Here is a 121,138-nt window from a genome sequence, read left to right as displayed (position 1 = left end):
TAATGACGTCATTAACCCCTCCGGGTCCTTAACTGCAGCTATTGTCCACTCCCCAGCATTGGCAATCACACAGCAGTCCAGTATATTTCCCATGCCCTTTCCTTGTCAATTGTTGTGGCCAGGACTTTCAGACCTGTGTTTTCTTGGCATTTCTTTTATCAAGTGTCACTTACACCACTGGATAAAATGGTGCCAATGGGAATGTCTCTAATAGTACACACACCTTACTCAGTGTGCTTAATGTTGCAGCCACAGGATTGGTAAAAATGTCATTATCTCACAAGCAATGGATGTCTGTAAAACCCTCCCATAGCAAAAATAAGTTATACAAACGAGTGCTTTTTTAAACAAAAGGTGATGGGGGGGGGGGGGGGGGGTAGATACGGTACATCAAATGAAGATAATGCTATTCTCCAGATCTGAACAGTTTTACAGACCAACAGCAAGACCTAATAAGTGTCATAAACATAGTTACATAGTTATTTGGGTTGAAAAAAGACATACGTCCATCAAGTTCAACCAGAAAACAAAGGACAACACCAGCCTGCTCCCTCACATATCCCTGTTGATCCAGAGGAAGGCAAACATGTCGAACATAAACATGTCATGCCAGAGCTGAATACAGGTATTTTGTAAGACTCTTCACTGCATGCAATTCATCCTCTTCACCAAATGACAATGCTGTGACTTAGCTTTTGAAAGCATGCACTGTAAAGAGCCAGTTAGTGGAGGGTTATACCATAATTTGGCTGTGTCAAATGAATGGAGATGAAAACTGGTGTAGGCATCTCAGCACTAGACTCTCCCAGACAAAAGATGCCAGCATGTGTCTCAACTGCTCAGACATTAGCGTGAAATGAGTCATTAATATAAGCTTGGTCTACAGGTGAAGACAGCATAGCTATGGGAAACAAGTACTGAGATAATTTATGCAAAAATGATATTCCAGACCTGCTCACACAGCGAGCGATAGCCACAGTCTTCCATCCGGTCGAGTTCAAAGGTCTCTCCTAGAAGCGGGTTGAAGGGTTTGCTGGTGCGGAAGACTGTGGTGGAGTATGAAGAGACAGTGAAAGCAGCCACTAGACACAACTGCTCAAGTGCACTCTCACACTGAGCCCCCCGATCCAGCAGGTGGTAGTATTCCAGGTCTTCAGTCAGACGCTGAAGCATTGAGAGTGGCTCATTGAAGTTTACCTAGCAAAAATAGAAATATAGAACTGTTAAACCCTCAGTGCAGTATGGGCACATGCACACTCTCACATGCATGTCAGAAAATGTTGTGTGTACAAAGAGTGCTCTTCTGCACAAGCTACAGCTTCCCATGTTCGGGGGCGTAGCAATAGGGGTTGCAGAGGTTGCGACCGCATCGGGGCCCTTGGGGCAGAGGGGCCCTCTCTCAACTACAGTATTAGCTCTCTATTGGTCCTGTGCTCATAATAATCACTTCTACAGATACTTTGAATAGTGGTAATCATTAACAAGCTGCTCCCCATCCCCTTCTTGCACCTCTGACACTGTAGTTGCCATTGGCAGGTTTTGGTGCAACGTATTAATTGTTATGTGTAGAGTGCTTGGGGGGCCCCATTGTAAATCTTGCATCGGGGGCCACTGCCCATGTTCCTTGTCATCCAGTCATGTGTAACTTATCTCCATAAAGAAATTCACCTTCCTAATTTTTTATTTACCCCTTTTAATGTTAACCCTTTCCAGACAAAATATCCCTCCTAAACCAATAAAACAAACCTTTTCCTACTCTATTCCCTAACCACAGAATACGCAAATAGCTCATAGTAACCCAGAACCACTGGGAAGGAATAAAAGGGCCCATACACTTACCAATTTTCCCGCCAATATACAGCCAATTCGATCACTGATTGAATCGGCTGTGAAATCGTTGCGCAAACGCTGACCAAAAGATCGATAATCTGAAATTGATCGTTCCCGCCGTTCCTGTCCGTGCAGAAGATTTTGCTCGATTGCCGGCGGGTCGGAAGTGCGTCGAATGCCCGACAACCGACGCTATCGGCAATACATTACCTCATCCGGCGCCCTCTGTTTAAACTTCCCCAGACAGGAAGTAAAGTGAAGCTGGAGCCCGGAGAAGAAAACAGCGGAGACCGGGGGACTCGCGCCCGCCGGATCAGGTAATGTATGCGGGGCCCGGGAGGCAGCGGCAGCTTCACAGATGGTGAATCGATTTCATGCTGAAATAGATTCACAATCTGTTTGCAGTAAAGGCAGCCATACGATCCCTCTCTGATCAGATTCCATCAGAGAGGGTTCTATCTGTTGGTCGATCTGATGGCAAATCGACCAGTGTATGGCCACCTTTAGGGGCTAAAAGAGACCAAAAAGCCCTCCTATTATAAAGCAATACAGAGTATAATTTTCCAACTTAAAACATAGGAGATAATTCAGATATAAGTGAGCAACTGTGGTTTCCCACAATGCACCGCTACTGAATATGCAAATCATCTCTTTATGCCCCTAAAGACAGGCTCATTTCCAGAAGAAATAGTGTGCTTTTCTGTCTTTTTGGTCTCTTTTAGCCCCTATACCTTCTTAGTGGTTTTGAGTCACCATGAGCTACTTGGGTACTCTGTGGTACCAGTCCAAGCCCTATCCAATAAAGCCACATCAATCCCTGCCATGCACTGATCAGGATCAGAAAGTCTGTAATAGCCAAATTACTGCATCCAAATGAAATGAACCCTAGTGCCTCAAAGCTTATAAACCACTTGGCACCAATACTGTGTACACAATGGCCATCTGACAGTGCCCAAATGAATGGCACCAATTTAAACATGTTCTCAGCAGGGTATTCATTTTTAACATTCTAGCACACAAAGAGAAGTTTTGTGCCTGGCACTCGGTGGTTAAGGGGTGATTAGGTCAGCTGCACCTTTAAGTGATCACTCCGTCCTGTTCCACTTTGCTTTGCTCAGAGTATGCAAAAGGAGCGTGCATTCAGACTAATGTAGGGAACACACTATTTCAAATAGCACAAGCAAGGCAGTCCGTGCACCGCTTCTAATATTGCATTTATTTCCTTGGCAGACATATGGTAACACCATACGAATCCATTACATTGCAATGACAAGGTGAATAGATCTGACCTTATTCAGGATCTTGAATGGGACGGATGAGGGAGGGTGACCAGGGGGTGAGAGGATGCAGCAACAGCCGTTCCGCGCAGGTGTGGCGCTTGTTCACATGCATATGTCCAGGGCAAAGGCGGCGTGTCTTGCTTGTGCCATTTCATTTTTAACATACTAAGTGTAGCGAGGAGTTCTCCTTGAGTAGCATTTTTTTTCACCAAAGCTACAGATACAGTTTTGCCACTTTATGAATCAATAATACAAACTTGTATACATGCCATATTTTATTTACCACAAATTACAACTTACAGGCATTGGTATTTTGCTTAATTCCTTCCCAATGCAATTCTTCATGACACTCCATAAGTTAAGGCTGTAGTTGGGTTTATGTGGAATTCTTGAGCGTCTCTCCTTTCTTGCATCCTCTGAAGGAGGCCGTGTCTGCAGGCAAGGAACAAATGCTATTAAAATAATTTACTTTTTTTTTTTAATTTACAAATCACCCAAATATTACAGAATTATTTGAATTCTCTATTTATTGCATAGTTCTATCCGCCACACATCAGCACACACCCCACCCGTCCAATCAAACCAAATATTTGCTGTGAGCATTTGATATCACTAGGAAGATATGACTTGCTGCAGAGTGTGTATTTGTTGTGGAAATGTAACCAGCTTCTAGTTATGTGATAGCCCAAAGTGGATAAAAATGGCAAAAGTTAGTATAAATAAAAAGGTCAGTTCTTCCCAACACAACAAAAATGCTGTCCTCCGGTTTCAGTTTTGACTTCAGTTCAAACCTCTCCTTCACTCCTGCTATCCAAAAAAACCTCTAGATAATGCCACGTTTCACCTATGTAACATTTCCAAAATATGTCCCTTCTTATTTGAAAAGACCACCATACTATTAGAAAATGTTCTCAAAACCTCTTAAATTAGAGGAAACCTATAGGAGGGAAAAAGTGCCCAAATGTGGGCACTTACCTCAATAGAGGAAAGCCTCTGAATGATGGAGGCTTCCCTGGTTCCGCTCCTCCAGTGTCCCCTCCAAACAACCACTTGTCGACGGCTTGCGCATGCACAGTAGCACAGACTGGATCAGGCGCAGTCTTTTCCGCCAAAGCCTGAGCATGTTCTTGCTACTGTGCAGGCCCAGTGCGGCCACACTTCAGGGGTCCTTGTGGCTGAATGGCTTGGTGGAGCAAGACAGGGGAAGCCTCTGGAGAATCCACAGGATTCCCCCTCCCGAGCAAAGTATCTGACTCCTCCCCTTCCTAACCCTTATTTAGTTATGTAAGGTATGGGACTTAGCTTGGGATACTTAAAGAAAACAAGGAGTCAATCTAAATTAATAATGGGAAAACAAATTTAATTCACCTAGCAACAAGGGTGGAGAGGCAGATTTATCTGCATTTTCAAGTCCATAAACTTAGAATGGATTTATCAAAGAATGAAAAGGCAAAAAACTTTTCAGTCTGTAATGCTACACTTTGCAATGCAATAAAAGGTAAAAAATCCTGTTACAATTGTATATTGGTCTCATCTCATCTGGACATTTAAAAAAAAAAATATGGAGGCTTCTAAGTTTCTCTCTATTTCAAAGATGCCATAACTGCTAGCGCGATTGCGCTGATCTTTTAGTTTCAGTAGTCTAAGCCAATTCTGGCAATCTTGCTGTCCTAAAAAACGACAGTGGCAGAGCTATGCTGTGTGGAAAACTAGGGGAGAGAATATGAAGTTAAATCAATCACGTAAGGGTTCTAAGCCTTCCTCCAGATCAAGTGAGATATGTAAAAATGCAGGCTAGTGCTGTACCATATTTGCTGGTTAAATTCGATGGATGTCTTTTTCAACCCAACTAACTATATAACTATGCAACATTCACCTGATCCTCCATGATGTCACAACTTGCCGCACTGATGTTGCTACCAGATCTCCTGCAGGGCAAATAAAATCATCAACTTAATTTATTTTCCAAATTCACAGACATGAAATACTACTTTAAAAATGGTAACAATACGAATTTTGACTCTCACATTTGAATGGATACTTGATGGCACAATTAGTCACCAGCCGGTTGTTCATCTTGTGGTACCCATACACAGTACAATTAAAAAAAGCTTGATTTTTCCGGTATTTTTTGTAATAAAACTTTTTTATTGTGTATAAAGAGAACAATACAAAACACATAAATACAGAACATTGTCGGGGAAGACCAACAGAAATGATGAGTGCATCAAAATTCTGCGATTTTCCCGTTTTTTTTTTTTTACCAAAACGATCAAATCGAAAAGAATCTTTTTTTGATCAAGAAAAACAAGCGATTTAGTTTTTTCAATAAAAATCCAATTGGACATGTTGGAAAAAAAACGTTATATATTCGATCTAATGGAATAATCAAACTAAATTATCTAATCGAAAAAGATGAAAAATTGTACCATGTATGGGCACCTTTAGAGACCAGTCACTGCAAGATCGTCTATCTTGTTTATGTTCAGAACGTAACAGGAGATAAAAGCCAGAATCCAGGCTTATACCTCCTGCTACCTTCTTCTGAACATGAACAAAAAATGGAAGATCTTTAATGACTGGCCTCTAAGATGAACTCTGTGCCCATGACAGTAAACTAGTACAAAAAAAAAAAAAAAAAAAAAGCTTCTAAAATGTATCCTGCTTAAAAACTGTGCTTATAAAATGTTCCCTCTACTTTCCAAATTTGTCCATTGTCCTTTTCTACTTATCCTACTTGTTCAGTCACTTCAGCACATGCAGAGTAAAGGGGCCTATACACCTAACGATTTCCCCGCCGATATACAGCAGATTCGATCACTGTGATCGAATCTGCTGTGAAATCGTTGCGCAAACGTTGACCGAACGATCGATTTCCGACAGAAATTGATCGTTCCCGTCGATTCTCGTCGTTCCTGTCCGTGTGGAAGATTTCGCTCGAACGCCGGCGGGTCGGGAGTGCGTCGATAGCGGCGTTCGAATGCCCGACGACCGACGCAATACATTCCCTGTTCCGCCAGCGCGTGTCCCCGCTGTCACCACTGCTCCTTCTCCGCTGGGCTCCGAGTCCGGCAGGCTTCACTTCTTCCCGTCCCGGCAGGAAGTTTAAACAGTAGAGCGCCCTCTACGGTTTAAAATTCCCCGGACAGGAAGTAAAATGAAGCTGCAGCCCTGGAGCCGAGTGCGGAGAAGAAGACAACAGAACCGGGGGACTCGCGCCGGCCGGGTCAGGTAATGTATGCGGGTGGGGGGCGGCAGCTCCAAAGATTGTGATCAGTTTCATGCTGAAATTGAATCACAATCTGTTTGCAGTAAAGGCAGCCACACGATCCCTCTCTGATCAGATTCGATCAGAGAGGGATCTATCTGTTGGTCGATCTGATGGCAAATCGACCAGTGTATGGCCACCTTAAATCTTTGTTAACATTATCAACATTACGGAGGGCCGTGCATTCACAATGCAACAGACGCACTGCATTGCTGTCTGTTGTGCTGCTGATCTCATTCACTACAGTTAATTGGGCAGCGCTGGTTTTTGGGCAAAGGTCCTGGCAGCAGTGGGTTATCGCAACGTACTGCTGAGCAGTGCAATAGTGAGAACGTCAGATTGTGCAGTCTATGCACTTAAGATGTTCTTGTGTATTGCAAACTATATACATTGTCGAAATGCACAAGGCAATGCGTATTGTGTAAATGAGTCCATAGAGAGTATGGGCTAGTCCAGAGCTGGGCAAACTATAGCCCGAGGTTTTGAATACAGCCCACAAATAGAGGGCCGGCATCTTATCCTCCCTGCAGAATTATGAGTGGTGCGTAGCAACTGGTTTAAGTCACCCAATTGCAGCTTCCAGCGGCGATCTCCATAACCACAGCAGCATCATGTGACCTGCCATCAGGATGTGCCAGCATGGCCGCTGTGGCTGGAAACTGCACTTGGGTGAGTAACCGGTCATTATGCACTGCACGCAACTCTGCAGGGAGGAATGTGGCCCGCAAATGAAAAGTTTGCACACCCCTGGGTTAGTTAGTTAGTAGGAAGCACTTTCTGCAAACCGTAGTTACATGCTTATTTATTAATACCAGGTTACCCATTAATTATCTGAATTATTGATCAGAACCCTATCTAAATACATTTTAATTACACAAACAATTTAAAAATATGTTTAATTCACACTACAGCTACGTTAACTTTCTAATGCTGCAAAAAAAAAAAAAACATCAAGTTTGCTTCAAACCATGGCAACAGGACTTTCCAAGGCACATTTTACTATCAGGGTTACGTTTTCGACAGTACCCAGTGTAAAAATAGAATTGTGCCAGTGTTCTCCCCAGGCTCTTTAAAGGGAACCTAAAAACTGAGAAGGATATGGATTTTTCCTTTTAAAATAACACCAGTTGCCTGACTCTCCTGCTGATCCTGTGTCTCTAATACTTTTAGCCACAGCCCCTCAACAAGCATGCAGATCAGGTGCTCTGACTGAAGTCAGACTGGATTAGCTGCACGCTTGTTGCAGGTGTGGGATTCGGCCACTACTGCAGCAAATGAGATCAGCAGGACTGCCAGGCAACTGGTATTGTTTAAACGGAAACATCCATATCTCTCTCAGTTTAGGTTCCCTTTAAGCCGGGTGCTACACCCGGCTAAATTTGATGAGCTCCTGGCTGTTATCGGCTTGCCTCCTCATCCTCCTCCTATGCTGTAAGCAGAGAACTGCCAGCCGTGCATTCCCCGGTCATGCCCCACCCGGCTACTTTTTCATGCCACCCAGCTGGAAAAAAATTCTGGGTAGAACGCTGTTGTGCTTTCCAAAAAATGCATGTAAAGTAGTTAAATAGCGACAATCCTACACCATATGCCGCTTTGGGACTGTACCATGCCCAAACAGCAATCTCCTAACCTCTGAACTCACTTTTGAAGCTCTGCCCCTCTCCCCATCTGCTCTCAGAGGACTCGGCTGTTCTCTTTGCAATAAGCTACAAGCTTCCCATGCTGTATATCGAAGCGTTCCCCTCATGCCTATGCTGGCTTTCCTATATGTCTGCCACATGTTGTATATGCTTACTTAATAATTCTGGGTACGCCAATTGGCGTACTTGGCAAAAATAAATTAATTCTGATTCAGAAATGTTCATTCATAATTTTTCAATAATCCATTTAAAAAAAAAACAGTAAAGGAGAATGCCTGTCTGTGGGAATGTCTTGGTCACCTTTTCTGTATATACTCACTACTCCCAACTTTTCGTGCAAGGAAGAGATTCCATTCTATGACATGGTGACAGAAAGCACAATAGCTATATACAATATCTATGTAACACAGCTTGCTAACCCCCTGCAATACTTGGACCTGATCTGGTGAGAACTGTCAAGTCAGCAAACTATTCAAAGGATGGGATTACTGTATATACTCACGTATAAGCCTAAGTTTTCAGCACCAAAATGTGCTGAAAACTTAACCCCCTCAGCTTATATGCGAGTCAGTGGAGCAGGTTTTGTTACTGGCAGAGGAGTGTAAGGATCATGCACTAGTAATCCTGCTCTTACCAGCTGCCTCCCTGCCGTTTCCGTGCCCCCATCCCCGCAACATGTTGTGCAGAGTGCGCTGTTCAAGAATACCTCTGTTCCCTGGCATGTGGAGCTGACTTGTACTGAGGGCACATCTGGCTTCTGTGGAGGGGGCTATACTGGGGAGGGGCTTATATGAGACTCAATCGCTTTTTCCTGTTTTCTTAGGGATCAGTGTGTACGTTGGCTTATACACGGGTCAGTTTATATGCAAGTATAAAACGACAAACAAAAACTAAAAAGATGTCATTTTTGGATTGCCCATCTCCCCAACTTACTTGTGTCCAAGACCATCAAGGGAAGGACTGCTAATTATTTCTGGGGCATCAAAGAACTCATTCTCATCATCTTCATCACTGAGGTCTCCCTTCCCTGGCCCGCAGGGGTCTACAAGTATAAAAACAATCATCAACCCCACTTACTCACACAACACAATATGAGGAATTAAATTCAGGGTTTTCAAACAACTGTCCAGTAAGAAATACTTCATCTCCCCACACAGCAGCTCAGCAGTACCTACTGTACATTCTCTCATGTCTGACAAAGCAAACTACAGGCGGAGCAATACTGACTCCATGCACTTACACATCTGACAGTTCAATGTACAGGGGCTCTAAGCAGCATTAAAAATCATACTCTCACATCTGGACAAAACAAAATAATGCTCCCAGACACCCATGAAAACAAATCACAGGCTAAGCAACTGTAAGGCCATTTTTAAGTATAGGCAAACCAGGCAGATGCCTGGGATGACACCAAAAGCAGTTGGCACCACAGAGCTATTCTTAGTGCAGAGTTTTACAGAACTCATACACAACTGCTGGTTCCATTGAGAAAGTGATGAATAGAAATCTTAAAGAGGAGATGTCAGCCATGCTATCTCAGAAAAAACACATAAGTAAATAAATACTTGCTCTACTTACATAACCTATGTATTGCACTGTCCACATTTTGATTTTAGTGATTGTTCTATATTTAAAAAAAAATCCTTCAGAGGATTTTCCATTCTGACTTTGGCTATCTTGAAGCCAATCCTGACATCATTTCCTCCCTTACTCCATCTGTGGATCATTGCCCACCCTCCTCCCAGTCTTCAGACACTCCCAACCAGCTCTGCAGTAGAAAGTGCATTTTGTCAGCATGAGAAATATTGGATAATCAGAGAGAAATAGAAGTGTGGGAGGGGAAAAAGGGTGGGAAAGAGGCTTCAGCCAACCAGGCTGTATTATTTACGTCTGAGGGGAAAGTAAAGAAAAAAAAAAAAAAAAAAAGAAAACCCAGCATGCCCTGCAACTTCCTTTGTGCAGCAGATGTACCAAATAAGAGCCAGGGAAACTGGGGAATAATGTTTTATGGAGAAGAAAAGTAAGAGTGATAAGTTTTCACTTTTGGATTGCCTGGTTAGCATCCTTATTACTTGCTTACCAGATTAAAATAAAATAATTTATTTTATTTTATGCCCGACAGTTACACTTTAAAGGGATACTGTAGGGGGGTCGCGGGAAAATGAGCTGAACTTACCCGGGGCTTCTAATGGTCCCCCGCAGACATCCTGTGCCCGCGCAGCCACTCCCCAATGCTCTGGCCCCGCCTCTGGTTGACTTCTGGAATTTCAGACTTTAAAGTCTGAAAACTACTGCGCCTGCGTTGACATGTCCTCAATCCCGCTGATGTCACCAGGAGCGCACTGCGCAGTCGCAGACCATACCGTGCCTGCGCAGTACGCTCCTGGTGACATCAGCGGCATCGAGGACACAGCAACCCAGGCGCGGTGGTTTTCAGACTTTAAAGTCTGAAATTCCAGAAGTGAACCGGAGGCGGGGCCGGAGCATTGGGGAGTGGCTGCGCGGGCACAGGATGTCTGCGGGGGACCATTAGAAGCCCCGGGTAAGTTCAGCTCATTTTCCCCCGACCCCCTACAGTATTCCTTTAACACCAACATGGTAATTGTTGATTAGCATAACAATGATATAGCAAGTGGTGTTAAAGTGCTAATTAAAACAATTAGGCCCAGTTCACATTAGCGTGTTTTACGGACCCGGACATACAGATCCGGCCATCTTGATCCGGTGAAAACGGTCCGTTTTACAGCCAGTGTGTTGTAAAACGTCCGTTTTCAATGCAGCAAAACCTTCTGTTTCTGTTCCGCAAAGCAAAATAGTCTGGAAAATTGGGTCCTACAGCATTTTTTGGTCCGCTCAGTGGAACGGACCACGGAACCGAACGGCCAGTTCCGTTGGCAAATGCTAATGTGAACCGGACCTAATTATTTTAGATCGCCTATATTGATTGATACAATTCCTCTGCATTTCTAGGACAATATATTTTTTATCTTATTAAGTAGATACAAACCCCTCACAACAGTTAAATACAGGGTTGTCATGTGGGTATTTTTGAAATGTAAACTCTTCATTTATATAAGATTGTTTGCGTGGGTGCGTGTGTGTGTGTGTGTGTGTGTGTGTGTGTTATTGGGGGGGGGGGGGGGAGGGTTGCAAAAGGTGCTTCGCCTAGGGCACCAAAATGTGCAGAAACAGTACCGTTTCCCTGTTTTCACACATCTGGCGAGGCACAGTACAGGATAAGCATAAGCAATGCTGGCTACTTACTCTCACACCTGAAAGGACAAGCTACCGGCTCAGCTGTATTGATTCCATGTTCAGACAAACTGCAGGAGTACTGACAGCATGTTCTAACATATCACGACAAACTCTGACCCTATGCTCTCAGACATCGAGCCTAAGGGGCTTCTTCACACTATGTATGGTGCTGCCAGTTCTGTAGTGCCGCATGGTGCGTGTGCTCTAAATAGTGGTAACATTAAAGTCCACAGACTGGCATGTTATGGATTACAGTACAGTGTGCCTTCCCTGGGAACATTTTTGCGGTTGCCTGCACTTTCTTGTTGAGTTGTATTATAATGTGGCTGCCGACATCTATGTTTTAACTCAGTATTTATGGTGTGCGTTGGAAAGCGCGTGCACAAATACGCGTTCATGCACACATTACAAGTGTGAATGACTCCTTGTAAACCTAAGGCTAAGCAGTATTGACTCCATGTGATCACACACCTGAGCAGACAAGCAACAGACTGAGCTGTATTGATTCCACGTTCTCACACGCCCATGCTGAGCAGAACCGACTGACCTTTAGGGACCCCGGCCCGAGTCTCGGCTGGCAGCACAGTGGCTCCGCGGAATACCCGTTCCAGGTGGTTGTGTTGTTTTGCCAATTGCTCAAGCGTTTCCTCCAAGCGCAGACGCTGATCCCGTTCATACTGAAGAGCTCTCTGCCACCGCTTACTATGGCTCTCAGCAAGGGACATGAAGTCTCGGCAGGCCTACGAAGGGAAAGACAAGGGGGTAGAAACAAGATTCAAACAATCAGGAAACCAAATGCCTAAACGTCAGTCTAGGACGCAGAATATTGTGCAACATGCTAAATATCACTACCTGCCCGTAACTAGAAAGCTCTTATTAGAATCTGCTTGCCTGATGGAACCACAGTGATGTTTGTGAACCTTCAAAAAAAGTTACATATTTATATGAATCTGATTTTCAAACTAGTTCTAAACGAATATGAACAAAACCTAGTTAAACAAATAAAAACAAAAAATTATATTTAATCAATTTTTTTTTGGGAAAAAAAAAAAAGCATCTAATAACATTACTGCATGTGGCAAAAGCAAATGCATAGAGCTCTTATACGACCCCCTTCTGCAGTAATAACCGCAAGTAAACATTTGTGTTCATGGCTGCCCATTTTTCAATACAAAACAACTTAAGCCCTGGGATGTTTACGGATTTCCTCACATTAATCATTGCTTTAGGCCTTTTCAAAACATTTCTGTTGGATTAAGGTCAGGACTTTGACTTGGCCATTCCAGAACTTTCACTTTATTCTTCTTTAACAATTGTTTGAATGAAGGCATTGTGAGTTTCTGATTGCTGTCTTGCTGCAGGACTCAAGGACAAATCACAATAGCTCACAGTAATCACAGGGTCAGGAGCAAATGAAATTGGCTTCTGACCGGCTCACAGAGCTCTGCTGTCATAGTAACGGCAGTGCAAGTTGGCGTCAGCGCCAGGTCAGTGGCGCGAACGGCAAGAGTGACTGGTCAGTGCAGCGTTGGGGAGCCCCGTTTTTTGTACCAGCGGTCTCTGATCAGATCAAGGGACCAGAGACTGCTGGTACTGAAGTGGTTAACTAGGTTTTCTTTTTTTTACTTTTAGTACTGATAAAAATCAGATGAGGTCTTGGGTGACATTCATAAAAAAAATTTGTAATTTTTAAAGGCTACACAAGCACCACTGTACCTGTCGCTGGAAACCATTGATCACGATTAGCCTGTCACTAGAAATTGGCTATTGCTATCTAGCCCATCACTACAAAACAGCCCATCACCATCTGCCTGTCACCAGAAACTGCTTGTCACTAGAAATGACCAGTCACTAGAATTTGTTATTAGAAACTACCCATCAATATTACTTCTCTTCACCAATTTCCAGGTAACCAACCGAACCTACAGTTTGCAAACTAACTTCTGCCATCATACACTAGAATTGCCTCCGCACAGTGAGGTCTACAGGTTTTCTCAAGAGCCTCTTTCCACAACTACCACTCTGCAACTCTTGAATGCTTATATAAATAACCTGTAGCTGACTTTTTAGTATATTTCTGTTCCCATGCTAGCGAATATCAGTATTTTACACAAACTTACATTTACCAGTAATTCTTAAATAAACAAGCAGACTGGAGCTCTCTGGCCACTGAGGTCACAGATTTGTTGGTGTAAGTAAAAAAACAGCAGGCCGTTAACTTGTTGCACAACAGACTTCCATATTCCCTCAGACGCCAGTATTTCTCTAGGACTCACATTAATCATAGCATTGGAGGTGATCCGGAAGAGTGTGGCTCTCTCATTGACTTGTTTGATCTTGTCTGAGCTGTCTTGAGGGAGCCGCAGACTCTCCAGCTCACTTAGAGAGCGCTGCAGAGCGGTGCCATGCTTTGCAATCAGATCATTGCAAGTACCCAGATCTTCCACCTTGCCTGACAGTGCCCGCAGAGTGCTGTGAATCTCTGCCTTGTCCGCCTGGGAGCTGGGATCCTCATCACCCGAATCATCTGTTACAAAGAGATTAGGTACGAAGTTTAGGAAAAATGGATAAGAGGAAACAGATCCATGAGACTTCACCAATAATCAAGCATAAAATTCAAAGAAAGAACAGGACAACTAGCTATAAACTTCATCTAACAACTCTAGAAATTACATTATAATGCACTTCAGACTGACCTAAGGAGGAAAGGAGGAGGAGCCTAACCCTTCTCATTCACCACTAGCAAGGCAAAAAAAAAGAAAAAAGAAGGTTACTCCCTGTGGTTTTCTTGGGTGTAATTTCCACCAAATGTGTTTTTATCCGTAGCGCTAATTGTAGGGGAGCCAGGCCTAAGATCAAAAGGCAACTGGCTAAGTTTTCTGCATCCATGCTTGTGTGTACTGCCGCAGTGCGCAGGCCCATGTGAACTGCGCGGGGGAGGGATTATTGGGGAAAGGTAGTCGGGATCATGTTGCTGCTGGTTGTGCACGTGTGATTTGTGTACGCAGGTTGTGGGAGCATTGTATACAACACTGTCCCCGGTTCAAATCCAAGCCAGGGAAGGGCAAACCAGAGCACTATCTGCACGAAGTTTATATTTTCTCCGTGTCTACGTAGGTTTCCTCTGGGCACTCCAGTTTTATCCCAAGTACAGATAAGTTAATTGGCTTTCCCCTTAATAGGCCCTAGACTACGATACTTGCATACATACATACACATATGACTATGGTAGGAATTAGATTGCGAGCCCCTCTCAGGGACAGTTAAGTGACAAGACAATATATAATCTGTTCAGCGCTGCGGAAGATGTCAGCGCTATATAAATACTAAATAATAATAATAATAATAATAATAATACTACTACTACAGTAGAATCTCGTTTTAGTAAACCTCTGGATATAGTAAAATCAGTTCTCAGGTCCCAGCAAATGCCTCTGTATAAATATACAATGGATGACCAATTCTGATATAGTAAACTTCTGGTATGGTAAAGTACTTAACCTGGTCCCTTGGAGCTTACTATACAGGGATTCTACTGTAATAATAAACAAATAGTGATCTTGCAGTTCAGCTGGGTTTCTGTAGAATTGCAGATAGTGTAAACTCTCTAGGTGACAGCATTCAGTGCGAGTACTAAGAAGTTGATGGACACTGCATGTAATGATTGGCGGCAATTGCAACTTACTAAAATTAAATGTACTGGGAATGTTCTAAAGGCTCCCAGCTGCCCACACCCCCTTGGCACTGTTTCTTGGGAGTAGTTGATATGACCTCACATTTATAACTCGAAATTCAGGTTAAGATCCCATTTTTTAAGAAAATCTGGTTCGTGGACAAATTAAACAATTCATTTTTCAGAGACTTTACTTATGACAGGTTACAGAGTAAGTGCTTTAATATGCCATGCCGCCTCCACTTCATGTCCTAACACTTCCAGATAAATGCCCTGCATCTCGAATGTAAAGCATAAGAAAAGTAAAAACTTTGAAACCGATCAAAAAAAGTGGGTGGCGAGGAGAACTCAGGTGCGGAAACTGCACTAACAGAGACCCTAAAAATATTCACAGGTCAGTGCGTCATTCAGCTAGCCTTCATCAACCTGAATTGGCAATATCAGCCAGAAGTGGACTGACCCTAAAAGAACTGTTAGAAATGGCCAAATACTGCCAGTTAAACAGGATTCACATTTGCCAAAATTCATTTGCATTTTTAGGAACTGGCAACCACCAATGGTCAGTTTGCATTACATGCTATTATCTGTTCACCAGATCTGAAGTTTAGATAGATACATTTAAGTAAACACAATGTAACAAGTGTGGAATGTGACACACTCTCTCTGACTGTGCAGGAGCTGGAGGACAGCCAGAGACTGTGTGTCACATTCCACACTTGTTACATTGTGTTTACTTAAATGTATCTATCTAAACTTCGGATGCGTCTGCATTTCTCTCCATGGAACTTTAAAGCTCTGTGTGTAACCTTTCTAATGCTGGTCTAGTAAAAAAAAAATGCTGGTTGCATCGAATATGCTGTAAATAATGTTTTAGAGCAAAGTTGAAATGCTGGGTTATATTCCGCTTTAAGCAGTAGTATAGCTGACATGGAACTGCCTACCTTCTCTTTTCTACACACAGTTGTTTCAGTAGTTTTGCTCATTGTAACGGTGTCACTCTGACACAAATGCAATTTCAATTCCTCTTAGTTTGCAAGTTCTTTTGGGCAGGGTACTTCATTGCTGTGTCAGCTCACTTCAACCTTGTAATTTACTTCCTTATTTAATGTGCAGTGCTGTGAAATATACTGGCACTTAAGACTTCAACCCCATTTCCAAAGAAGTTGGGTAGATGCATAAAATGAACATACAAATTAAATGTGATGATTTTCAAATCATGTAATTGCTATAATTACTTGAAAATAGTACAATACCAACTTCTAAAAATGTTGAAACTGACATTTTGTTTCATGTAAAATGGCCCACCCATTAAAAACACGTGCTAGCATGACTTCACAGGGGGACATACCCTGTGATATGGAGGGTGGGACGTCACAACAGACATACCCTGTTGCTACAGAGGGTGGAGGGAAGACGACAGCGCGGGAAGCAATACAGCAGCAGAGGTAAAGTAGAGAACAATGAGCTTAGCTGAGACAATCAAACATTCTGGATCCCTCTCTGATCAGATAATGACTTGACAGGGATCTATCTGATGGTCACATCGACCAGTGTATGGCCGTCTTAACACAATCTAGTCAGGGTGGAGCTAAGAGGGGACATCAGCTAGTCTTTTCCTGGGAACCCAGTGTTGGCTCTGCTCACCATCTCTACAGTCGAGAGCAGAGAGACGAGGTGGACAAGGTCAGGCGATGGCTCTGTCCATAGGAACTCTCATTTTGCTGGCAGCACTATACTTTGTGCACAGATCTCTGGGTCATGTAAATTACTTTTCCACAGGAATTTTTTCTGGGACAACTGTATCAAATATGAACATCGTGTGACCAATAGCACAGTCCTCTGTTCACCTTTACTAACAATGAGAAAATCAAAGGGGGTAAAGCTAATGATTTTAAGAGGGTTTTGAAACATGGAATTGGGAGTGCCAAGTTGACCAAAGTGAAACAGAGATCCCAATCTGAATTGTTTACCATTTTTAAAACCTCAGACCTGACGGCTCTGGCCCCTTGAAGACCAGAGCTGTCCTTGCCCTATTTTGTTTTTGTGATTGCTGTGATTGGCTCACAGCAATCACAGGGTCAGAAACCAATGAAATGACAGATACAGTAGTTCTGCTGCCAGCGTGAAAGCAGAGCAAGTGGGTGCAGCGATGCGAACAGCGAGAGCGCGGCAGAGGAGACTGAGATCTACGTCCTGACAGGAATAAGCTACCCCAAATAGGGCGCAGATTTCAATCATTCAGGTCTGGAACCATTTAAACCTCTTTCCAAAATCTTTGCACAGCAGCCCATGTTGGTCTGTGCTACAGCTGACCAACCTGCACAATTGCTTGGCTGAGCTGCCTTTATAACTGTAGTCTCACCGAAGCACATTCCAGAAAAAGAAACGCTCCCCCCCAAAAATTCTCTGAAGCGCTTTTTTTTCCTTAGGTTGCCCTTGAGCATCAGGACCGATCAGCTTTAACATGGTTTCACTTATACAGAGAGGTCTGAAGATTTCACACCAAGAGCACTTTTTAGCAATTTTCTAATCTATAGAATTTTGAAAAGCTCTTGGATAATGTATCCTCATGGGCCATTTCACACTGGAGTCATTAGATTTTGTAAAATTCACTGCATGTAGCATTTCTGAAACAACTGCAATTCTGTAGAAAGTACAGGAAAGCAAAAGCGCCGTAAAAGCTCTTTGAAATCACTTGGTAAAAATTTCTATGAAAATAGAAAAAAATTTGTGCGTGTGTAAAAAAAAAAAAATCTGACCTGGGTCGTTTCCTGAAGTGGATAGGAATAACAACCTCTCTTTAGTGACTAACGGTTATTTTAACAGAAGCCTCCGTATTACAATCTATGAGATCACAAACCAGGAATACATGTTTTCCTGCACAGTTGGACAGCAGCCAAATAGGTCAGGAGACACCTTATATCTTATGACATTCAAAACCCAAGAATATTCAATTATCACAGGGGATACTGAGCAGGATACGGATAACAGATCTGAAAGGTAAATCGACTTATTGTGCTACAAATTCTTCCACCTTCCCAAAAGTGCAGAGGATTTAATCCATTTATTACTAGGTTGACCTTTAAAAAGGATAAAAGTATTTTCAAGTAGGTACTATTTCAGCTGATGCTATTCTATAAAGTCCTTTCATTTTGTATGCACACTCCATGCTTCTGCGAGTGCTCCCTGTGCTCTATAATTGATTTAACCTGAACACTGTGACCCTATTTTCTGTGCATGCAACTATTTCTCTGTATTGCTACACCGTAACGCTTCCTCATGCTTGCCTGAATTTTGTTTACAACTTAAATAAGGGATGGTAGCATACGGCGTTTAATGACACCTCTAACTGCTATAATTTCATCACAGTTACTAACAGATTAGATGTTTAGAAGTACATTAAATATAGTAGGGATGCTGGTTTAAATCGTCTGTATGTAATGTAAAAGCTGCAAAAGGAATAACAATTTTGTTCGACCAGGAAAGACATGCTGCGGCTTCTGCTGCACCTACTCTGCTAAAGGTACAGGGCTGGAGGAGAGCAGGAAGCATGGGGGCATAAGAGGCACACACAAAGGGACACGAGATACAGGGGGACATAGGAGGCACAAGGGGAGCATAAGAGGCACAGCAGGACACAACACACAGAGGGGGCAGAAAAGGCATGGGAGGGGGAATAGCCATGTGTGAGGACATAAGGCACATGAGGCACATACACACAGCATAAAGAGCAAGGGGTGGAAACATAAAGGGCATGGGGGGGGGGGGGGGAAGACAAAAGGCATTAGGGGGGCATAAGGAGGCACAAGTGAGTCACAGGAAGCACAGAGGGTCATAGATGACACAGAAGGTGACACTGGAGTCACAGGGGAACAAAGGTGACATAAAAGGGGAATACTGGGGACAGAGAGGGCACATTGTTCCTGTTTAATGTAAACCAGCGGTTAAAACATCTGAAGAATCGATACTTACTTGGGGCTTCCTCCAGCCCAATAAGCACATGCGAGTCTCTTGCTGTCCTCCCGTGGTCTACTGTTCAGCCGCGATCAGCCCGGTAACTGGCTCAGCCACGTCAGTCTGTGTCTACTGCGCATGTGCAGTAGGTCCACGCATGCTCAGAAGACCCAGACTGGACCCGACTGAGCCTGTTACAGGGGCTGGTCGTGGCTGAACGGCAGACCGAGGGAGGATGGCGAGGGACTTACACGTGGCCCGTTAACACTCTAGGCGCTGTTCAAAACCCACGTGTTTGTGAGTAACTTTTATAATAAAGATAATTTTACCCTAACGGAATTATGCTATGAGAGGTTTGTTTCCTCATGAGGTCCGTTTGACTTGCAACATCATCTGAGGCAGCACCATCGTTTGAAGACTTGGCACCGACTTACAGACCTGCTGATCCGATGATGGAGACATGGAACGATCATTTGACCAATCTTGCAGTGGTCAATCAGGCTGGGTGAGTGCAATCCCTAAGGGGGCATATTGATATCTGTGGTAACAAAGCGGAGCACTATCTATCAACACAACAGAGGGACTCACGCGCTTATGGCACTGGAAGAAGCCCCAGGTAAGTATCGATTAGTTAGACATTTTGATCTCTGCTACACTAAGAACGGATTCAGGTTAAGAATGAACCTACAGACCCTATCTTGTTCGTTAAAGAGACACTGAAGCGGGAAAAAAAAATATGATATAATGAATTGGTTGTGTACTATGAATAATTACTAGAAGATTAGCAGCAAAGAAAATATTCTCATACTTTTATTTTCAGGTATATAGTGTTTTTTCTAACATTGCATTATTCTATAATATGTGCAGATTACACAACACTCAGCATTCAAAATGAGTCTTTCAGAGCAGTCTGTGAAGTAATGAACTCTCCTCTGGCAGAGGAAAAGTAAATAGTCCTGGAACAGTTGAGATAATAAAAGTCAGATAACAGCCCTCTCCATGACTAACTTAGTCGGAGAGCTTAATAGCTTTTTTGCATAGAGATAACAACTGGAGTTTCTCAACTCTTCCTGTACTGGAAACAATTACACTGATGTATCTGATCTTAATGTTTTATTTCTTAGCTGTGCTACACATACAAATCATAATATCATCATTTTTTTTTCGCTTCAGTGTCTCTTTAACCAGAGACTACCTGTAAATACAAATACTTATTTATGTTTGTTGTGACAAGTTCAAGTGCTACTGTCCATATGTAGAGAACCGAAGAAAATAGACTACCGCCAGTTTCGACAGCAATTCTTTACAAGAGTCTTTTTTTAGTTTCCACCAGACTAGCTAACTCTGGAACTCACTAACTCTGGAATGAGAATCATATTTTGCAATGGCCTCTTCTAATGATCACACGGGGTCAAAAGTAACTGTTGAATTCTGGGCTTTATACCCACTCCACTGCCCGGATGTAGGGAGGATGTGTTATATATCTTTTAATGCTGCATGTTGGGAAGAATTTAGGAAGAAAAGATCCCCTAATCATGTCAACTGTATTTTACTGAGAAATAAAAAATTTTTAGGCTCACAATATAAAATGCTACAATAGAATTATCCCATAGTTGTGAATAGAAGAAAGTCTGCCCTCAGTAATCCTAAAGCTATCTGGGGTTGCCAGGATTTTACTACCTGCTCTGTGCAGAAAACTGGAATTTAGGATGTCCTGTGCTCCAGCGTACTGTTACTAAGTATAATCTGAACCATTAAAAAAAAAAAAAAAAAAAAAAATTATATATATATATATATATATATATATATATATATATATATATATATATATATATATATATATATATATATATATATATATATATATATATATATATATATATATATATATATATATATATATTTTTTTTTTTTTTTATTTTTTTTTTCCATGGGAGGTCCCAGCTGAGGGCATACAGGGTCAGTGTCTACTGAGTGGTTAGAATCCTTGCATTTCTATAGCAAGTTTTAGATACATGACTATGTGGCTCTGCATTCCTTGCTTTATCTTTATGCCAGCTTAAACTTTGCAACGGGAGTTCTTTGCACGTCCATCTCCATTGTAGGCCTATGTTGTGGCTTATTATTGCAATCTAAAATTACAAACACTGGTTCGCACGACGGCCGGGGGACCCAAACCACCATGCGATACCCAGTGGGAAGTGCGAGCAAGCCCTGGACCTCTCACAACCAGGGAACTCACCCACACTGCCTCTGAACTGAATGCTAACTGCAACACACACAATTTGCTCACTCCCAGCTAAAGCACTTTCCTACCTTTATTTGGTCAGACAGTACACCCGATTGGCTGACTGGCGCCTGCTGACCAAATAAAGGTAGGAAAGTGCTTTAGCTGGGAGTGAGCAAATTGTGTGTTGCAGTCATTAGTGCAATCTGCAGAATTTATGCTGCTTTTCTAATATATAGTTGTGGCCGGCCATGGATGTGAGTGGTGTTGTGGTTTTTGCCACCCCCTGCTTATACTCGGGTATTTTTTTTTTTTTTAATTTAAGGTAAAAGTTGGGGGGGGGGGGGGGGGTCGGCTTATACGGATGGATAGATCTATTATTTTTATTACCGGTACTATTTTTTTTTACATTAAATTCCAAAATTAACGGAGTAGCAGTATTATGTGTCAGATCAATTTTATGGTTAAACTAGACACACAAACAAAAAGAATAGGAGATGAAAATAAATATATTTATTTGAAATTCCCCTCACCTGATTCGGCCTGCATCTTCACTGCCCGGGCCTTGGCCAGTTCTAAGGCTGTGATCCACCTCTGACGCTCTACCTCAGAGCTCGCCTTCAGGTGGTAGGTCTGGGCTCCCCCATTTGAGATCACAAAGTTACAGGAGTCCTCCACTGAAATGTTGGCTGTGGCAAGGTTGATTGTGCCACGGCATGTATGACGCATCTCAGCTTTTGACCTGTAGGAAGACAGTGAGAGAAGTGTTTTTAACACTTTTTACATGGTTTTACATCCCACCGAAAAAAAACCCCCAAAAAAAAACCACATTTTTTAAATTTATTAAAGGAATGAAGAAAAAAAAATGGCCCTTCTACTGAGAGATTGTTTGATAATAGACTGCTGTCTTCCTTACTTCATGCCACAGGCTGAATGGTATAAACGTGCGCACATATGTAGACTCCCGCGGCACGCATGTACTTCAGCAGAATGGACAGCACTAAATATGCACAAATAGGGCGTTCATAAACATCCATTTTGCAAGAGGTGGTTATATGTAGAGCGAAAGGCCTGCTGAATCTGACTGCTATGCATTTTATGAAACTACTATGAGCCTCAGAGTTCATTCAAAAAAGGAGCCCAGATTACAACCCTGGCCGCCACTAGCGCTAACCATATATTTACGGTCCCTCTCCTGCTCTGGGAGATTGTAAGTTCAATTTGTTTGTAAGTTCAGTCATGTGTTAATCTATTCACATTTCACTATGTATATTTACCTGTGGATAACGTTGGATCTAGAGATATAGCACATATGTTTTTTGGCAGTTTTCAGTGTGCTTTTAAAATGTTTTAAACGATTTACAGCAGTTACACACACTACTGAATGTTTTGTACATGGAGACAACTCTGTATGTCTGAAACGTATCTCGAATAGTTTGTAAGTAGGACACTGCCGATACTGTATAATTACAGGTAATATTCATTAGCAAACTATCATATCAGGTACAGTGCTAGTAAAGAGTTAACTATGCCAGGTGAGATCAGCTGCTGTAGTGTCTTCTGTATTGATGACTGCTGTGTTTCACTGTGTCAGCAGGAGATCTCGCCTAGGTGATAAGGGCTAGTCACGCCATACAGCAACAGGTGCAGCCTGCCAAGGCTTTGCATCAGCAAGGAGCTCAATTGCTTCACGTTCTGCATGGGCTCCAGGAACGGCCGCACACAATCACCCACAAATCCAATACGCTAAATAGACAGGGCTTACATATTACAGCTGTAATCTAGCTTTTGGGTTGTTTTCTTATTGTTGCCCACAAAGCAGGCTACTAACACTTTTCTATTGACTTCTTGATTGGCTTATTAACCCCTGAAACAAATGCAATATAGTCCTGATTATCCGTAACTTAACTGTCAGTCTCAACTAACTACCACAAATTGCCGGCAGGTTTCACAAAAGGCGACTCGTGATGGAACTGTTGAGCTCTGCTGGGGCTAAGGCTGATTTCAAAGGCTCCCCTAAGGCAGAGTTCCCCAACCCTGTCCTGAAGGCCCACCAACAGTACATGTTTAGCAGAAAACCACAAACATGCACAGGTGAGGTAATTAGTGTCTTAGGCCTCAATTCACTAAGCTTATCTCCTGTCTTTAATAACATTTCTAGAGTTATCACCATGGTGATGAGGCATGTCGTATTTAGGAAACATTTTACCTCAGGCAAACCTAAAGTTAACTCTACTGTCTTTAAGTTAACTCTTCAATCATTAAAATAACTCCAGAGTTAAAGACAGGCTGTTTATTAACTGTGTGTGAAAATAACTACAGAGGAGGTAAATTAACTACAGAAGAGGTAACTTAAGGAATAAAGAGATAAAATAACTCTCTCAGTGTGTGGAGGTAAGTTTTCTCTTGCCTTATCTACAGCATGATCTTAGTGAATTGAGGCCTTTGTGTCTTAACCTCCTGGGCGTTACGCACGCCGGAGGGTTTGCAGCCGACAGTCCCCCAGGATGATTTTAAGTGATTGCATTGTTGTAACAGCTTCAGCTAGCACTAGGCAAGCTAGCAGTGGTGGCTGGCATCCTCAGATTACTTTTGATCCCCCCCGATTGCCGCTAAAAACATTACCCAGCCTGAAACCAGCGATTGCCGCAGCCTCCTTGGACAGCTCCGCTTTTTTCTATGGGGAGGATCGAACATGACGTCATGACATCGGCAACGTCATGCGCAGACCCGATCCTCCCCATAGAGAGGACCGGAGATGTGCAGGGAGGCTGCGCGGTCGCTGGATCCAGTGGGATCAAAAGTAATCAGGGGATGCTGGCCACCACTGCTAGCGAGCCTAGTGCTAGCTGAAGCTGTTACAACAATGCGATCACTTAAAATCATCCGTAGGAGTCCTGGGGACAGCCGGCCGTATGCCCAACACAGTGTCGGGCATACAGCTAAGGAAGTTAATTACCTCTGTGGATTTCCACAAAACACGCACTGTTAGTGGGCCCTGAGGACAGGGTTGGGGAACATTGCCCTAAGGCTCTGCCACCTCTTCACTAGCCAGGAAAGTGCTCCATTATGCAGGTTTTCAAAATTTGTGTTCCTAATGCATCACCCACAGCTGCCCACAACTAATTTAGGCCCAGGCTTCTGAGTCGCAGCTAGGCCGCACCTCACAGAAATGCTTCTCAGCTCTTCACACTGCTTCTACTCTCCTGAGGTGCTTTTAAAGAAGAACTGAACGCAGAATTTCCTCTCTGCTCTAAAAAACATATGCAACAGCATAATAACACTTAAAGAAAAACATTTCTGTTACAGCTCATACAACTCCTATAATAAATCTGCAGAGTGTCTACTTCCTGCTTTCATGGAAGCAAGCATATTGTTACTTTATTAGTTAAGCAATTGGCTCTCTGGTAGTCAGCTGACACAGCCGAATATTAGACATAATTAGACATAAATGAGGGGGAATTAGACAGGCTAAACTCTCCAAATACATACAGGGTGCATTTCTCTATGTCTTCCTTCTGTCCTGTGCAAGAGTTCATGTCCACTTTAAGGGGTTAATTGTTAAGGGACTTACAGAATGGCTGTACAGTACTACTCTAATACAGTACAGTGGAAGTGCTGTACAGTATACTCACCTATGGAGAGAGAAGGCTCTTCCCATTCCTCTCTCGGTCCCCTCACCCCTGCACAGTCACCCCCGTTAGCAGTATTCAACCACTAGGTCGAATACTGCTCTGTGCCACCATGGGAAGCTTTGGAAACCAGAGTGCTCCTGAAGACAGGTGGTTCCATACCGCGAATAAGTGACGAGCACGAGTGCACACCCACACCTACACAGTATGGAGTCGCCTGTCTTCGGGAGCACTCGGGCTTCCGAAGCCTCCTGTGGCGGCAGATTGAAGGGGGTGACATGACTGGAACAAGCAGACCGTGAGAGGAACGGTAAGGCTCTATAGGACCCAGAGCCTTCCCTCTCCATAAGTATCTATTTTTTTTCCCCACTAATATACTTTAAACTACTGTATTTTCACATTAATATAGAGTAGTTTTTTTTAACATGGAGTCTCAAGCAACCAAAAAGCACACTAACCAGGCATCAGCCAATCCCTGTCTGTGATGGATAACTAACAATTTACTACACTCACCTAAAGGATTATTAGCAACACCTGTTCAAATTCTCATTAATGCAATTATCTAATCAACCAATTACATGGCAGTTGCTTCAATGCATTTAGGGGTGTGCTTCTGGTCAAGACAATCTCCTGAACTCCAAACAATGTCAGAATGGGAAAGAAAGTTGATTTAAAGTGAACCTCCGGACTAAAAATCGACTCAGCAGCACTGAAAAGGCCTGGTGTTACTTTAACAGTTTCACAGCATCAGAACTTTGTTTCTCTTAAACAAGCCTCATTTTTAGCTGCACAGAAGAAAACTGCCCGGGCTTTTTTCCCCTGATGCTGTGCAAAGCATGATGGGATTTCTGATGTTGTTGTTCTCGTTCTGCTGTTTTGGTGAAATTTTTTTTTTTACATTTTGAATTTGACATTTGAAGCCTAGCGTGTGGAGCTGGGAGGGGTAATCAGGACACAGGACAGTTGGAACTGTGTCTCCTGCTCCTTGTCACCTGCTTTCAACCAAAAAGATGGCTGCCCCCATGACAAAGATGGCAGCCCCCATGAATCACAAACATTTGCCTGTTCTTTTAAAACCGGGTGGGTAAGAGATTATATTACCTATCTATTCTAATTAACATAACTAATGTAACTTGATGACAGTATGTTTGTTTAGGCTGAAGTTCCCCTTTAAGCAATTTTGAGCGTGGCATGGTTGTTGCTGCAAGAGGGGGCCGGTCTGAGTATTTCACAGTCTGCTCAGTTACTGGGATTTTCACACACAACCATTTCTAGGGTTTACAAAGAATGGTGTGAAAAGGGTAAAACAACCAGTATGCGGCAGTCCTGTGGGCGAAAGAAGAAGAGCAACGTTGACTGAAATAACCACTCGTTACAACCGAGGTATGCAGCAAAGCATTTGTTAAGTCACAACACACACAACCTTGAGGCGGATGGGCTACAACAGCAGAAGACCCCACCGGATACCACTCTTCTCCACTACAAATAGGAAAAAGAGGCTACAATTTGCACAAGCTCACCAAAATTGGACAGTTGAAGACTGAAAAAATGTTGCCTGGTCTGATGAGTCTCGATAGAGTCAGAATTTGGCGTAAACAGAATGAGAACATGGATCCATCATGCCTTATTACCACTGTGCAGGCTGGTGGTGGTAGTATAATGGTGTGGGGGATGTTTTCTTGGCACACTTTAGGCCCCTTAGTGCCAATTGGGCATCGTTTAAATGCCACAGGCTACCTGAGCATTGTTTCTGACCATGTCCATCCCTTCATGACCACCATGTACCCATCCTCTGATGGCTACTTCCAGCAGGATAATGCACCATGTCACAAAGCTTGAATAATTTCAAATTGTTTTCATGAACATGACAATGAGTTCACTGTACTAAAATGGCCCCCACAGTCACCAGATCTCAACCCAATAGAGCATCTTTGGGATGTAATGGAACGGGAGCTTCGTGCTCTGGATGTGCAACCCACAAATCTCCATCAACTGCAAGATGCTATCCTATCAATATGGGCCAACATTTTTAAAGAATGCTTTCAGCATCAATGCCACGTAGAATTGCCAGTGCTTATCTCCCTCCTCATTCGAATCCACATAGAATTAAGGCAGTTCTGAAGGTGAAAGGTGGTCAAACACCATATTAGTATGGTGTTCCTAATAATCCTTTAGGTGAGTGTATAATAATATGCAGGGCTGGGGAGTGGGCACAAAAATCATCCGACTCCTCAGTTTACAAAACCACTGACTCGGAGTACCTAAAATTGCTCTGACTCCGACTCCAACTCCTTAGTCTAATTTTTACAAAGGCTATGGATTTGGTTCAAAAATCATTCAACAACGACTCCTCAGTTTATTGAAACCACTGATTCCACAGCCCTGTTAATATGTCCAACCCTGTAATAAACAGTTCCCCAAATAGAGGCTCAACCTTAAACTGAGAAAAAAAAAAACAGCCCACATTCTATCATAAACAGCAGGCTGTTAAAGCACTGATACCTCCAAATTCTGCTGGTAATTCAGCATGAAAAGTGAAATAGCCAGTGCATAGACACGGGAGGGAATTAATCAAAGAATTTTGTCATAGCAAATCACGCTGCTACTTTTATAGCTAAGTGGCTGTGCTGGTTTTTCAGGGACTCTGTAACCCCCCCTCTCTCTCACTCAACAACATGGCTCGGTGAACATCTGCAAAAGACTTCAGACCGAAATATAGACATAAACAGCACATACGCTATTTCAGCACAGCCAGCAGGAGGATTTATGACTCAGTCTTCCCAGCTAAAGTAAATCTGTTTACATTGTTCTGTTTTGCATTAAGTAGCTTATAACTCAATTGATAAATCGCTCATATAGTGTGTGGGCAAGACACAAGAAAGGCAAAAAATAGAGTTTCAAGAATAGAGAACTTACAAACTTAACCTCAAACTGGGCCCTGACCAATAAGGTCATAATTCATTTTCAACGTTTTGTTTCCACCCGCATAATATCTGAGACCTCTGAAAAAAGCTGTGGTCATGCTTTGCATGCTGTGTGGTAACACATTAGCACACATCAATGCACTGGCCATATAATACAACTTTAGGAATGGTCACATCTCACATGCATTATAGTGGACTGACTAATCCTAAAGTACTGTCTACGTTTCCAGAAACTGAAAAAATGTGTTCCAAAGCAATTATACAGGCTATGAAATGAGTGCGTTGTAACATGCCAAATGCGTCACATGATGCATATATTGAACAGCACATCACTCCGGCAACACTCTGACCTCTAGAGTACCCTCTGCTGTTAGATAAGAACGTTGGCTCTATAATTTACATCTTTATTCACAGTATTTCATGTTCAAAGGCGCTTTGATTTAAGAGACACTGAAGCGGAAAAAAAATTATGATTATAATGATTTGTATGTGTAGTACAGCTATGAAATAAAACATTAGGATCAGACATAAGTCTAATTGTTTCCAGTACAGGAAGAGTTAAGAAACTCCAGTTATCTCTATGCAAAAAAGCCATTAAGCTCTACGAGTTTCAAAATCTCAGAGAGGGCTGTCTTCTGAAGTTTATTATCTCAACTGTCAGTGAAGAATTTTCTTTTTCTCTGCCAGAGGACAGGTCAATAGTTCACAAGATGGCTCTGAAAAAATCATTTAGAATGCTGAGTAGTGTGTAAACTGCAAATATTAAAGAATGATTCAATGTTATAAAACACACTATATAACTTAAAATACAAATATGAGAATATTTTCTTTGCTACTAATCTTCTAGTAATTATCCGTACTACACAACCAATTCATTATATCATATTTTTTTCGCTTCAGTGTCTCTTTAAAAGTTATAACAAGAGTTGATGTATGGTGAGTTATGAAAAGTTTATGGTACATAGTTGTTAAACCGTGCAGACTTTGATTATGCAGGAAAGTCTATACATGTCAGTTAACCAAAATAAGATGTTACAATTGATAATCACCTGGTGCTATAAGTTCCTGGCTTTGGCCAGAAAGAAGAGAGCCAGAGTTATGAAATAACATTTATTCAACTTACTCCCCCTGAGACTGATGCACTTGATTCTAAATAAAGACTTTATTACAAACTTGGCAGGGATCATAATCTATAATTGCCATGCTTGTTTCTGTTATATCACACCTATAATCCTGTACACTAAATTGACTCCGTAAGTTATTAAGCTCATGTCGGACCCTGAAGACACCTGTGCACGTGAGCTGCAGGACACCCCATAGCTGTATATTAAAAATACAAACTACAAGTATTTACAAGAAAAACAGGTTTTCATGGAAACATGACACCTGCACCAGGATACTGTTTTCTATCTTCTAGATATTTTTTAATCCTCTTTACAAGCAACATAAACTCATATGCCCTTAACCACTGCTTGTTCAAGGCAATATTGCAGGGAACACAGTACAGACATGCTGTCCAGTCATGGCTGAGCAGTTTGTACTGCTCAATGAAGTGGGGAGGAGGGACAACAGGGTGCAAAGCTTTTTCATTGCTCGTAGGACAGCTGTATACTCGTTACAGCAGCAACGGAGTCCATCTAGCGTATATATGTGGCTTAATAACTACCTAACCAAGCTAATTGAAATCTTATGCCGTTTTGGTGGTCACCTGGCTGGCAAGGTGTAGATTTCAATTAGCCGCCGCTGCGCACATGCGCCGTTTCCGTCGCTCCCGCCGCTTAATCCCCGCCATCTCTTGCCGCAGCTCACTGGCTCCGCCTGTCTCCAGGACGGCAGAGCCCTGTGAGCGGGCCGATTTCTTTGGCTCCTGGCCCTGTCTTTCAATGTAAGCAACTCCCATTGGCTTACACTGAAAGACAGGGACAGAAGCCAATAAAAGCAGCTCCTGACCGGCTCACAGGAACTCTACTGTCAGAGACGGCAGAGTGGGTGGCCCAGGTTCCCTGATGTGCTGCGGTGACGGCGGGTAAGTGTGGCGATTAATCGTTATCTGTCGGGATTCCACCGTTTCTGTACCAGCGGTCTCTGGTCATTAACTACTTAAAGACTACGTCACGCCAAGGGGCGTGACCGCGGCAGCAGCCCCAGGACCGCTTAAAGAGACTCCGTAACAAAAATTGCATCCTGTTTTTTATCATCCTACGAGTTCCAAAAGCTATTCTAATGTGTTCTGGCTAACTGCAGCACTTTCTACTATAACAGTCTCTGTAATAAATCAATGTATCTTTCCCCTGTCAGACTTGTCGGCCTGTGTCTGGAAGGCTGCCAAGTTCTTCAGTGTTGTGGTTCTGCTATGAACTCCCCCTTTCAGGCCCCTCTCTGCACACTGCCTGTGTGATATTTAGATTAGTGCAGCTTCTCTTTGCTCTCTTATCTTTTACAAGCTGGATAAATCGTCCTCAGAGCTGGCTGGGCTTTCACATACTAAGGAAATTCAGACAAGGGCAAAGCTGTTTGCAGGAAGAAAAGAGCAGCCTCAAACTTCAGTGCATGAGAGCTGCAGGGGGAAAAACACACAAATGATCTCTTGAGATTCAAAAGGAAGGGTGTATACAGCCTGCTTGTGTATGGATGTATTTTGTATGTGTGGACATACTGTACATCAACCTACTTCCTGTTTTGGTGGCCATTTTGTTTGTTTATAAACACACTTTTTAAAACTGTTTTTAACCACTTTTAATGCGGCGGGGAGCGGCGAAATTGTGACAGAGGGTAATAGGAGATGTCCCCTAACGCACTGGTATGTTTACTTTTGTGCGATTTTAACAATACAGATTCTCTTTAATGCCAAATGGCATAAAGTCATGGGGCCGGCTTCTGCAGGAGATCACACGCAGGCTGCACGCGCATCTCCTGCTTGAGAGGCGGAGCTCCGCCCAGCCTTCCGCCGCCGTTTGGGAGACTGTTAGGCGGCAAGAATGCCGTCTAATAGGGATGTACAGCACTGCTATCTGCAGCAGCGCTGTACTGGGGACAGCTGTGTGACACGGCTGTCCCGCTGGGACACCAGAGAGTGATCGGCTCTCATAGGCAGAAGCCTATGAGAGCTGAACGCCAGGATTGGCTGGCTGGGGGGAGGGGGGGGGGGGATTATGGAAAAAATAAAGAAATAGCAAAATTTATTACAAAAACATTTAAATATTTGTAATAAAAAATAAAGTGTGTGTGTGTGTGTGTGTGTGTGTGTGTGTGTGTGTGTGTGTGTGTGTGTGTGTGTGTGTGTGTGTGTGTGTGTGTGTGTGTGTGTGTGTGGTCAGACCCCACCAACAGGAAGCTCTGTTGATAGGGAGAAAGGGGGGTAAATCACTAAGTAAATGCTAAGTTGTGCGACCCTGCAGCTATGCCTTATAGCAGCGCTGTCCAACTGGCGGCCCCCGGGCCGCATCCGGCCCGCCAGGCCTCCTGTTGCGGCCCGCTCCTTTCCCCGAGATGCAGGCATGGCGTGCGCTATGGGCGCCATGCCTGCTCCCTCTTGTGTGGCCTCTCCTGTGTCCCCGCTGCCTCACAGCTCAGACCTCACAGATCGCGGCGACTGAGGCAAACAGAGTGCGCATATTACCCGCACAGAGTACGTCACATGCGGAAGTGAAATCAGTCACTCCCGCATGTGACGTTCTGCCACGCGGGTGTTATGCGCGCGCTCTGCCTGTTTCAGTCGCCGCGGTCTGTGAGGTCTGAGCTGTGAGGCAGCGCTAGACCAGCGGGGACAGAGGAGAAGGCAATGGCGGGCAGCGCTGCAATGAGGTAACGCGGGGGGGGGGGGGGCACCTGTCACTCTAACTGGGGGGGCACCTGCACTGGGGGGCACCTGTCACTTACTGGGGGGGCACCCGTCACTCTCTTACTGGGGGGGCACCCGTCACTCTCTTACTGGGGGGGCACCCGTCACTCTCTTACTGGGGGGGGCACCCGTCACTCTCTTACTGGGGGGGCACCCGTCACTCTCTTACTGGGGGGGCACCCGTCACTCTCTTACTGGGGGGGCACCCGTCACTCTCTAACTGGGGGACACCTGTCTATCTAACTGGGGGGGGCACCTGTCTATCTAACTGGGGGGGGGGGGGCACCTGTCACTATCTAACTGGGGGGGGCACCTGTCACTATCTAACTGGGGGGGGGGGCACCTGTTACTACCTCATCCGGCCACACAACAGCATCACCGCCAGCCCGGCCACAGCAGCACCGCAAGGCCTTTCAGCCCACACATCATCACCAATCTGGCCAAAAACACTATTGCCAGGCCAGCCAGGCACAGCAGCCAGTAGAGAGGAGAATACAGAAGCCAGGTGAGAGGTGTCTACCATATTAAAGGGGCATTCTGCCTATTTATGTGAAATGTTCTCTATTTATGTGCCTCATGACTGCTGAATTTGTCGTGTTGGGGGCCTCATGATTGCTGAATTTGTCTTGTTGGGGGCCTCATGATTTGTTGGGGGCATCAAGATTGCTGATTTTGTCTTGTTGGGAGCCTCATGATTTGTTGGGGGCCTCATGATTGCTGAATGTGCCTTGTTGGGGGCCTCATGATTGCTGAATTTGTCTTGTTGGGGGTCACATGATTGTGAACTGCGAGACTATGGAAAAGCTGAATCATCATCATGAGACAATAGCATTAAACCTTTTTTAGCTTTTTAAAATGGAAAATAAAACTGGGAGGTTCTAAAAAAAAATAAATACATTTTTCAGGAGTAGGATCATGGATGAAATGGTTTATCTTCAGAGTTTATTTTCAACTTGGATTTTCCATAATGTTCATGTATGAGTTAAAACGTTTGTATGTAGTTTAAATTGCTGTTGCCACTTTGCGATAGATAAGTTACTTTTGGGTTGCAGTTTGGGCACTCGGCCTCCAAAAGGTTCGCCACCACTGTCCTAATCTAATGTCCCACATTGCTAAGTTTATGTAAATTTGTCTCCACCTGTGGCCACACCCACATTCTGGTCCATGGCCACACCCATTTTTCGGCGCAACGGAACCCCCATGGTTTTAGGCGCGCCGTGTACGCAACTTCACCAAAATCTTAAATTGCATTTTGTGGAAAATGCTGCCAATCTAATTGTCCTTTAATTGCATTTTTCCCCTGGGGGGGGGGGGTGTCTGGTTGCGGCTTTAGCAAGAACCTTCAGCCCTCCACCATGGGGTCTGGGAAAAAAAAAATGGCCCTCCATGCCCGTGAAGTTGGACAGCACTGCCTTAAAGGACTTACGAGCCCAAACCAGTAAAAAAAATACTATGTAATATAAACGAAAAAAACCACAGAGACACCGGGAGCCCCTATAGTGTATTATCCTTGCGATATGGTCAACAAATGTAATTAGTACTACTCACAAGTATAGGTTGCTTGGAGAGGCAACCACTCGTATGCGCAGGTGGAGAAAGCCCGTCTCCACTCGGTCTTTGCGGTTCGTGGTCGCAGCTCCTTCGAAAAAAAGATTTTTTGCCACGAATTGTGGCAAAAAGTAACACTCCCACAATGTGGGATGTTAGACCCAAGTAAAGTAGCAGTAGGAGGCGCCCTTGTTGTAATGTTTGCACTTATGCATACTTATAACAGTTGATGTATAATATATTGTAGATCGCCTACCTTAAGAATGGACACTCCACTCGGTAGGATGAAAGTTAAGAGTTTAATGATGATAAGCACCTAGGACAACGCGTTTCGCGGTAAAAAACCGCTTCATCAGGTCAATATAGTGCTGTAGCAAATCGGTGGGTATTCTGGGCGCCAAAACTAAGTAAAAAAAATGTCTTTACCTGTATGAAGTTGTAAGGCACGGAGGACGCCATCCGCGCCCTCCGTGCAGCTCCGCCGGGTCCCCGCTGCCTTTGCTCCTTCCGGCCGGACCCCGACCCCACAGCTACGTAGAGTGAATCGGGGAGGGAGGCCCTAGAGCTGCGCAGCCGCACTCGAGTCGGTGCGGTCTGCGCAGCCGCGGCCTCCTCCGGCGGCCATATTTAAAGGAGGAAGGAGAGCCCGACCCGGGCTGTGGGGTCGGGGTCCGGCCGGGGGGAGCAAAGGCAGCGGGGACCCGGCGGAGCTGTATGGAGGGCGCGGATGGCGTCCTCCGTGCCTTACAACTTCATACAGGTAAAGACATTTTTTACTGGTTTGGGCTCGTAAGTCCTTTAAAGCTGCAGTGGTCAATTAAGTAAAAAATGGCCTGGTCTTTAGGGGGGTTTACCACTGCGGTCCTCCAGAGGTTAAGGGGGCAGAGACTGCTGGTACTTAAGTGGTTACGTTTTCTTATGCACAGTAGTACATTTAAATTATGAAGAATACCTTTAATTGTAGATGGCTTCTACACTGTGTACTTCTCTGTGTAATATCACCTCAAAAATCACTGTGCTCCTTGTGCAGGTCCAAACAACTCTGATTAAAGCTATTGTACCTTAGCAGATTGTTAGTCAAGCCAATACAGCCAAGCAGTCTGTTTTGTACTATGAAGAGGGGAGCAGGGAGGATGAGGCACAGCAGATGAGGAGCAAACAACAGCAGTGACTTGTGTCCCTAAGTGCCTGTTCACACGGGATGCAGTGCACACAGCTCTGTACTACTGCTGCCTGCAGCAGAGTGCAGAGCAGTGCCAATCAATGCAAGTCAGTAAATAGATCTTGCCTGCTCTACCACTTGAAAAGACGCCTGGCTAACATTTTCTGCATGGTGATACCCCCAACAGTAGGTGTTGTAAATTGTGCTGCTTTACTGAAAGAGATGGTCATGCATAGAAATATTGATTATTTTGAACTGTGGGTATGGAGAAAGCTACCAAAACTTCCCTGGACTGCTAGAAGTTCTAACCAGTCAATACTAGAAGGGTTGATACAGTACTCTCTCAAATACTTTGGTCACATGGGCCCATATGCAATTCCCTTTTTTCACCTGGGTTTTCTCCTAGGTGATATTTTTACACCTTGTCATAAAATGCCTTTTAAACTACCAGCAGGCAATAAAATACTCAAAATAAATTGTTTTGTACTTTTTCATAAAGTTTTGGGTACTTTTTCAGTTGTAAAATATTAAGTTATTTAAAACAGAATATCAAAATTATCTCCTAGGAGATAACTAAGGTGAAAAAAAAGAATTGCACATGGGCCATAATAAGAAGGCTGGATTATTTGGGAGAAATCTTAGATGCTAGGCAAAAGAAGAAGAGGACAACAGAGGCAAAGATGGATAGACAGTATATGTGAGGCTGTGAACATGCCTAAGCAACAGCTGAAAGAAGAAGAGATTGACAGAGACATCTGGCATGTACACATGGCATGGCCACAAAAAGTTAAAGTCAACTGAATGAATGAGCAAGAATAAATAAGAGCCTGGGCAGAGGCTAGAAAGTGGATGTGCACAGTGGTGAGCAGCACTTTCCACTCCATTTCGTGTGAACTGGCCCTTAGGGAAATGTCATAGTGGATGACTAAACATTGGAGAACACCTTAAAGTGAACCTCCGGACTAAAAATCTACTCAGCAGAACTGAAAAGGCTTGGTGTTTCTTTAACAGTTTCACAGCCTCAGAACTTTGTTTTTCTTACCAAAGCATCATTTTTAGCTGCATTTTTATCTAAACTCCACCCATCAAAGAAAAAAGTCCGGGCTTTTTTTCTCCTGATGCTGTGCAGAGCATGATGGGATTTCCTATGTTGTTATTCACGTTGCCTAGCAACTGGAAGAGGCGCTCAGGACAGTTGGAACTGTGTCTCATGTTCCCTGTCACCTCCTTTCAACCAAAAAGATGGCTGCCATCATGAAATCAAACATTTGCCTGTTCTTTTAAAACAGGGTGGGTAAGATTATATTACCCATCTATTTTAATTAACATAACTAATGTACCTTAATGACAGTATGTTTGTTTAGGCTGGAGTTCCTCTTTAACTAGCACTAGATCTTTACTTGACACAATTACATACGATTGTCCAAAGTAACAAAAACTAACATACATGTAGCTTAAGTAAGGGATATATTGTTAAAGGGATACTGTAGGGGGTCGGGGGAAAATGAGTTGAACTTACCCGGGGCTTCTAATGGTCCCCCGCAGACATCCTGTGCCCACGCAGTCACTCACCGATGCTCTGGCCCCGCCTCTGGTTCACTTCTGGAATTTCAGACTTTAAAGTCTGAAACCTACTGCGCCTGCATGGCCATGTTCTCGCTCCCGCTGATGTCACCAGGAGCATACTGCTGGGCCTGTGCAGTACGCTCCTGGTGACATCAGCGGGAGTGAGGACACGGCAACGCAGGTGCAGTGTTTTTCAGACTTTAAGGTCTGAAATTCCAGAAGTAAACCGCAGGCGGGGCCGGAGCATCAGTGAGTGGCTGCGCGGGCACAGGATGTCTGCGGGGGACCATTAGAAGCCCTGGGTAAGTTCAGCTCATTTTCCCCCGACCACCCTACAGTATCCCTTTAAAGCACACCCAAAGTGAATAAAAAATACACAAGGTGGCCCATACCTGGGGCTTCCTCAGTGTCCCTCAAACTGTATGGCCCTTCAATTTCACCCAGCCTCCCTTCCGTATTGGAGCTATACCACCAATGCAAAGCTCTGAGTGGGTCTAGATCAGGCATGGGCAAACTTGACCCTCCAGCTGAGGAACTACAAGTCCCACAATGCATTGCAGGAGTCTGACAGCCACAGTCATGACTCATATAGGCAAACGCATTGTGGGATTTGTAGTTCCTTAACAGCTGGAGGGCCAAGTTTGCCCATGCCTGGTCTAGATGGAGATGGGGTGCATTTTCTGTCCACTGCACGCACTCTCATCCATCGTGCTCCTGAATGTGCATAGCAGCTACAGCCAGACGCGCTCTGCACATGTGCAGTTTCAAAAACATTTGTAACTGCAAATGGCCCGAACACTCCCAGCCAAGGTCCCTACACACAGGCGTGGGAGGATGCTTACGTAGAGGGCATGCAGGATAGACAGAGCATGCACCCATCAGAGGTGCATGGGGAGCATAGCTTCCACACAGCGGGGAGGCTATTAAAGATGAGGAGCCACACAGTATATAAGGCCACTAAAGAAGCCCCAGGTTTGGCTACCTCTTACCTTTTTTTTTTTACTGATTATTTTTAAATTAGATAAAAAAAAAGTCATTGAAATCTAGCACAAAAAAAAAAAAACTTGATTGGCCAAGTTGGAAAATTTCCATTCTAGAGAATACAAGTTTCTGAGACTTTCAACTGATTCTTGTTCAATCAAATTTTGATTGTGTTCATATTCTATTAAATAAAATCAGCCTTATGCTGGGAATACTCGGTTCGTTATTTAGGTGATTAGACGGTTCAATAGAAAATTTCCGACAAGTCCGATCTCCCTTTTGATTCTTTTGCCACTCGATTTCTGATAGAAGTGAATGGAAAAAAAAGAGAAGAAAAACTAGCAGAAAATAAGAGAATTGAATGCAGAATCGAGCGGCAAAAACGATTGAGAGCAGAAATGCACGGCGGAAACGAACCGTGTATTCCTAGCATAACTGAAAGATCAAAATTAAATCGATTTGTGTATGCCTAGTTTTACAGACAACTGGTTTCTCAAAATGTAAGGACAACCAAGCAACATAGCTTATACTTTTTTTTTTTTTTTTTTTTTTTTTTTAAGCTCAGGGTCACTTTTTATGACACTTTATGGAATTCTTACTTTTCAAAATGAGTCCACACAAAGCTATTTCAAGTATTATGCTTAAGATAATACATATGGTGACACCTACAACATGCATAAACTGAAAATGTCATCAGAACTATAATTCTAAACTGAATTTATAGCAATAATTTAGAGTTGCAATCTATACTTAAGTATGTGCCATCGTAAGGGCTGGGGCCCACTTAGAAATGCAAATCACAATCGCTAACAAATACAGATCGATTTTCAGAGCGGTTTGAAGGAATTCAATTTTGCCTTTGCATTCCTTCAAACAGAATAGCTTCGAAAATGCTGAGCGCAAGTGCCGGCGATTTTGGTAGTGCAATTACTGCCATAGCACTGATTGCCAGTGAATGGAAAATGCTACAAAAGCTCTCAGTGGACCCAAGCCTTAAAGCGGATCCGAGATGAAAAACTAACTAGAGCAAGTAACTTGTCTATATATCTTATCGAAAGTTTAGATAGTTTACACAGCAAATCTAGCTGCAAACAGCTTTAATAGAATATGATTATTTCTTCCTGTGATACGACAGCAGCCATGTTGTTTGTAAACATTACACAGAGGCAGGCTTATCTGCATCTTGAGCAAAAAAACCTAATCCCCCCTCCTCCTCCCTCCTCCCCTCTGCCTCTAAAATCTCTGGCTAGTAATACCTCCCCCTCCTCCTGCCCAGACTGAGCTCCCATGAGCCCTTGCTACTGTCTGAAAGTGCCTTGGCTCTTTGAAAACCTGTGGGCATGGCTTGTTTAGTTTATAGGGAATTAGAGTATTAAAACAAAAAAGTATTTGGCTTGAGGAATGCCCTATAAACAATAGGAACGGAACACAATTATGCAATGAGTAAAGCTGGCCATACACTAGGCCGATTACCCGCCGATCGACAGCAGAAATAGATCGGTCCCGTCGATCGCTCCGTGCGGGAAATTACCGTCGATCGCTCGCGGGTAGGGAGCACATCGCTAGCGGCGTACAATCGACGCAGGTATACATTACCTGAGGCTGGCTCCCGGCATCTTCTCCGCATCACCTCGCAGCTCCCGGCTGGCATCTTCTCCGCATCACGGCATCCGTGTGTAACTTCCTGTGTCACTGCAGTGACAGCGGAAATACAAATAGAGGGCGCACTATTTGAACTTCCGCTGTCCATGGAGTGACAGAAAGTTATACGCGGATGCTGTGAAGCGGCTTGTGATCGGTTTCAGCTGAAATCGATTCACAATCTATTTGCAGTAAAGGCAGCCATATGATCCCTCGCTGATCAGATTCGATCAGAGAGGGATCTGTCTGTTGGTCGAATATGATGGCAAATCGACCAGTGTATGGCTACCTTAAAAGTTCATCTCGGATCCACTTTAACAGTAGATACAAATGTGAAAGAACATTAAATGTGTGTAGATGTGAATAAAGGGAACTTCTACAGAGAAAAACACAAAGCTTTTGGAAATAGTATGGTTGAGGTGAGCCAGCATGCATGTCCAGAGGGAACAGTTCTCCAATCACAGCATCATCTGCAACGTGAAGCTTTCTAATTGGCTGAACAGTGTAGGTGTACTATTAGTACAGCCTATCTGAAAGGGTTTTGTCCACCCAATCACGGTAACGTAATTTTCTCGCTGGCTTTAAAAATGCCAAGAATCCCTTAGCTTTATTTTTATATGCTTGTACAACAACTATTCCACAGAGCATTAAACAAAAACTGCCATACGATATTGTCACAGTTTGCTGTCCCCTCAACTGATTAGTCCAGTGGCTGAAATCGAGTAACAGTGGCTCCTGATCTGTGCAGATACTTACTCCTACATGGAAATAATACCCTTTGGACAGTCTTATGCAGGGAATACACGGGTCGATCCGGCGGCCGATTAGATGCCGGATCGACTCCCGCCGCGTCCCCGCTCGTCCATGCGGATCGATTACCGCTCGTCCGGCGCTCCGTACCGTGTATCCCCAGCATTAGAGCCAGTTCACTTGTGCATGAAAAAAAAAAAAATGGTTCATTTCGCAGAACTAAACGAACTGATTCCTAACGGATGCAAAAGGATCCTATGTTAATCAATCAGATCCATTCAACCTGTTCCCCGGAATGGAGAACAAGTTTGGGGAGGATGTGATCAATAAGATGCGTTGCATGGGGGGGGGGGGGGGGGTTGGGGGGGCTAAGAATAAATTTACAGATATTCTACTACAGCTATCCTACAAACAGTTTATGGTGAATTGATAGGAATGTTAACATAACATACACAATTGATAGGTATGTTGACTGTTAACTAACATACACATATGCTAGTTTGTTGGAAAAGCCCTAATGTGGATAGCACTAAAAGCACTGTACTGTAGCTAGGAAGAGCAATCTGAACATTGGCAGTTTTAATATTTATTCAGCTGAAAAAAAAAACTATGCAAGCACCCATCTGTAATTACAGTTATCTACATCAAATGTGGAAGTTCCCTTTAAAGCCGACCTGAACTCTGAACTCTCTACTCTAAAAGATAAGCAACATCATAACAACCGTATAAGAAAAACGTCTGTATGGGCTTGATGACACTATGAGCGTTTGCGGTTTTTTTAAGCGCAGCCGATTTTGTAAAATCACTCTAAAAGCGCTCGTGCAATGATTTCCTATGGGAGTGTTCATATATGAGCGCTCCGCTTTCTATTGAATCGCAAACGCGGCTCCTGTCCCATTTTCTGAGCGTTTGCGTTCAATAAAAGGTATAGGGAAATCGCAAAGCGCTTAAAAAAGCGCTTTGAATTGCAATTTCCTGAGCACTTTAATGAATAAATACATTGTATTTATTCATTTCCGGGTTTCAAAAGTTCACTTCCTGACTGACCTCCGTAAGTGCCAAAGTTAATTGCTCAGCAAAAGCGATTTTCTAAGTGCAGAGCGCAGGGAAAAGTGCATTTAAAATTGCTCAGTGCTTGAGATTTGTAATGTGAACAAGGCCTTACTGCTGATACAAATCCTGCAATAAATCTGCAGTGTTTCTACTTGTTTTTTTCATGGAAACAGACATATTGTTAACATCCTGTGCTTTCAAATTAACTTATTTGCTTGACAGTCAGCTGACACAGGGGAGAGATCAAATTACAACTTGTGTGGGAATTAGACAGGCTAAACTCTCTAAATTATACAGGGTACATTTCTCTGTGTTTCCCTTCCACCCTGAGTTCAGGTCCACTTTAAAAACAAGAAGACTTGACAGCAGCATTCCACGTAGACACAAACATTCAGACTTTGTGGCCCATAAAGAAAGTTAGACTGTCAGAAATAATACAGGAGTGAGTCAAGAATAGACATTGCGTTCAGCAGAATGAATGAGAAGGGGTCCATGTAGAGGATACACAGTGCTGCAGACACTCCCCCCCAGCTAGAGCAACAGATAGAGGTAGGTGAGGGGCACACAGGTGGGTTGCTACATACCGGTAGTAGGAGAGCAGGCCATTGCTCAGCACGAACCAGCGCCTTTGGTAGCCCTTGATGTAGTTGGTCCACTTGAACAGCCAGCCCTCCCTGGCAGAACCAGAACTGGTACTGGACGAGCTGCTGCTGGAGCTGTCCCTCGGGGGGGCGGGGCCGGGTGGCGGAGGGGCGGGGGGCAGAGGCGGGAGGGAACCGGGTGGGGTAGGTGCGGGAGGGGGAGACAGGGACGGGGAGACGGAACCGGAAGCGGGGGGACCCGCTCGCACCTCCGCCATCAGGAGACACCGAGGAGCCGGAACCGGGGGCCGCCGGAACCAGAAGACGCGTCCTGGGAGGCGGGGACCGTAGGATGACCGCTTCCTAGGCGGGCCCGATGCTGGGGGAGCCATAGCAGAAAAGGGCAAAGGCTGGACATGCGTGTGATCGATGCTATAGCCAAGCTTCCAAAGTGTATCTGTTATCTGATTAACTGGAATAACTGAATCTAGCCTGAGGTGATTGCTGTATTATATGGCCGGGATAACGGGCTACACAGATGCACACAAGCCACGGCCCCATCTCACAGGAGACCTCACACATAATCCTCTCTGAATCCATCTTCATGAAGACTTCTCGCCTATTCCTCGCAGCGACTTGGCTCAATGGCTTCAATTCACAAGGGCCCGTTTCCACTAGAGCGAATCTGCCCGCATAACCAATTCAAGTGGATGGCCCTGTTTCCACTTCAGTTTTTTCCTGCGTTTTTCTGTGCAGGATTTTTCTGCACGGTAGAGCCTGCAGAATTTGCCTGCGTGTGGGATGCAGGCGATTTGCAGGCTATTTGATAGGGAAAACGCACATGCATTTTTTGCCGCGATTTCGCGTGCGAATTCAGTTTACATGAAAACTAATGTAAATTGAACCAGGCAGTGACATGGTTAACTTCGCATATACCCTGCCAAAGCGAAATCGCGGCAAAAAATGCACACGGAATCGCATCCGCATGCGATTTAGTCAGCGGTGGAATCCCGGTGATTCGCACCGCACTAGTGGAAACGAGCCCTAAGCAGTTTAGACTAGTCTACGGATGGTTTTTAGTGTACTGATGGTTTGGTCAGTTGCATCAAAGGGGAATTCACTATTACCAAATGTTTTAGACCTGGTCTAAACCATTTGTTAATTAGGTGGGTAAAGCAGGGGAAATGATCAAAAGATGCAATTTACAAACAAGTAGCTATGACTGACATTCTTCTCCTCTGACAAGCTATTCTCTGAATACTAGTGTTGTCCGGATCATGAACGATTCGGATCTTTGATCCGAATCTATTTTGTGAGTCGAATCATCAAAATGAGTGATTCGGATCGCAAAAGGGGCGGGGCCAGGAGCAGCACGCCCCTTCTCAGCGAGCAGAGGGGTCCTGGAAGCAGAGCTGAGATGGATCGCTCTGTTGGATGGGAGCCAGCCTTGCAGGGAGACAGGTAGATGAGAGAGAGGGGGCATGGGTGCCACTGCCAGATATGTGTAGAGCAGTGTTTCTCAACATTTTATTGTTATGTACCCCTTTTAAAACCCTGTACTCACCAAGTAACCCCTAGCATAGTAAATATTATCACAAGTACCCCTTGACAAATATATATTTAATTGTAGTACATGATAATTGGCTCTAAACAAAGTCCAAGCATTGACTATTGCTTTTAATTAGCTAAAAAAACTAATTTGGTGTTGTTTAAATAAGATTTATCATTTTCTAAACTCTAAATTTGTTATTCTTGGTTAAACATATCAAGCCCGAGTACCCCCTGGAACCATCAGGAGTACCCCCTGGGGTACGCGTACCACACGTTGAGAACCTAGGGTGTAGAGCACACATACTGGCTGCAATGTGCTGCTCATTATAGGCTGTCTGTTCCGTAGTTGTGCACAGTGAACACATTGGAAGCTTTTGGCTCAGCACAGCTCAGTAACTTTGCAGGCACTGTGATTGCTGTGCAAAATGATCCTCCTGCACTTGCTCTAAACAGCTGCACTTTACTTCTGGGAATGCTTTATTTCACTGTGCGAGGTTTGCATTCAAAGTACACAGATGAGCATATACGTGAAATACATGTAAAGCATATGATTGCAGCATGTGGGTATTGTGTGCAAGCAAACATTTCTGCTCTCTGCTCATCCCTCCTCCCTTCTCTGTCCACTCCCTGCCCTCTGTCCATCTTCTCCCCTTCTCTGTGTGTCCACCCCCTCCCCTTCTCCTGTCCACTCCCTGCCCTCTGTCCATCTTCTCCCCTTCTCTGTGTGTCCACCCCCTCCCCTTCTCCTGTCCACTCCCTGCCCTCTGTCCATCTTCTCCCCTTCTCTGTGTGTCCACTCCCTCCCCTTCTCCTGTCCACAGCAGGGAAAGACCTGTCCTGCTATTCATTTCACCCCCCAATGTGCCGGTAGTAAAATGATCCGAGATTCGGATCAAAGATCCATATCTTTTCAATGATCCGATTCGAATCATCCGGATCATTGAAAAGATCCGAACTTCCCATCTCTACTGAATACAATTACACTCCTGCATAATTCATTCAAAAGGTTCCATCCTCACCTAAAATACCTCACAGAATTAAGGTGCCCATACACTCGTCAGATTGGCAGCAGATAGATAAGAGATGCATCTGATGGTCTATCTGATGCGTTTTTAGAACATTTTTTACCAGGATAGAATTCCAACAGATTTCAGTTTGAAATCTATTGAAATTCGATCTGATGGCATTTTTTTGCCATCAGATTTCCATTAAGGCCAATGCAAACTGATAAGCAATCTCTTCAGATCGACCTAAATTTTCCACCCTGCAAGTTCGATGGAAATCGATCGAAATCGGCCATCGATCGGTCGATTGGCCAACCGATTTGCAATCGATCGGGATCGATCGGTCGGCCAGAAAATCGGCTGAGTGTATGGGCTGCTTTACTTTACCGACAGAAATCAGCTGGTCTAATCTCTATCAGAAAAAGTGGACGTGGATTTTCCTTGCTTGCCTTTGTGAATTGTTTAAAAACAGGTCTAAAACATTACACCAAACCATCAGTAGACTACAAACCATCTGTAGACTAGTCTAAACTGTTTAGTGAATTGAGGCCATTATAGAACTTGTGGTGGGGAAGAAAGGGTTACAGTAAAACCCGTCACAGTTTATAACTGTAGCTTGTCATCATGACTTCCTGTCCCAAATACAAACTATGAGTGTAGACGTCATCCTTGAAGGATCATTTAATATTGTATCTGTTGTCAGGCGAGTAGGTGGGAATGTCGCTTCCAATTTCTGTTTGCAACTTAAAGGTGGCCACACACCATACATTTTTTTTAAAGTATCTTTTCAATTGAAGAATTGGAAACAATTTTTCTGACTGATTGTAACATTTCAAAAATTTGACCAATGTACCACACACATATGTAAAATGTTTCTCCAATCATGAAAAAATTGATTGGATCTGTACATCAAGTATTTGACAATCTACCATACACCATTCAATTTTCATAAAAATTGATCAGAAAAATCCAACACTCCCAACCTTCTTTTATCAAATAAAAAATGGAAATTCAATCAGATTTCTCGAACAAATAAAAAAAAGTTTTTATTTTTCGGGACAACCGATCATATTTATCAAATTTGTGTACAATTGGATCTTTTAATTGTATGGTGTGTGGCCACCTTAAAGCCGCATCTACACGCGTAGATGCGGCGGCGATGTTGCTTATCAATCGAGCCGCTAATGCGGCTCGATTGATAAGATCCGACAGGACGGATCTCCGCACCGCCGATTCCCTGCTCGCTCCCCGTGAGGGGACAATGGCAGGGAATCGTGCGGAAGATAAGCGGCGCCGGCGGGGACGAGCGGGGAATCGAATGCGGCGAGCGGGGACGCGGGGGGCACGCGCAGGGACGCGGAAGAGGCAATCGGGCGGCTAATCGAGCCACCGGATCACTACAACATCTCCCCGTGTAGACGGGGCTTTAGGGCTGTGAAAACAGCCCACATAGATTTTATCAGCAAGCTAAGGAATGCCTTTGGTGATGTTTGACAACTGGTATTTGCACACTACTTTTCTACTATTGTGATCATAGTCCATTTACATAAGACGCCTACAAGTCCATGGCATTATTATTTATTGTATTTATAAAGCACCAACATATTATGCAGCACTGGACAATTAAAATGTACGTTGATACAAAGGATGGCAGACGTAATGTAACAACTTTATACAATATAGAACAAAGTTATACAGGGCAAACGGTACAAAACACATGATCATGCGATTTTAGTCTGGTTAGGAAGGCCCAGCAAGTACGAGGTGGTCATTGTAAAGGAGCCCATGATCATGTAGAATACACTAGGAAAGGGAGGACCCTGTCAAAGGTTTCCAATCTAAGGGGAGGGGAGAAGAACACACTAGGTAGGGCTTTAGAATAAAGTATTCAATAGAAAGCTAGACGCGCATGGCAGTGGGAAATGTGCAGGGCAGTTAGGTGAAGGTCATTGGAGGACCAGAGGGGGTGGCTTGTTGTATACCTGTAAACAAGCTCTAAGATGCAGGTAGGGCAGGTTTTTTTGTGCACAGATTTATACACCAGGTGTAGAATCTAGAAATGCATCCTGAATCGGATAGGGAGCCAGTGCAGGGATTTACAGAAGGGGGATGTGGATGCTGAGCAGTGAGACTGAAGGGTGATACAATGTGTTTCAAGGAGAGGCCAGACAGGAGGGTGTTACAGAAATCAAGGTGGGAGATGATGAAGGCATGGATGATCAGTTTGGTAGTGTCCAGGGTCAGAAAGGGGCAGTTCTTGGAGATATATATAATTTGCAATGACAAGAAGTCTCTCTGAGATCATTACGTCGGTTATAATTGATTTAGTGAGTTCTAGGGACAGCATGGGCTGTAACCATTGAGGTGCAATGTGCAACCTAGCAGCCTTGGCTATATGCTGAGCCAGACGATATTGCGAAAACTTCCAGCCATACACTCCCAAAAGAAGCATCAATGAGTCTGGTGCTAGAGATTTCCCTAGGGCTTGGTTGATAACAGCTGAAGAACCACCAGGGTGACAAATGCCCTGTCTAGGATTTTCAAGTTAGTCTGTATGTAAACCCGTTCTTTGTTTCTAACTACTTTAGTACTGCAGGCTCTGGTCCCCGCCTTTTGTTCATTTCACTACTTGCCAATCAGGCACCATTGAAAATGGCTCATGACCGATATACGGAACTCAGCTGTCTTTAGACAGGCGCACTATGGCCACACTGGTGCCTGAAAAAAGAGAGCGGCCCTGATGTTCCTACCGGCGAGCCCTGATGTGCAGCCCCAATGTTTCTAGCAACAAGCCCTTGTCTGTAATCTTCGGGTTGTTTGCTCTAGGCAATGGGGGACTGGAGGACATCATTAGAAGCATCAGGCTTGCCTCTTCTTAGGTTAGTATGCACTTGAGTACCTGAGGTTTGCCCCGGGTACACTTTCAGATGGGAGGCCTTAATCTGCGTACACGTTAGATATACAGTGGGTTGCAAAAGTATTCGGCCCCCTTGAAGTTTTCCACATTTGTCACATTACTGCCACAAACATGCATCAATTTTATTGGAATTCCACGTGAAAGACCAATACAAAGTGGTGAAAATGTGAGAAGTGGAACGAAAATCATACATGATTCCAAACATTTGTTACAAATCAATAACTGCAAAGTGGGGTGTGCGTAATTATTCAGCCCCCTGAGTCAATACTTTGTAGAACCACCTTTTGCTGCAATTACGGCTGCCAGTCTTTTAGAGTATCTCTACCAGCTTTGCACATCTAGAGACTGAAATCCTTGCCCATTCTTCTTTGCAAAACAGCTCCAGCTCAGTCAGATTAGATGGACAGCGTTTGTGAACAGCAGTTTTCAGATCTTGCCATAGATTCTCGATTGGATTTAGATCTGGACTTTGACTGGGCCATTCTAACACATGGATATGTTTTGTTTTAAACTATTCCATTGTTGCCCTGGCTTTATGTTTAGGGTCGTTGTCCTGCTGGAAGGTGAACCTCTGCCCAAGTCTCAAGTCTTTTGCAGACTCCAAGAGGTTTTCTTCCAAGATTGCCCTGTATTTGGCTCCATCCATCTTCCCATCAATTTTGACCAGCTTCGCTGTCCCTGCTGAAGAGAAGCACCCCCAGAGCATGATGTTGCCACCACGGTATTTGACAGTGGGGATGGTGTGTTCAGAGTGATGTGCAGTGTTAGTTTTCTGCCACACATAGCGTTTTGCATTTTGGCCAAAAAGTTGCAGTTTGGTCTCATCTGACCAGAGCACCTTCTTCCACATGTTTGCTGTGTCCCCCACATGGCTTGTGGCAAACTGCAAACGGGACTTCTTATGCTTTTCTGTTAACAATGGCTTTCTTCTTGTCACTCTTCCATAAGAGTCAACTTTGTGCAGTGCAGGACTAATAGTTGTCCTATGGACAGATTCCCCCACCTGAGCTGTAGATCTCTGCAGCTCGTCCATAGTCACCATGGGCATCTTGACTGCATTTCTGATTAGCGCTCTCCTTGTTCGGCCTGTGAGTTTAGGTGGACGGCCTTGTCTTGGTAGGTTTACAGTTGTGCCATATTCCTTCCATTTCTAAATGACCGCTTGAACAGTGCTCCGTGGGATGTTCAATGCTTATCTTTTTGTAGCCTAAGCCTGCTTTAAATTTCTCAATAACTTTATCCCTGACCTGTCTGGTGTGTTCGTTGGACTTCATAGTGTTGTTGCTCCCAAGATTCTCTTAGACAACCTCTGAGGCCGTCACAGAGCCGCTGTATTTGTACTGACATTAGATTACACACAGGCGCACTCTATTTAGTCATTAGCACTCATCAGGCAATGTCTATGGGCAACTGACTGCACTCAGACCAAAGGGGGCTGAATAATTACGCACACGCCACTTTGCAGTTATTGATTTGTAAAAAATGTTTGGAATCATGTATGATTTTCGTTCCACTTCTCACGTGTACACCATTGTCAAACCCATCTGCTGCATGGGTTTGACAGGAAGGCTTGAATGACTGATCGTTCTAACATTATTGTACACATGCAAACGATCAGTTCCAGTGTTCTCCCCAGAAATCTTTTACAGCCGGTGGCATGAAATAGTAGCCGGGTGGCATGAAAAAGGGGCCGGGTGAGATGAGAGAATGCAGGGCAGGTGCTTCTGTGCGCAACTCTGCTCACAGCATAGGAGGAGGTTAGCCGATGACAGCCGGGTGCTCACCAAAACTAACTGGGTGTAGCACCCGGCTAAAAGAGCCTGGGGAGAACACCGAGTTCATACAAAAGACCCAAATTCTTTTGTAGTCCATTCACTGCTTTCATCATGCTTGTACTGTGCACACCCAGATTAGGAAATATCTGTGATCTCATACACACCAAATGTCAGAAAAAAATCCATCGAGATAAATTTGACAGATTAAGAGGCAAACATTAGTCGTTATCTTTTTTGGTCATTGATTGTTTGTTTCAAAAGACATTTATCTCACTTGTGTACGCAGCCGAAGGTATGTTCAGAAAGGAGTGTTGCGACGTAACAGCTGCACTGTGTTCTAAAAGATTAGGAACACATATCCTAATCTTTTAGATAGGTTTGATGCAATGAATGTTTGCATGTCTGCACTATGAATATTGCAGGGCCAGAGTTAGAACACCTACAAACAACTGGGTACTTCTGCGCAGTGTAGGTAACTACGCAAGGGAATGCATTCACTTAGCTGTAAGGATAGCAGTGGTGTGGGCGGGTGGTCTTGTGTGCGTGCGCAGCAGGCGGGTGTGCGCACGCGGCGGTGACAGATCTAGAGCCCGTTTTTAAATAGGCTTAGGTCACTAGTTTACAATAAAACAACCTACGGTAATTTTTACAGCTACATACCTGATTTGAGCAGAAATAATCCTAGCCTTTCCAAAGATTCGCTTACCTGAAGTATTGTATTGTCCATCCAGACTAGAGTGTGTTAAAGAGGAACTGTCTCAAAAAATCTTAAAATTTAAAACACATACAAATAAGAAGTACTTTTCTTCCAGAGTAAAATGAGCCCTACATTACTTTTCTTCAATGTTATTGTCACTTACAGTAGGTAGTAGAAATCTGACATTACCGACAGGTTTTGGGGTAGTTCATCTCTTCATGGGTGATTCTCAGCATGGCCTTTATTTTTTTTATAAGGACATTCCCTGAAAAAGATTTATACAAAGATACTGGCCAGCCTCCCTGCATGCTGAACACTTTTTTGACAGTTGGATGGAGCAACTGCCATTTACTAAGGCAATAAAGTGGGGACAAAACAGAATTCCAGCAGTAGCAGGTGTAGCGCCTCAGCGATTGCACTTTTGGGGTACCATATAATAAATGTGATTACTATTATACAGACAGTCTTTCGTGTCTGCTTTATGGAGGTAAGTCCACCACTTCCTCCAAGCAAATTTTAAAGCTTTTATCCACTTTTATTCTGCTGGCGCCTCTGTTCTCCTACTGCAAAATCGTGTCCACCCCTGGTGGAGGGGTGATCTACCCCTTTTTCTCATCTACAGAGAGCGACTTCTTAATCCTGAGTGAGGACAGGTCTAATCTCCTCACCTGCCTATACAGTGGTTGCTTGTGTGGTAACCCACGTTTGAGTATATTCTTCTCACTGATTTGCCTTACTTCGTTTATGTTTTAACATACTACACTATATTGGGCTCTCGGTTTCTCTATATTTTATTGCCATTCACTAAGTACTTTTAAAAATAAAGAAAACTTTTGTCACTGTCATTACCAATTCTGTATTTTGTATCGATTCTGTATCTTGGTACCAATTCTGTATTTTGTATATTGGTGTATTTCCTCTGTCTCTATTATTATTATGTACTCCGTGTTCGTCTCTTACTTTATACATTGCCATGGAATATGTTGGCGGTTTATAAATCAATAATAATAATAAATAATTATAGTAGCTTATAAGTGTGGTAAGGGGTTTAAAAGGGTCTCAATAGAATTTGAAATCAGCAAATACATTGTCCGGAAAATAGTCTAGACGTGAAGGACTTTCAAAGCCACTGTCAACAAGTCCACCTCTGGCTGTCCATGCAAGTCCAGCCCCGGTGCAGCCCAAAACATGCTAAAAGAAGTTTCCAAAATCTGTGAAGGTGCATTCCTCAACAATAAGAAAGAGAATGTGCTACTGCATGGCTGCGCTCCTAACAGGAGAGGATGGCAGCCCTAATGTGGAGGGGGGCCGCGCCGAGTAAGGGGCAACAATCGGAGCTTGGAGGGAAGCCTCAATAGAGTCCTGAGGCTTCCCTCTGTTTAGGTAAACATCTCTTTTTAAACCCAAGCTTTGGTTTTGCAAATAAAGGTAGAGAAATGGGGAAGCAGCCGGACTCCGGCGACCTGGAAGATGGCTCTGGGGGGCTTTTAGCTATGATAGGGGGACTATAGAGGAGAACGGGGGGGGGGGGGAGGGGGGCATCAGGACAGGTGATAGTATATGCCTGCTCCCCCAGTTCCTCTACCTTTATTCACATCTGGTATCCTAAAGCACACAAGCTATTATAACAAATGGCCACTAGATGTCCTCAACGTGCTGTAAATCAACTAAGATTAATTTAGTTTTCACAATTCCCTGAGTGAAACTTGACTTTTGACTCACGGATAGGGCTGTGGAGTTGGTACAAAAATCATCCGACTCCTCAGTTTGTGAAACCTCTGACTCCGACTCCAGGTACCCAAAATCGTTCCGACTCCTCGACTCTGACCCCTTAGTCTAATAGTTACCAGGGCTGCTGGTTTGGTACAAAAATTATCCGACTCCTCGGTTTATGAAACCACCGACTCCAACTCCAGGTATCCAAAATTGCTCCAACTTCCCGACTCCGACTCCACAGCACTACTCGTGGAGTCTGTTTCTGGCTATTTGAGCAGACACATGCACATTTGTGGCCTGCTGGAGGTCATTTTGCAGAGCTCTGGCAGTGCTCCTGGGGATGTCTTACTAATTTAATACAAAAAAGAACTTGCACACCAGCCAATAAATGTTTTTAAATGCAAAAACCCAAACTGTGTGGAATGGATGTGTACCAACTGCACACATCCATAGTACATAGTATACACTGAGGGCCCGTTTCCACTTGTGCGGTGCGAATCGCCGCGGTTAAAATTCACATGCGGATGCGAATTTCGCATGCCCGCTGTATGCGAATTTTCATGCAAATTCGCATGAAAATTCGCATGGAAGACGCTATATGCGAATTTAACCATGGCAGTGCCGGTGTGTTTTTTCATTGATTTCCATGCGAATTCGCATGAAAATTCGCATGCCAAAGCCGCAGGCGATTTCCCTATTAAATACATTAGCAGTGATTCGCATGCATTCCACACGCAGGCGAATTCTGAGGGCTCTGCCGTGCAGAAAAATCCTGCACAGAAAAACGCTCAGGAAAACTGACAAGTGGAAACAGGCACATCCACTTGTATTGGCTGTGCGAATCTGCATGCAGGAAACGCATGCAGATTCGCGATAGTGGAAACGGGCCCTCAGAAGGAAAATTCCCAAAATTCGTTAGTTTGGACAAAAAATGTGTGGTGTCCATCAAATATGAACGCATGTTCGCCACACTGGGTCAAAACATCTGATCCAGTAGAATTGCTAAAGGCTGAAAAACAGAATTTGTCCCAGCCACAATGGGTCTTCCAGGTGGGTTAACAAGGGTCTTATGTATTTTGGGCAAAACATAAAATAACGGGGTCAAGGGAAAATCAGTAATCAAAAAATCAAATAATCTCTTGTCTATTGTGCCCACCTCAAACGCTCCTTTCACCAGATCATCAATCTTACATTTAATCACTGGGAGGGGATCAAACCGCAGTTTGCAATAAACCATATGGTCACCAAGTTGTCTGCTTACCTCCCTGCAGTAATCAGCCCTGTCCATCAAAACAATAGCTCTGCCTTTATCGGCACTCTTAATAATTAACTCGGGGTCTGAACGCAGACCCTCCAATGCATCATGTTCTATGATGGGTATTTAAAACCTTGTCTGGACACAGCAGGAAGAGGACGCCGCCCTGCATGATCGCATCTGTTGCTTATCTGCTGTTTGCCTGTTTGGACTTTCTTTGCCCGTGATCAAGAGGCTTAAATTGCCTCGAAACAGCGCTGCTGTTGGGTAATCTAGACTTTCCTCCATCTCTGTTTTGTCAGAATATTGTAACATTGTTTCACTGCTTGCTGTACAGTTTAAATTTTGCTATGATGTTAATGTTTGTATCCTGCCCGTGTATCGGGGTCTATGTAAAAGTTTTTTCACTGTAATAATAAGCATTGCATTTAAAAACATTTATTGGCTGGTGTGCATGTTCTTTTTTGTATTATTGAGGTATTTTGTATAACCTTGCACCCTGCGTGAATATACAGAGTTTCTCGGCTTGTTGGTTTATTTCTATGGGTGTGCAGACCCTAATGTACATAGATGTCTTACTAATTGCCTACAATTTCCACCTGTTGTCTATTGTCTATTCCATTTGCACAACAGCATGTGAAATTGATTTTCAATCAGTGTTGCTACCTAAGTTGGCAGTTCTATTTCACAGAAGTGTGATTGACTTGGAGTTACATTGTGTTGTTTAAGTGTTCCTTTCATTTTCTTGAGCAGTCTGTGGGCCATTGGGTTTTTGTGTCTGTATAGCACTTGTGTCCCAGTCACAATTGATGCACAAATGTTAAAGGCAACAGTTACTGTGCATGTGTGCGCCCTAGTATTGGTATGCGGGAAAGAGTGAGGACTGGTTTGAGGGTGCTGTGGAGTGAGAACAAAGGGGTTTACTGAGGGGCAGGGGGGAAACAGTGGGGACAATTTATCAATAGTGTCTGAGACAAAATATTGGTAGGTTTCTAGAAATCCGTGCAGTACTGTCTCAGACATCCTAAGAAATCACTACATAGCGCAGATTCCTTCTTAAACTGTTAGGAATAGGAGGAGTTAGGAAGGTTACTCAGACAGTGCAGTGTGTGAGGGAAATTGCTGTTGCTGAGGTAACCAATATATGTGCTGTATTGCATCAGTGCCTAGCACTGGAAAGGTTAAGCACAGAACAGCTTCACAAGACACCTGGCAGCAGGGGTGCGGAGCACTTCACAAATCATGTCTCACTGCTGCACTATCTGTAGAACTGCTATGAAGCACTTCTTAAAGAAGTTATCAGGCAATAAAAGGTAAAATAAGGGCTACTTACCCAGGGCTTCGTCCAGCCCCAAGCTCTCAGCATGTCCCTCGCCGCAGCTCTGCCCGCAGCCGTTCGCCGTCTCTGCTTCCCGGTCCGCGGTGATGACGTCAGGCCACTGTCAATCACCACCACGTGGACTGGAGCGTACTGCGCAGGCGCAGTAGTAGTTGAGAAGTTTCTTACTATTATGCAGAACGGTTTCTTTTGCGGATTAGAACAGTTTAAAAAGAAAAAACTCAGTAATGGGGGGGGGGGGTGAAGAGAGTACATTACTGAGGATTCCGGGCAGAGAAGGGATGTGCAGTTTCTCCTCTTAATAGCTCCTAGGGCAAAGTTGGAAAAGTTCTACCCCCACAAACTGTGATGTGGTAGCCAGTGGAGCCCCCCGATGTTAGGTAGCCCCCATATATACATGTAGTATGACACCCAACAGATTTTGAGAACTATGAAGAGATTGTGTAGCTAATGTTTAATACTATATGGAGGTGGTGACATTGGCTACTCAAAATTTTATGTGCAAATGCACCTTAAAGTGAACCTAAAGCCTGGGGAAAAAAATTAGATTAACTCACCTGGGGCTTCCCTCAGCCCCCTTTAGCCGATCGGTGCCCTCGCAGCCCCGCTCTGATGCCACAGGACTCGCCGGTGAACACTTCCGGTTTGGCACCTCCTGGCCGCAATAGCAGCATAGGGGAGATATACAGGCTGGGAACGTGAGTGATGCCTGTCGGCCGGTGACGGCCAAACCGGAAGTGTTCGCCGGCGGGTCCTGGAGCGTCAGAGCGGGGCTGCAAGGGCACCGATCGGCTGCAGGGGGCTGAGGGAAGCCCCAGGTGAGTTAATCTCATTTTTTTTCCAGGCTTTAGGTTCACTTTAAGGCCCTTAAAGACTGAAGTTAGCCCTGAGCTATTTGGTTCCGAGCTGTTGTTTTTCTGGACAACCTTTATCCCTTATACCTGATCAGGTTTTTCTTGTTCACATGTTATCTTTGTATTCTGCCTTTACCTCTGTTTCTTGCCTGCCGATTTCTGTACAGCATGATTGTATATTTGTAGTTAGATAGCCTAGATAGATAAGGATTCTGGGTTCTGTAAATCGCCAATTGTTTGCTGTAATTTTCACGTGTTTATATTTGTTGTAGTGCGCTTCCTTTTAATAAACTCCATTACCCTAATATTTCTGTTGGGTCTTCCATATTTACTGCAAAAAGGAGTTATCTCTGCCTGCCTGTCCTCTATGGCACCCTGCAGCCACTTCATGGTGATCTGTAGGTATATTACATGTATTTGAACATACCAAGAGCAAACCCGTGATATGATGCTATTGTTGGTTTGAATTTGGCAATACATGGTCTGGAACCCAAACACACGCATTCAGCCCAGGTGCGTTTCATTTAGCTCCGATACTACTTGGAAGGAGGAAGTATCGGAATTAAATGAAACGCTTTCATCCTGCTGATCCATGCTATAATGGTGCAGATCACATGTGTTCGGGTTCCCACCATGTATTGCCAAATTCAACAACTAATACTAGTGCAAGCTACATGGCAGGGAGAAATCAGGAGAAGCGGGCACATTGACTGAACTGCGGAAGGGAACCTATGTGTAGGTCTGTTTGGTGAAATAAATGTATGTAAGTGTCATTTTACTATTTGGCCACAAGATGTCCACATGCATTACTTTCTATGAGGTACAATTAGTATGCTAAAGAGGAAGTAATGCATGGATGTGTTACTTCCGAAATCGCAATGACGCAGGCATCTCATTGATGCATTCTCATTCATTAATCTCCAAGCTAACGGGCAGCGACGAGGACTTCCTGCGGGTGAATGCGTGATTGGCCGCGGTGACAAGATTTTTCATGGACGTAGCTCCTATGTCCAGCATGCATTTGGAGCTATGTCCAAAAAGCTAGAGTGGTTAAACATTTACAAAGTAGGTTGAATGTTTTACTTTCTCTAATCTATGGCAGCCTATTTAGTGTCCCAAACATAAAACACGTGACTCAGTGACTCAGGCTCGGACTGAGCCACCGAAGCACTGATTTTTCCATTGGGGTGGACCTAGCCGCTTCCTGGGGGCCCCAGTGCTGAAAAGGAGGGGGGCACCGCGCAGGAAGGGGGGGGGGGCAGTGGGCACACAGAAGCTTTGAGAGGGGGAAGCCTCCCCCCTCCCTCACCTTGGGCCCCCCTTCCGTGCTTCCCCCCACCTCCAGAATTGCAGCCAGCGGAACGGCTTACTGAGAGCGATAGCTCTGCGTGCCGCTGGTCTGGTCTTCTGCACTGACACTGTCCAATCACGCTCTCGCAGTACTTCCTGTGAGAGCGTGATTGGACAGTGCAATGCAGAAGACCAGACCAGCAGCGGCACGCAGAGCTCTTCTCTCGGTCAGTGATTCCTGCTCGCTGTGGCTGGTAGCTGCAATTTTGGAGGGTAAAGCGCGGAAGGGGAGCCCTAGGTGAGGGAGGGGGGAGGCTTCCCCCTCTCCCTGCTGCTCTGTGCCCACTGCCCCCTCTTCCAGCATGGGGGCGCTGAGACCTGTCTACCTAAACTGGGGGGAGCGCAGAAGGGGGGGCCCTAGGTGAGGGAGGGGGGCTTCCCCCCCCCTCCCGCCGCTCTGTGCCCACTGCCCCCCTTCCAGCATGGGGGCCTCCACTAACTGGGGACCTGCCTACCTAAACTGGGGACACCTATAGATCTGGGTATATCTATACTGGGGATACCTATATACCTGCCTACCTAAACTGGGAAATCTGCCGGCTGCCGCCAATCTGATTGCATTTTGTGGGGATAACTGCCGCCAATCTGATTGCATTTTGTGGGGAAATCTGCCGACAACCTGATTTCATTTTGTGGGGAAATCTGATTGCATTTTGTGGAGAAATCTGCCGCCAATCTGAATGCATTTTGTGGAGAAATCTGCCGCCAATCTGAGTGCATTTTATGGGGAAATCTGTCGCCAATCTGATTGTATTTTGGGGGGAAATCTGCCGCCAATCTGATTGCGTTTTGGGGGGAAATCTGATTGCATTTTGTAGAGAAATCTGCCGCCAATCTGAATGCATTTTGTTGGGAAATCTGTCGCCAATCTGATTGCATCTTGTGGGGAAATCTACCGCCAATCTGATTGAATTTTGTGGAGAAATCTGCTGCCAATCTGAATGCATTTTGTGGGGAAATCTGCCGCCAATCTGATTGCATTTTGTGGGGAAATCTGCCGCCAATCTGATTGCATTTTGTGGGGAAATCTAATTGCATTTTGTGGAGAAATCTGCCGCCAATCTGAATGCATTTTGTGGAGAAATCTGCCGCCAATCTGAATGCATTTTGTGGGGAAATCTGTCGCCAATCTGATTGTATTTTGTGGGAAAATCTGCCGCCAATCTGATTGCATTTTGTGGGGAAATCTGATTGCATTTTGTGGAGAAATCTGCCACCAATCTGAATGCATTTTGTGGGGAAATCTGCCACCAATCTGATTGCATTTTGTGGGGAAATCTGATTGCATTTTGTGGGGAAATCTGCCGCCAATCGGAATGCATTTTGTGGGGAAATCTGTCGCCAATCGGATTGTATTTTGTGGGGATATCTGCTGCCAATCTGATTGCATTTTGTGGAGAAATCTGCCGCCAATCTGAATGCATTTTGTGGGGAAATCTGTTGCCAATCTGATTGCATTTTGTGGGGAAATCTGCTGCCAATCTGATTGCATTTTGTGGAGAAATCTGCCACTAATCTGAATGCATTTTGTGGGGAAATCTGCCACCAATCTGATTGCATTTTGTGGGGAAATCTGCCACCAATCTGATTGCATTTTGTGGGGAAATCTGATTGCATTTTGTGGAGAAATCTACCGCCAATCTGAATGCATTTTGTGGGGAAATCTGTCGCCAATCGGATTGCATTTTGTGGGGATATCTGCTGCCAATCTGATTGCATTTTGTCAGGAAATTTGCTGCCATTTGACTACTTGATGAATTATCATGAGGCATGTAACTACTTGATTATTTTATCTAAAATGTATTTGGTAAGACCTAATCTCTGTGAATAACATCGCTACTTATTTTGTGTTGTTTTTTTTTAAGTCTGCCCATAACCCATCATGACCACGCCCATGTTCCAGTGCGTGGTATGTGGACATATCCTTATTGGAGACTGTCCTCAGAAGTGCTCACAATCTATTCCCTACCATAATTATGCAAAATTTGTAGAGTACATGTGTATGTGAGCCCAAAATGGGGGGGGGGGGGGTTGGGGGGAGGAGAGGGGATCGGATCCAAAACTTTCTTGGTGGGCCCTTAGTGTCCCAGTCTGACCCTGCTTATTCGCCTTTTTATATCTTTCCTCTGAGCTCAGAAGTTGTATTCTGCCAGGAAAACCTTTATTGCTGTAATTTGCTTATCAGTGATGTTTACTATATCGCCGACAAGACAGAAGCTGTCACTTCCATGTCTATGCCTTCAAGCAGCAAAATAAATCAAGTAAAACAGCCTGGTTATTAATATGTTTTGCACTGTACATACACGTTTATCTCCATACCTCCCAACTTTTTGAGATGAGAAAGAGGGACACTTAAGCCACGCCCCTGTCACAGATACCATAAAGATTTCATAAGAAAAATATGTTGTTTTATAATTCAAACCACACTGGTTCTTTCTATCCTGGTTCATTTTCCTTCATATTAACATTTGAAAATTACCGTAGTAATATATCAATTGAAAGGATGGGAATCAAGTTTAGAGTCAAACACATTTTTAGTAGATATATATATATATATTTAAATAGAAAGAAGGACAAAATCCTGAATGAGGGACAAATGAGGAGGAAAAAGGGACAGAGGGACAGGGCTCCCAAAGAGGGACTGTCCCTCCAAAAGAGGGACAGTTGGGAGCTATGTATCCCATCATGTCACATGTTGCCTCGGGTACACTTAAAATGTAAGCTACATGTGGGGAAAGCTAGATTTCCAACTTAAAGTAGATAGAAACTCTACATATAAAAAACCAACAAACATATATTTGACATCCGCACAATAAGAGCACTGTAACTGTAACACATTTTTTGTGTCCAAAGCCTGGTACCCTGATGAATTATTTTCTTTTGTTTGAATTCATCTTGGATCCATCTTCAGGAAGGCCAGTAAGGTTAAGGTGTAACCTCACTTCTGTTCTTTTTTTTTTTTGTCCCCAGCAAAGCACTTTATTAAAATTGCAATTACAGAAAAATGCACATCCTGCTAATCAGCATCAGTCACCAAGGGCTGGTGCCCAGTAGCAGCGCTTCCAGTGCGCTTGCTGGCCTGCTGGTGAGCGGTAAAGCTCTAGGGCAGTGGAACAATATGTTTTATATTAAATCGCACATGTGCTAACTGTAACATTTTCTAAGCACCCTTGTGACTACAGGATCAATCAGTTACATACTCCAAAACAGTGCTGTTTCTAGGGGTAGGCAAGGTGGCTATACCAACAGCCTGAGCAAAGCAGGTGGTTTTGTCGCTCAGCGTCAAGCGCTGAAACTAGGCGCCCCATAGCAGTAATGTTATACTGCACGGGGTGCATAATGGTAATTTGGGGTTAATCTCCCTCCGAGTTGCAAAGACTCAGAGGGGGGATAGTATTTTATGAGGATTTAAGTGGCATCAGGGTGAGCACCCAGCTCACCAGCAGCATACATATACGCACGCACCCTGAGAGCTCTCTAGCCTAGAAGCTACCCTGCTCTTGAATGTGCAATTATTATTTATTAGTGGGAAATGCTTTTCATACATTTTAATTAATGTTGAACTTATTTTTTTTAAGGAATTAAAAAGCAGTGTTTCATCCCACTTTTATCTATGTTTGTGTGTGTGCATTCCTTCAAGCAACAGGAAACTAGCCCTGACTTTGAAAGGTGTCTTGAAAATTAGCCAACAAATATTTCTGGTCAGAGGTGAGAACTTCAGAGGGTCTTAAAACAGGCTCATACCAGGATACAACAATTCCCCGTGGAGTAAACTACACTAGTTTGATGTCCTGGTGGGAGGAGGCTGCTCTTTTCACACATCTGCTAGGCCTAGAGAAGCCAACATGGCAGAAGGCAGGAAGACACTTTGTAGACCTAGTCCAGAGTTAACATGGTTCATATTACATACCCCTTATGGTAACTCCTGAAACTGACCACCCCTATAGCTCTGCCTAATCATACAGTGACTGGCTGAAACACTGAGGCCCTCCCTGTAACTTTAACCCATTTAAAAATTAATGGCAAAGGCTAAGAGCTTCTCAGTTACCATTGTGCATTGTATAACTGCTTACTGGAGTTCTGTCTTCTTGAGCCAGAAAATCTCAGACAACAAAAACAACCATAAGTATAGTCACTTTTATTTATCTTGATATATTTTATGCTGTGATTTATTTTGTTAATTTGTCATTATCTCATCTTTCTGTAAATATTGAAGTACTATTGTTTTCCTTTACTTTTAATAAACGGCTTAAAATAATTTGGGGGCATTTCTTCTAAAATGAGCAAGGCCAAGACAATGAACTTCATCTTTGAAATGTTGCTACATAAACCGTGCATGTTTCCAACTCTGTGCCATTCTGTCTGGTGCACATCAGTAAGTGTCATAGGCCTCGATTTGCAAAAGGATTAAAAGCACAGCTGTATTGCTAGACTGCATTCAGGTCATGTATTTTCTGTAAAACAAATGGGCCTTTATGCAATTCACTTTTTCACTTAAAGGATATCTAAGGCGACGGGTTGTAAAAAAAAAAAAAGTTATTTCCTATGCAGATGCTTAAATTTGCTGGGATGCGGTCTGCATTCTGCTCCCCCCCCCCCCAATTGCATGCTAAAGTGTCCGGGCCAGACCCCAACCATCCCCTGGGTTGGCATCCTTGACCCAGACGCAGAAGTCTGCAATAGCCACCGCGCATGCATAATTTGCATGACTTTGTGCGTGCCAGTGCAGGTCGAAGGCCCTCTGACGCCTGGTCCTTGCTCACCAGACAGCAGAGTGAGGACACAGCAGCAGAGGGCTTCCGACCTGCACAGGCGATCATGGGCAATTGGGGAAAAGGAAGACGCAGAAGCAGCTAAATAGGTCATTACTTTTTTTTTTTTACAACCTATCGCCTCGGATATCCTGTACGTTTTCTCCTAGGAGATAAGTTTTCATCTTCTGTTTAAAATAACTTTTCAGCACTCTGCAATTAAAAAAGTACCAAAAAGTAAGTGAAAAAGCACTGCCAAAATTATTCTGAGTATTATTTTGCTTGTTGGTGGCTTAAGGCCTCTTTTACATTGGGACGTTGCGTTGGATGCGACGTTAAAGTCGCACAACGTGCCCCTAACGCAGCGCATGTAGGTTATGAAATTGGACATTATTTTGCTGCGTTATGTGTCTCTCGGTGCGCCGTTTTCATTGCATACTGATGGAACGAAAACGGCGCATGCGTTACATTTTTTTTTTTAAACCTTACTGAGCATGTGCAACACACATAACGCAGCAAATGTATTGCTAAACGCACAGCATGCAGCACTTTCTAAATATTGCTATACGTTACACACAACACAACATGTGCACTGTGCATGTTGCACAGACTTTGTATTGCTGTGCGTTAGTCTGCGTTTAACAATGTTCTAACGTGCGACTTTAACATTGCACTGGGAAAGAGGCCTAATGCTGGGAATACACGATGCGATCCGGCGGCTTGTTTAGCCGCCGGATCGACTCCCTGCCGCATCCCTGCGCATCGCCGCCCGTCCCCGCGGCCGTCCGGATCGATTCCTTATATTCCGCTCGATTCCCTGCTATTGTTTGCCCGCGGGTATCGAGCAGGGAATCGATCCGGCGGGCAATCGGACCTGTCGGATATTATCAATCGAGCCATCAGCGGCTCGATTGTTAATAAAAAACAATCCGTGTATGCCCGGCATACAGGTCATTTGAATTGAATAAGGGCCTTGGTGGCAGATCTGTAAGTGTGGGAGAAAGGGTTATCAGGTACATACTCCTGAACAATAACAGATGTAACATAAATGATCAATAAAATGTATAACAAATTGCAAGCTATGAAATGAACAACAAAATCCAAGACACAAAAAGGTTAGAGCCCTGCCCTTGTGAGCTTACAATCTAAAGGAATGTGGGGGGGAGAGGACAAAAGGTGAGTAAGTATGTGGTATACATACAGGCACAGTGTCTGTTTAGGTTATCTAGTAAGGAGTAAAACGCGAGAGGTTGAATGGGAATGGCCTAAGTTAGAGCATATGCTTGCTGGAAAAAGTGAGTTTTGAGGGAGCTTTTAACCACTTGAGGACCGTGGGCTTTACCCCCCTTAAGGACCAGGCACTTTTTTTCCATTCAGACCACTGCAGCTTTCACGGTTTATTGCTCGCTCATACAACCTACCACCTAAATGAATTTTGGCTCCTTTTCTTGTCACTAATAAAGCTTTCTTTTGGTGCTATTTGATTGCTGCTGCGATTTTTACTTTTTATTATATTCATCAAAAAAGACATGAATTTTGTCAAAAAAAAGATTTTTTTAACTTTCTGTGCTGACATTTTCCAAATAAAGTAAAATTTCTGTATACATGCAGCACGAAAAATGTGGACAAACATGTTTTTGATTAAAAAAAAAACCCATTCAGCCTATATTTATTGGTTTGGGTAAAAGTTATAGCGTTTACAAACTATGGTGCAAAAAGTGAATTTTCCCATTTTCCAGCATCTCTGACTTTTCTGAGCACGTTTCATGAGGGGCTAGAATTCCAGGATAGTATAAATACCCCCCAAATGACCCCATTTTGGAAAGAAGACATCCCAAAGTATTCACTGAGAGGCATAGTGAGTTCATAGAAGATATTATTTTTTGTCACAAGTAAGCAGAAAATGACACTTTGTGACAAAAAAAAAAAAAAAGTTTCCATTTCTTCTAACTTGCGACAAAAAAAATGAAATCTGCCACGGACTCACCATGCCCCTCTCTGAATACTTTGAAGTGTCTACTTTCCAAAATGGGGTCATTTGTGGGGTGTGTTTACTGTCCTGACATTTTGGGGGGTGCTAAATTGTAAGCACCCCTGTAAAGCCTAAAGGTGCTCATTGGACTTTGGGCCCCTTAGCGCAGTTAGGCTGCAAAAAAGTGCCACACGTGGTATTTCCGTACTCGGGAGAAGTAGTATACCGTGTTTTGGGGTGTATTTTTACACATACCCATGCTGGGTGGGAGAAATATCTCTGTAAATGACAATTGTTTGATTTTTTTTTACACACAATTGTCCATTTACAGAGATATTTCTCCCACTCAGCATGGGTATGTGTAAAAATACACCCCAAAACACATTATACTACTTCTCCTGAGTACGGCGATACCACATGTGTGGCACTTTTTTGCACCCTAACTGCGCTAAGGGGCCCAAAGTCCAATGAGTACCTTTAGGATTTCACAGGTCATTTTTGTTTCAAGACTACTCCTCACGGTTTAGGGCCCCTAAAATGCCAGGGCAGTATAGGAACCCCACTAATGACCCCATTTTAGAAAGAAGACACCCCGAGGTATTCCGTTAGGAGTATGGTGAGTTCATAGAAGATTTTATTTTTTGTCACAAGTTAGTGGAAATTGATTTTAATTGTTTTTTTTTCACAAAGTGTCATTTTCCGCTAACTTGTGACAAAAAATAAAATCTTCTATGAACTCACCATACTCCTAACGGAATACCTTGTGGTGTCTTCTTACTAAAATGGGGTCATTTGTGGGGTTCCTATACTGCCCTGGCATTTTAGGGGCCCTAAACCGCGAGGAGTAGTCTTGAAACCAAATGTCGCAAAATGACCTGTGAAATCCTAAAGGTACTCATTGGACTTTGGGCCCCTTAGCGTACTTAGGGTGTAAAAAAGTGCCACACATGTGGTACCGCCGTACTCAGGAGAAGTAGTATAATGTGTTTTGGGGTGTATTTTTACACATACCCATGCTGGGTAGGAGAAATATCTCTGTAAATGACAATTGTTTGATTTTTTTTTTACACACAATTGTCCATTTACAGAGAGATTTCTCCCACCCAGCATGGGTATGTGTAAAAATACACCCCAAAACACATTATACTACTTTTCCTGAGTACGGCGGTACCACATGTGTGACACTTTTTTGCAGCCTAGGTGTGCTAAGGGGCCCAACGTCCTATTCACAGGTAATTTTGAGGCATTTGTTTTCTAGACTACTCCTCACGGTTTAGGGCCCCTAAAATGCCAGGGCAGTATAGGAACCCCACAAGTGACCCCATTTTAGAAAGAAGACACCCCAAGGTATTCCGTTAGGTGTATGGCGAGTTCATAGAAGATTTTATTTTTTGTCACAAGTTAGTGAAAAATGACACTTTGTGAAAAAAAAACAATAAAAATCAATTTCAGCTAACTTTTGACGAAGAATAAAATCTTCTATGAACTCGTCATACACCTAACAGAATACATTGGGGTGTCTTTTTTCTAAAATGGGGTCACTTTGTGGGGTTCCTATACTGCCCTGACATTTTACGGGCCCAAAACCGTGAGTAGTCTGGAAACCAAATGTCTCAAAATGACTGTTCAGGGGGATAAGCATCTGCAAATTTTGATGACAGGTGGTCTATGAGGGGGCGAATTTTGTGGAACCGGTCATAAGCAGGGTGGCCTTTTAGATGACAGGTTGTATTGGGCCTGATCTGATGGATAGGAGTGCTAGGGGGGTGACAGGAGGTGATTGATGGGTGTCTCAGGGGGTGGTTAGAGGGGAAAATAGATGCAATCAATGCACTGGGGAGGTGATCGGAAGGGGGTTTGAGGGGGATCTGAGGGTTTGGCCGAGTGATCAGGAGCCCACACGGGGCAAATTAGGGCCTGATCTGATGGGTAGGTGTGCTAGGGGGTGACAGGAGGTGATTGATGGGTGTCTCAAGGTGTGATTAGAGGGGGGAATAGATGCAAGCAATGCACTGGCGAGGTGATCAGGGCTGGGGTCTGATGGCGTTCTGAGGGTGTGGGCGGGTGATTGAGTGCCCTAGGGGCAGATAGAGGTCTAATCTGATAGGTAGCAGTGACAGGGGGTGATGGATGGGTAATTAGTGGGTGTTTAGGGTAAAGAACAGATGTAAACACTGCACTTGGGAGGTTATCAGACGTCGGATCTGCGGTCGATCTATTGGTGTGGGTGGGTGATCAGATTGCCCGCAAGGGGCAGGTTAGGGGCTGATTGATGGGTGGCAGTGACAGGGGGTGATTGATGGGTGGCAGTGACGGGGTGATTGATGGGTGATTGACAGGTGATCAGTGGGTTATTACAGGGAAGAACAGATGTAAATATTGCACTGGCGAATTGATAAGGGGGGGTCTGAGGACAATCTGAGCGTGTAGGCGGGTGATTGGGTGCCCGCAAGGGGCAGATTAGGGTCTGATCTGGTGGGTAACAGTGACAGGTGGTGATAGGGGGTGATTGATGGGTGATTGATGGGTAATTAGTGGGTGTTTAGGGTAGAGAACAGATGTAAACCCTGCACTTGGGAGGTGATCTGACGTCGGATCTGCGGGCGATCTATTGGTGTGGGTGGGTGATCAGATTGCCCGCAAGGGGCAGGTTAGGGGCTGATTGATGGGTGGCAGTGACAGGGGGTGATTGATGGGTGGCAGTGACAGGGGGTGATTGATGGGTGATTGACAGGTGATCAGTGGGTTATTACAGGGAAGAACAGATGTAAATATTGCACTGGCGAATTGATAAGGGGGGGTTCTGAGGGCAATCTGAGCGTGTAGGCGGGTGATTGGGTGCCCGCAAGGGGCAGATTAGGGTCTGATCTGATGGGTAACAGTGACAGGTGGTGATAGGGGGTGATTGATGGGTGATTGATGGGTAATTAGTGGGTGTTTAGGGTAGAGAACAGATGTAAACACTGCACTTGGGAGGTGATCTGACGTTGGATCTGCGGGCGATCTATTGGTGTGGGTGGGTGATCAGATTGCCCGCAAGGGGCAGGTTAGGGGCTGATTGATGGGTGGCAGTGACGGGGTGATTGATAGGTGATTGACAGGTGATCAGGGGGATAGATGCATACAGTACACAGAGGGGGGGAGGGGTCTGGGGGGGGGGGTCTGGGGAAAATCTGAGGGGTGGGGGGGTGATCAGGAGGGGGCGGATAAAAAAAATAGCGTTGACAGATAGTGACAGGGAGTGATTGATGGGTAATTAGGGGGGTGATTGGGTGCAAACAGGGGTCGGGGGGGGCGGGGGGGTGTCTGAGGGGTGCTGTGGGCGATCTGGGGCGGGGGGGGGGGGAAATCAGTGTGCTTGGGTGCGACATAGGGTGGCTGCAGCCTGCCCTGGTGGTCCCTTTGGACATTGGGACCACCAGGGCAGGAGGCAGCCTGTATAATACACTTTGTAAACATTACAAAGTGTATTATACACTTTGTATGCGGCGATCCAGGTGCTAGTAACCCACCGGCGCTTCCGAACGGGATGACGCGATCGCGCCGCCCATGCCCGTAAAAGGACCGCCGCCATTTGTCAATACGGCGGTCCTTGCGGGGTCCACTTCCCGGCTGCCAATTGTCTATACGGCGGTTGGGAAGTGGTTAAAGATTTCAAATGTTGGAGAGTGACGGATGTGCTGTGGAAGGGCATTCCAGAGGAGGGGTGAGGCACGTGAGAAGTCTTGTACTGTATATGTGAATGCAAGGAGGTAATTCTAGAGGAGGACAAAAGAAGTTCCTGTGCAGATCTGAGATTACAGTTAGTTGGTATATGGAAACTAGCGAGGAGATGTATGAGGAGAAATTGTGGAGAGCTTTGTAGGTTAGGTTTAAAAGGAAACCAGAGATTAGATGTAATAAAAGTTTTATACATACCTGGGGCTTCCTCCAGCTCCATGCGCACGGATCACTCTCACGCCGATGTCCTCAGCCTTCTCCCTCTTCAGTATGGGTCCTGTAAATTCTACCTGTTGCAGCCAGTCTGCGCCAGAGAAGTTCGCTCTCTGCGTATCTCTCCGGCGGCCCCATGCGCATGGATCGCTCCCATACTGCCATCCTCAGCGTTCTCCCTCTTCTGTAACGGGTCCTGTAAGTTCTGCCAGTCTGCACCAGAGAAGTGCGCTCTCTACGTATCTCTCCGGCGGTTGACGGAGAGATACATAGAGAGCGCACTTCTCTGGCGCAGACTGGCTGCGACTGGCAGAACTTATGGGAGCCGGAGCTGGAGAAGGCTGAGGACGGTGGGAGCGATCCGTGCACATGGGACTGGAGGAAGCCCCAGGTATGTATAAAACTTTTATTCAATCTTGTCTCCGGGACACTTTAAAATGGATCCTCTTGGTAATTGGAAGCCAATGTAGAGCTTGACAGAGAGGAGCAGAGGAGGAAGACTGAGAAGAGAGATGAATGAGACAGGCAGCCGAGTTCAGTACAGATCGCAGGGGTGTCAGTTGGTTCATTGGTAGTCCACCAAGCAACATATTACTATAGTCCAAGCAAGATATAATAAGAGCATGCACTAACATTTTAGTAGTGTCCTGATGAGAAAAAGTTGGATGCTGCATATGTTTTTGAGTTGGAGATGCTTTGGGAACTGCCCCGTGCTTTGGGACCTGAAGTTATAGCGGTGTTATTATTTAAGTATTTATATAGCGCCAACATATTATGCATCGCTGTACAGGGTATATTGTCTTGTCACTAACTGTCCCTCAGAGGTGCTCACAATCTAATCCTTATCATAGGAATATGTATCGTGTAGTACATGTATCATAGTCTAGGGCCAATTTTTAGGGGTAAGCCAATTAACTTATCTGTATGTGGGAGGAAACCTATGTAGACATGGAAAGAAAATACAAACTCCTTGCAGATGTTGACCTGGCTGGGATTTAAACCGGGGATCCAGCACTGCAAGGTAAGAGCCCTAACCACGCGCTGCCCAATTATCAACATTTATTGTTATAACAGACAGAGAGGTTGACAGAGACAGTGGAAAGATGATTAGTTCTGTTTTATTCATATTGAGTTTTAAGAAGCGAGAGGTCATGAAAGAAGATATAGCAGACAGACAGTCGGTAACACGTGTGAGGAGGGAGCTAAGGTCTGGGGCAGAGAGGTACAGTTGTGTATCATCGGGGGCACAGAGCTTCCCAATTCTGATATATAGGGTTACATAGTACCTACTGGTGTTTTTGGCTGGTGAAAACATATTAATTTTGGTGAAATACGGCTACCTAAAATACCTAAGGGTACATGACCACCTAAATTTGACATTTAACCCTTTGCTGACCGCTCCATGACGAATAACATGAACGCGGCGGCAGCCCCAGGACCACTCCATGGCAACTGGCGTGAAGTGCTGGAGGCGAAGATTGCAGGGGATCGCGTGCCGCGCATCCTCACTTCGCTCCGTCATCAGCCTCCCAGCGGCGATCACCGCCAGGAGACTGTTAGACAGCGACTATTTACTCTGTTCAGCTCTGCGATCTAAGGCAGCGCTGTACTGGGGACAGCCATGTCCCCCTGGGTGGCAGAGAAGCGATTGGCTGGCGGGGGGAGGGATTAAAAAAAGAGACATATTTATTGTAAAAATAAAGAAATAAATATTTATAAAAATAATCATCCTGGGAATGATCACAGCCCACCAACAGAAAGCTCTGTTGGTGGGCAGAAAAGGGGGGGGGGGAATCACTTGTGTGCTGAGTTGTGCAGCCCTGCAGCGAGGCCTTAAAGCTGCAGTGGCCTTAATTGTAAAAAATAGCCTGGTTTCTAGGGGAGTTTAAGACCGTGGTCCTTAAGTGGTTAAAGGAAGAGCTTCTTAATTCTGATATGTAATGATCCGCTCAGCTGTCTGCACAGGCAGACAGCTGTTTGACCATTCCTTAAAGAGAACCTGTACTGAGTAAAATTATTTAAAATAAACACATGAGGTAACTTCAAATAAACATTACATAGTTACCTCGCCATCAGTTCCTCTCAGAAGCTCACCATTTTCTTCTTACAGTGATCCCTTCCAGTTCTGACAACATTTTGTCAGAATTGAAATATTCAAACACTAACCGAGTAATAGATAGGGAAAACAACAATTGGACACTGTGTCCGTACGGACAGCCCCTTTAAAAAAATGTAACAACAGTATAGGTTGCTCTTGTATTCAAAGACTGATTAATGTCAGGAGAGTGCCCCTTTAGGCATCTCTTAGTGTGGAGAGATACATATCTGTGTGCTTAAAAGATTTTTGTGGAGGTCTTTGCTTATCCCCCACTAAGACAGTTGTCCAAGTGGTGTAGCTATTCCACTGAAGATTGCTCACACACACCAAAATAGAAAACAGTGTATACCCAATGTTAGGTCAGTGTATAGTATCTACTCGACCTGCATGGTATAAGTTCACATACAGCTGCTTCCTAACAAATGGCTGAGGTAACAAGGTGCAGAATATATGAGTGGTGCTATATTACAACAGTGCTTGCATATGAGATTCTGACATGTTTCACCAAACGGCTTTATCAAAGAAAGTGCTATACATATATACAAATGCAAAGAAATGACCCCCCACCACCAAAATGTCCCCCAGCAAAAAAGCCCCAGTCAGAGCTGTCGCACCCTGTCCGGTGCACGTTTATATACTGTGAGGATCAATGTGTCCGCCCATAGGGCGGGTATCTAACACATATCTTTTATACTGCTTACGTGGTACTCGTGTGTCCAATATGCGCATAAAGGCTAAGAGTGGCAAACCCTGTGTCGAGCGGCTTGGCGTCTAGTGATGGGCTGGGTGGTGACGCGGATAACTTCCTGTAAGGGAGTATACGTCACATCCACCCGCACCATCGCCGCCGTTGCCAGGGACGCCAATGCGCTACATAGTTACTCCTAGAAGCTGCGCACGCATAGTGCGCTCACCATGGCGACCGGGGACGCGTAGTAGCCGTCGGATAGACGGCTGCCACTGACGCAGGTGCGCACGTAGTATGTGAAGCGCCTGCCCTAGAGACCAAATGCGTCCCCAGTGTGTCATAGCAACCACGGAGAGGCTGCGGGGCATATTAAGCATATGAGGTTCATACGAGTATATGAACACAAGACAGTATAAATAAGTTATGCCCATTACTGGACACATAAAGAGATAATCTGTAGCAGAAATGTCTGGTGGTTACCATTAATGCAAGATGCCTATATATTTATGTATATCTTCATAGGGAAATCCTATCCCAGGCATTTAGAGCATTACAATCGACATTGTTAGTTGTACATTTTCTCATGAGCACTTGATGGGGGTGAGAACACCCTCTATTGGTGTAAATGCTACCCGATCATAAAGATACCTGTTATTGGTGTTTCCAGCCGAGGCTGTATTAGGAGGCGTAAAGGTAACAGAAGGTAACTAAAGGTACTAGTCCCTGACAAATTATGGACGTGTATATCTTCACTGGGGCGTCAGTCCACCCATAATCGCCCATGATCCTATGCTGGTTAATCAAAAACATAACAGGACATTAGAAAGAACACGCTAAATTGTAGTCGTTGCTAAGCTAGCAAGTATGTGGTATCAGACACAATCCTATGCTGGTTTTTCAAAAAGCTAAGCAGGACATTATAAGAAACATGCTAAATTGAAATCCTCATTTAGCCCTTTTGGTGCTATTGAGTCTAACCGATATATCCACTGTGACTCAATTTGTGTCAATTTCCTATCCAAGTTGCCTCCCCTCAGACTTTTCCTCCAGTGCTGGACTCCCCAAAACCGAATATCAAATCTAGATTGGGGATGTACAAGGTTCATGTGCCTCGCTATTGCTGTATCATTCTTGTGTTTTATATCACCTATGTGCTCAAGCACCCTTTCTTTGAGTGCACGTGTGGTCTTGCCCACATACAATAGATCACATTTACAACTGGCAGCATAAACCACCGCCTTTGTGTCACAAGTTATAAATGATCTAATCTCAAATGACCTTCCACTGTGTGGAGCCACGAAATTCTTTGTTGTCGGCATGTATTTACATGCTTTACATTTCCCACAGTGGAATGAGCCATTGGGCTTGGTTGGTAGCCATGTAGTGGTATGCACAGGTGTTTTGGAGAACGTACTATGGACTAAGATGTCCCTTAGGTTTGAGGCTCTCCTGTATGTGACCGAAGGATTTGAGGGTAGAATCTTGGAGAGGTCCTTGTCTTTGGTAAGTATAGGCCAATAGTGTTTAACTATCTCAAATACGCTGTGGGAGTGTTCTGTAAATGTGCCCACCAAACGAGGGGGTGTCCTTAGTATTGTATTGGTGCCATCATCCCTGGTTGATGTTTTGGACGTGTTTACCAATGTTTGTTGTCTGGGTGTATTCTTTGCCCGTTTATATGCCCTATCTATCACATTATCTGGGAATCCTCTTTGTCTGAATCTATTAGTCAGCACCGCACATTCATGCTCAAATGTCTCTTCACTTGAGCAGTTTCTCCGAGCCCGGAGAAACTGGCCTATTGGAATGCTCGTCCTCAACGATCTCGGGTGGGAGCTGTCCCATTTTAACAATGAGTTTGTTGCAGTGGGTTTACGAAATATACATGTTTCAATCCTGCCTGCATTATCTTTCTTTATAGTGAGGTCGAGAAAGTTGATGTGTGTGTCACTCACTTCATAGGTGAATTTCATACCGATTTGATTGTTATTCAGTATGGACACAAAATCGATAAATAGTTCACGAGGCCCCTCCCACAGGATCACAATGTCATCTATAAACCTTCCCCAATAGGCTATGTGTGCTGTATAGAATTCAAGATCTTCAGTAAAGACCAAAGTATCCTCCCACCAGCCCAGGAACAGGTTGGCGTAAGAGGGGGCGCACGCCGTCCCCATGGCGCTGCCCCTGAGCTGGTGGTAAGTGCGACCCCCAAACCAGAAGATATTATGAGTAAGGATGAATGTAAGTAGGCTTATGATGGTGAGGTTGTGTTCTTTCATATAGGTACCTCTTGTTAACAAAAAATGTTGTATGGCCTTGATGCCAAGGTCATGTTGAATGTTACTATATAGAGCCTCCACATCAATACTTGCTAGTAGAGTGTCAGGTTTTAACGTTAGATCCTGCAGTTTCATAAGAACATCTTTAGTGTCTTTCAAATATGAGGGTAAGGTCTCAACAAATGGTCGAAGAAATTTGTCTACATATTGGCTACTCGTGTCTGTTAGACTGTCCCTCCCTGATACAATCGGTCTTCCCGGTGGAGGGGATCTATTCTTATGAATTTTGGGGAGGGCATAAAACACAGCCATTACTGGATGTTCAGTAGACTTCTTAAGGCGTTCGTAGTCATCAGCATCTAATCCGCCACTCTCGTATCTGCTTTTGAGTAACCCCTGAAGTTCTTTCTGGTGATTGGTAAGGGGATTAGTGGATAGTTGTTTGTATTGTTGTTGATCTCCTAGCAATTCCATGCACATGTTTTCATATAGTGAAACGTCCATTACCACTATGTTTCCCCCTTTGTCAGCGGGTTTTATTACTATTTTGTCATTTTTTCTAAGAGCCTCTAGGGCCTGTCTCTCTGTCTGGTCAAGATTGTCATGAACCGGTTGGTGGTATGTGTCAACCTCCAATTGTCTTAATGCCCGTGTGACCATTTCCACAAACGTACTAATCTGTGAATATTGTGTGAGGGAGGGGCAGAAGATGCTCTTTTTCTTTTGGCCACTAGGTGGTGCCATTTCTAATGTGCCTTTATCATTCTCTCTAAGTAGATCTTCCAAGGCTTCAAAAGCTTCCCTTTCGCCCTTCATGCTTTTTCTGTCTTTTGCGTCCTTAGACTCAAATAATATAATGAGGGCTAATTTAAGAGCAAACAAATTAATGTCTTTCACCCATTCGAAAGCATTGTATCTCGATGTGGGCACATAGGAGAGTCCTTTAGACAACAGTGAAATTTGTGTGGGGGGAAAACAACTGTGTGGACAAATTCACAATGCGCAAGGTGCTATTGGATTCAGATAGAGGGGGACTTCCATTCACCACTGATGTTGTTGTTTGCCTCTCTTGTGCCCCGTGTATCCCCATTTTATTCTGTCTCGCAGGCCCACTGCTTGTTGTGTGGCCAATGTTGTGTCTGTATTTACACATAGTGGGGTTGGTGTCCCTGGAGGCTTGTCTAAAAAACCTCCTTGTGGGTTTTTTGGGTTCAGAGGTCCCCTAGGGAGATGTGGTCTTGGAGTATATTTCTTTTTGTTGTGTTTTTTGGGGTTATACCACTTGGGACGCCCAGCCGAATTACTGGCCTCACTTATATATCAGTTGCTGTCAGTTATTTATCAGTTGCTGTCAGTTATAGCTGAGAGGACAACTGATGTGCCCGGTAATGTCTATGTTTTCCTATGGCTCAAGTGGGCAATGTTACAGTTTAACAGTGTGCTGACCAGAAAGCTGTTATGGGTAATGGCCATTTTCAAAATGGAGGATGGGGAATTTCCTTGCTCACAGTGGACAAACAGGACGTGGGAAAGAGAAAAGAGCTTGAGGAGTAGATTACACGAGTGGCAAGTATGACTTGTGTATGTTTATTTTGACTTTAATTTTCAGTTCAGGTTTTCTTTAAGTCTGTGGGCTGCAGGTCTCTGGATAAGAGACCTGTCTTCGCTTTGTAAGTTCCAGAGTTGCTCTGCTGAGGAATTTGCATACACTTGTCATGCAAATTGCCTACCTGCCTCCTTTGAAGGCTTGCAGTATAAATACCTTGCTCTCCCAGAGTCCTTTGCTGGTCATGATGGTTTGTTACTGCTAAAAACACTCCTGGAGTGTCAGCCTTGGTATTGTTTGCTAAAGATTATCTTAGAGTATTCCTGGTTGTATTATCTGTATTGCCTGTTCTGTCTTGTCTTTGCGATTGCATTGTCGCCAGCGGTTGGCGATGGTAAATCGTGTGGTCCAGAACCTGGATCGCACTTGCCCTAGCGTTAGTGGCAGTGGATCTCTCTAGTCTATGTCTTGGAGTTTTACTGTAGCGGCGGTTGCTACTGGTTACTCCTGTCTGTCTTGCCGCGTGGATCGCACTCGCTCTGGCGGAAAGAGCAGTGGATCCTGCTAGGCCTATTCCTGTACTAAGATCACACTTGCTCTGGTGGAAAATAGCAGTGGATCCTGCTAGCTCTGTTTCTGTACTTGGATCACACTTGCTCTGGTGGAAAAGAGCAGTGGATCCTGCTAGCTCTGTTTCTGTACTTGGATCACACTTGCTCTGGTGGAAAAGAGCAGTGGATCCTGCTAGCTCGGTTTCTGTACTTGGTTCACACTCGCTCTGGCGGAAAAGAGCAGTGGATCCGTCCTGTCCCTGAACCCGGATCGCACTCGCTCTGGCGGAAGAGCGGTGGATCTTATCTGACCTATTCCTGTTTGTCTGTCTGTCTGGATCAAACGCTTGCGGTTGCCTGAGGTAAGGCAGCCGTTTAGCAAGTGTTCCTGTTATTTGTTCATTTGTGTTCATTCGTTAGTCAGGGTGGCGTGCCTGTCTCTGTTGCGCTTATCGTGCGGAGACCGCGGCGTAAACGCGCTTGTCGCTGTTGCGCCTAACGCGCGGTGACCGCGTTTAGATATTGCGTTTATTATTTTCGTTGACATTCTCATTGTATGATTTGCTGTGCCTTTCGCTCTGCTCCTGTGTTTAACCTTTACTCTGTCTTGTGTCACTAGTGGCAATCGCCACTTCGGTTTTCACTGTTGTATGTCGACCGTCGCTGGCCGGCGACTAGATTGGTAGACATACATACATTCTGTCTCTGTGCTCTCTCCCTCGAGAGAAACTGTCCTGCTCCGTATTGCCTAATTACGTACAATCCTTATCTGGCATCTGTGGCTGTGCAGAGGATCTGTTCCTCTGCACTCCACAGCTCCATCTGCCGGTTAGAATTCCTCTCTACGGGTGCATCCGCACCTTAGCTGGGTTCTCTTATCCAAACGTTTGTGGAGGGTTTCCGTGGTGTCGGCGTGCAGGTTATGCGCTGACCACGGAGATAATTCCACAATCGTTACATGATATCTGTAGGAATGTAAAGTAGCTACTTCAATTGATATCTCAGAGAAAATGGCCAATTTGTTGGGCACATGGCAACATAATTTTGATATTTGGGGCCACATGGTTACCTAATTTTGATATACTAAAATGGCTCTCAGACTACATGACAGTCATTAGCCAACCAAAATTGGATACGTGTACCAAGCTTTAACTGGAAGCTAGCTAGCGCACATTGCAGTCCATGATACTTCAACTCCAGGCATTTGAAAAGTTGGCACAATGTACATGCTGTGCAGTACTGCACAGCTTGATGTGTATTACTACGCTGAAACGCACTGCAGCATAGAGTCTACGTGACAAGGTGAATGCACAGATTGTGGAATCATTGCAGCACATCGCTATGTGGTTAAACATTCCTTTATACCTTAATATGCAAAGTGTGAATGTACTATGTAGCCTTAAGTTTACATACATACAAGCAATTCATTATTACTCAGCTTGAAATGATGAATCTGCACACTGGTCACACAGGTGTGCTGCCATTTGTAATCCCCAAGAATAGTTTAAAGCAGTATATCAGTTATCTTAAAATCCTATCTAAAAAAGAACTAAGCTTCCTGGTGTAATTTTCTGTTTCAATTTTTATTGAAAAAAGACATTTTTAAAAAGTACAAAATAGAAAGAAGAATACAGCAGTCCATACGTAACGTATTTGACAAATTCTAAACATTGTGTTTACATCACATAACATACAACATTCATTATCAAAAGCATGGTAGAATAAGTCAACTGTAGAGAGGACCATTGCCAGGTGGCAGCATGGGGGAAGTCACCTGGGGCCAAATGAGTGCCGCCTGTCAAGAGATGACCCCAGGGCTGACTATTTCCTTAAAAGAGACACTGAAGCGAAAAAAAATGATACAATGAATTGGTTGTGTAGTACAGATAATTACTAGAATATTAGAAGCAAAGAAAATATTCTCATTTTTATTTTCAGTCATAAAGTGTTTTTTTTTTTATAACAATGCATCATTCTCTAATATTTGCAGTTTATACACTACTCAGTATTCTAAATGATTTTACAGAGCAGGCCAGTGAACTTTTGACCTGTCCTATGCAGAAGAAAAAAACAATATAGTGACTAACACTTGAGATAACAAGCTTCAAAAGACAGAGCTCTGAGGGTATGTTTCCACTAGCCGAATTCGCATAACCAATAAAAGTTAATGAGCCTGTGTCCACTTGTCAGGAAAATGGAGCGTTTTCTTGTGCAGGAAAAAATCTGCACAGCAGAGGCATCCGAATTCGGACACCGCATGCGATTCGCATACAATGTATTTAATAGGGAATTTGCATGGCTTTTTTTAATGCAAATTTTCATGAGAATTCGCATACGATTTCGCATGGAATCAATGAAAAAGCACACAGGCACTGACATGGTTATATTTGCACACAGCATCAGCCATGTGAAATCGTATGTAAAATTCGTATACAACCGCATACGATTTCGCTCCTGCATGCGAATTCGTCCAGAGGATCCGCTGTGATTCCCCACTGCACTAGTGGAAACGCACCCTGAGACTTTGAAAGTGTGGGGCTCAATGGCTTATTTGCATAGATAACAATTGGAGTTTCTTAACTCTTCCTGTACTGGAAACAATATTAGACTTATGTCTCTGCTCCTAATGTTTTATTTCTTAGCTGTACTACACATACAAATCATTATATCATAATTTTTTTTCGCTCCAGTGTCTCTTTAAACATCCTTCATCTCCCCCCCAACCTCTTATCCTATGCACCTCCAAAGAAAAGTAGGTCTGTATAAACACAGGGGAACTTCCAGTACCCAAAGGGGGAGTTCCTTCGCATAAGAGAAGAAAATGAAAGAAAGAAAGAAATGTAGGTGAGGGTAACAAGATAACAAGGGTTAAAAGATGTTGGTCCCACATTTTAATCCATCCCGGCCCAGCGATCATCCCTACAGGACTCCAGATGTCACAGAGCCCAGTGATAGTAGGAAGTATACAGGGGCTTCCAAGTTTTTTCAGATGTGTTTAAGGGAATAATCTAGGATTGCCCTCATCTTATCAAGAGAGTTGTGGGGGTTTCTCTCCCAATAACGCTACCTCTGAGAATGATCATACAACACCCGACAATTTGATTTGCACCGCACTTTGCAGCTGCGGTGTAACCCAAAAAAACCAAACACCCTCACTATAGGTAGGTAGGTCGCCAGGTAGTGGTGCCCCCAGTATAGATAGCCAGGTATAGGTGCCCCCAATATAGGAAGCCAAGTATAGGTGCCCCCAGTATAGGTAGCCAAGTATAGGTGCCCCCAGTATAGGTAGCCAAGTATAGGTGCCCCCAGTATAGGTAGCCAGGCATAGGTGCCCCCAGTATACGTAGCCAGGCATGGTTCCCCCAGTATACGTAGCCAGTATAATTTCACCCAGTATAGGTAGCCAGTATAGTTGCCCCCAACATAGGTAGCCCGTATAGTTGCCCCAGTATAGTTGCCCCCAGCATAGGTAGCCGGTATAGTTGCCCCCAGTATAGGTAGCCAGTATAGTTGCACCCAGTAAAGCTAGCCAGTATAGCTGCCCCAGTATAGGTAAACACTAACAAACACAGAACATTTATATTGCGCTTTTCTCCTGGCGCACTCAAACCACCAGAGCTCCAGCCACTAGGATGCGCTCTAAAGGCAGTAGCAGTGTTAGGGAGACTTGCCCAAGGTCTCCTACTGAATAGGTGCCTGCAGAGCCGAGATTCGAACCCAGGTCGCCTGTGTCAGAGGCAGAGCCCTTAACCATTACACTATCCAGCCAGTATAGTTGCCCCCAGTATAGGTAAGCCAGGTAGTTGCCCCAGGTAGGTAGCCAGCTTGAAACCCCTCCCTCCCCGGCCTTCGCTCATTTACCTTCTGAGTGGCGGCCGCCTCCTCTACACAGTCCCTCTCGCCTCACTAATAGATTTCAGATCAGCGGCAACCCAAAGTGCTGTAGTGAAGAGAGGAGAGCTGATCGCCGCTGGTCTGAGGTCTATTAGCGAGTGGGACCATGTGGAAGATGGAAAATTCTATATCATGCAGTGTTCCTATAAGGATTATGTACCTACCATTAGAGTCCTTAATTTCCTTCTTACAAGAGAAGTTTAGTGAGTTATGGATAGCCATCATATCCCCTCTTTGTTTTTTGTTTACATTGGAGATACTTGTGAAAAGGTGGAATGGAAGTACTTAGAGGCCTGAGCTCTGTGAAAGAGCATCTCCTGTAGGCATATTATATCAGCATGGGCAGAGCAGAAAAAAAACTATATGCTTTTTATTTTTTAATTGTTGAATTAAAACCTTGTATGTTAAGCGATATAACATGAATAGCCTTGGTCAATAGACAAAGACAATTCTATCTCAAGATTTTGCCAGCCTGCTTGTGGAGGGGTTATGGGAGGCAGTGTCAGATTGGGAGCTGGGAAAGCTGAGTAAATCCACTTGCAGGCCAAGCAGCAGTAATCAGGTGTTGCTCCTCACAGTGAAGACTTGCTGCAGGTTTCTATTGGGAGTGATAACACAGGGTTTCTGCTGCTTGGCCAGCAGGTGGATTTCCTCAGTTTTTCAACCTCCCAGTCCGACACCGAGGGGAGGGCTAGACCCAAAGAAAGGTAGATTTCCTTATGTAATTTTAACTAGAATTGCGCAGAGCAACTGAATATGTTCTCAGACTATAATTATTTCCTAATCAAGAGATTCAGGAATGCCATAGATTTCAGTGTAGCTGAGGATCACAGAAGAGCTGGCTGATAAACAATGTTACATAGGGACATTACAGAGTTAAAGTGAAATAAGCACAGTTTTTAGCACTCAGAGCATCTCAAAGCACATTAAAGGGAGCAAGAGGTGATAGAGATATGGGGGCTGCCATATTTATTTCCTTTTAAACAATACGAGATTCCTGGTAGCCCTGCTGGTCCTCTGTCTCTAATACTTTTAACCATAGACCCTGAACAAGCATGCAGCAGATCAGGTACTCTCTGTCTCAGGTTTTACTGGATTAGCCATATGCTTGTTCGAGGGTTTTGATTCAGACACTCTTTATGCCAGAAGATCAACAGGGCTGCCAGGCAACTGGCATTATTTACGAGGAAATAAATATGGCAGCCTCCATATCCCTCTCACCTCGGGTTCCCTTTAAAAATGCATGCCAACAATGTGGCTCATTATTAAAAAAAAAGTTCAATTTTACTTCTTTCTATATTTAAAAGTTTAGCAGAGGCCTTTATTACCATATTTATGAAAGGGGGGGGGGGGGGGGGTAAGAGATAGAATGCTATGCTTCAAATAGTTTAGAGATGTCACAGATGCGGTCTTCACACCTTCCCCTGGATAAATAATGGGCTGCTAGAAGGGGAGGGAGGAACATGGCAGCTCCTATAAGTATTAGAAACCAGGACAACTGCAGAAAAAAATGGCACTTGGTTCCCTTTAAACAATGTACACAAAATAATGTACCAATAAACAATGGTGTGCATATTGCAATGTAAGGATAAATATAGCAGATGAGTCAATGAGTCCATATGGTGGTAGAGAAAAGCCCACATGGAGGAGGCCCCAGCCAAACAGCCTTACAATGTAAGGCACCCCTGGTCACACCAGAGAGTGTGCTGGGCACACATATAGGGAGTTGGATGTATGCTTCATAGCAAAATTTAAATGTGAAAGCATCCTGTTTGCTATTCAACCGTCCATCTAAAAAAAAAAGGGACAGGCGGGTTTTGAGTACAAGTTATGGTATAGATAGTAAAACAATTTATAAAATGTTTTTCCCCCATTTCAAATGGTGATGTGAAAGTGGAGGAACATCTGGAAATATGCCTAAAGAAGGGAACTAGGTCCTGGAAAGCTTGCACAACAAAACTGTATCAATTACGGTAACCATTAACAGGTATAGCCTTTATAAAATGTTGTTTTTTACTACCTAGGTAATATCATTTTCTGTTAAATTATAATTTTAAGACTAGGCACCTGAAACTGTGTCCTGTAAAAAGAGTATGGTAATTACGCATCAAGGCATTTATGAAGCGAGAAACAGAAATATCAGCTGCAAAGCAGTGCTGGGCCGAAATTACGCATGAGCGTAATTACGCATCGTAATTCAATGTAAATGTACGCGTAAGCGCTACGCGTAATTTACGGTCTTACACGTAATTATTTACGCGTAAGCAATTAAGTGGTATTGTAATTCCACTGTCTACCGTAATTGCTAGGTATGCGTAATTTTACGAACACTTACGCGTAATTTTACTCGTAATTACTAACGTAAAAACTCCCCTTTTCTAAGAGTAGCCAATCAGTCAACATTCTAAGCAACCAATAGTATCTTCTCCCGCCCTTCAGTATAAGCGTACGTTTTGACGCATACGAATGATGTGTACGCAATAACTGTCACATTGACGGCTTTTGCGTACACATCGTCCGTATGCGTCAAAAAATACGCATTAATGGGTATTACGGCACTACGCGTAACATCGTAGTGTAAGCGCCTACATTACGGTATCCTTACGCGTAACTGCGTAAGTTAACGCGTAATTACAGTGATGAACCGTAAATAATTTACTACGCCGTAACCATAATTGCGTAATGCGTAATAGCGTAAAATTACGCGTAATGATCCGTAAGCGTAGATTTTTCCATTACGACCAGCACTGCTGCAAAGCTCTAAATCCCCCAAACTGTCCTGGGAAATAAAGGACAATATAGCAGCTATGTATTATTTATGCAAAAGAAAAATATGGCATAAACGTATCAATGTACAAAACACATAAAAAAACAAAACACTTTTACTGCAGGTTCCTGGCGTACAGGCTGTAAACAGTGACAGTTCACATTGTCATTGTCATATGACTGCATTGTTTGAGTGCACACATGAGAGGTCACATTTGGTGTAAGGTCACGCTATGCGGATAGAGGATGGTCGACCTGATCACCTGAGCTGCGCTTTGCAGTGGAATCTCACACGTGACCTTTGCCCCAGTCAGAATTCCTAGGTTTAATAGCTAATCAGGGTAACCAGTGGAGACCATTGACATCTTCCTGTTATGACTGAGTTCACAGAGACAGACTGAAACACCCTGCGTGACAGAGAAGGTTGGACAGACTGTGAACAGAGGGATCTGTAAACTTGTTGCGACAGGTAACACCTCTGACATGGAGACTGAAAGAATTGCCTTGTTTTCACTTTTAATGACTAGGCCTGTGTTATAGCTTCTGGAAACTGAATGCAGTCACACATTAATATGAATATATTCGTTTTGCCAGTGTTGATAATATAGGGCCAGATATGTGCAAATAATTGAAGGCTTGTGCATGGGCTGGCAAAGCATGTGCTACTGCTGAAATGAGAGATGATTATTTAGTCCACCTAAGGGCAAGTTCACAGTGTATCAGTTGCATTGCAGGATAATTCTGCATGTCAACTCACTGCCCATACAATTCACTGCCTTTTTACATCTCTGAGTTGTAACTGATCACATTATTCTAACTCGTTGCAAGGGCAGGTCTCTCTCGCCCTTTTGTGTCTTGGAACCTGTTAAACATCTTATTCATCATGTTACTTTTGTCACTGCAATTACTAATTCTCTATTTTGTACCAATTCTGTATTTTGTGTTTTGGTGTACACAATTATTCTGTAATATTATGCACCTCATGTTTGTTTCTTACTTTGTACAGCACCACGGCATATGTTGCTGCTTTATAAATCAATAATACTATCTGGTCTCCATTTTAAGGCACGTGTTATGCAACGCCCCACTATGAATCCAGCCTAAATGTTTTATCCACAGGAACTAAAATCACTGAGAGCTAAATAAAATTTTTAACTTAAGGGGCCCATACACTGGTCGATTTCAGCCATCAAACGATCGATTTCATGGAATCGTTCGATCGATCGTAAATTGATTCTATCAAATCTATCAATCGATTTGCAGCCGATTTCGATCAATTTGATCTCTCTACCAGGAAGACAATCTAGGTCGATCTGCTGCTGGCAGCAGATGGATGGCCCATAGAGTTGCATTAGATCTAAAGTTGCAATAATGCATTTAGGTCAATTTCCAATAGATTTCATTCTGAAATCTATTAGAAATCTGTTCCTAATGTGTGGCACACATCAGATAGATTCCTGTCAGATTCGACTTGACAGGAATCTGACAGAAATCTATCTGATGGTCGAACCTGTTGTAAATCTATAAGTGTATGACCACCTTTAGGCTAGGTTCACAGTGCTTGGTTGCGTTGCAGAAAAATTCCGCATGTCAGCTTACTGCCCATAAAATTCTATGGGCCTGTTCACAGTAACTGATCGCATTATTGTAACTTGCTGCATGCAGGCTTTGCATTAAAGTCTATGTCCAGTCTCCATTGCAGTTCACACACATTTTAACCAGTGCGTTATGCAACTGACCACTGTGAATCTAGCCTTAAAGAGACTCTGTAACGTCAAAAAGATACCCTGGGGGGTACTCACCTCGGGTGGGGGAAGCCTCCGGATCCTAATGAGGCTTCCCACGCCGTCCTCTGCCCCACGGGGGTCTCGCTGCAGCCCTCCGAACAGCCGGCGACAGAGCCGACTGTCAGTTCAATATTTACCTTTGCAGGCTCCAGCGGGGGCGCTGTGGCTGCTCTCGGCTCCGAACTACACGTAAATACCCGATCTCAGTCGGGTCCGCTCTACTGCGCAGGCGCCGGAAACTTTTATTTTCGTGTAGTTCGGAGCCGACAGCCGTCAGAGCGCCTGCGCAGGAGCCAGGAAGGTAAATATTGACGTCATTATTCTTGGAGGGCTGCAGCGAGACCCCTGAGGGACGGAGGACGGCGTGGGAAGCCTCATTAGGATCCGGAGGCTTCCCCCACCCGAGGTGAGTACCCCCCAGGGGATCTTTTGATGTTACAGATCCTCTTTAAGAGGAACTGTCGCGAAAATCTTAAAATTTAAAACACATACAAATAAGAAGTACATTTCTCCCAGAGTAAAATGAGCCATAAATTACTTTTCTCCTTTGTTGCTGTCACTTACAGTAGGTAGTAGCAATCTGTCATTACCAACAGATTTTGGACTAGCCCATCTTCTCATAGGGGGGTTCTCAGGGTTTTCTTTATTTTTAAAAGCTCTTTGGCCTAGTGCACACCAGAGCAGTTCTGCTGCGGTTTGCGATCCGCTTGCGGGTGCGGATCCGCTAGGGTAATGTATTTCAATGGGCTGGTGCACACCAGAGCGGGAGGCGTTTTGCAGAAACGCATACTCCCGGGCTGCTGCAGATTTTGGATTGCGGATGCGTTTCTGCCTCAATGTTAAGTATAGGAAAAACGCAAACCGCTCTGAAAAACGGCACTTCAGAGCGGTTTTGCAGGCGTTTGTTACAGTAGCTGTTCAGTAACAGCTTTACTGTAACAATACATGAAATCTACTACACCAAAAACGCTTCCCAAAACTGCAAAATGCTAGCTGAAACGCTACAGAAAAAGAAGAAAAAGCGTTTCAAAATCTGCTAGCATTTTGCGGATCTGCTAGCGGTTTTTGGTGTGCACCAGGCCTAAGTGAATGGCAGTTGCTACGTCCAACTGCCAAAAAAGTGTGCATTGAGCAGGGAGGCTGGCCAGCATCATTGTGGCCTAGTGCACACCGAGCGGTTTTGGTTGCGTTTTTAGAACCGCTTGCGGATGTGAAAACGCTTGGGTAATGTATTTCTATGGGCTGGTGCACACCTGAGCGGTAGGCGTTTTGCAGAAACGCATACTCCCGGGGTGAGGCATTTTTTGGATTTCGTCTGCGTTTCTGCCTCCAATGTTAAGTATAGGAAAAACGCAAAACGCTTGATAAAACGCCAGATCAGAGCGGTTTTCCAGGCGTTTTTGTTACAGTAGCTGTTCAGTAACAGCTTTACTGTAACAATATCTGTAATCTGCTACACAAAAAAACGCTACACAAAACGCTTCATAATAAGAAAAAAACGCATTAAAATCCACTAGCGTATTGCGGATCTGCTAGCGGTTTTTAGTGTGCACTAGGCCTGTATGAATCTTTTTCAGGGAATGTCTTTATAAAGAATAAAGGCCATGCTGAGAATCCCCTATGGAGAGATGGACTAGCCCAAAACCTGTCAGTAAGTGACAGCAACATAGGATAGAAGTAATTTATGGCTCATCTTACTCTGGGAGAAATGTAATTCTTATTTGCATGTGTTGTAAATTTAAAGATTTTCGCGACAGTTCCTCTTTAGGGCTGTTTCACACTTGTATGCAGTGCTGTCCGTTATGACGCACTGCACATTGTGCGTGACATGCATGGTAACATGAAAGTCCATTGACATGTTACTGTTCCTACGCATTGCAAGGTAACATGCTGGGAAGACTTTCTTGTTAAATGAGAAATTAGTTGCCACTCCAGCAACAGGTGGGTTGTGGGTAATAGCATGCATCTTTCACTGAACTGGATTATGGCCTCAGCGGCTTTTGCCGTGGTTAGATGATGATTGTGTAATAAAGATGGAAGAGAAGGTTGGCACTGCTGAACAGGCATATTGATTGGTGCATAGTCTTGGGCATAATAACATCACATGAACGCAATATTGCAAGCATTGTAATGGAAAGGTAGCCGCCGTAGAATCACGGACTGTGCGAAACAGCCGTCAGGCTTCGGTGCCCTGCACCCACCGTCACCCTCTGCTTGCCTGGATTGGTATGGGCACCCCACCTCCATTACAATGCTTGCAATGTTGCGTTCATGTGACGTCATGCAGCGTGACTTTTCCGCTCCATTGATTTGGGATCCTTTGTTCTTCAGGGAACGTAATGCAACTTCCCAGTGTGACAAAAACCTTAGGCCTCTTTTCCACGGTAACTGCTCACTGCTGCCTGTTAACTGCTTGCTGAGCACACAGTTCAACTGCCCGTGGAAAAGAGGCCTAACACACGCTAGATTCTGGGCAGAGATGGCAGCGATTGACATCCTCAGCCAAGTAGCGTGTGTATAAGGCCCCATTCACACTAGAGCGTTTTGCCGTAGACTTCGGCAAAACGCTCAAGCGCTAGCGCTTTTGAAAGCACTAGTGCTTTAATACCGTATGGGCCCGTTCCTACTTGGGTGATTTGCGTTCATCGCTGGCGATTAATGCAAATCGGCAAACGCAAATGCACCATTTATAGGCGATTTCCTGGCAATCGCGTTTCAGTGCTATAGAACCGCTAAATGCGATCGCGGGAAAAATCGCCGCAGTGTCCAGTGATTTTTCCGTGTGAAATAGTGGAAAAGTCACTTCCGCAAAATGCTGGCGTGAATGCTGGTGTTTTGCGCTTTCAAGTGTGAATGGGGCCTTAGACTTTACACTGTCAATTAACCATTCGTTTTCATATCTAATTAGATCCATGTACAGATTTAGCCACACAAATTTCAGTGCAGGGATGCTAAGATTGCTAATAATTCCAAGTTGAAGGAAATGTTATTTTCATTTTTACACTTTGGAAATCGACTCCACTGAGCAGTAGAGATTTGCACTTACATGAAAATTTAATGCAGCCTGAAATGGGCCAATCAAGTATACCTCCTAGAGATTTTGATTGGCCCAATTCGCACTGCATACAATTTGCATTGATTTCACATGCAAGTTACAATTGTTTGCATCTCCTAGACTATGGCCTCTTTTCCAAGAGCAACTACCGTAATAGGCAGTGAATTCACCACCTGCCAGCTGCTCTCGTCCACCGGCTGGGCACATGACAAGCAGCCCCCCATGGAGTTGCATCTGGGCATGGTGGTTGCCATGCACAGACATAACATGAGACTATTTTCGCCGCATGGTAATGTCGTTGCATGTCAGCGCTTGACACACCTGGTATTACAGATGCTGCATTTTAATTGCACCCAAATTGCATTCTTGGGTGTCAGATGGGACACTGAACTGCTGGACAAACGAGCAGTTCAGATATCTATGGAAAAGAGGTCTATCTCCACTGAGATTTTTCTGCCAATATAAGTACATGCAATTTGACATTTTCTTTTTAATTTATATATAGCTTGGATTTGGACCAATCAAAATCAGAAGTAATTTCCAAATGTGAAAAATCTCCATGAACATCTATTTAGGAGATCTGTTCCAGAGATAGCAGATCTTACCAGATCTGTTCTGATGTATATCATTTGTGGTACTTATCCGTTAGCCGGGCGCATCCTCTAGGTGGCGACAAAACTCCACCAGAGTTACATCTTTCCCTACTATCCATGTCAGCCTGGAGGGGGAATAGTAATTAGCGCCACCTGCCGGATGCGCCCGGCTAACGGATAAGTACCTCATTTGTTTACTATAGTGTATATGATGATCATTAGATGTCATACAACACACATGTGTTAACCCTACGAAGATGCTTGAGGAAAGTGTGCGTTTGCGGTTTGTGATCAACAATCATTGGTGTGTTGCATAACCTTGACCTCAATGTGAAATGTAGTCTGAAATTGGGCGTCAATTTAGCACAAAATTTTGGAAAGCAAGGTTTGGCGCGATTCTACACAAGATTGACCTTGAGGATCTTGATTGCTTATCCCTAGAAAAGAGGAAAATTTTGTTAATAACACTACTTAAAATACAAATATTAGTGAGCATTACCACTAAAAGCACAGGTGAAGAGCTACAGCTGAAGGAGGGCACAAGGTGGACCCTCAAGTCCAGGTGTGATCACAATCTCTTTATTCCATATTGCTTCACCATAGAATCTTTCTCAGAATGAATACGGGCTCAAACCCACTAGCAGCCTTCTCTTAAGTGCTAGTGATTTGAAAACCTCTTGCAAATGCAATGCTATGGGTGATTTTTTTTTTTTTTTATATATAAAATCAAATCTCTCTAGTGGGATTACACCCATAGCATTACATTAGCAAGAGCTTTTCTAATCACAACTTCTTAGTAACTGCTTAGTAAAAGCCTGCTAGTGGGTTCCAGGCCTACATCTGTGTGTTGTGCAATCGACTAACATCTCTTTCTATTACTTTTCCCAGGATGTCCAGCTCTGTCTCAGTGGATCCGCTGTATCGTGTGGCTGTGGCAGGTGGAACCCATGGCAATGAGATGTCAGGAGTCTATCTGGTGAAACACTGGCTCAAAGACCCCTCAGAGCTGGTAAGGGACACCTTCAGTGCTGTACCTGTGTTGTCCAATCCAAAGGCATCTGAAATAGGAGTGCGTTATTATGAAAAGGACTTGAACCGCTGCTTCACCACGGACTTCTTGTCGTAAGTTTTACATAACTTTTATAATGATCATTTGTAATGTGTTGTTCCAGTACTGCAGCCATGTGATGTAAGCTGAGACCAAAACTACAGGTGAACAGCTAAATATACTTCTGATATACATATGTGAGCTGTTTTACCTGCTCAACCAGTCTTGTAACCAGTTACCAGTACAGCTCTGCTCCAATGCACACCAGCCAATCAATACCGGCAGATCAGATCTTCAGCCTGCTGTGTGATTTGGCTGATTAATGAATTGCAGATTTTTCTGCCTTGATGCTAATTGTGTTGCAATTTGTATGCAGCTGCAGGGCCCTTTTCCACTAGCAGTCGCTAGCGTTCGCGCTGAACGCTAGCGATTGCTGAATCGCAATTACCGGCGATTCCCCGACGTTCGCGGCCGCGATTTTGCTATGCACTGCATAGCAAAATCGCGGCAATTATCGCTCCGCCGCGCGTTCGCGTTCCCCGCAAAAACGAATCGCGGTAGTGGAAATGACCTACCGCGATTCCCATGTTAAAAAGCAAACCGTAGCGATTGTAAAATCGCTAGCGGTTTGCGTTTTTGCGATTCAGCCAGCGCAAACGCGCTGGTGGAAAAGGGCCCTGAGGGCTGGAACCCACTAGAGCGTTTTTTTTAGTGTTGAGGCCTCTTTCAAAGGAAGCTGTTGCGTTTTGATGCAACGTTATAGTCTCAACGCAAATTACACGCAACGCCTCAAAAAATTCACAACGCAACTTAATGCCCAGTTATTGTCATATACAGTAGAGTATACAGGCAATGAAAAGTATGCTTCCAAGTCATTACTGAGCATATGCAAACAGTCCACCGCAGTTAATAACGTGTCTAACGCACAGCATGCAGCACTTTCTAATAATGCTACACGTTGCACACAAACGCAACGTGTGCACTGTGAATGTCGCACAGACTTAGTATTGCTGTGCGTTAGTCTGCGTTGAAACATTTTCTAAAGTTCAACTTTAACGTCGCACTGTGAAAGAGGCCTAAGGGATCACTTTAAAGCGCAAGCAATTTTCCTAAAGCTCTGTAGATAAATGTAACCAATTCCACAGTAGCGATTGTGATTAGCAAAATTACAAGTGCAGGACATGCAGCATTTCGGGAGCGTTTGTGCTTCAATGTAAAGTATTGAAACCCTGGCAAATCGCTCATCGCTACACATAGCTATGTGTGTGTGATTTTAAATTACTACAAACTGTAACAAAAAAAAATATAATAATATTAGTTTGAAACAACCAATCAGAATTAAAATCGCTATTCGCAAATCACAATCACTGGCAAAAAGCTTACACTTTTTAAAATTGCTACCAGAATCGCTGGAAAATGCTCATGAAATCACATACAAAACGCTAATTAAAAACACTAGTGAAAGCAATTTGCGACTTGTAGTGGGTTCCAGGCCTTTAAGGACTTCCAAGGTCAAATGTCAAAAAAAGTTAAATACCTGCATCACTTTTGTAGGCACGGAGGACGCCGTCCGCTCCCTCCGTGCCGTTCCGCCGGGTCCCCGCCGCTCAATAGCCCCCCGGGCCGGCTCCCGGCTACAGGAAACAGCCTGCTGCGTGGATCGGGGGGTTGGCCCTAGAGTTGCGCAGCCGCACTCGCGGCTATGCGGACTGCGCAGCAGCGGCCAGATCATGCGGCCATGTTAGTGCAGGCAAGAGAGCTTGACCCAGGGCGTGAGGTCGGGAGCTGGCCCGGGGGGCTATTGAGCGGCGAGGACCCGGCGGAACGGCACGGAGGGCGCGGACGGCGTCCTCCGTGCCTACAAAAGTGATGCAGGTATTTAACTTTGTTTGACATTTGGCCTTGGAAGTCCTTTAAGGTGCATACACACATCAGACTATAGTCTTTGGAAAATGAAAGATCACAAACCAATTTTACCCCCTTCCATGTAGTATGAGAGCCATACCTACACAGTCTATTCTATTGAGCTGAACTCCCCATCATATCTGCAGATCCTCATACACACCTTGTTTAACAGACATTCATGTGCAGATCAGACAATCATCTGCAGATCTGAAGATCCATCCTGGTGGATCTGATCTGCAGATGAATGTCTGTTAAACAAGGTGTGTATAAGAATCTGCAGATATCATAAACTATGAATGGATCTTTTGCAGGAACGGATCTTTTGCAGATACTGATCTGTTGAATGTATACAGCATCTTTGTGTGCAGCATCTTGCAAAGATTTCTGTCTGATGTGGAGTTCAGCTCCATAGAATAGACTGTGTAGAGTATGGCTCTCATACTACATGAAGGGGATAATATTGGTGCGTGATCTTTCATTTTCCAAAGACTATGGTCTGATGTGTGCATGCACCCTTAGGGCTACAACCCATTAGAGCGATTTTTTTTTTTTTTTTTTTTTTTTTTGTGTTTAGGGAGTAATCAAAATGCTAGCGATTTCCATAAACGCTCAGCTAATGTTAATGGATGAGTCAAATTCCACTGGAGCGATTACGATTAGCAAAATCGCTAACGCAGGACATGCAGCATTTTGTGAGCGTTTGCGTTTCTGCAATGTATATAAGTATATAAACGCTGGCATAATTGCTCATGAATCGCTATACAGTGCGATTTGCTAGCGTTTTTAAATTAGTGCACACTGTAAAAAAAATTAAAACCGCTAATCACACTAAATCGATGGCAAAAAGCTTACACTTTTTAAAATCGCTACCAAAATCATGAGAAAAGGCTCATGAAATTGCTTACAAAACGCTCATTAAAAACGCTAGCGATTGCGATAGCAGTTTGTAGTGGGTCCTAAGGCCTTAAATTCATCCAATCCAAATTGTCAAACGTGGCGCATTTTAATCCGCATACACACTGCAACCATGCAAGCATCAAAATGGAGAAATTAACATCTCATTAATCATCTATACACAGTACTAGACAGGCTCCTTTCACACTATGCACATTGCATTACGCAACATAGCAACGCAACGGAGCCGAAAAAGTCCCATTTAGAATACCATGAGCAGATTTTGTAGGTAAGCCCTGAAACTGGTTTTACACTAGGTTTTTGTGTTGCGGTGTCATGCTGTGCTCCTGCCGTGCCCCACCGCAACGCAAAAAACTACAATCATATGAGGCTGTCAGATTTGTCAGACAGCTACTGCTTACTGTAAGCAACCGCAACATAGGAGAAAAGTAATGCCAGGTGCCCAAGATTGGTCTTTCTGATTGATTTTCCAATCACTCCTATAAAAAAATCGATCAGAAAAAAAGGTCAGAAATCAGATCAGACCTGTCAGAAATAATTGATTCGATCGTCACTCTGATGGAAAAATGTGTGTACCAGGTATAATGTATAATGCATTTTACTCAGGGAGGAGAAATGTACTTCTTATAAATGCTGTATGTGCATGCATTCGAAATTTTACTATTTCTGTGGTAGTGGTCCTTTGACTGAGTTTCTAATTTACTATATACTTGACAGTGTTGAATTTAATATGTAGATAGTAGGGCTTCTAAAGGAGGTCAGTGTTTGAATAGGTTCCATCTAGGCCAGGGGTGTTCCATCTAGGCCAGGGGCTGAAAGTGAACACTGGGACCAAGTCGTGGGCCAACCTCAATGTCTATTGGCCACTTCCCTTCCTTATAAAGCTCACTGTTTTCTAATGGCCCTCCTCCCTCGCCTATATAGTTCCCTGGTGTCTAGTGGCCCCCTCTCCCATATACAGTTTGCTAATCTCTAGTGGCCCTACTCTAATCCCTATACAGTTCCCCCAGTGTCTAGTGGTCCCCACACCCCTAAATAGTTCCCTGGTGTCTAGTCATCCCCCTCACACACCTTGAGGGCTCATTCACACTAATGGCGTTTTTTGCCCTTTTTTCAAACGTGGGCAATTTTCAAAATCACCTAAAAAACGCTTGTGCAATGATTCTCTATCACCGAGTACACATCTGAGTGGTTAATTTCCGATCCGTTTAGAGAAGCGCTGCATGGGCCATTTTTTTGGGCGATTCCGTCTCAATGGAAGGTATAGGAAAAATGCAAAACGCTCACAAAATCGCTTTGTGCAGCGATTGCAGTCGCGTTTTTAAGAATATATACATTGTATTTATTCTTTTCGGGGTCAAAGAGTTAACTTCCTGACTTGCGTCAGAGAGTGAATTACAAAACGGTTGTGGGAAAAAAGCTTAGAAAACCGCTTAGCTAAAAAAGAATCGCCCATCCAAGCGTCGGGAATTGAAAAAAAAAGACGTTTTAAAAACCACCCAACGCTAACGGCCACGCGAACGGAACACAATGTGAACAAAGCAGTTCCTTGGTGTGTAGTGCTTTACCCTCACCCATACGGCTTTCCTGATGATCCAGGGCTTTACCCCCCAGTTTAGCTTGCCTGGTGGTCTAGAGTGGGCCAAACATACTGCAAAGTGGGAAAAACACTTGAGAGCCAAATGTGATGGTTCTGAGAGCCAGATTTGGCCCATGTGCCAGAGTTTGACATGTAAGCTCTAGGCTCTCCATTTTCCTTTCACAACCTAAGTATGAATAAGGGCCAGTGCACACCAAAAATCGCTGGCGTAATCGCAAACTATATGCGTTTTTAGAAGCAATTTTTCAAAGCGTTTCCAGGCACGTGGCTAGCAATTTTCTAGTTATGCCTATCGATTTTTTGAAATGTTTTGGTGTAGATTTTTTTTTATTTGTACAGTTTGAGCTGCAAGTAAACAGCTTTTGCAAAAAAAATAAAAAATTTGGGGGGAAAATCACTCTATTGTAGTTCTTTTTTTTTTTTTTGACCTATTTTCCACTTTTACTATACTTAACATTGAGGCTAAAACGCATCCAAAATGCTGCAGGACCCACGTTTGCGTTTGGGAAAAATCTCATTGCGCTGATGTGATCCATCCCATACAAATACATTAGCCAAAACCTTTTCAAAGCGCTAGCATTATAGAAAACAAAACCAAACGCTAGCAGATCTGCAAAACGCTAGCGGCTTTTGAAGCGTTTTTTCTTATTATTATGAAGCGTTTTGCTAGCGTTTTGTGTAGCTTTTTTTGTGTAGCAGATTACAGATATTGTTACAGTAAAGCTGTTACTGAACAGCTACTGTAACAAAAACGCCTGGAAAACCGCTCTGATCTGGCGTTTTATCAAGTGTTTTGCCTTTTTCCCTATACTTAACATTGGAGGCAGAAACGCCTCCGAAATCCAAAAAATGCTGCAGCCTGGGAGTTAGCGTTTCAGCTAAAACCGACCCGCTCTGGTGTGCACCAGCCCATTGAAATACATTACCCAAGCGTTTCCTCAGCCGCAAGCGTTCCTAAAAACGCGACCCGAACCGCTCTAGTGTGCACTAGGCCTAACAGGAGATTTGGCTTCTGCTGCCCCCTACCCCAAATCAGCAGAAAGAAACATAGTGATAGGATATTGCCGGGAGATTCGATTGTGAGGGACAGTGGTGCAGCTTTCACAATGCGCTCTGTAGAGCACTGTGGGAAAGTGTCAGACCTATATAAATGAAATGCACAATGATCATTATAGATGTGCAGAGTCCAAACCTGTGCATATAAATAAACAGCTGGGAATATGCATGTAACTAAACACAGGTTGTAAAGCTTACATTTTTACTAGGATACTTCACTAACTTGGTAACACATTCTAAGTTGATGTACTATGTAACGAGTTCTTCAAAGAATAACAATGCTAATGATCATCCTAGAGTTAAAGTAGAATTTTGTTTTAACGAGCAGGATTATGTTTTAACCTTTTTATTACCATCTCAGCCACATAAATGCTTCAATTTTCTACACAGACCGATGAAACCCACTTTATAGAGGTCAACAATCTGTTTATAGTGCCTGACTTTAGATTTTCAGGAAGCAAGGAAACTGTGCTAAAAGGTAGTTTATTGGTTATTATTTGCTTTAAGGCTAGTACACACTAGCAATTTTGATTGACCAATGATTGCTCAATTTTACCACCTCCATGTAGTATGACCATTTACCTATATAATCTGCATAGAATTGAAAATCTGTTTGGCCCTCATACTACATGGAGGTGGTAAAATTGAGCAATCATTGGTAAATCAAAATTGCTAGTGTGTACTAGCCTTTAGAGTTCAGGGTCTTAAAGTGGGTGTTGCTTAAGGTGGCTAAACAGTATTTCACTGTAATGGCCCCTACATGTAGCTTCTATTCCTTCCCTACATTTATGGTGTTCCTACGGCTCCCCAGGGGGAATTAACACACACTCTGTTTATTGGGGATCTTTGAGATGCAAATCATCCCAAGTTGATAAGAGTACAGGATCTTCTCAAAAAATTAGCATATTGTGATAAAGTTCATTATTTTCTGTAATGTACTGATAAACATTAGACTTTCATATATTTTAGATTCATTACACACAACTGAAGTAGTTCAAACCTTTTATTGTATTAATATTGATGATTTTGGCATACAGCTCATGAAATCCCAATTTTCCTATCTCAAAAAATTTGCATATTTCATCCGACCAATAAAAGATAGGTGTTTTTAAAACAAAAAAAGGTCAACCTTCAAATAATTATGTTCAGTTATGCACTCAATACTTGGTCTGGAATCCTTTTGCAGAAATGACTGCTTCAATGCTACGTGGCATGGAGGCAATCAGCCTGTGGCACTGCTCAGGTCTTATGGAGGCCCAGGATGCTTCGATAACGGCCTTAAGCTCATCCAGAGTGTTGGGTCTTGCGTCTCTCAACTTTCTCCTCACAATATCCCACAGATTCTCTATGGGGTTCAGGTCAGGAGAGTTGGCAGGCCAATTGAGCACAGTAATACCATGGTCAGTAAACCATTTACCAGTTGTTTTGGCACTGTGTGCAGGTGCTAGGTTGTGCTGAAAAATAAAATCTTCATCTCCATAAAAGCCGCTCTCGCCGTAGCATGCTGCACTTTAGATTGACGTGCAGCGTTACAATGTAACGCAACGTGTGCACTGTGAACAGCCCATTGCAGCTACATTGCTGTGCGGTGGGCTGCGTTACAGGCTGCACTAACGTGCGCCTGTAACGGCTAACTGTGAAAGCAGCCTTAACCTTCGACTGACATTTTACATCTAATGTTATACTAAAATGATCCCTCCAAATTGTAATGGCATACAGTGATCCTTCATGTTTCTTGTAAAATAGGGGATTATACGTATGTGTGAACACCCTAGTTCTATGTACACTCTTGCTATATACACATCTGATATTTGTCTATGGATACTGTAATGCAAGAAATGGAATGCCCCAAAGGCCAGCACTATTCATGTACTTGATAAAATAATACTTTAGCCAATGAAAAATCGCAACCGAGTATACTATAGCTTCAATAATAAAAACAGATGAGTCCATAAAAAAACAGGAAATTTACATAAAAGGCTAATGCTACTGCAAGCCAAATATAATCAGAATAATGAGAATAATGTCAATTATGAATCCAGCATATGGTAGATATTCCTAAAACAAACACTATATGGTTCAGAAAGAACCCACAGTGGAACTCTGAGTCCTAAATAGAGCTGCTACAGTTTAATGATGAGGTCAAAGGGAAAAATGATGCAAAATGTATAATAAATAACATTAGTGGCAAGTAATTTATATCAAATAATTCATATATCAACCATAAAAATGTGAACAGAGATGACCATGTAGTGAGGAATTCATGGTGGATACAATGCATAGATGCAGTGTGGTAATATATCATATGCTGGAGAATAAACATGCACTGTGGTGTCGCAGAAGACTGGATGCAATAAAGAATATTAACGAGTAGTAGAAATCCGAGGGATTCCCCGAAACCCTCACTAGCTCCGCGGTGCTGAACCACTTTGTCAAGAGTAGGGATGTGCCCAAAGAAAAGTGTGTACATTGCACCATAAAATAAGAGGAGATGAAAGGTTAAAATGTACCCAAATTAAAAATATAAGATTTCAGAAATAAAATCTATTTTCTAATTTATAATTATAATAAATAGTAGCCTTTTTTCAGCTGCATGATGACAAATATAAAATATTTTCCATTTATTGGAGGAACCCCTCCCTTCCTTTCATATTGCCGGGACAAAGTCCGTCAGACTGGTGGAGGAGATAAAAGACAAAACACAGGCTGCTACTGATGATGTCACAGGGGAGGTGATCTCAGCTTGTGTAAGATTTCACATAGACGACACCCCTGTGAGGGAGGGTAGCTGATGACAAACACACCCATGATCTAAAACCTCCTTCTAAGCTCAGAAGTAATGGCTGCCACCTGTATGGCCCTAGTTATGAAAAGAGAAGGGTGAAAAGCATGCACTGAAATGCTCATAGGCTTGAAGGAGTGTTTATTTATCTTCGTATGTGTCAGAGTGGTGCAACTAAATATTTTGAATTAAAACAAATGTTTGGTTTGGGTCCGCTTTAAAGGGAACTTCTGACTGTAGCCAGAATTATATAGCTGCAGGAAACATGAAACTGGGTGTCAGTGTGGAATACACCATGCTGGAGCAGGCCTGGTTAACAAGGGGAGTGATGAGTAAAAGCAGGCGGGGCCAGGGACAATAAAGTCTTGTGCACATATTAGAGGCATGTTGTCCGCCAGGGATCAGGACTCAATCGTTTGGGTGACATCACAAGACTAGGGATGCGTTCTGTTGTGGAGGCGGGGGGACAGAGCGGCACATGAGTGACGTCATGTGGTGGGCGGGGTTAGAGGGAGAACTATGCTCTCAGCCAGCGTTCTGCCAGGCTGATCGCTGCTGGATGATGCATTGGGGGCCATTATACATACGCTAGATTCCCAGCATTGCCGGCAATACCGGCTGCCTCGGCTGAGTTCATTTACCATGTGTACACAGCTTTAGTATATACAGGCCAGGTCTTCCTTACTCTCTCCATTGATCTCCAACACAGAATATATTACATTATAATAAAGTGTATATTAGTATAGTAAATAAGCCCTAAGTGTCCGTGAGTTTGATAGGAGGCCACTGAACCTGTCCTGGGTTAGAATTAAATCAAGGATCCAATATGTCATTGTCACATTGCCTCTAAGCTTCTATGTAATACATTCAATTATAATTAAAGCAAATGTTCCTCCAGTTCCTCAGAGTCACCTGGTGAGCTGTATGAAGAGTCCAGAGCGAGGGAGATCAACCGACTGTTTGGCCCCAAAGGGAGTGGCGACACATATGACATGATCCTGGATTTACATAACACTACATCCAACATGGGAGTCTGCCTGATTGTTAGTGGTCTCCAAAACCACCTGGATATGCACACCTGCCATTACATACAGGTAACCATTTAATTCTGTTGTACAATAGAATTAATGTAGAGCAAATAGTGGCATGTACAAAAAATGTTTAACGTGAACATGTCATTTTGTTCATGTAATACAGTAAAAACTGGAAGGAGCAATTTTTGTGACAGTTGTGCTTGGCCTTTCAAAATGAACTTTAACCAAGGATTGAACTTTATCAACAATCAGTAGCTGATATCTCAATTTCTATGATAAATCTTTACCTTTTCATGAATAGATCACCGGGGGGGAGTTGGCGTCTGTGTGGCTGATATTGTGGCTGATAACCCTCCCGCAGTGTGATGTCATGACCATGGTCCTGACAGTTTGCTGGCTGTGAACCTCATTGCATTGTGGGAAATAATAGCTTTTTCCGACTGCCAACCAAGCAATATCTCCCTTTGTGCATAGAACTCTCAGTAACAAACATTTTGTACAGATCACCTGGCAAACGATGTCACCAAAAATTGAACATTTCAGAATTTAAATCAGGGAGAGGAAAGATTTTACATTTGTTCAATGTAAAATCTTTCCTCTCCCTGGTTTAAATTCTGAAATGTTCAATTTTTGGTGACATCGTTTGCCAGGTGATCTGTACAAAATGTTTGTTACTGAGAGTTCCATGTACAAATATTATTCCCTGAAATGCCCATGACTAAAGATGTCGGCGAACGGTTCCCGAACCATTCACTGGCGAACCCCTCACCCATTACTACTGACTAAATAATCTATAAATTAATATTGTAAAAAATAAGCAATCTTATTACTTTATTTTCACTTGCGTTCCACTTTAAAGTCAATGGGAATTGATTAAAAAAAAAATCAGCCAGCTGCTTACCTAAGGAGAGGGAAGGCTCTGGGTCCTACTTTCCTACATTCCCACTCATCTCCTGGTCCCCTCTGTTAAGCACTGGCTCCCCCGTTTGAATCCCCCACCACGTGGGCCTTCGGAAGTCTTTGCGTGAGAAAGGGCACTTGCGTGTGCGCAATATGGAGTCTTTGGGAGCACTCAGGCTCCTGATTACTCCTGAAGCCTCCTTTAGCAGCATAGAGATCAGTATTTGACCAAATTGGTTGAGTACTGCTGCCAGGGAGCCAGTGCTGGAATGGGAACCGAGAAAAGAGAGGGAAGGCTGTTTAGGACCCAGAGCCTTCCCTCTCCTTAGGTAAGTATCTGGCTGTTTTTGTTTTGTTTTTTTTTATCAATTTTCATTGACTTCAACTTCTGTTCTTGTCCTGTTTGAACTTTTCCTATCCTTTCCCCAACACTGAATTCCAATATGGCTGAGGGAACAATACTTGTGACTGACACAAATGATGTTCTGTGCATTGTTATGTGTGTTCATGCAGTATTCTCTCATTAGGAAGGCTTCAGAGGTGATTAGATGCTGCTTTACACATCTGATTACTACTGTATGTCACAATAGCTGGAAATACTATCCCACAAGCAAAGCTGCAATGCTTACAAAATTGTGGAGGATCAAAGTGGAATCCAACTAAGACAACTTCTTTTAGTTTTAGATACAGTGGGGAACCTTTAGTAAGATTTTGCTGCTGTCTATGTCTCTCCCATATTATTCCCTGAAATGCCCATGACTAGAGATGTCGGCGAACCCCTCACCCTTTACTACTTCTGGGTCGCTATGACCCTTAGTAGTATGGCTGCGCTGGGCCGGCGGTGCGCGTCCTTGATCGTGCGCCTGTTACCTGGAAATTTCTGCGCATGTGTGTGACGTCATGAGTGATGTCACGCTCATGCGCAGAAAGTGCCCGGCAACAGGCGCACGATCAAAGACGCGCACGGCCCAGCACAGCCGTACTACTACGGGTCATAGCGACCCGGAAGTAGTGCGGCAACATAGAGATTCGCGGGCGAACGGTTCGCTCACATCTCTACCCATGACCAGGGCGGAATGTGCAAATAGATCTCATCAGTGTAGTTGCATATAGTAATAAAGCCTAATAGAATGCTAACACTTATTAATTTGGCTAAAGAAAAGTCATCCCTATAACTATTAGTACTGGAAACCACTAGGAGCGCTTTTTTGAGCACTTTGTGATTTGAAAAGCTCTTACTAATGAAATGCTATGGGTGTGATCCCACTTGAGCGATGTGATTTTATAAAAGTCCCCCATAGCATTGCTTTGGCAACAAGTTTTTCAAATCACTAGTGATTAGAAAAGGCTGCTAGTGGGTTTGAGCCCTTAGAGTTTTCTGTTAATTACAAATCTATGGGCATCATCATTGAATACAACTCCAAACGACTGCATAACACAGCAGGAGCGCAACCATAGCATGGAACAAGCTAATTTCCACAACAAAATGGCTATTCTTCCAGAATTACTAAAATCTTTATTAGACAAAATCTTGTTAGAAAAACTTTAAAATATGCCACACATAATATTGCACTTATTTCTCATGCTTTGCACACCTAAAGTTTATAAATTCAAGAGTGGGACATGACCAAGCCCGACTGCCGTCTTACAGTACCGTGTGTATGACTGTTATGACCTACATGGGACTCACCAGTCCATCTCAGTGTCTGAAGTTACTGTTCTTGTGTGGCTATGCTGGTGTCATAGACCATGTTGGTCCATAAGCTCTAAAACATCTTTAAATTTTGATACTTGCCCATCAGCATGGAGCATTGAGTATTTCAGGCTCCCAGTGCCCAAATCACTTATAGCCAAAATTGGCCTCCTCAGTTATGTAATATGGGAATAGTGAAAGTAAGCTGTGTATAGGGTCAGAATTAGAGAGGATCAATGCAAATATTTCTGAGTTTATGTAGGGCTATGTACATTTGTATGCAAATATATGCAGCTTGAAAATGGACCAATCAATTTAAACCATAGTGGGACTTGATTGGACAATTTTCAAACTGCGTAAAGTTGCATACACATGTACATAATCCTGCATGAACATATGAAATATTTGCCTATCATTGGTCATCCCTAGTCAGAAAGCCTTTAAAAATAAACAACATATTTAGGCCATGCTGTTACTATTTTCTTATACACTATGGGCCATATCCTATTACTGGATAAGCTAAGCGCTGGCGAGTTCTTAATTTAGGCGATGGGGGCATCGCCTAATCCTCATTGAGTTAAGATCCCCCCCCCCCCAGGCGGAAAAGAACTTGCTTGGGCAATGTAATCGCCCAGCGAGTTCTTTACACAGTATTCAGTTACCATTTGCATGCCTCTGGGAAGCGATGCTTCCCGGCAGACATGAGCGTTAGCTTAGACCTGCAAAGAGCAGGTCTAAACCAGCTAATGCACGCCGTCACTGCAGTATCTGGGGGTCTCCTTTAATAAGGAGACCCTCAGAGCTCCCCGTCGGGTCGCCGCACACCTTAGAAGCCCCCCACGTAGCTGTGCCGGGCACCTCTGTTAACATACATACTGCCACTGGTCACTCGACACCTCTCGCTGCGAATTCCGTTGCATAATTACAGTGTATCTAACACTGTAATTACTGTCTGCGTAGGAGCCCAGGCAAAGCATCTTTGAATCTGCAGCCGGGGCTCCCGATTGGTCCACTGCCTGAGCCATTTTATTGGTTCCGACAGTGGACCAATGGGGAGCCCCGGCTGCAGATTCAAGGATGCTTGCCCGGGCTCCTATGCAGACAGTAATTACAGTGTTAGATACACTGTAATTATGCGACGGAATTTGCGGCGAGAGGCGTCGGGTGATCAGCGGCGGTATGTATGTTAACAGGGGTGCCCGTCGCAACTACGTGGTGGGCTTCTAAGGTGTGCAGCGACCCAACGGAGAGCTCTGGAGGTCTCGTTATTAAATGAGACCCCCAGATGCTGCGGTGGAAGATGGCGGCGGATGTTCGGCGGGTGAGTGCGCATGTGTGGGGAGTGAGGCCGTGGTGCTGAGGGACAGCACCACAGCGTAAACCTCACTCCCCATTGCCCGGTAATAGGGAGCATCGCTCAGGCTTTCGCCTGAGTAATGCTCCTCAACGATCGGCCACCGCGCGAAGGATATGGGCAATAGGATTTGCCGGTAACCCTCGCGCGATGGCAAGGTGATAAGTAGCTCGCATCTGTAAGCTACTTATCACCTTGAATAGGATATGGCCCTTTATGTTTAACTGATGTCTGATAAGCTATCTAAAAAAGCTGAACTGGACTGAAGATACCCATGATTTAAGGTTTTGTCTTCTGATATTTCCTGTAAATCTTGCAGGGTTATAGGTAAGCAGATTTGCTGCATGCTTGTTTAAGGTGTGTGACTCAAACACTGCTGAGGAATTAAAGATCAGCACGATGCCAGGCAACTGATGTTGTTTAATAGGAAATAAATATGGCAGCCTCCATTTCTCTCTCACTTTAGGTGTCCTTTTAGAATCTAAATGAAGAAGAGTTCCATGACGTAACTGTGAAAAGCTTAAGTATTTACTGCACAACCAGTTGTAAGAAAGCTGATGCTCTGCGCTTTGTAGGACAAAAAGAATGATCTAAGCCAGGGTTGGGCAAACTAGAACCCGCGGGATGGATCTGACCTGTTGGTGTTTTTAATCCGTATTCCTCTGCTCTCCTCCCTCCCACCCGGCAAAGTTGTGTGCATTGCATAACAATAGGTTTAACCAATCTCCATGGCCACAGCGTCGTCATGTGACCTGCCATCAGTACGTACCAATGTGTCGCATGAAGCCGCCGTGGCCATGAAGATTGCTGATGGAAAGTGCAAAAAATAAAACCTATCAGTAAGCACACTCGTAATACTCTGCAGAGAGGGAGGGAAAGCAGAGCAAAGGTATGCCGGAGGTATGCGGGCCACTAGAGGAATGCGGCCCACAGCAAGAAAAGTGTTCCCACCCCTAAGCTAAGCATTTCTAAATCCTCCATAGTTCACTGGGTTTGTCAAACTTTATTACTACTATATAAACCCCAGAGGTTGGTTTCCTCAAATAATGGATAGGTCCATTTACCCAGAGCGAATCAACCTCTTGGGCTACCAGTTAGGATACACTGCAGGGTAGATCTGCTGGGCAGCCACTCAGTTCCCATTTCAGCGCTCCCGTTGGGATCAGACCAGTTCAGTCCTTTTTTCCACTTCTTATAGAATGGTGCAGGCCATCATGTGACCTCTATATTGTACTGCCTTTTGTAAGCAATGTGACTGTTAACTCAACCTTTTCTTTTTTTTGTAATCTTTGACTTTAGACCCAAATGCCAGAATGTAATCCAAGAGTATTTGTATACACCAAGCCTGGAGCAGATCCGTATGATGTGAGTTCTGTTGCCAAATCTGGTCTTGGTGAGTGCAAGCTGCAAATGTGCAACATTAGAAAATTGGAATGTAAAAAGTTCCATGTTACTTAGCATCTAGAGAGATAACTGGTCTTTGTATGATTGACACCATTGCTTGCTCCATCCAAAAAAGGGTTATATATAGCTATAAGAAGACACATGAGAAGCTCACAAAAACATTCAACTATTAAAAACATTTTGGTGTGTAGGAATATTTTACCTATTTAATGAATTCAGTAAGGCATAAGGGGCATGACGTTTAATCAGCAGGAAAAAAAATATGCCTTTTGTAGGCTCATACCTACAGTAATTCATCAAGTAAATGCAGTGCCTTTTGTAACTTGTTGAGATTTGTCATTGCGATGCTAACTCTTCTACCTTGCAAGCAAATTGTATGCACTTAGCAATGAGCCAGTCAAAATTGTGAGAAAGCCTTTTTGATTGGCCCACTTCCAATCTGATTACAGTTAGCATTAAATTTGTGGTTCCAGAATTATCATATTATTGATCATTTTGCTTGGTCCCTGACTTTCTGATTACAGGGTCTCTTGTATAGATAAAAAATGGAAAATTGAAACAAAACGGACCACTCTTTGAAGAATATGTGATGCACAATTCTTGCAAGAAAACAAACATTAATTGTAACCCATTTTAAAATCCTGGATTCATCCTTTTTTTTCCCTTACTGAAAAAAACGGCGCTGCCATAGGAGCCTATTACAAAAGCCACGATTAGCAGAAACAAAAGGAAACTAAATTGACCTTCTGTGCCGCAAATCGCGGCTTTTATAATGGGTGCGAAAATGTCAGCACCTGGAAGCGCCCAATTAGCAGTGATTATCTAAATTTCAGAGCCTGGAGGCGCCCGATTACCGGCAAGCATTTTACATTTCAGCACCTGATAGAACTCCGGGCGCCGTGGCTTGCGGAAATGCAATCGCAGCTTTGCAGTAGACGGGGAATAATTGTTTAGGGGGGCTTTAGGGTTAGGCACATCCCAGGGGGGGTCTTAGGTTTAGGCACCACCATGGGGGGGGTCTTAGGGTTACGCATCAGTAGAGGGAGGGCTCAGTGTGAGAGTAGGGTTAGGTTTAGCAATAGTAAAATATTGTTAAATATTACAGATATTTTACTATCGGAATTCAGTAGTAGAATGTCGCTAATTTTAGCAAGAGTCTACTAGAGTAAATCCTCTGTGCCCTTTTTTCCAGGCCCCTTTTTTCATGAATGCGGTGTAATGAATAAAAATGAATAGGGAAAGGTGGGGATAAGTGGCGATTATATCCCCATTAGTCTTATACCTGCACATCCCATCCCATAGTATAGTGATATCTGAATGTGATTGTTCAGAAGTTGCACCAGGTCCCTTTTTTTTAGTCCTGCATCTCTATAAATGTCTGTTCTTGGTTGGGTATTATACTGTAGATGAGGGATGTCAAACTGGTCCTACGAAGGCTGAGATCCTCACACATTTTTGATACAGCTCAAATGACTTATGGGTCTGAATCAGGAAAGGTGTGGTCCATCAGGTAGAACATATTCCTTTCTTTCTCAGTCAATGCTAAACACTGGCATGGATCTGGCTCTCCAGGCCTGGAGTTCGACACGTGCTGTAGATGGAAGCCAAATGCTTTCATACCGATGACTGTAGCAGTACAACACTTGCAGTTTGATTCATTCTTGATAGATTTCTGCTGAAATATATCAAAATTGAGCTTGTTGTGTATGATAAGAATCGATCACGATCCCACAGTATTCCAATCAGATAGGGATCAATCAGATAGGCATAGCAGGTCTTTCTTAACCTGTTAATGGTTAGCTTAAAGGGAACCAAGCACAACTTTTTTTCCTGCAGTTTGCTATGCTTTCCAATAGCAATAGGAGCTACCATTTTCCTCCCTCCCCTTCTAGCTGCCCATTATTGATCCAGGGTAAGGTGTGAAGATAACATCTGCGGCTTCTGTAAACTCTTTGAAGCATGGTTTCCACCCCTCCCCCCCCCCAGCTGATGAAAGCTTTTGTTTGGTCTCTGCTAATGTGTGCAATAAAATAATTCAGCAGTCCTTATCTGCCTGAAATTTCTGCAGTTGGGCAGGCCTCAGAAGCAGGAGGAAGAGGAATAATAAAGGCCTCTGCTAAAAGTATTTTTTTTTTAAATGAGCATCATCGGACATTGATGCCCTGGGTGCTAAAAAAGCTGTTTGCCTAACCTTAAGAAGTCATGGTTTATAAAAGTCAGTTGCTAAGCACATGGAGGGTCTCTCCTCCATTAATTAGCCAATCACTGAAGAATGAGAGATGTTAAAATTGTTAACCACTTACCAACTGTTCCTACACATATTTTCGCCCCTGAAAACTTAACAACCAGTGGTGTAGATATGCGTATTTGTTTATTTACCTCACTGATAGCGGGTGTGCTTCTGTTTGTTTCTTCACCATTCCGCTAGTCGGTGATCGGTGAATGGGAACACATGGTCCCAAAGCCGATTAAAGTGCCTGTAATGAATGAAAGCTGGCATCAGCAAGATGCCTGTGTTCATTTACAAAAGTGAAAGTAAAAAACACAGACATATGTCTGTGTACAAAGAGTTGTGGTTAATGGATTATATTCAAATTGGGTGATGGTTGGCAGTGGGGTCCTGCAGGGGTCAGTACTGGATCCAGTGCTCTTCAATGTGTTTATTAACCACCCTGGCGTTCTATTAAGATCGCCAGGGCAGCTGCATGAGGGTTTTTTTTAAATAAAAAAAAAAATATTTCATGCAGCCAACTGAAAGTTGGCTGCATGAAAGCCCACTAGATGGCGCTCCGGAGGCGTTCTTCTGATCGCCTCCGGCGCCCAGAATAAACAAGGAAGGCCGCAATGAGCGGCCTTCCTTGTTTTGCTTAGATCGTCGCCATAGCGACGAGCGGAGTGACGTCATGGACGTCAGCCGACGTCCTGACGTCTGCCGCCTCCGATCCAGCCCTTAGCGCTGGCCGGAACTATTTGTTCCGGCTGCGCAGGGCTCAGGCGGCTGGGGGGACCCTCTTTCGCCGCTGCTCGCGGCGGCGATCGGGCAGCACACGCGGCTGGCAAAGTGCCGGCTGCGTGTGCTGCTCTTTATTTCATGTAAATCGGCCCAGCAGGGCCTGAGCGGCACCCTCTGGCGGTAATGGACGAGCTGAGCTCGTCCATACCGCTAAGGTGGTTAATGACCTAGTAGATGAAGTAGAAAGCAATGTGGCTATTTTTGCAGATGATACAAAATTGTGCAGAATCATCAACTCTCAGGAGGAATGTGACATATTGCAACAGGATTTGGATAGGATGGCTATATGGGCACATAAATGGCAGATGAAATTCAATGTTGAAAAAGGTAAAGTCATGCATTTTGATCGTAACAATGGTCTACCATCATACAAAATAAACGGGATACAGAAGGGGGCATCAAACTTGGAGAAGGACTTAGGATGAATTAAAAGTCAAATAAAAACTTGGTATGCTAGCATAATATTGCCCCTGTTTAACTCTCTAGTAAGGCTACATTTGGAATGTGGAATCCATTTCTGGGCACCAGATTACAGGAACGTTATTGCAGTTTTAGAACAGGTGCAGAGAGCCCACACAACTCATAGGGCTGGAGGAAGCCCCAGGTACAGAAAGTACCATGCATTTCTCGCTCCCATGCACGCCTACAGGAATTCTCAAGAGCCGCCCCCACCCTATGGAACTCCCTCCCAACCCCCTTCAGCAAGCCCTCAAAACACACTTCTTTAAAATGGACAACTCTTTAACTACCACACTTTAACTCTGTAAGCTGAGCACCTTTTCCACAGCCCCACCTTATGTGTCCCTCCCCCACCCTTTAGATTGTAAGCCTTTGGAATGGTGTTCCCCTTAATGTGTCTTTCTTGATCCTGCAACCCAGCTATGACACTCTTCCAATGGACTAACTTGGACTTGAATTGGTGGATCTCCGTAAAATCACATGATCAAGCATCTTATACCCTGTTTGCATGTATAACCTTGTGCTATGTTGTATATATGTACACAAGTATTAAACATTTTACAGTTTTCCTTTAGTTTTCTTTAAATTAAGTTACATGCAATTGGAGAACTTCAATTTCTAATAATACATTTGGCATAGCTCTTATTAGTAAAACATCTTGTTTTGCTTTGCTATTAGGAAGTGCTTATGATGTCTGTGTCCTCTGTTGCTGCAGGGTTTGAGCTGGGTCCGCAGCCACAAGGAGTTGTCCGAGCTGATGTGCTGCAGAATATGAAGAAAGTTGTTGAAATTACTCTGGACTTTGTTAACCAGTTAAATAAAGGTATGAGTGAGGAATAATCTATTGAGAGACGCAACAGCTACATTACAGATTATTTCAGTTATGCCATTAAGACTAGACTGGGGTTACACTCAGCATAGCATACCTTTGTTTCCCACATTGAAGAACAGTGGATAAACAGACATGTTGATAAACAGACACCGTAGTTACAGTACATATCCATTGTTAACTTATTTGCAGTCTCCGTTGTGATTAGTGGAATGCTGTTGTACAGTATGCGATAATTCCGGAGACTGTCGAAAGTCGGGCATATCATACATGGCAGTGCTATAATAATACGAAGAATACTAACATTTGTATAGCGCTTTTCTTCTGTCGGACTCAAAGCACTCAAAAGCTGCAGCCATTGGGCTGCGCTCAAGAGGCCACTCTGCAGTATTAGGGAGTCTTGCCTTGAACTGTCCAATGCAACCGAGACACTCTGACTAGGGGATTGTACGGTGGATGGTAACAACGCATCTTCTGTCACTGTGTATGGCAGAAATCTGATTCAGTGTGAACCTAGCCTTTGCATTCAAACCTGAAGCTAGTTTATGTATTGGATGGAGTAAGAAATGTTTAGAACATTCTCAGTTTTGAAGTGTTGTGTGTGCTCTTATTGCGGAGATTTCCCCTTAATTCCAGGCAGGGTAGAAACTTGGGGAAATTGTCCCAGAAAAATGAAGACCAGATATTGCCTGGATTAACAAAGACCCCGGAGGTCCTGCTCAGGGCTTTTGCTTTTAACTTATGCTAGGTACACACGATGTGTTTTTTCGGTCGATTTTCCGTTCGATCAATTTTCGATTTGTTTTTCTGCTCAATTTCCCACTTGATTCTTTTATCTTTTCCTATCAATTTCCATCCACTTCTATAAGAAATTGACCAGAAAAACGATTGAAAAATAATATCGGACATGATGGAAATTATCTATCGAACCATCTATCTAACACAAAATTGTATGGTGTGTACCTAGCATTAGGCATACAGTAGCTGTAGAGCACTGGTTTGTCCCATTGTTTAGTATCTCCATTTCTTATGTTCAGAGGGACTGCACCTTCTGAAATGTAAACATGGAGGCAGAGCAGGATGTGGTCTGCCATGTTTAACCCCATTTGAAAACAAAATGCTTGTTGTCTACTTCAAGCACACTTCTATAAATTACTATTTTGTTTACCATGGCCCCTCCTTTGTACCTTACACTCTAACACACTAGTCATACTTTCCTATGAGGTCCTCAGCTTTTATTTATTTATTTATTTTTTAACAAAAAGAAGTTTATTGAATAGAATTTTGCATTTTACAAGGCATATGTATACGTACATAAATCTTAAAAATACATGCATGGCTGTATTACAGGTATTACAGGTATAGGGTGATAAATACATGAAGAAGTTGCAATTGACTACTTGTAAGGGAGCAGTGGGAGATATAAACTTTATAGGGGATAACAAGTCAGTGCTTGCGAATAAAAGTCAACAAACATTATAGGGTAAACAGAGATTTAACCCGTGCTTTTGATGACGATCTTGATGAAGTCTTAGCATTGAGAGTACATGCATTGCCGATTCTTCCACCTATCCCAAACCAGGTGAAATTTCTTGCTTGAACCTCTGTGCAAATACACAAGCTTTTTGTATGGAATGGCGTTGTTTACTCTTTTGACTCACTCTTTGGCGTTGTTTACTCTTTTTTTCGAAAGAGGGTGCTATTAGGGATAACCATCTGAGTGCCACTTCCTGTCTAGCCATGAAGAGGGCTTCAGATAAAAAGGTTTTTAGCGAGTTATCAAGGGCCTCATCTTGTATTACACCAAGGAGACAGAGAAGAGGTTCTCAACTTTAGCAGACTGTGCTGCTTCTCCTTGCATCCACTTGCATCATTATAACGCAGGATAGCGCACTGAGATGTTAAGCCTATGCAACATTCACAGTGCGACCTTCACGTCTCGTTGTAAATGTTGCTTTATGGTAACTCACTGCTTGCAGTGCGTTACCTCTAAATGCAGACGTTAAACAGATACAGGGAGGCATACTTGTCATTGCCTGTATGCTCAACTGTATTTACTGTATGCCACAGTAACGCAGCATTAATGTGCGTTACCACCTTTTTTGACTTGCGTTATAATGCTGCATTGTGACTTTAACCACTTCGCCACCCGGGTACAGTATATCTACGCCCGGAGCGTAGATATACGCACCCCCCGCCGTCGCTGTCCGCGCTCCCGCTCGCACGTGCACGCACTCCCGTGATCGTGCACGCCGCCGCCCGCCCGCTTAATTTTCCCATTAAAACACATTTAGAACAAAATAATTCTTGGCATAGTGTCCCACCTAAAGAAAGCCTAATTGGTGGTGAAAAAAACAAGATATACGGTTGTTCATTTTATTGTAATAAGTAATGATAAAGTTATAGGCGAATGAATGTAAGGAGCGCTGAAAGGAGAAAATTGCTCGGATGCTGAAGGGGTAAAACCCCTCAGTTGTGAAGTGGTTAACGTCGCATTACAACGCAACGTCCCACTGTGAATATGACCTCAAGAGTTTGTAAACTTTTCACTCTTTAAATCCTTTATTACCTGACTACCCACAGACATGCACATTTATACAATTAGCAGTGTTACCGCAGTTTTGCTATTTATAGAATTAAATTATAAACTTTAGACTTTTTAATTAGAAGAGTGAGAAGAGACTGGCCTTTGCAATGAGGTATAGAATACATAATTGGCTATCAAAAAGGAGTAAAGTTAACCACATATTGTACTTGCCATTACCTGTTAAGGTGTTAAATATACTGGGCCGCAAGGCCCATACTCACCTCTGTGATGTCACCTTTTAGGAATAAAGTTTCCAGCTTTTGAACTTGACGTTTACCGTAATGCTGGCCATGTGGATTTTCCTCGCTCATCGGATGGGGAGATATCAGCAGTTATACATCCTTCCCTACAAGTAAGTAACAAGCGAGTCTTGCTAAACCAGGTGCATATTGGACTAATTAGGAGAATGGAATGTACTAGTGGGTGAACCAAAAATATTGCTTAGCTTTTCTTGTGAAAGCCTGCAGCCTCCTCACACTTGCCCTCTTCTCTGCCTTCCACAGCACTGGGAAGCAAATCCCTGCAAGTCACATGACACTTGCAGTAATATTTTTTACATCATGCAAACCCATATTGTAGCCTGGATAGGGCGAGATCAGACATGCTGCAAGATGTTGGGCCATCATGGTTGTTCGGGTGGGCAGCGGTAACAGTGAGCAATATTGGGGTGAGCGATGAACACAATGATGCCCCCGGCGCTGTTCCCCCAGTGCATAAATGTGCCCCCCGTGAGTGCTTTTATACAATAGAATTACCTGTCCTATGTCGCCCACTGTGCAGTGCCCATCTGTCTTCCGCTTCTTCCTCTCTCATTTGTGCCTCGCATGCGGAAGACGGATGGGCACTGCAGAACATGTAATATATAAATGCACACCGGGGGCACATTTATACACTAGAGGGGCAGCAGCGAAGTGGCAGATTCAGCGGGTTTGGACAATTCCCAAGAGATTTCATGCTGAAATCGATCTAAAATCGGCCTACAGTGTATGGGCAGCCAACATATCTCTCTCTAATCATATTCGATCAGAAATTTGTCTCTTGGTTGAATCTGCCCATCATCACCAGATGTATGGCTACCTTAAAGAGAACCCGAGGTGGGAATTACTAATACTATTGGGGCACAGAGGCTGGTTGCGCACACTAAGACCAACCTCTGTTGCCCCATCGTGTGCCTCCATGTCCCCCCTGCTCGCCGCTATAGACCCCGCAGTGCTGGCGACACGCAGCGTGTCGCCAGCACAATGTTTACCTTAGCGCTGTCTGTCAGCGCCGCTCCTCCGCTTCGGCGCACCCGCTGGTGTCCCTTCCCTCCTGCTGATAGGAGGGAAGTGACGCGGGCGGGTAGCGGCGATGCGGGGGAGCGGCGCTGACTGACAGCGTTAAGGTAAACATTGTGCTGGCGACACGCTGCGTGTCGCCAGCACTGCGGGGTCTACAGCGGCGAGCAGGGGGGACATGGAGGCACACGATGGGGCAACAGAGGCTGGTCTTAGTGTGCGCAACCAGCCTCTGTGCCCCAATAGTATTAGTAATTCCCACCTCGGGTTCTCTTTAAGGGACCACTGTTGCGAATATATGTAAACACATAAAAATAAGAAGCATGTTTCTTCCAGAGTAAAGTGAGCCATAATTTACTTTTCTTCTATGTTACTTTCACTTACAGTAGTAGGTAGTAGAAATCTGACATTACTGTTTTGGGCTAGTCCATCTCTCTCCTCCCCCCCCCCCTCCCCTCCCCAATTTTCATTTGCACTGAAGATCCCTATCAGTACCCTACCAGGACACCTCAAATGCTCACTCAAACCTGGATAATCGCAAATACCTTCTGTTTTAAGAAGGCAAACCTCAGTTTTGCATAGCGTTTTAGTAAGGAGGCTTTTTAGTTCTGGTTCACCATGAGCTTACTGGGCAATCTGTAACTCTGTATATTTAATTTATATACAGGTAGTCCCTGGTTAACGAACATGAGAAGGACTGTAGGTTCATTCTTAACCTTAACCTGTTCTTAAAGGAATACTGTAGGGGGGTCGGGGGAAAATGAGTTGAACTTACCTGGGGCTTCAAATGGTCCCCGCAGACATCCTGTGTCCGTGCAGCCACTCACCGATCCTCAGGCCCCGCCTCCGGTTCACTTCTGGAATTTCAGACTTTAAAGTACACAGACCATACTGTGCAGTACGCTCCTGGTGACATCAGCGGGAGCGAGGACACGGCAACGCATGTGCAGTGGTTTTCAGACTTTAAAGTCTGAAATTCCAGAAGTGAACTGGAGGCGGGGCCGGAGCATCGGTGAGTGGCTGCGCAGGCACAGGATGTCTGCGGGGGACCATTAGAAGCCCCGGGTAAGATCAACTCATTTTCTCCCAGTATTCCTTTAAAGGATACCAGAAGTAAAAACAATACCTAATATACAGCGGGTAGGGGAGTAAGAGCTAATACTTACCGCTCCTTCCGTTCCGCTCAGTCAGCCGCAGTTCTCCTGTAGTCCTTCCTGGTCTTCTCCGCAAGTCTGACGACTCTTCTGACTTGTATTCCGGACATACTGCTGTAGCAGGCTGCTACGTCATTATTTGCGGCAATGGGGAAGCGGAAAGGACATACTGCGCATGAACAGCGCAGTATGTCCAGAATACAAGTCAGGAGAGTCGTCTGACTTGCGGTAACTTTCTTAGAAGACCAGGAAAGATTATAGGAGAAACGGCGGCTAACTGAGCGGAACGGAAGGAACGGTAAGTATTAGCTCTTACTCCCCTGCCCACTGCATATTAGGTTTTTTTACATCTGGTATCCTTTAAGTCGGAACTCTGTGCCATTTCTGTCCCCTGTACCTCCTCTTTGCCCACCTGTGCCTCCAATGTCCCACTCTGTGCTACCTGTATTCCCCTCTGCCTTCGTTGTCCCCCTCTGTGCCACCTCTGCCCCCCACTGTGTCACCTCTGTCACCGTTCCTTTTTATTTTTTACTTATTTCCATTTTCGTGCCGTTTGTAGCGGCGGGTCATTCGTAAGTTGGGCGTTTGTAAGTCGGGGATTACCTGTATATATAGCATCTCATTGTCCATCTCTAGTCAGAAGAGATGGTCCATATGGTGCTGATATTTTCGAGTTGATGACGTTTTATGCCCATTGTATGTAGTTTTGAGATGGATTAATGAAATTCAGTGCACTGGCAAGACTATGGTAGGGGCATTAGGTCGTGAGGTGCTTTTCAATGATAGTTTATGTTGTGAATTATTTAGTGTACTCTGTGATACAACATGGTGAATGTCAGAACTATATAAATAATAATGATACTTACATGTTCACGTCATTAAATGCACACTACTTACATAACCTATACATTCATTTTGCAGGACCAAGATTTTTCACTTCTCCACCCCGGTGACCCGATCTTTCTGACTCTTGATGGACAGACCATTCCTTACAGTGGAGAGGAACCCATTTATCCAGTCTTTATTAATGAAGCTGCCTACTATGAGAAGAAGACTGCCTTTATTGTGACTGAGAAAATTCACATCTCTGTTCCTGCACTTAAAGCTCACACAGAGCAGAAAAAGTAACTTGTATTAGCTAAATGGTTATTTTATCTCAAAGTGAAGCCCTACTGTATGTGGCAGTAGGCACACACTCTCGCCCTTTAGATCCTTTCCTTGCCTCTTCAGCAGAGCCGGGACAAGGTCCTCCAGCACATAAGGCTGAGACACCAAAGTGTGCCCCTCCATCCCTCCCACCCCAGCCATCGCACACTGATTGCTATTAGACGAAGAGGCACCCCAGGGCCCCCAACATGTTAATGTCTAGTTATCTGGCTTGCAGTCACTGCCATGTATCCTCCTTTATTATTTCTCTCTGCTTCAAACACAGTAGGGGAATGACGGCTGAGTGAATTGTGTGCTCCCTCCTACACTGCGCCCTGAGGCTGGAGCCTCTCTTGCCTCTGCCTTGGCCCAGCCCTGCTCTTCAAGCCTAACAGGACAGAGCAGTGTAGTGCCGCTTTTTATTGGTTGTGACATTACACACTGCAGAGAGCTGTGGTTGCCTGCACTTTTATTACCATAGCTCATTACACACCTGACTAATTAACCTTACATGAGATTTAACTCACAAGTTGGTGCAATGTGAGGTAGCGTCGCTTGCTGCATACTGCAGCTGTCAGAGCCTGACCAGAGATAAACGCCTTTAATGTTCAAGGTTTGCAGTCTTTTGCTAACTGAACGCAGCTTGTAAATGAGCCAAACAAATGAAGTAGCTGCCAATTTGAAAAGGCTTATTTATGTGAATGGCTTATTTACAATCTGCATGCAATTCACAAGCAAACTGCGATGAACTCAGAAAAAGAGCATTTCATTGAGCACCTCAGTTTCTGGTTTAGATACCGCAGGGCATAATTTCTAAGGTGTGGGAAAACAAACAATGTGGGGTCCATTAGTATGGATGTCCCCTTAACTACAGTACTTACTCAGCTCATATGGCTGTCGGCACTGAAAGAAAGATTAATTGCAAGAAGGGTGTGGCATAGTCTCCCTCTCCTCACTAAGCAATGTGCCCCCAGGTGAAGTGATCAGATACACCAGGTGAGCACCCCTAATGTATAGAGGAGTCCTCTTGTTTGCAGTGTGGCAATGGTGGTTGTAATATTGTATGTCCTGTATGTATTTAGAAGTTGGGGGGAGGGGTTTTTTGGAACTCCCATCTTAATCTGCTGCTTGATTGAATCCTCTTATTCAGCTGCCTGCAGCCTTGGCAGGGCCAGCAGTGGTATGCTACTTGAGCAGAGGTCAAGGAAGATGGACACTTCTCTTGAAGCAAACTGACAAGACTGCAATCGATGTGAATGCACAATGTAAGGCTTCATTCAAGTTGGGGGTCCCAGAATCTTAAAGTGTATCCGAGACTAATAAATACAATAAATCGATACTTAATCGGGGCTTCCTCCAGCCCCATAAGCACGTGTGAGTCCCTCGCTGTCCTCCCGCGGTCTGCCGTTTAGCCACGGTAACAGGCTCAGTCGGGTCCAGTCTAGGTCTTCTGTGCATATGCAGTAGACCCAGACTGACGCCACTGAGCCTGTTACCGGGTTGATCACGGCTGAACTGCAGACCGCGGGAGGACGGTGAGGGACTCACACGTGCTCAAGGGGCTGGAGGAAACCCCAGGTAAGCATCGATTCAGTCTATTTATTAGTCTCTGGTTTACTTTAAAGAGAACCCAAGGAGGTTCATGGGTGGGCAGATGGGACACAGAGGCATGTTCTGTGCCTCATAACATGCCTCTGTGTCCCCACACCGACGCTCTCTGCCACCCCCCCCCCCCCAAACTGCCGCACTATGGCCCCCCCAAGGATTATCAACATTATTTGTTGCTATCTCAGAGGTAAACATGGGGGAGAGGCATTCCCTGCTCAAAACACTTGTTAGGGGCATTCCTGCAGGGTTTCCAGAGCTGCCATTGGGCAGCTCTCTCTCCCTGGCCACTCCCCCTTCCGATTCCCACCTCCCTGCACGCTGTGAATGAGAGATACAGTCCCTCCTTCCAGTGTCGTGACCCAGAGGTCAAAAAAGTGAAAGTCGGCCAGTGCGGCCCACAGGAGTGGTGGTTTTGGAGGCTGCCTGATCCGCCCAGCCCCCTGGATCAGGTAGCCTATTTTTTTTTGTTTTTTTTATGTTATGAGCTCGCCTCGGGCTCTCTTTAAAGAGGAACTGTCACGAAAATCTTAAAATTTAAAACGCATACAAATAAGAAGTACATTTCTTACAGAGTAAAATGAGCCAGAAATTACTTTTCTCCTATGTACCTGTCACTTACAGTAGGTAGTAGAAATCTGACATTACTGACAGGTTTTGCGTTAGTCCATCTCTTCATGGGGGATTCTCAGCATGGCCTTTATTCTTTATAAAGGCATTCGCTGAAAAAGATTTATACAAAGATGCTGGCCAGCCTCCCTGCTCGCTGCACACTTTTTTGGCAGTTGGACGGAGCAACTACCATTCACTAGGTGCTTTAAAATAAAGAAAACCCTGAGAACCCCAAAACCTGTCGGTAATGTCAGATTTCTACTACTTACTGTAAGTGACAGCAACATAGGAGAAAAGTAATTCATGGCTCATTTTACTCTGGAAGAAAACGTACTTCTTATTTGTGTATGTTTACATGTATTTTAAATTTTGAGATTTGTGCGACAGCATTCCTTTAAAGACTTCTATTGACATAAAGGAAATTAATAAAGTATTGAAACCAGCTGTATTTTATTTATACTAACTTTGGAAAATTGTAAGTGTTCTTTCACCTTCGATGTGGTGGAGGTGGTGCTTATTTGTTCTGATTTAGGCCTCTTGCACACTGCACGGGATTCCGATTCAGATTCCGCTTTTTAATCAGTTTTTACATCCGATTCAGATTCCGATTTGCAGTGTGCAGGGTGCAAACTACAAATCAGAATCTGAATCGGATGTAAAAACTGATTAAAAAGCGGAATCTGAATCGTGTGCAGTGTGCAAGAGGCCTTAAAGTGGCACCTCCATCCTTCATTATCTGACATCTGAGTGGACCAGGCAATGTGTCTGAAGAGCATTGGATTACACATAACAGCTTTGGAACAGTCATAACAGCTGGTAAATAGAGGTGATGGAGACTTCCACAGCCTCTTTTCTCATTACCAGCTCCTATAGCTGGGGTGCAGGGCTGCTACAGCTCTAGAAGGGGAAAGCATCATGATGTATTTCTCCCCTTTTTTAAGCCCCATTTGTATGTCTTTAATTTTTGCAATAAATCAATGTAAAATAACTGGCTGCTGGCCCCATTTCCTGTTAAGATGACTGTAAGTCAAGCAACTCCTCCCCATCCCATCATCACCAACATGAGATAGTGAGGAAGGAGTCGGGATGGGGCAGCAGCCAGTCTCTCCCCCTTTTTTTAATTCTTTATCAGTTACTGGGCAGGAATATCATGGGACTGCTATCTATGCTATCTATGTTGCAGGTCTGACCACAAACAGTCTTTTTCGGCTGAAAAGCTCAACTGGAGCTTTAAATATAAAACAGATTCCAGCTTCAGAAAGACACTGATGACCATACCTAGTTGCTAAAAGTACTAAAACTCTTTGGGAGTTCTCTTTCCAATTATAAAATATATTGATTACTTACGGCAAAATGTTGCAAAGCCTTTATTGGCTTAAAATGCATTTCATTGATAAGGTATGAAAATATCACCTGGAAGAAAAAAGTGATTTGAATTCACTGATATTTCTGCACATAATCACCACTTTTATTTAAGTATTTTTCATATATATTTTTTAAAGGTTTTTAATGCTTCTGTTATAGTAGTATCACACTCCTCACCTGTAGGCTGAATAGATAAGGGGGGGGGGGCTTCTTGTTAATGCCGCTGAACAAACAGCTATCGTCATTCTGCAGTCATGTGTCAAGTGGTACAGGGAGAGAAGAGGGTAGCCGGGCAGATAAACGTTAAATTATACAGAAAGAATATCTTTGATGTAGAAAAAAAGCAAACAGCTGTTACTTTCACACCTAATTCTGAGACCATGATTCATTTACTTTTGCCAAATGCAGATATGTTATCTGATCTTTTTTCCCAATAAATACATGACCAAATATAATAACTTTTATGTTAGTGTCTATCTTTTTTTACATCTACTTTTAGGACTTAGTCACTACTTAGGGCAATATTTCAGGGCATGAGGACTGTAAAGACATGCTGTTCAGCTATGTGTACTGCTCAATGGAGAGAAGCAAGTGGTGTCCTGCGGCATAAGGCACAAAAGAAGAGAATTGCCTCAATTCACTAAGCTTATCTCCTGTCCTTCATAACGTTTCTAGAGTTATCACCATGGTGATAAGGCATGTAGTATTCAGGAAACATTTTGCCTCAGGCAAACCTAAAGTTAACTCTTCTGTCTTTAAGTTAATGTGAGATCTCTAAAGTTAACTCTTCAATCCTTAAAATAGCTCCAGAATTCTGAAAATAACTACAGAGGAGGTAACATAAGGAATGAAGAGATAAGATAACTCCCTCACTGTGTGGAGGTAAGTTTTCTCTTGCCTTATGCCTTGCCAATGGCCTCAATTCACTATCATGCTGGAGATAATAAGGCAAGAGAAAACTTGCCACTCCAAAAATATTTCATTGGTATAACGTGTCATCTATGGTATATACTTTATTATATCAAAAAATAGGAATTATAAAAATCAAGGTCATATTAAAAACTAAGGGAAGAAATGTAGCGGAGACAACATAGGTAGCATGACTGGCCGGCCGTCAATTCATACAAACCCTTTCACTCCCGCCATGCACACTGCTCCCTATTCAAACCAATATGGTATCAGCGCTGGGATAAAGTTTGCACATAGGCATAGCACAAAAGTCCATGGAGCTTCTATATCATACTTGCCATCAATAGACCTTATGGAATCAATCCTCGTCTACATGAAAATTCACTGTAGTGGTCTCAATATTTGTCAAAGCGGCATGCAAAGCTAGTTCATATATATATTGGAATGATCTCACCCACGTCACTTCAGGTTTTCACAGCGCTGTCCATGGATACAGCTAGGTTTGTAGGTAAGTATGTGCAGCTTCTTCGTTGGGGCCCTTTTCCCATATCATAAAGTTGCTATGGCATAGCTAACTCGGCACGATGTGCTACAGCGCCTGACTGGCGTCCCAGCTCAGCTCACACGGCGGTAACCACAATCCTCCATGCAGAACGACAACAGGCTGTTTGCAGAGGCTACTGGGTAGGGTAGTTCCCTGTACAGGGTGAACAGGACTGCCAGGCGTTACGTTGGCTCCGCCCACCAACGCGTTTCACGCTGTGGGCGTTTCTTCAGGGTGTAATCCCTTCCCATCTATGCCGTCACTTTTAAGTCACTAAAGGCTCCTCCTCCTCTCTCGTCACTGTCTTCTTGCTATAGGTCAGCTTCGACCGTGCCCAATGGCCTCAATTCACTATCATGCTGGAGATAATAAGGCAAGAGAAAACTTGCCACCACACAGTGAGAGAGTCATCTTATCTTTTCATTCCTTAAGTTACCTCCCCTGTAGTTAAGTTACCTCCTCTGTAGTTATTTTCACATGCAGTCAATTAACAGCCTGTCTTTAACTTTAGAATTCTGGAGTTATTTTAAGGATTGAAGAGTTAACTTAAAGACAGAAGAGTTAACTTTAGGTTTGCCTGAGGTAAAATGTTTCCTGAATACAGCATGACTCATCACCATGGTGATAACTCTAGAAACGTTATTAAAGATAGGAGATAAGCTTAGTGAATTGAGGCCACTGGGCCATATGCAATTCAGTTTTTCACCTGAGTTTTCTCCTAGGGGTGATATTTTGAAACTTGACAATAAAATGCGTTTTAAACCACCAGCAAGCAAAAAAATACTCAAAATAATTTTGATAGTACCTTTTCTCCTACTTTGTGGTACTTTTTCCTTTGCAAATTGCTGAAAACGTATTCTAAATTAAAGATGAAAAATTATCTCCTAGGAGAAAAGTCAGGTGAAAAAGTATGTCCCACTGTGTTCTTTTGTTGCTAGTTGTATAGCGGTCTCCAGATTGCTCAGTGACATTATGGAGCAGTTGTATAGACAATAAATTCTCATCTAACGCATTTAAGAATGATGAGTGCTAGCGATGATCGTAATCGGCTAATTAAGAGAAATGATACGTACATTTTTGCAATTACGTCCATTCGTAATTATGATTTGTACATTTTATATCGATTTTGTGTAATCATTCGTAATTTCGCGTGAATTTACAAGTAATTTCATGCAACGTCATGACGACTTTAGCGGTGAACAGCAAAGCCCCCATGAATGCTATTGTCACCAAAATTGCTGCATATGTTAAGGAGAATAGTGGGTAGAAAAATGCAAAGGAAAAATGGTTTTCAGTTTCCGAAATAATGACATTTCAAAAACCATTTTTTCATTCGCATTTTTTTTATCAAAAACTACAAGGTCTTTTTGAAAAATAATATTTTTGCCTTGTACCTACTATTCTCCTTAACATATGTAGCAAATCTGGTGGCAATGGCGTGTATGGGGGCTTTGCTGTTCACCGCTAAATGCGGCATAAAATTACGCAATATTGTGAATGGTTACAATTACAGACAAAATTTAATTATGATTTTTCCTGAAATTTTGCATTATAATTTCGCAATGGAATTGGGAATTTCTATGCGAATTTACGCCTATGCAAAACATCTGCTCATCCTCTAGCTTGTGTATGAAGCTTCACTATCACTTTGCTCTGCAGGCTTATCAGTCACTGTATTGCCACAGTACCCAGATAGCTTATGCTGACCAGGAACCACCAGGGCATTATAAGAAGTGACACTGTAAAAAAATAAAACAAAAAAAACTTATATAATGAATTGTATTTGTAGTACAGAAACTTAATAGAACATCAGAAGCAAAGAAAAAAGCCTCATATTTTTCTTTTCAGTTACATGGCTTTTTTTATAACATTGCATCATTCTGTCATATTTGCAATTACAAACCACACACTGTATTTTAAACTATGAAACAGAGCAGAGCTAATGACCCTTTGAACTTCTCTGCAGTAAAATCGTATCTGAAGCTGTGTCTCACTGTTTCTTTGATGTATAAATGCTTCAGAAAATAGGACTGTCTCTGACCCAAGTTGGGAGAGCTCAGAGAAGCTCTTTTGCATAGATAACAACTGAAGTTTCTTAACTCTTCCTGTACTGTAAACAATATGAAACTTTTTGATACTAATGTTCTATTTCTTAGCTGTATTACACATACAATTCATTATATCATACGTTTATTTTCCTTTTAAATGGACCAAAAGAATTACACTTTGATCTCCAGTAGATCTGGCTGTGTGTCTGGCTTTTAAAGATATGAAGGGATGATTTGCATATACAGCAGCAATGCACCATGGGGGATCTATTGTGAATATCTTCTTTTTTAAGCAGGCAAATTATTATTTGTAGCCACAATAAACTCACAGTTATTTCCATCACCAATTACAGGACATAAGAATAGAACCAAGCACAGCAGAGAGTTTCTTAATCCAAGCTTCACTGATTGTGAGGAAAATACAGCAAATTTCCCACACTGAAGATATTGAATGTACTGGATATGTATATATGATATCCATGCAATGGATGCTCCCAGCATTGTTACCATGTGATCTGGGGGAACCTGTGATATTTACACAGATGACATTACTTTAGGAATACAGAGTAGGTTGTTTACAGTATTTTACTGCATGCTCTAGCAGACTTTGAAAAGCATGTCCCACATCTCTCTGGTGATTGTTTAATCCTCTAAAGGGTAAGGGGCTGAGGGCTCTGTAGGAATGCCAGTGACATATCTTCTCTAGAGTTGGGCCGAACGGTTTCATGCGAACTTCAGTGGTTCGCGTTCGCGTCGAACTTTTGCGGAAGTTCGGTTCGCCCCATAATGCACCATGAGGGTCAACTTTGACCCTCTACATCACAGTCAGCAGGCCCAGTGTAGCCAATTAGGCTACACTAACCCCTGGAGCCACTCCCCCCCCTAATAAAAGGCAGGCAGCGGCGGCCATTACGCTCACTCATGTGCCTGCGTTAGTGAGAGTAGGGCGAGCTGCTGAAGACTGTCTCTCATAGGGAAAGATTAGTTAGGCTTAGCTTGTTCCTGGCTGCATACCTGTTCTGTTCAGTGAGCCCACCATACCTGTTCTGTTCAGTGAGCCCACTGGATACCTGCATACCTGTTCAGTGAACCCGCCACTGCATACCTGTTCAGTGAACCCACCACTGCATACCTGTTCAGTGAACCCACCACTGCATACCTGTTCAGTGAACCCACCACTGCATACCTGTTCAGTGAACCTGCCACTGCATACCTGTACTGTTCAGTGAACCCGCCACTGCATACCTGTACTGTTCAGTGAACCCGCCACTGCATACCTGTTCTGTTCAGTGAACCCGCCACTGTATTCCTGTTCAGTGAACCCGCCACTGCATACCTGTTGTGTTCAGTGAACCCGCCACTGTATACCTGTTCAGTGAACCTGCCACTGCATACCTGTTCTGTGAACCCGCCACCGCATACCTGTTCTGTTCATCAGCCAGGCGACCATATGGGCTGTAAAGCCACCAAAACCTGCATTCTCGCCATGGTGCGCACCAGTCCAGCACGGCCGTCACTACACAAACAGCTGTTTGCGGTGCGTTACACGGTGAGTTTGGTGTGTCAGTGTGAAGCAGTACCTTAATTACACTACCTGATTGATGTATACACATGCAAGATGTTTTAAAGCACTTTAGGCCTGTCATCTAGCATTCAATGTGATTTCTGCCCTTAAAACGCTGCTTTGCGTCAAATCCAGATTTTTCCCGGGGACTTTTGGCATGTATCCCACTCCTTCACCTGGGGGTCCAGGTGTTAGACCCCTTGAAACATCTTTTCCATCACTTTTGTGGCCAGCATAATTTTTTTTTTTTTAAAGTTCGCATCCCCATTGAAGTCTATTGTGGTTCGCGAACTTTTACGCGAACCGAACCTTATGCGTAAGTTCGCGAACTCGGTTCGCGAACCTAAAATCGGAGGTTCGGCCCCACTTTAATCTTCTCTATAATAATTACATTGTGAGCTCCTCTGAGGCACAGTTGCAATAATCTCATAGGACCCCCTCCCCTGATACCCTTCTGCTCCCTATCATAGCAAGTGTGGCCAGTGCAGCACCCCACTAGCAAGTAATTCTAGTAAAGCCCACCCCGTATAGCAAGTGTGGCCTATAAAGCACCGCTCCTCCACAGCAAGCGTGGCAAGTAAAGCACCCCTCCACCTCCCCAGCACTGGAGATGGTAAATATAATGCTTTTCTGCAAGTTGAGGGGTAGTGCTGGAGAGGGGAGAGTAGAAAGGCTGGAAGAAAAGCAGTGCTCTGGTTACTGCAGTCTCGGGGGTATCCTGTGACACTCCTGATCGCAAACATAGAGCAATTTGGCTTTTTGGCTTAATTCTGCTTATTTTATTCATATAAATCTGTTTCATAATATGTACTGTATAACAAGCATATTTTAAAAATGTTTGTACATAACCTCTCCAAAGATAAACATGAATCATTACAAAAATACAGAAATCCTTATTTAATGTATGCATAGCTGCCCATCTCTGCAGAAACAACAAAATATGAGTCTACTTTGTCAAAGCAGATACATGCTAAATATATATCTTAGCTATAAAAAGTATTCAACTATTGAAAGTTTTGACTCCAGAATTTAACTTTAACTTAACTTTTTAAAAACAAAACAAAACAATCTTTCATGTCAAAGTAAAAATAAAAAAAAAAAAACATTTCCCCCCCCAAGCTCACTGAAATGTAAAAACAAACACACAAAATAACT

At 43.8% G+C, this 121,138-nt stretch overlaps 2 protein-coding genes across 6 annotated transcripts; one reads left to right on the top strand and one right to left on the bottom strand.

Moving 5' to 3' along the window:
* Positions 1-927: 927 nt before the first annotated feature.
* Positions 928-41,267, bottom strand: LOC137536772 (oxysterol-binding protein 1-like). Its single transcript, XM_068258979.1, has 8 exons — positions 40,810-41,267; positions 21,661-21,869; positions 13,550-13,800; positions 11,821-12,013; positions 8,952-9,060; positions 4,987-5,038; positions 3,411-3,542; positions 928-1,197 (listed from the first exon to the last, which is right to left on the bottom strand). Exons 1-8 carry the CDS (start codon positions 41,196-41,198, stop codon positions 928-930), a joined length of 1,605 nt encoding a protein of 534 aa, XP_068115080.1. The 5' UTR covers positions 41,199-41,267.
* Positions 17,902-112,682, top strand: LOC137534172 (N-acyl-aromatic-L-amino acid amidohydrolase (carboxylate-forming)-like). Of its 5 annotated transcripts, none has more exons than XM_068255561.1 (7): positions 17,902-17,946; positions 86,069-86,302; positions 95,385-95,580; positions 100,767-100,860; positions 105,059-105,166; positions 108,002-108,111; positions 111,112-112,682. In XM_068255561.1, the coding sequence occupies exons 2-7, from the start codon at positions 86,070-86,072 to the stop codon at positions 111,316-111,318; spliced, it is 948 nt and encodes a 315-aa protein (XP_068111662.1). In that variant the 5' UTR covers positions 17,902-17,946; position 86,069; the 3' UTR covers positions 111,319-112,682. The 5 variants fall into 5 exon arrangements, with proteins under 5 accessions (XP_068111662.1, XP_068111664.1, XP_068111663.1 ...); XM_068255563.1 differs by lacking the exon at positions 17,902-17,946 and adding an exon at positions 17,953-18,053; XM_068255562.1 differs by lacking the exon at positions 17,902-17,946 and adding an exon at positions 41,045-41,303.
* Positions 112,683-121,138: the final 8,456 nt, after the last annotated feature.

This window comes from Hyperolius riggenbachi, chromosome 10 (assembly GCF_040937935.1).
Source record: "Hyperolius riggenbachi isolate aHypRig1 chromosome 10, aHypRig1.pri, whole genome shotgun sequence".
In the NCBI taxonomy this organism is placed as follows: Eukaryota; Metazoa; Chordata; class Amphibia; order Anura; family Hyperoliidae; genus Hyperolius; species Hyperolius riggenbachi.
Note: the sequence above shows the minus strand (reverse complement) of the source record. Positions and strands in the feature narration are given on the sequence as shown.

Excerpts from the sequence above, each read along its gene's own strand:
- LOC137536772 (XM_068258979.1), bottom strand. The coding sequence starts at position 41,198 with ATGGCTCCCCCAGCATCGGGCCCGCCTAGGAAGCGGTCATCCTACGGT. Across the intron at positions 9,061-11,820 it reads TCGGGCCGGGGTCCCTAAAG|ACCCCTGCGGGCCAGGGAAG; the intron begins GTCAGTCGGTTC and ends TTATACTTGTAG. Across the intron at positions 5,039-8,951 it reads CTTGATGGTCTTGGACACAA|GAGATCTGGTAGCAACATCA; the intron begins GTAAGTTGGGGA and ends TTTGCCCTGCAG.
- LOC137534172 (XM_068255561.1), top strand. The coding sequence starts at position 86,070 with ATGTCCAGCTCTGTCTCAGTGGATCCGCTGTATCGTGTGGCTGTGGCA. Across the intron at positions 105,167-108,001 it reads TGTTAACCAGTTAAATAAAG|GAATAAAGTTTCCAGCTTTT; the intron begins GTATGAGTGAGG and ends GTCACCTTTTAG. Across the intron at positions 108,112-111,111 it reads TTATACATCCTTCCCTACAA|GACCAAGATTTTTCACTTCT; the intron begins GTAAGTAACAAG and ends TTCATTTTGCAG.